General features: G+C 45.4%; 5 protein-coding genes across 6 annotated transcripts in view; 3 read left to right on the forward strand and 2 right to left on the reverse strand.

Moving 5' to 3' along the window:
* exd1 (exonuclease 3'-5' domain containing 1) overlaps positions 1–192 on the forward strand; it is a 33,547-nt gene extending 33,355 nt beyond the window's left edge. Inside the window, exon 11 of one of the 2 annotated variants that reach the window (XM_084097781.1) lies at positions 1–192. This exon is cut by the window's left edge and continues 194 nt beyond it. The gene's annotated coding sequence lies outside the window, so the exon portion shown is untranslated. The other variant, XM_084097782.1, reaches the window with a different exon arrangement.
* Positions 193–22,086: 21,894 nt separating this feature from the next.
* Positions 22,087–23,306, forward strand: LOC311072347 (protein FAM181A-like). Its single transcript, XM_084097311.1, has one exon. The coding sequence runs from the start codon at positions 22,235–22,237 to the stop codon at positions 22,847–22,849; it is 615 nt and encodes a 204-aa protein (XP_083953437.1). The 5' UTR covers positions 22,087–22,234; the 3' UTR covers positions 22,850–23,306.
* A 44-nt stretch (positions 23,307–23,350) lies between these two features.
* Positions 23,351–34,032, reverse strand: asb2b (ankyrin repeat and SOCS box containing 2b). The gene is made up of 8 exons (XM_084097310.1): positions 33,829–34,032; positions 30,939–31,075; positions 30,303–30,458; positions 28,571–28,816; positions 27,400–27,571; positions 24,933–25,410; positions 24,322–24,475; positions 23,351–24,025 (listed from the first exon to the last, which is right to left on the reverse strand). The coding sequence occupies exons 1-8, from the start codon at positions 33,939–33,941 to the stop codon at positions 23,889–23,891; spliced, it is 1,593 nt and encodes a 530-aa protein (XP_083953436.1). The 5' UTR covers positions 33,942–34,032; the 3' UTR covers positions 23,351–23,888.
* A 4,342-nt stretch (positions 34,033–38,374) lies between these two features.
* Positions 38,375–58,350, forward strand: ccdc197 (coiled-coil domain containing 197). The gene is made up of 9 exons (XM_084097276.1): positions 38,375–38,725; positions 38,832–38,877; positions 42,943–43,119; positions 50,542–50,699; positions 50,857–50,939; positions 52,102–52,271; positions 52,353–52,463; positions 57,824–57,940; positions 58,026–58,350. Exons 1-9 carry the CDS (start codon positions 38,616–38,618, stop codon positions 58,230–58,232), a joined length of 1,179 nt encoding a protein of 392 aa, XP_083953402.1. The 5' UTR covers positions 38,375–38,615; the 3' UTR covers positions 58,233–58,350.
* A 2,975-nt stretch (positions 58,351–61,325) lies between these two features.
* On the reverse strand, positions 61,326–96,444 carry ddx24 (DEAD (Asp-Glu-Ala-Asp) box helicase 24). Its single transcript, XM_084097116.1, has 10 exons — positions 96,351–96,444; positions 94,577–95,276; positions 91,151–91,453; positions 90,860–91,021; positions 90,586–90,739; positions 79,465–79,977; positions 72,112–72,187; positions 71,521–71,709; positions 62,899–63,028; positions 61,326–62,821 (listed from the first exon to the last, which is right to left on the reverse strand). Exons 2-10 carry the CDS (start codon positions 95,271–95,273, stop codon positions 62,547–62,549), a joined length of 2,499 nt encoding a protein of 832 aa, XP_083953242.1. The 5' UTR covers positions 95,274–95,276; positions 96,351–96,444; the 3' UTR covers positions 61,326–62,546.
* Positions 96,445–128,508: the final 32,064 nt, after the last annotated feature.

The following is a 128,508-nucleotide window of genomic DNA, read 5'->3' on the forward strand; positions in this document are numbered from 1 at the left end:
GTGTTTCTGCTGCTCAAACACATGCAGGGATAGAGGATCACCAGCTGAAGCTCTGCAGGAGTGTTACAGCTCATTTCTGTTATTATTTGAAAAAATATATAATTTTTGTACAGTACGTTAGAATTCATAATGATGCATGTTTTACACTTCTGCAGTGTATGAATGTTCTCATTAAATGTAAAGCTCTTCTGCTGTTGACTCCTGTATTTATCTGACAGAACCACACAGAAGGTTTGTTTGTGGTTTTTCCTCAGTTTTCTTTCATTAGAACGTTTTTTCTACATTAAACCTGAGAACTCTGTGTCACTCCACCTGCCCTTACGAGACCCTCCATCACTCCACCCGCCCTTACGAGACCCTCCATCACTCCACCTGCCCTTACGAGACCCTCCATCTCTCCACCCGCCCTTACGAGACCCTCCATCACTCCACCTGCCCTTACGAGACCCTCCATCTCTCCACCCGCCCTTACGAGACCCTCCATCTCTCCACCCGCCCTTACGAGACCCTCCATCACTCCACCCGCCCTTACGAGACCCTCCATCACTCCACCCGCCCTTACGAGACCCTCCATCTCTCCACCTGCCCTTACGAGACCCTCCATCTCTCCACCTGTCCTTACGAGACCCTCCATCTCTCCACCCGCCCTTACGAGACCCTCCATCACTCCACCCGCCCTTACGAGACCCTCCATCACTCCACCCGCCCTTACGAGACCCTCCATCTCTCCACCCGCCCTTACGAGACCCTCCATCACTCCACCTGCCCTTACGAGACCCTCCATCTCTCCACCCGCCCTTACGAGACCCTCCATCACTCCACCCGCCCTTACGAGACCCTCCATCACTCCACCCGCCCTTACGAGACCCTCCATCTCTCCACCTGCCCTTACGAGACCCTCCATCTCTCCACCCGCCCTTACGAGACCCTCCATCACTCCACCCGCCCTTACGAGACCCTCCATCTCTCCACCCGCCCTTACGAGACCCTCCATCACTCCACCCGCCCTTACGAGACCCTCCATCACTCCACCCGCCCTTACGAGACCCTCCATCTCTCCACCTGCCCTTACGAGACCCTCCATCACTCCACCTGCCCTTACGAGACCCTCCATCTCTCCACCCGCCCTTACGAGACCCTCCATCACTCCACCCGCCCTTACGAGACCCTCCATCACTCCACCCGCCCTTACGAGACCCTCCATCTCTCCACCTGCCCTTACGAGACCCTCCATCTCTCCACCTGTCCTTACGAGTCCCTCCATCACTCCACCTGCCCTTACGAGACCCTCCATCTCTCCATCACTCCACCCGCCCTTACGAGACCCTCCATCACTCCACCCGCCCTTACGAGTCCCTCCATCACTCCACCTGCCCTTACGAGACCCTCCATCTCTCCATCACTCCACCCACCCTTACGTGTCCCTCCATCACTCCACCTGCCCTTACGAGACCCTCCATCACTCCACCCGCCCTTACGAGACCCTCCATCACTCCTCCCGCCCTTACGAGGCCCTCCATCACTCCACCTGCCCTTAATTCAATTCAATTCAAATTTATTTGTATAGCGCTTTTCACAATACATATTGTTTCAAAGCAGCTTTACAGAAAGTGCATTTCAGAAATGTACATAGAAAAATACAGTTAGTTAATCATGTATTAAGAGACCCTCCATCACTCCACCCGCCCTTACGAGACCCTCCATCACTCCACCCGCCCTTACGAGACCCTCCATCACTCCACCCGTCCTTACGAGACCCTCCATCACTCCACCCATCCTTACGAGACCCTCCATCACTCCACCCGCCCTTACGAGACCCTCCATCACTCCACCCGCCCTTACGAGACCCTCCATCACTCCACCCGCCCTCCACCCGCCCTTACGAGACCCTCCATCACTCCACCCGCCCTTACGAGACCCTCCATCACTCCACCCGCCCTTACGAGACCCTCCATCACTCCACCCGTCCTTACGAGACCCTCCATCACTCCACCCGCCCTTACGAGACCCTCCATCACTCCACCTGTCCTTACGAGACCCTCCATCACTCCACCCGTCCTTACGAGACCCTCCATCACTCCACCTGCCCTTACGAGACCCTCCATCACTCCACCTGTCCTTACGAGACCCGCCCTCACTCCACCCGCCCTTACGAGACCCTCCATCACTCCTCCCGCCCTTACGAGACCCTCCATCACTCCACCTGCCCTTAATTCAATTCAATTCAATTCAAATTTATTTGTATAGCGCTTTTCACAATACATATTTTCAAAGCAGCTTTACAGAAAGTGCATTTCAGAAATGTACATAGAAAAATACAGTTAGTTAATCATGCATTAAGAGACCCTCCATCACTCCACCCGCCCTTACGAGACTCTCCATCACTCCACCTGTCCTTACGAGACCCTCCATCACTCCACCCGCCCTTACGAGACCCTCCATCACTCCACCCGTCTTTACGAGTCCCTCCATCACTCCACCTGCCCTTACGAGACCCTCCATCCCTCCACCTGTCCTTACGAGACCCTCCATCACTCCACCCGCCCTTACGAGACCCTCCATCACTCCACCTGCCCTTAATTCAATTCAATTCAATTCAAATTTATTTGTATAGCGCTTTTCACAATACATATTGTTTCAAAGCAGCTTTACAGAAAGTGCATTTCAGAAATGTACATAGAAAAATACAGTTAGTTAATCATGCATTAAGAGACCCTCCATCACTCCACCCGCCCTTACGAGACCCTCCATCACTCCACCTGCCCTTACGAGACCCTCCATCTCTCCACCCGCCCTTACGAGACCCTCCATCACTCCACCCGTCCTTACGAGACCCTCCATCACTCCACCCGCCCTTACGAGACCCTCCATCACTCCTCCCGCCCTTACGAGACCCTCCATCACTCCACCTGCCCTTAATTCAATTCAATTCAATTCAAATTTATTTGTATAGCGCTTTTCACAATACATATTGTTTCAAAGCAGCTTTACAGAAAGTGCATTTCAGAAATGTACATAGAAAAATACAGTTAGTTAATCATGCATTAAGAGACCCTCCATCACTCCACCCGCCCTTACGAGACCCTCCATCACTCCACCTGCCCTTACGAGACCCTCCATCTCTCCACCCGCCCTTACGAGACCCTCCATCACTCCACCCGCCCTTACGAGACCCTCCATCACTCCACCTGTCCTTACGAGACCCGCCCTCACTCCACCCGCCCTTACGAGACCCTCCATCACTCCTCCCGCCCTTACGAGACCCTCCATCACTCCACCTGCCCTTAATTCAATTCAATTCAATTCAAATTTATTTGTATAGCGCTTTTCACAATACATATTTTCAAAGCAGCTTTACAGAAAGTGCATTTCAGAAATGTACATAGAAAAATACAGTTAGTTAATCATGCATTAAGAGACCCTCCATCACTCCACCCGCCCTTACGAGACTCTCCATCACTCCACCTGTCCTTACGAGACCCTCCATCACTCCACCCGCCCTTACGAGACCCTCCATCACTCCACCCGTCCTTACGAGTCCCTCCATCACTCCACCTGTCCTTACGAGTCCCTCCATCACTCCACCTGCCCTTACGAGACCCTCCATCCCTCCACCTGTCCTTACGAGACCCTCCATCACTCCACCCGCCCTTACGAGACCCTCCATCACTCCACCTGCCGTTAATTCAATTCAATTCAATTCAAATTTATTTGTATAGCGCTTTTCACAATACATATTGTTTCAAAGCAGCTTTACAGAAAGTGCATTTCAGAAATGTACATAGAAAAATACAGTTAGTTAATCATGTATTAAGAGACCCTCCATCACTCCACCCGCCCTTACGAGACCCTCCATCACTCCACCTGCCCTTACGAGACCCTCCATCACTCCACCCGCCCTTACGAGACCCTCCATCACTCCACCTGCCCTTACGAGGCCCTCCATCACTCCACCTGCCCTTAATTCAATTCAATTCAAATTTATTTGTATAGCGCTTTTCACAATACATATTGTTTCAAAGCAGCTTTACAGAAAGTGCATTTCAGAAATGTACATAGAAAAATACAGTTAGTTAATCATGTATTAAGAGACCCTCCATCACTCCACCCGCCCTTACGAGACCCTCCATCACTCCACCCGCCCTTACGAGACCCTCCATCACTCCACCCGTCCTTACGAGACCCTCCATCACTCCACCCATCCTTACGAGACCCTCCATCACTCCACCCGCCCTTACGAGACCCTCCATCACTCCACCCGCCCTTACGAGACCCTCCATCACTCCACCCGCCCTCCACCCGCCCTTACGAGACCCTCCATCACTCCACCCGCCCTTACGAGACCCTCCATCACTCCACCCGCCCTTACGAGACCCTCCATCACTCCACCCGTCCTTACGAGACCCTCCATCACTCCACCCGCCCTTACGAGACCCTCCATCACTCCACCTGTCCTTACGAGACCCTCCATCACTCCACCCGTCCTTACGAGACCCTCCATCACTCCACCTGCCCTTACGAGACCCTCCATCACTCCACCTGTCCTTACGAGACCCGCCCTCACTCCACCCGCCCTTACGAGACCCTCCATCACTCCTCCCGCCCTTACGAGACCCTCCATCACTCCACCTGCCCTTAATTCAATTCAATTCAATTCAAATTTATTTGTATAGCGCTTTTCACAATACATATTTTCAAAGCAGCTTTACAGAAAGTGCATTTCAGAAATGTACATAGAAAAATACAGTTAGTTAATCATGCATTAAGAGACCCTCCATCACTCCACCCGCCCTTACGAGACTCTCCATCACTCCACCTGTCCTTACGAGACCCTCCATCACTCCACCCGCCCTTACGAGACCCTCCATCACTCCACCCGTCTTTACGAGTCCCTCCATCACTCCACCTGTCCTTACGAGTCCCTCCATCACTCCACCTGCCCTTACGAGACCCTCCATCCCTCCACCTGTCCTTACGAGACCCTCCATCACTCCACCCGCCCTTACGAGACCCTCCATCACTCCACCTGCCCTTAATTCAATTCAATTCAATTCAAATTTATTTGTATAGCGCTTTTCACAATACATATTGTTTCAAAGCAGCTTTACAGAAAGTGCATTTCAGAAATGTACATAGAAAAATACAGTTAGTTAATCATGCATTAAGAGACCCTCCATCACTCCACCCGCCCTTACGAGACCCTCCATCACTCCACCTGCCCTTACGAGACCCTCCATCTCTCCACCCGCCCTTACGAGACCCTCCATCACTCCACCCGTCCTTACGAGACCCTCCATCACTCCACCCGCCCTTACGAGACCCTCCATCACTCCTCCCGCCCTTACGAGACCCTCCATCACTCCACCTGCCCTTAATTCAATTCAATTCAATTCAAATTTATTTGTATAGCGCTTTTCACAATACATATTGTTTCAAAGCAGCTTTACAGAAAGTGCATTTCAGAAATGTACATAGAAAAATACAGTTAGTTAATCATGCATTAAGAGACCCTCCATCACTCCACCCGCCCTTACGAGACCCTCCATCACTCCACCTGCCCTTACGAGACCCTCCATCTCTCCACCCGCCCTTACGAGACCCTCCATCACTCCACCCGCCCTTACGAGACCCTCCATCACTCCACCTGTCCTTACGAGACCCGCCCTCACTCCACCCGCCCTTACGAGACCCTCCATCACTCCTCCCGCCCTTACGAGACCCTCCATCACTCCACCTGCCCTTAATTCAATTCAATTCAATTCAAATTTATTTGTATAGCGCTTTTCACAATACATATTTTCAAAGCAGCTTTACAGAAAGTGCATTTCAGAAATGTACATAGAAAAATACAGTTAGTTAATCATGCATTAAGAGACCCTCCATCACTCCACCCGCCCTTACGAGACTCTCCATCACTCCACCTGTCCTTACGAGACCCTCCATCACTCCACCCGCCCTTACGAGACCCTCCATCACTCCACCCGTCCTTACGAGTCCCTCCATCACTCCACCTGTCCTTACGAGTCCCTCCATCACTCCACCTGCCCTTACGAGACCCTCCATCCCTCCACCTGTCCTTACGAGACCCTCCATCACTCCACCCGCCCTTACGAGACCCTCCATCACTCCACCTGCCGTTAATTCAATTCAATTCAATTCAAATTTATTTGTATAGCGCTTTTCACAATACATATTGTTTCAAAGCAGCTTTACAGAAAGTGCATTTCAGAAATGTACATAGAAAAATACAGTTAGTTAATCATGTATTAAGAGACCCTCCATCACTCCACCCGCCCTTACGAGACCCTCCATCACTCCACCTGCCCTTACGAGACCCTCCATCACTCCACCCGCCCTTACGAGACCCTCCATCACTCCACCTGCCCTTACGAGGCCCTCCATCACTCCACCTGCCCTTAATTCAATTCAATTCAAATTTATTTGTATAGCGCTTTTCACAATACATATTGTTTCAAAGCAGCTTTACAGAAAGTGCATTTCAGAAATGTACATAGAAAAATACAGTTAGTTAATCATGCATTAAGAGACCCTCCATCACTCCACCCGCCCTTACGAGACCCTCCATCACTCCACCCGCCCTTACGAGACCCTCCATCACTCCACCCGTCCTTACGAGACCCTCCATCACTCCACCCGCCCTTACGAGACCCTCCATCACTCCACCCGCCCTTACGAGACCCTCCATCACTCCACCCGCCCTTACGAGACCCTCCATCACTCCACCCGTCCTCACTCCACCCGCCCTTACGAGACCCTCCATCACTCCTCCCGCCCTTACGAGACCCTCCATCACTCCACCTGCCCTTAATTCAATTCAATTCAATTCAAATTTATTTGTATAGCGCTTTTCACAATACATATTGTTTCAAAGCAGCTTTACAGAAAGTGCATTTCAGAAATGTACATAGAAAAATACAGTTAGTTAATCATGCATTAAGAGACCCTCCATCACTCCACCCGCCCTTACGAGACCCTCCATCACTCCACCTGTCCTTACGAGACCCTCCATCACTCCACCCGCCCTTACGAGACCCTCCATCACTCCACCCGTCCTTACGAGTCCCTCCATCACTCCACCCGTCCTTACGAGACCCTCCATCACTCCACCCGCCCTTACGAGACCCTCCATCACTCCACCCGCCCTTACGAGACCCTCCATCACTCCACCCGCCCTTACGAGACCCTCCATCACTCCACCCGTCCTTACGAGTCCCTCCATCACTCCACCCGCCCTTACGAGACCCTCCATCCCTCCACCTGTCCTTACGAGACCCTCCATCACTCCACCCGCCCTTACGAGACCCTCCATCACTCCACCTGCCCTTAATTCAATTCAATTCAATTCAAATTTATTTGTATAGCGCTTTTCACAATACATATTGTTTCAAAGCAGCTTTACAGAAAGTGCATTTCAGAAATGTACATAGAAAAATACAGTTAGTTAATCATGCATTAAGAGACCCTCCATCACTCCACCCGCCCTTACGAGACCCTCCATCACTCCACCCGCCCTTACGAGACCCTCCATCACTCCACCCGCCCTTACGAGACCCTCCATCTCTCCACCCGCCCTTACGAGACCCTCCATCACTCCACCCGCCCTTACGAGACCCTCCATCTCTCCACCCGCCCTTACGAGACCCTCCATCACTCCACCCGCCCTTACGAGACCCTCCATCACTCCACCCGCCCTTACGAGACCCTCCATCACTCCACCCGCCCTTACGAGACCCTCCATCTCTCCACCCGCCCTTACGAGACCCTCCATCTCTCCACCCGCCCTTACGAGACCCTCCATCACTCCACCCGCCCTTACGAGACCCTCCATCACTCCACCCGCCCTTACGAGACCCTCCATCACTCCACCCTCCATCACTCCACCCGCCCTTACGAGACCCTCCATCTCTCCACCCGCCCTTACGAGACCCTCCATCACTCCACCCGCCCTTACGAGACCCTCCATCACTCCACCCGCCCTTACGAGACCCTCCATCTCTCCACCCGCCCTTACGAGACCCTCCATCACTCCACCCGCCCTTACGAGACCCTCCATCACTCCACCCGCCCTTACGAGACCCTCCATCACTCCACCCTCCATCACTCCACCCGCCCTTACGAGACCCTCCATCTCTCCACCTGCCCTTACGAGACCCTCCATCACTCCACCCGTCCTTACGAGACCCTCCATCACTCCACCTGCCCTTACGAGACCCTCCATCACTCCACCTGCCCTTACGAGACCCTCCATCACTCCACCCTCCATCACTCCACCCGCCCTTACGAGACCCTCCATCACTCCACCTGCCCTTACGAGACCCTCCATCACTCCACCCTCCATCACTCCACCCGCCCTTACGAGACCCTCCATCTCTCCACCTGCCCTTACGAGACCCTCCATCACTCCACCTGCCCTTACGAGACCCTCCATCACTCCACCTGCCCTTACTAGACCCTCCATCACTCCACCCGCCCTTACGAGACCCTCCATCACTCCACCCGCCCTTACGAGACCCTCCATCACTCCACCCGCCCTTACGAGACCCTCCATCACTCCACCCGCCCTTACGAGACCCTCCATCACTCCACCTTCCCTTACTTGTTGAATCTTGTTGACACATAACAGTAAAATACTTGATGTTACGGTCTGAATGGAACCCATTTAGGCTACCCATGAGCATTAATGCATAGAGGCAGGAAGAAGTACTTTAAACCAGCCTTTATTAATTATTATTGCAGAGTTAATGTTCATGGGTAGCCTAATGGCGCTTTTCCACTGCATGGTACGGTTCGGCTCGGTACGGTTCGGCTCGCTTCGCTTTTCCACTGTGTGGTACGACTCGACTCGGTACGGCACGGTTCGGTTCGCTTTAGCTCGGTTGCTTTTCCGCTGCAGTTAGTACCGCTTCAAAGTGGGTGGGACTGATCGTTATAGTTGGGTCAATGACGTGACGCCTAAATTTTCTGTCCGATTGCATTTTTTCAGGCAAAAATGGGTTTAAATGCATAAAAAGATACTGTATATTTATAGTACCTCTCCCATGTATGTACTCACTTTAACTTTTAAAAAACCTTTACTTATTTGTTATTTTTTTTGTTATTTAAAGTGTCAAAACATCATGTGGTGCGACCGTCCGGCCATAACTTCTGTTTTGAAAACGTCTTTGAAATTACTCTGAATTTATTCAAATTTATTTTCTTCACTATTTGGCATGATTTCCAAAATGTTTTGTAATCCTTTAAAAAAATTCAAAGCATTTGTATTTATATTTCCATCATAATATACAAACAAACTTTGTCCGATGATGTCCATTTTATGAAATATCATGTGGTGCGACCATCAAGAAACTACCATTTTGGGACTTATATGTTGAAAACTATTCAAACACAGTAAGTTACATCATAAAACAATTTACCAAGGACCCATGGAAGCAGCAAGCAGGTTTGTAATTCTCTCAAATTGGAAAAAAAATAAACCTTTGTAATGGTTGGTATGTAGTTGCCACATTTGGATGTCATGTGGTGTGACCTCAAAAAAAAATAATATTAAAGTTATTTCTACAAATATATATTTTTATTGTAAATTTCATAGTGACCTTTTTTGGCAAACTAGCTTGTTTTGTTAAGGTGGCCAATTCTGTGCCTGTAAATTATGATTGAATTTGAAAATATCATATGGTGCGACCAAATATCATGTGGTGCGACCACTGCAGACTGTTTTCCATGATAGATATATGTCCTAGATTGACAGTTTTATGCTTTTATATTCAATTGACGGTTTATATAAAAAAAGTACTTTACTTTAGTATCATTTGGAATAGATTTTTATGCAATTTGGGATCTTTTTTATAGATTTCAGACAGTTTGTGTTTACTCTTTGTACAATATGAGAAAAATGCAAAAAAAAAAAATCAGAGCATGTAATTTCAGTTTAGTAATAATGCATTTATTAGTAGTGTATTTATTATTGCCTATTTATTTATTTAAAACTATTTTAATCTATTTTACCAGATGCCACTGCCAAGCGAAAAAATTCTAACCCTGCAGCAAGAGCAGAGTACCTTGATAGGAGAAGAGTGAAATATTATTACAGTTTAAAATATCTGTTTTCTATGTGAATATATAGTAAACTGTATTTTATTCCTATGATCAAAGCTGAATTTTCAGCATCGTTACTCCAGTTTTCAGTGTCACATGATCTTTCAGAAATAATTCTAATATGTAACCCTAGACCACAAAACCCAATGGGTCAATGTCACATGGGTAATTTTTTTGAAATTGAGATTTATACATCATATGAAAGCTGAATAAATAAGCTTTCCATTGATGTATGATTTGTTAAGATAGAACAATATTTGGCCGATACAACTGAAAATCTGGAATCTGAGGGTGCTACAAAATCGAAACATTGAGAAAATCGCCTTTAAAGTTGTCCATTTATGTTTGCAATATTGCTATATTCACTCAAAAAATAAATGTTTATAAATTTATGGTAGGACATTTACAAAATGTAAAACATGATCTTTATTTAATATCCTAATGATTTTTTGGAATAAAAGAAAAATCGATCATTTTGACCCATACAATGTATTGTTGGCTATTGCCACAAATACCCTGTGCGACTTGTGACTGGTTTTGTGATCCAGGGTCACTAATGATTTGCTGCTCAAGAAACATTTCTGATTATTATCAATGTTCATATTTTTTTTGGAAACCGTGATACATTTTATATGTCAGGATTATTTGATGAATATAAAGTTCAAAAGAACAGCATTTATTTGAAATAGAATCTTTCGGAACATTATAGCCTGCGCCTGAATGTGACACTGAATGTGTCCTTGATTAATAAAGTATTAATTACTTTAAAAAACTATTGACCCCAAATGTTACCTGTATACAATACTTTTATGGAATAATTTATATCTATAACATTATTATTTGTTAGAAAGAAATTCTAAGTCAAGTTAAATTAAATGGTGCACTTGTGTTAGTGAAGTGATTTTTTTTTTTATAAAAGTGAGTTTATAAAATGTTTATGTTCAGGAAAATTCTGTGAAATGTGTATAAAATCTGGTTTAAATAAACATTTTTTTATAAAATGTATTGTTCATTGATCTCTTTAAATAGATTTTTAACTATATAAGGTTTTCGTGTCATTTGGAGCGACCACTTATCATGTGGTGCGACCAATAAAAGCTATCACTGTATTAAATTTAAAATAAAATATCTTATTTCTGTGGCTGAAATATGAATCACTGATACAGTATGCTTTAGTAAATTATATTTTTAAAACATTTCTATCAGTTTTATGCGATTTACAGGAAAAATAAGTCTGTTAACTGCATTTTAGAAGGCGACTGAAATTGCAGAACAAAAATATGAGATCATTATATACAAAAACTCAAAAGAAATTCAAATACTCTGTTTTTAAACACTTTAATTACTGAGAACATGTAAAAAAAAATACATTTATGTTAAGGAAATTTATTAATTTTAAGATAAATCACGGTCGCCCCACATGACATTTTTTAAGCCTATGGACAATTCATCTAGATGAAAAAACACTAAAATCACTTAATTGAAATTTTTTATTTGAATTTATATGTACACAACATTCTTAATGATTGAACAATTGCAATATATATTGTTAATTTTCGTATTTTAAAATTGGCCTGTTGAAAATCCTTATACGTCATTGACCCAGTTGCCATCTCTACTGCCATGACATCATCTTATTAAATGCGAATTTTTCATTCCGTGTTTCCCCATCCACTCCTTGGCAACCAACGAGAGGAATGTGCACCTCGTCCACTGACCACGATTCAGCCATTTCTTTTTTGAAGTTTATACTCAAAAAAAAAAAAAAGCAAATACTTTTAAAACAGGCGCTACAGCGCTGACTGTTGTCTACTGGCTATTTAAATCTAGCGGGTTTAGTGTCTCATGTCGTAAATACAATGACGCTGGTAGTGATGATTCTGTCTGACCAATCAGTGATCTGCAGTGTTTTCACGTCACATTTTAGTATCGGTACGGTACGCTTGGAACCTCAACAGAGGTGGTACCATTTAAAGCGAGCCAAAGCGAGCCGTACCGTGCCGTACCGTACCGTACCATGCAGTGGAAAAGCGCCATAAATGGGTTCCATTCACACCTTAACATTAAGTATTTTACTGATATATGTCAACAAGACTCAACAAGACATTTTCACCTGGCTAGACCCAATTCTTAGATCTGGTGTGTTATTTATGCAAATTAGCACATACGTAATTAGATTATGCACCGTTTGTCCATGTTAACAAACAATTTAAAAAAACTTGTAATACATTTTTTGTTTGTCTTGATGTAAGTAATCAACTCAGTAATGTTCATGGTGATATCTAAAGGTTAAACTTTTTACTCTATTCACGTGAGAAGAAGAATGAATAGGCTATATTTGGGTCTTTTTCTAAACTTTCCCCTAATGGGATTCTTTGGGGCTTTTTTTCCTTACTCAGGACATATTGAGGATACAAAATCAGTTGAGTTTGCTTCTGTTGCAATTTGTTCAAGGTTGACCCCCATTTTGGCTTAAAATGACTGGACTACTTAGTTGTGTAGGCCAGTGGTTCCCAAACCTGTCCTGAAGGACCCCCAACACTGCACGTTTTCTTTGTCTCCCTCATCAAACACACCTGATTCAACTCATCAGCTCATTAACCCATGTGATAAACCCATGTGATAATGAGCTGATGAGTTGAATCAGGTGTGTTTGATTAGGGAGACAAAGAAAACGTGCAGTGTTGGGGGTCCTTCAGGACAGGTTTGGGAACCACTGGTGTAGGCTACTTAGTTTACTACTCTTACACTTATAGTACACTTAAACGTATACTTTTATATACTAAACATGGGCCAATTTAGTCCCAAGCAGTATTGAAATAGTACACTTACAAGTTTACTACAAGTACACATTGATATTAGTAGACTTACTACATAAAGTATACTTAAAAATATACTTGGACATTACTTAAGTATACTTCATAAAATTAACTTGAACTATACTTCTTTTTTGTAAGGGCAGGACTTTAGGCTGGCTTTAGTCGTCTGGTGCGGAGGATAAAACGTTGTCAAAATGATTCCAGTTCGCATGGATACGTGGAAGCGATAAAAATTCTGTATTATGAGTTTTCAAGGCCAGACAAGTAGTTTGTTGAGGTCAGTTTGTAAAGAAGGACACGCCTGCGCACACACAGACTAAACACGTGATACGCATGTGCGCCGTCAGCGTTTCACAGGTTTTTGAAGTTTGCGCAGAGATAACCTTTTTTTCAAAAATGTTCACCGCCTGCACTGTGGATCCTGTTTCAAGGTTTGTGTTCTCGAGCCCCAAACACTGCTGTGTGAATGAACGGCCAGAACGCATTAAAGTTTCTGTTTTCTTTTAGAACGGTGTGTGTTAGCTAATAACTAATGATCTTTAGAAGTGAATCAATCAATCAAAACTAACTTTATCTGGACAATAACTTTATTCTAGATCTGCTGTAAAGCCTAAACAATCTCTGTTACTGTAATCTCCTATTATCACTGTAAAGCTGCTGTAAAACACTATATTGTTAAAGCGCTGTATAAATGAAGGAGACTCGACTTGAGGAGGAAACATCTGCTTTCCCAGAACCGGCTTCTTCAGCAGACACTGGGATATGGCAGGAGACGGAGGGAGGCCTGCTTTCTTTTAAGACCCCCAGTGGGACCCTTTCAGCAACACTGGGGAAACAGCTTCTCATGTACGGTGTGTGAGAGAGTCACATCTGCACTCGCTTCCCCAGGGCTGCTGTGGAGAACAGGTCTGAGACCTGCCGTGAGGGGAACCGCACACCTCGACCCACAGCTGCCGTGAGGAGAACCGCACACCTCGACCCACAGCTGCCGTGAGGGGAACCGCACACCTCGACCCACAGCTGCCGTGAGGAGAACCGCACACCTCGACCCACAGCTGCCGTGAGGGGAACCGCACACCTCGACCCACAGCTGCCGTGAGGAGAACCGCACACCCCGACCCACAGCTGCCGTGAGGAGAACCGCACACCTCGACCCACAGCTGCCGTGAGGAGAACCGCACACCCCGACCCACAGCTGCCGTGAGGGGAACCGCACACCTCGACCCACAGCTGCCGTGAGGAGAACCGCACACCTCGACCCACAGCTGCCGTGAGGGGAACCGCACACCTCGACCCACAGCTGCCGTGAGGAGAACCGCACACCTCGACCCACAGCTGCCGTGAGGAGAACCGCACACCTCGACCCACAGCTGCCGTGAGGGGAACAGCACACCTCGACCCACAGCTGCCGTGAGGAGAACCGCACACCTCGACCCACAGCTGCCGTGAGGGGAACCGCACACCTCGACCCACAGCTGCCGTGAGGAGAACCGCACACCTCGACCCACAGCTGCCGTGAGGAGAACCGCACACCTCGACCCACAGCTGCCGTGAGGAGAACCGCACACCTCGACCCACAGCTGCCGTGAGGAGAACCGCACACCTCGACCCACAGCTGCCGTGAGGGGAACCGCACACCTCGACCCACAGCTGCCGTGAGGAGAACCGCACACCTCGACCCACAGCTGCCGTGAGGGGAACAGCACACCTCGACCCACAGCTGCCGTGAGGAGAACAGCACACCCCGACCCACAGCTGCCGTGAGGGGAACCGCACACCTCGACCCACAGCTGCCGTGAGGGGAACCGCACACCCCGACCCACAGCTGCCGTGAGGGGAACCGCACACCTCGACCCACAGCTGCCGTGAGGAGAACAGCACACCCCGACCCACAGCTGCCGTGAGGGGAACCGCACACCTCGACCCACAGCTGCCGTGAGGAGAACCGCACACCTCGACCCACAGCTGCCGTGAGGGGAACCGCACACCTCGACCCACAGCTGCCGTGAGGGGAACCGCACACCCCGACCCACAGCTGCCGTGAGGGGAACCGCACACCTCGACCCACAGCTGCCGTGAGGAGAACCGCACACCCCGACCCACAGCTGCCGTGAGGGGAACCGCACACCCCGACCCACAGCTGCCGTGAGGAGAACCGCACACCTCGACCCACAGCTGCCGTGAGGGGAACCGCACACCTCGACCCACAGCTGCCGTGAGGGGAACCGCACACCCCGACCCACAGCTGCCGTGAGGGGAACCGCACACCTCGACCCACAGCTGCCGTGAGGGGAACCGCACACCTCGACCCACAGCTGCCGTGAGGAGAACCGCACACCTCGACCCACAGCTGCCGTGAGGAGAACCGCACACCTCGACCCACAGCTGCCGTGAGGGGAACCGCACACCTCGACCCACAGCTGCCGTGAGGAGAACCGCACACCTCGACCCACAGCTGCCGTGAGGAGAACCGCACACCTCGACCCACAGCTGCCGTGAGGGGAACCGCACACCTCGACCCACAGCTGCCGTGAGGAGAACCGCACACCTCGACCCACAGCTGCCGTGAGGGGAACAGCACACCTCGACCCACAGCTGCCGTGAGGAGAACAGCACACCCCGACCCACAGCTGCCGTGAGGGGAACCGCACACCTCGACCCACAGCTGCCGTGAGGGGAACCGCACACCCCGACCCACAGCTGCCGTGAGGGGAACCGCACACCTCGACCCACAGCTGCCGTGAGGAGAACCGCACACCCCGACCCACAGCTGCCGTGAGGAGAACCGCACACCTCGACCCACAGCTGCCGTGAGGAGAACCGCACACCTCGACCCACAGCTGCCGTGAGGAGAACCGCACACCCCGACCCACAGCTGCCCGTCCCCATGCAGGACACTGGGTTCATCTGATTTTAACTGTTTTTGCTAAAGCCATTATTCAACTAATTAGAGGAGGTGTCAGACCCTGGGGGAAGTTTTTGTGCCTGTGTTTTTTATTTATGGGCCTAAATACAGCAGGAAAAAGCTAAAATGGCAATTTGGTTGTCACGAAAGGAAAATTGAAAGATGGTTTGCAGTGTTAGAGGGGTTAATAAAATCCCTATCACTATAGAGTTTAGCTGTTATAAGTTGGTTTATGACTTTGATGTTTTCAGATGTAAATGGTGCATAAACAAATGTATTTGGAATGTTGACCCTGATGGTCTTCAAATTTATGCATGAATGTAGTTTTTATGATTGTAAAGGAAAGGAAAGAAAAACGGGAAAAATAAAGCAAAAAGCCCCTTTACAGTGAATAGAGCAGCTGAGGGCGTTGTTAGGCTCGACGCGGAGTAAAACCCCTCAGCTATTCACTGTAAATCACGCCGTCAAGGGGCTTTTGCTTTTATAAAACGGTTACTACATAAAATATTCATTTTAATATTTATTTTATTCATAAAATAAACACCAGCAACAAAAAATATAAGTTATAACACATTTATTCCTCCGCCAATCAATGTAGTTCCACAGAGGTTGACAAGCAACACGTGCAGCGACACAGCATCACACACGGCAGTTGCGCAGTAGTGTAACGCGCTCACAGGTGTGTGTGTGTGTGTGTGTGGAGTATGTAACACTAGTGTAATGTGCTCACAGGTGTGTGTGTGTGTGGAGTAAGTAACACTAGTGTAATGTGCTCACAGGTGTGTGTGTGTGTGTCTGTGTGTGTGGAGTAATTAACACTAGTGTAATGTGCTCACAGGTTGTGTGTGTGTGTGTGTGTATGTGTGTGTGTGTGTGTGTGGAGTAAGTAACACTAGTGTAATGTGCTCACAGGTGTGTGTGTGTGTGTGTGTGTGTGTGTGTGTGTGGAGTAAGTAGCACTAGTGTAATGCGCTCACAGGTGTGTGTGTGTGTGTGTGTGTGTGTGGAGTAAGTAGCACTAGTGTAATGCGCTCACAGGTGTGTGTGTGTGTGTGTGTGTGGAGTAAGTAGCACTAGTGTAATGCGCTCACAGGTGTGTGTATGTGTGTGTGGAGTAAGTAGCACTAGTGTAATGCGCTCACAGGTGTGTGTGTGTGTGTGTGTGGAGTAAGTAGCACTAGTGTAATGTGCTCACAGGTGTGTGTGTGTGTGTGTGTGTGTGTGGAGTAAGTAGCACTAGTGTAATGCGCTCACAGGTGTGTGTATGTGTGTGTGGAGTAAGTAGCACTAGTGTAATGCGCTCACAGGTGTGTGTGTGTGTGTGTGTGGAGTAAGTAACACTAGTGTAATGTGCTCACAGGTGTGTGTGTGTGTGTGTGTGTGTGTGTGTGTGTGTGTGTGTGTGTGGAGTAAGTAGCACTAGTGTAATGCGCTCACAGGTGTGTGTATGTGTGTGTGGAGTAAGTAGCACTAGTGTAATGCGCTCACAGGTGTGTGTGTGTGTGTGTGTGTGGAGTAAGTAACACTAGTGTAATGTGCTCACAGGTGTGTGTGTGTGTGTGTGTGTGTGTGTGTGTGTGTGTGTGGAGTAAGTAGCACTAGTGTAATGCGCTCACAGGTGTGTGTGTGTGTGTGTGGAGTAAGTAGCACTAGTGTAATGCGCTCACAGGTGTGTGTATGTGTGTGTGGAGTAAGTAGCACTAGTGTAATGCGCTCACAGGTGTGTGTGTGTGTGTGTGTGGAGTAAGTAGCACTAGTGTAATGCGCTCACAGGTGTGTGTGTGTGTGTGTGTGTGTGTGTGTGTGTGTGTGTGTGTGTGGAGTAAGTAACACTAGTGTAATGTGCTCACAGGTGTGTGTGTGTGTGTGTGTGACTGGAGTAAGTAACACTAGTGTAATGTGCTCACAGGTTGTGTGTGTGTGTGTGTGTGTGTGTGTCTGTGTGTGGAGTAAGTAACACTAGTGTAATGTGCTCACAGGTTGTGTGTGTGTGTGTGTATGTGTGTGTGTGTGTGGAGTAAGTAACACTAGTGTAATGTGCTCACAGGTGTGTGTGTGTGTGTGTGTGTGTGTGTGTGTGTCTGTGTGTGTGGAGTAAGTAACACTAGTGTAATGTGCTCACAGGTGTGTGTGTGTGTGTGTGTGTGTGTGTGGAGTAAGTAGCACTAGTGTAATGCGCTCACAGGTGTGTGTGTGTGTGTGTGTGTGTGTGTGTGTGTGTGTGTGGAGTAAGTAACACTAGTGTAATGTGCTCACAGGTGTGTGTGTAGTAAGTAGCACTAGTGTAATGCGCTCACAGGTGTGTGTGTGTGTGTGTGTGTGTGTGTGGAGTAAGTAGCACTAGTGTAATGCGCTCACAGGTGTGTGTGTGTGTGTGTGTGTGTGTGTGTGTGTGTGTGTGTGGAGTAAGTAACACTAGTGTAATGTGCTCACAGGTGTGTGTGTGTGTGTGTGTGGAGTAAGTAGCACTAGTGTAATGCGCTCACAGGTGTGTGTGTGTGTGTGTGTGTGTGTGTGTGTGTGTGTGTGTGTGTGTGTGTGTGGAGTAAGTAACACTAGTGTAATGCGCTCACAGGTGTGTGTGTGTGTGTGTGTGTGTGTGTGGAGTAAGTAGCACTAGTGTAATGCGCTCACAGGTGTGTGTGTGTGTGTGTGTGTGTGTGTGTGTGTGGAGTAAGTAGCACTAGTGTAATGTGCTCACAGGTGTGTGTGTGTGTGTGTGTGTGTGTGTGTGGAGTAAGTAGCACTAGTGTAATGCGCTCACAGGTGTGTGTGTGTGTGTGTGTGTGTGTGTGGAGTAAGTAACACTAGTGTAATGCGCTCACAGGTGTGTGTGTGTGTGTGTGTGTGTGTGTGTGGAGTAAGTAGCACTAGTGTAATGCACTCACAGGTGTGTGTGTGTGTGTGTGTGTGTGTGTGTGTGTGTGTGTGTGGAGTAAGTAACACTAGTGTAATGCGCTCACAGGTGTGTGTGTGTGTGTGTGTGTGTGTGTGTGTGGAGTAAGTAGCACTAGTGTAATGCGCTCACAGGTGTGTGTGTGTGTGTGTGTATGTGTGTGTGTGTGGAGTAAGTAGCACTAGTGTAATGTGCTCACAGGTGTGTGTGTGTGTGTGTGTGTGGAGTAAGTAGCACTAGTGTAATGCGCTCACAGGTGTGTGTGTGTGTGTGTGTGTGTGTGTGGAGTAAGTAACACTAGTGTAATGCGCTCACAGGTGTGTGTGTGTGTGTGTGTGTGGAGTAAGTAGCACTAGTGTAATGCGCTCACAGGTGTGTGTGTGTGTGTGTGTGTGTGTGTGTGTGTGTGGAGTAAGTAGCACTAGTGTAATGCGCTCACAGGTGTGTGTGTGTGTGTGTGTGTGTGGAGTAAGTAACACTAGTGTAATGCGCTCACAGGTGTGTGTGTGTGTGTGTGTGTGTGTGTGTGGAGTAAGTAGCACTAGTGTAATGCGCTCACAGGTGTGTGTGTGTGTGTGTGTGTGGAGTAAGTAGCACTAGTGTAATGTGCTCACAGGTGTGTGTGTGTGTGTGTGTGTGTGTGTGTGTGTGTGTGTGTGTGTGTGTGTGTGGAGTAAGTAGCACTAGTGTAATGCGCTCACAGGTGTGTGTGTGTGTGTGTGTGTGTGTGGAGTAAGTAACACTAGTGTAATGCACTCACAGGTGTGTGTGTGTGTGTGTGTGTGGAGTAAGTAGCACTAGTGTAATGTGCTCACAGGTGTGTGTGTGTGTGTGTGGAGTAAGTAGCACTAGTGTAATGTGCTCACAGGTGTGTGTGTGTGTGTGTGTGTGTGGAGTAAGTAGCACTAGTGTAATGCGCTCACAGGTGTGTGTGTGTGTGTGTGTGTGTGTGTGTGTGGAGTAAGTAACACTAGTGTAATGCGCTCACAGGTGTGTGTGTGTGTGTGTGTGTGGAGTAAGTAGCACTAGTGTAATGCGCTCACAGGTGTGTGTGTGTGTGTGTGTGTGTGTGTGTGGAGTAAGTAGCACTAGTGTAATGCGCTCACAGGTGTGTGTGTGTGTGTGTGTGTGGAGTAAGTAACACTAGTGTAATGCGCTCACAGGTGTGTGTGTGTGTGTGTGTGTGTGTGTGTGGAGTAAGTAGCACTAGTGTAATGCGCTCACAGGTGTGTGTGTGTGTGTGTGTGTGTGTGTGGAGTAAGTAGCACTAGTGTAATGTGCTCACAGGTGTGTGTGTGTGTGTGTGTGTGTGTGTGTGTGTGTGTGTGTGTGTGTGGAGTAAGTAGCACTAGTGTAATGCGCTCACAGGTGTGTGTGTGTGTGTGTGTGTGTGGAGTAAGTAACACTAGTGTAATGCACTCACAGGTGTGTGTGTGTGTGTGTGTGTGTGTGGAGTAAGTAGCACTAGTGTAATGTGCTCACAGGTGTGTGTGTGTGTGTGTGTGTGTGTGTGTGTGGAGTAAGTAGCACTAGTGTAATGCGCTCACAGGTGTGTGTGTGTGTGTGTGTGTGTGTGTGTGTGTGTGTGGAGTAAGTAACACTAGTGTAATGCGCTCACAGGTGTGTGTGTGTGTGTGTGTGTGGAGTAAGTAGCACTAGTGTAATGCGCTCACAGGTGTGTGTGTGTGTGTGTGTGTGTGTGTGTGTGTGGAGTAAGTAGCACTAGTGTAATGTGCTCACAGGTGTGTGTGTGTGTGTGTGTGTGTGTGTGGAGTAAGTAGCACTAGTGTAATGCGCTCACAGGTGTGTGTGTGTGTGTGTGTGTGTGTGTGTGTGTGTGTGGAGTAAGTAACACTAGTGTAATGCGCTCACAGGTGTGTGTGTGTGTGTGTGTGTGGAGTAAGTAGCACTAGTGTAATGCGCTCACAGGTGTGTGTGTGTGTGTGTGTGTGTGTGTGTGTGTGTGTGTGTGTGTGTGTGTGTGTGTGGAGTAAGTAGCACTAGTGTAATGCGCTCACAGGTGTGTGTGTGTGTGTGTGTGTGTGTGTGTGTGTGTGGAGTAAGTAACACTAGTGTAATGCGCTCACAGGTGTGTGTGTGTGTGTGTCTGTGTGTGTGTGGAGTAAGTAGCACTAGTGTAATGCGCTCACAGGTGTGTGTGTGTGTGTGTGTGTGTGTGTGGGTGTGTGTGTGGGTGTGTGTGTGTGTGGAGTAAGTAGCACTAGTGTAATGCGCTCACAGGTGTGTGTGTGTGTGTGTGTGTGTGTGTGGAGTAAGTAACACTAGTGTAATGCACTCACAGGTGTGTGTGTGTGTGTGTGTGTGTGGAGTAAGTAGCACTAGTGTAATGCGCTCACAGGTGTGTGTGTGTGTGTGTGTGTGTGTGTGTGGAGTAAGTAGCACTAGTGTAATGCGCTCACAGGTGTGTGTGTGTGTGTGTGTGTGTGTGTGTGGAGTAAGTAGCACTAGTGTAATGCGCTCACAGGTGTGTTTGTCAAGTCATTTATAATGGCTTCAACGCGGCTCAACCAATCAGAATCAAGGACCGGAACGATCCGTTTTATAACCTTTATTTATTTTAGAAAGGAGTGTTGACGTTTCTAAGATGCCTTTTCACGTCTTGAGACTGTTTTTTTTCTTCTTTTTTTTTCATTGCGCTCCTTTCAGCTGCTTTTTTCCATTATTTTTATTCTTATTTTTTTTACACATTTTTTTATATCTTTAATGTTTTTGTAAATAAAGTGATCTTAAAGTAAAAAAAAGTCTCTCTCCTCTCTCCCCTCGGGATTGTCCCGGTCTCGGTTGGCAGGGTGACAGTCCTCGAGTGTGTAAACTCGTGCTATTGTCCCCGGGCCAGAAGCTGCCATGGAGACACACTAATATGACACAGGGAAATGTTTGCTGATGGCCATTCTATGGGCTTTGTCCCACTCTTTCTCTTTCATGACGACTCGATTTAAGTCTCCGAATGTTTGACTACAAACGCGAGAGTGCTCTCCGGCTCCTCCGGCTTTGTCCCGCGGGTTTGAATGAGTAATTCAGCTTTTGTGTGTCTGGATTGAGGGGGCAAACAGAGAGACAAGATTCCTGAGCGCTCGAGCCGCTTCCCATGGTTATGCGGGATCAGACTGGGATCGGGATGGGGAACAGGAGCGTGGCGCTTCACCGGCCCTTTACAAACGCATTGTGCCCGAGGGGAACCGGTGACCGTTTCTACGGAGAAACATCGCGTCTGCGGGCTATTTTCCTGAGGGATTTCCATGACAACTATTTGAGGAGGTAAAGAATCCGACACCGGGCTCTCGAGCTCATTGTGAGGAGAGTGCGGGCTCTGATTGGCTCAGGGAGCAGTGATACACCGAGTCTATAGGCATTGAGCTTCAGTGAGTGTTATAGAGAGCGTCCCTTCTCGAGCTTCTGTGCGCATTACCCGGGAACGGGAGAGCAGATGCGCGGGCCTGAGCGCGGAGGTTTGAACGCTCCGGGTGAACGCGTGCGATGGCCAACGCTGACAGCGAGGTTAAGACGCTCCTGAACTTCGTGAATCTGGCGTCGAGCGACATCAAGGCGGCGCTGGACAGATCCGCGCCCTGCAGACGCTCCGTGGACCACCGCAAATACCTGCAGAAACAGCTCAAGCGCTTCACGCACAGGCCCGCAGACCCGCGCGCGCGCGCCCGGCCGAACGCGCCGGACCCGAGCCCGAACCCCGCGGGTCACGTGCCCATGCGCGCGCGCCAGCTCCCGGCGTCCTTCTGGCAGGAACCGCGCACCCCGGGCACCCGCGCGCGTCTCCAGCACCTCCTGAGGAACAGCGCGAGCGGCCCTGCGAGCGTCAGATCTCACGCAGAGAAAAGGAAGATGATTCGCGATAATAATAATAATCACCCGCACGCGGAGCCGCCGAGGAGGAGCGCGCCGTGCGCGTGCATGTGCGCGTGCTGCCCTCTTCAGTGTCACGCGCTGCACGCGGACGCGCCTCTCAGGAACAGAACTGTGGAGGCGCGCGGCTTCATCGACGGACTCCACGGTAACGCACATGTGGTGATCAAGCCGATTCCCACGAAGCCCGCGATCTCCTCCTCCATCTTCAGCGTGTTCGGCTTCATCTAGTGCTAGAGGACCACAGGACCACTACTGGACCACTACTGGACTACTAACCTTCTTCAGCTCTTCTGTTTTAACCCAGTCCTGACACGTGCTGCACATGCAATGCTTATGATCACGCGCCTTTGAGCACTTAAAGTACAGATGTAGCAGGAATAACACACGCGTGCGGTGATTATTTTATTGGCTTTTGTAAAGTTGGATTGCGAGGACATCCAGATATGATCACAGCATTGCATTAGTTTACACGCATCATCAGGAGACTTTATGTAGAATGAGTTTTCATTTAACAATCGTTCTCTGTTCCAGATTCACTTCCCTGAAACAGCATGATTTCACTGTGGTGTAGAGATAGATCAGTATTTATTATGATCTTTTAGTTGAGATGTTGTTGTGTCACACTAATTAAGCCTGGTCATAATCCAGGTCTTGTGCTGAATTAGCTCATTAAAACTGGTAATCGACTGCTTTACCCTGTCTGCTCATTACTGACACACTCAAACCACACAGGGGAGAAGGAGAGCCTTTATTCTGCAATCGCCAGTGTCATACTCTGTGTTTCTAGATCATCAAAATACATGAAACTGTGTATCAAACACACACAAACTTTTAAAAAATTCAAGAATGTATAAATAAATTAAAATGTATAAATAGCAGCCTGAAGACAAAACACTCAGTTCACAATAGAAGTAATCTCACAGCACCTGTGTTTAAATGTCCAGCAGAAAAACATTTGCAGAATAAATGATTTGTTTCTGTGTTGTGTTGGAGCCGGTTCTGGAGCTCAGGAGCCGGTTCTGGAGCTCAGGTGTTGGAGCCGGTTCTGGATCTCAGGAGCCGGTTCTGGATCTCAGGAGCTGGTTCTGGATCTCAGGGGCTGGTTCTGGAGCTCTGGAGCCGGTTCTGGATCTCAGGAGCTGGTTCTGGATCTCAGGAGCTTGTTCTAGAGCTCAGGTGTTGGAGCCGGAGCCGGAGCCTGTTCTGGAGCTCTGGAGACGGTTCTGGAGCTCAGGTGTTGGAGCCGGAGCCGGAGCCGGTTCTGATCTCAGGAGCCGGTTCTGGAGCTCAGGTACCGCAGCACAGGCCCCGGCAGCGGCAGCGAGTCGATGGACCTCAGTCTCCGGGTCCCCAGCTGCTCTCGGACCCTCAGCCGGCACAGGTGCATCAGGGGCCGAGGGGATGCTGCAAACACACACACACACACACACACACACTCATCATCCTCACACTGTAACTGACCTGTGTGTATGAAAGTCTCAAAATCAACAAACACAACTGAAAATAATCATTCCTAACTGAAGTTTTCTTCTATGTATGAAACAAAGGAAAGCATGAAAGACAAACAGACTTTATATCATAAAGCCGCTGTGGTTGAACGGTTCCTCCCGATCAGGGGAAACAGACATAAAGCAGCATGTGTGTCCTTCATTTGACTGGCAAATGTGTTGCGGTTCCTAAAGCCGATCATGAAGACTCACATGTTCTGTCGCGGATGCTGGGCCACTCGGGAGCGTCCCGGAGCAGAGCCGTGGTTCTGGAGCACAGCTGAACGTTCCCCACACACTCCAGCAGCAGATCCACGACCTCAGCGGCGGACCGGCTCCAGCGGGGCGACGAGATCCAGGAGCAGAACTGGCACACAACACACAACACACAACATTTATTAAACAACAAAACAACATTTAGAAATGTTACTGGTAGTCACTGTATGAAGAGTTTTTGGCTATAATATGTCACAGTTTACTTTATTTTGCTCTCCTCACATAAATCAACTATAGTGTCCTGAACACACTAGTGAAACAATATCACAAATTATATCTGGTGTCTGAATAATGTTTGGTTTGACTCTCGATTGCCTGGGCTTGATATGTTTTTATGAGTCGCATTTTCCCTACATCCAAAGAACATCGGGATACAGATTTTTACACCCCGTGCAGCACTTTTTTACATAATTATCTGTATGACAGTTAATATTCAACACCAAATTCATGATCATGGCAGGCCAGAGAATCACTGCTGCAGAGTTTCTGCAGTGAAAGCCTCATTCCTCAGATCACTGCCCAGCTATCACCCCGTTCACTGGCGTCACCTGTAGCCCGGGCTCCGAGCGGCTCCGGCCGGCGTGCTCCTCCCGCGGGGGGGTGTGTGTGTGTGGTGTGAAGCAGAGCCGGGCGTCGCAGCCGTGCTCCAGCAGACAGCGCAGGACGCTGAGGGTGTGTGTGTGTGTGAGCAGCGCGGGGAGGGCCTCCACACGGGCCCCGTGCTCCAGCAGCAGCGCTACGCTCTCCACACACCCCCGCTCCGCCGCTAGCAGCAGCACCGGCTCCGCGTCAGGGTCGGCTCCGGCACTCAGCAGCTCCGCGGCCGCCTGCGTGTTCCCGGCGGAGACGGCCCCGAGCAGAGCCGAGCCGCAGCCGGAGGAGCGCCGGATGTTCACGTCACAGCCCGAGCGGATCAGCACGCGCAGGGTGTTCAGCTGGTTGTGCTCCGCGGACAGATGGAGCGGAGAGACGCCACTCTCCCGTAACCGCACACGGCTGCTGAGCGGCAGCAACAGGGAAACTATCCTGTGGGAAACACGAGGAACACCTTAATACATCAAACAATCATTCTTTCAATCAAGACACTGTTGAAAATGCTAGTTGATGTTATCAAATTGGACTAAAACATGCAGATTTTGATCACAACCTCCCAAATTGATAATTTTTTCCCACCTCGTTACACTTGTGTTTGCAGTCAAAAATGACCAGCCTACAAAAAACTGTGTGTAACTCTGTGTTATTGCCACATATTAGATTCAATCTTTTGATCAACTGGTTTTCTGACTCTGAAATGTTAATTGTGAAATTGAGAGATGAAAGCATGTTGATGACCCGAGTCTGTGACAGAGTCGTGAGTCTGATGTGAAACTCGAGGTCAGGGACCGAATCTGTTCTGTGGGGACTGGAGTCAGTCCTAGAGCCTCAGAATAAATCTTTAGGGTGCGTGTTGGATCGATTCCTTTCCTAGAGCTCCTCCTGTCCGATTTTAGGGAAAACTCGGGTCCATCGGAGACGTGCAGTAGATTTCTCAGGCGTGCCGTAAGAACAGCACAGACACAGTGTGATCACCATGGGGAAATCTCAGAGTAAAACTGCGAGTTGTGAAAAATATGATACACCGGTGTTTTGCTCATGATGCACCTGTTTTTTTATGTGAATAATCTTGAGCTCAGATCTACGGAGCCCCGCACATTACATGCAAGAAAAAAATATATATATAATAACAATCGCGCGGACGATTTACTAATATGTTCCCTCGATTTATAAATTGTGCGATTGCACGATTTAGCCTACTATTCTTTTTTCGGTTCCCTGAAGAGGGAACGAGACGCTGCGTCGACTGACGCTGAGGGAACGCTGAGGGAACACTGAGGGAACGCTGAGGGAACGCTGAGGGAACGCTGAGGGAACGCTGAGGGAACGCTGAGGGAACGCTTCACGTGATGACGTCTTGAAGCACATGTGAAATCAGTCCAATGGTGCGGCGGAACGTGAGGCGGGTGACGTCACGAACCAGGACACTATAAAGCTGCCCAAACAAAGCAGCGCTAGCTTCGTAAAGTCTGAAGTCGTCGCTGACAGGCACATTGGAGATTTGGCATGGAGACGCAGCGACTCGTTCCCTCTTCAGGGAACCGGGGTTACAGTCGTAAGTGAGGCGGCCCTTTTCAAGGGAACTCACGCTGCGTCGAGTGACACTGAGCAAACGCCACCATAGCGAGAAGTGTCTGTCCAGTGTGGAATCGTGAGGAGCAGCGCTAGGACGAGAGCACCTGGGACCCTGCGGTGAGGACCACCCTGCCGCATCACAGACATCTTGGAGAGCAACTCCTGTCATAAGGGCCTTGGAGGCCGCCATACGCGGAAGAACGTCACAGAGGAAGCACATCACACTGCTCACAGCTAGCACCCTCAAGCTCCTCACCCAAACAAGCTACACAAAACATGTGTGTCCCCACCCGTTAAATAACGCGGGCAGGGGTGCACACACATCCTAAACTGCTGCTTGCTCGCCATGACATTTATATATATAAATATTATATATATATAGTGATATATAGTGTCCTGGTTCGTGACGTCACTCGCCTCTAACGTTCTGCCGCACCATTGGACTGATTTCACATGTGCTTCAAGACGTCATCATGTGAAGCGTTCCCTCAGCGTTCCCTCAGCGTTCCCTCAGAGTCAGTCAAGAACAAGCTGATCAAACGATTTAATCCAATATTTGATGATGATAATATAGCATAACGAGAGATATATAAGCAATCTTTGAGCCGGAAACACCAAATGATGTGAAGGGTTTTGAAAGCAGAGCTGAGTGACAGTGAGCACGTGGTGTTTGTGTCAGCTGTCGAGCCACCGTCACGCGTCACACGCAGCTGCTGATCCCAGTCCTGTTCCCGGAGATCTGCAGAGTTCCGCAGCCGTGACCACACACACCTGGAGCAGCTGATGAAGATCAGGTGTGTGTGTGTCAGATCTCCAGGAGCAGGTGTGGTGTGTGATCAGACTCACTCCTCGTGCCCGTGCTGGCTGGCGATGTGCAGTGGCAGAAGGCCGGCACTGCAGGGTTTGTTGGCGTCGGCGTGATGCTGGAGCAGAAGCTTGACGGTTTCCCCGTGACCGTGTCTGCAGGCTTCCGTTAAAGCCGTGTTTCCATCACACGTCTGGAGGTTCACGCTGGCACCTGGCAGGACAAAACACACAAGCCATCCTTTATCATCGGGAAATACATGTCCTATGAACACAAACGATGTCCTGTTCTGGGATTTATATCTGCTGCTGTACTGGCCTGTCCTGTTATTAGTTTGTGGTAATTCTGAATCTATCATATTCATTCGTTTATTCATGTCACGGTAAAATATTAATTTTAAGAACAGGTATATTCACAGATGATCAGAGAGTAAATCCTCATATCTGAAGAAATGACACTCATGACTGAGTATTTTGTGATTTAGTAAATGTTTGCAGCATACAAAATTTCGCTTTATATGAAGAGCGTACAAAATACTCAAAAATAATCTTAAACTTCTTTGTCAAATTAAATATTATATGAGCTGTTTATTTTTATTGGGTTTGTCATTTTTGGGACACACCAACAAGTATTGTGAATATTTAGCCTATATTAAGCTGTAATTAAGTAAGGGTTAGTTCATTTAAACATCTATGTTATTGATAAATGTACAATTACCTTACATTAAAGAAAAATACGAGTTTGATTTGTCTTATTTGTCTATTTGTCTTAAAATAAGAAGAGTTGGATTGACAAGTGCAATCAAGCTACATATACAGCTAAATATTGTGTTTTTAGTGTTTTTCACAATGAAAATTATTTCAGTAAATTGTCAAGATTAAGATGTTGTATGATTTTAATAGTTAAATGCAGTGGGGAAGGTCGAGACCTCTGACAGACTGAAATCACAATTTTATAGATTTAGGGTTTGTTTGTTTAGGGTTTAAAACTTTGCTTAGGTTTGTTTTAAACTTAAGTTAATTTTATGTTAGAATTTTTTTAATAATATTTCGAATAGGTCTTGCTACAGAAAACATGGAATTTGTGCTTCTAAAGTTTTTAAGAACAGTCACATGACACCAAAGTCAAGCCTATTGCTTAAACTACTATTCTCATTAACATATGATTTTAAAGTCATTGGATTTTTTGAGAGAATCCAAAAGCATTCAGTACCGTTCCGGATCAGGTACGCAAGCGCTTCTGTCCGTCCGTGTCGCGCGGCTTCGATGGCAGGTGTGACGTCGTCAGCGTTACGGGCGTCTACGGCGGCTCTGGCCTGCATGAGCGTCTGGCAGAGTGCGATGTTGTTCCGTCTCGCGGCTTCATGCAGTGCCGTCCAACCTCGCCGACAGCGCTGATTCACTGACGCTCCATGCGCTAGCAGCAGCTCCACCATACCGACACACTCCTGCTCACACGCTGCACATGAGAAACATACACACACCTTTACTCCATACCAACACACTCCTGCTCACACGCTGCACATGAGGAGAAACACACACACACCTTTACTCCATACCGACACAATCCTGCTCACACGCTGCACATGAGGAGAAACACACACACACCTTTACTCCATACCAACACACTCCTGCTCACACGCTGCACATGAGGAGAAACACACACACACCTTTACTCCATACCGACACAATCCTGCTCACACGCTGCACATGAGGAGAAACACACACACACCTTTACTCCATACCGACACAATCCTGCTCACACGTTGCACATGAGGAGAAACACACACACACCTTTACTCCATACCGACACACTCCTGCTCACACGCTGCACATGAGAAACATACACACACCTTTACTCCATACCGACACACTCCTGCTCGCACGCTGCACATGAGAAACATACACACACCTTTACTCCATACCGACACACTCCTGCTCGCACGCTGCACATGAGGAGAAACATACACACACGTTTACTCCATACCGACACACTCCTGCTCGCACGCTGCACATGAGGAGAAACACACACACACACACGTTTACTCCATACCGACACACTCCTGCTCGCACGCTGCACATGAGGAGAAACACACACACACACACGTTTACTCCATACCGACACACTCCTGCTCGCACGCTGCACATGAGGAGAAACACACACACACACACGTTTACTCCATACCGACACACTCCTGCTCGCATGCTGCACATGAGGAGAAACACACACACACACACGTTTACTCCATACCGACACACTCCTGCTCGCATGCTGCACATGAGGAGAAACACACACACACACACACGTTTACTCCATACCGACACACTCCTGCTCGCACGCTACACATGGGGAGAAACATACACAAATGTTTACTCCATACCGACACACTCCTGCTCGCACGCTGCACATGAGGAGAAACATACACACACGTTTACTCCATACCGACACACTCCTGCTCGCACGCTACACATGGGGAGAAACATACACACACGTTTACTCCAGTGGAGGGCACTGTTGCTCTGAAATTAATTGTTTTTTAAGTTCAGTATGTTCCAGTTACACTTAATGTTGAAAAAAATTTTCTGATGAAATAAAGAGGAACGTAAACAAGAAAAGAAAACTAAAGGAAGAGAAAAAAGGAAGAGAGAAGAGGAAGAGAGAAGAGGAAGCAAGGAATGAAATTGAGGAAAGGAACAGGAAAAGAAGTGAGTAAAGAATGAGAGCAAATGAAGAGAGGAAAGAAAATGAGGAAAGGAAGAGGGGAAAGGAAGCGATTTCCTGTGAGAAATGAATCCCACAGGAATGCAGACATACTGATAAAATGACCTGAATGACCCGAAAGACCTGAACGACCTGTATGACCCCTGAATGACCTGAATGACCCCTGAATGACCTGACTGACCCCTGAACGACCTGACTGACCTGAATGACCCAATGAACACACCTTTATAAAGTGGCGTCTCTTTGTTCTTGTTGCTGATATCAGGGTCGGCTCCTGCTTCCAGAAGAATCCTCACACAGTTCAGGTGTCGTCCGTGAACCGCGATCATCAGAGCCGTCTGTTCCTGAAGCGTGCGCTTGTCCACACACACGCCTCGAGCTGCACGCACACACACACACACACACACACACACACACACACACACACACACACACACATAATTAATCAGCACACGCATCAGGTCTGCTGTAGATGACCAATGACTAGCACAGTAAAACACAACACTAGAGCGGCTCAACCTGTTCAACAAGCACATGGGTTTGTTTTCTGGAAATTCCTCAGAAAGGTTAGAGAGAAACAGCCTGTGGCACTTCAAGTGTGTGAGAGACAGTGATTTAGAACTCAAGTGTGTGAGAGACAGTGATTTAGAACTCAAGAGTGTGTGAGACAGTGATTTAGAACTCAAGTGTGTGTGAGACAGTGATTTAGAACTCAAGTGTGTGTGAGACAGTGATTTAGAACTCAAGAGTGTGTGAGACAGTGATTTAGAACTCAAGTGTGTGAGAGACAGTGATTTAGAACTCAAGTGTGTGAGAGACAGTGATTTAGAACTCAAGTGTGTGTGAGACAGTGATTTACCTTTCAGCAGCGCTTGAACACAGAGTGTCTGTCCGCAGTGAGCGGCTTCATGCAGTGCCGTCCAGTCGTCAGCGTCACACACTGATGCTAGTGCCCTCACTTGCTGCACATCTCCTCTCCGCACCGCACAGATCAGCCTGAGAGAGAACAGATCATCACTGACCAGGGCTAGTCATCACAGGGGCTCAGAGCCGGGGCTAGTCGTCACAGGGGCTCAGAGCCGGGGCTAGTCGTCACAGGGGCTCAGAGCCGGGGCTAGTCGTCACAGGGGCTCAGAGCCGGGGCTAGTCATCACAGGGGCTCAGAGCCGGGGCTAGTCGTCACAGGGGCTCAGAGCCGGGGCTAGTCGTCACAGGGGCTCAGAGCCGGGACTAGTCATCACAGGGGCTCAGAGGCCGGGGCTAGTCGTCACAGGGACTCACAGACGGGGCTAGTCGTCACAGGGGCTCACAGACGGGGCTAGTCGTCACAGGGGCTCAGAGACGGGCTAGTCATCACAGGGGCTCAGAGCCGGGGCTAGTCATCACAGGGGCTCAGAGCCGGGGCTAGTCGTCACAGGGGCTCAGAGCCGGGACTAGTCATCACAGGGGCTCACAGACGGGGCTAGTCGTCACAGGGGCTCAGAGGCCGGGGCTAGTCATCACAGGGGCTCAGAGGCCGGGGCTAGTCGTCACAGGGGCTCAGAGCCGGGGCTAGTCGTCACAGGGGCTCAGAGCCGGGACTAGTCATCACAGGGGCTCAGAGGCCGGGGCTAGTCGTCACAGGGACTCACAGACGGGGCTAGTCGTCACAGGGGCTCACAGACGGGGCTAGTCGTCACAGGGGCTCAGAGACGGGCTAGTCATCACAGGGGCTCAGAGCCGGGGCTAGTCATCACAGGGGCTCAGAGCCGGGGCTAGTCGTCACAGGGGCTCAGAGCCGGGACTAGTCATCACAGGGGCTCACAGACGGGGCTAGTCGTCACAGGGGCTCAGAGGCCGGGGCTAGTCATCACAGGGGCTCAGAGGCCGGGGCTAGTCGTCACAGGGGCTCAGAGCCGGGGCTAGTCGTCACAGGGGCTCAGAGCCGGGACTAGTCATCACAGGGGCTCAGAGGCCGGGGCTAGTCGTCACAGGGACTCACAGACGGGGCTAGTCGTCACAGGGGCTCACAGACGGGGCTAGTCGTCACAGGGGCTCACAGACGTCACAGGGACTCAGAGACGGGGCTAGTCGTCACAGGGGCTCAGAGACGGGGCTAGTCGTCACAGGGGCTCACAGACGGGGCTAGTCATCACAGGGGCTCAGAGGCCGGGGCTAGTCGTCACAGGGACTCACAGACGGGGCTAGTCGTCACAGGGGCTCACAGACGGGGCTAGTCGTCACAGGGGCTCAGAGACGGGCTAGTCGTCACAGGGGCTCACAGACGGGGCTAGTCGTCACAGGGGCTCAGAGACGGGCTAGTCGTCACAGGGACTCACAGACGGGGCTAGTCGTCACAGGGGCTCACAGACGGGGATAGTCGTCACAGGGGCTCAGAGACGGGCTAGTCATCACAGGGGCTCAGAGACGGGGCTAGTCGTCACAGGGGCTCAGAGCCGGGGCTAGTCGTCACAGGGGCTCAGAGGCCGGGGCTAGTCGTCACAGGGGCTCACAGACGGGGCTAGTCGTCACAGGGGCTCAGAGGCCGGGGCTAGTCGTCACAGGGGCTCACAGACGGGGCTAGTCGTCACAGGGGCTCAGAGGCCGGGGCTAGTCGTCACAGGGGCTCACAGACGGGGCTAGTCGTCACAGGGGCTCACAGACGGGGCTAGTCGTCACAGGGGCTCACAGACGGGGCTAGTCGTCACAGGGGCTCACAGACGGGGCTAGTCGTCACAGGGGCTCAGAGCCGGGGCTAGTCGTCACAGGGGCTCAGAGGCCGGGGCTAGTCGTCACAGGGGCTCACAGACGGGGCTAGTCATCACAGGGGCTCAGAGACGGGGCTAGTCAGGGGCTCAGAGGCCGGGGCTAGTCGTCACAGGGGCTCACAGACGGGGCTAGTCGTCACAGGGGCTCAGAGACGTCACAGGGACTCAGAGACGGGGCTAGTCGTCACAGGGGCTCACAGACGGGGCTAGTCGTCACAGGGGCTCAGAGACGGGGCTAGTCAGGGGCTCAGAGGCCGGGGCTAGTCGTCACAGGGGCTCACAGACGGGGCTAGTCGTCACAGGGGCTCACAGACGGGGCTAGTCGTCACAGGGACTCAGAGACGGGGCTAGTCGTCACAGGGGCTCAGAGACGGGGCTAGTCGTCACAGGGGCTCAGAGACGGGGCTAGTCGTCACAGGGACTCAGTCTCATAAATGCTTGTTTTCTCCAGCAGTGTTTCTTTTAGAAATCTCTTAAACTGAAATATTTTATTGAGTTCTGTCCTCCAGGCTAGATTTACAGTATAATCCTATTTTTTCTACAAAATAAAATAAACGCACACAGACATCCATTAAGACTATACAATTAAGCATGTTTCATTAAATGTATTTCCTAGTCGTTTTACTGTTCACATGTGGCCATAAAACCCGTAATATGGATTTGAATGGCAGGTTCCAGTGTCACAGCTTACCCCGTGCACAGATCACTCTATAGCGGTCTCGATGCGAATGTGTCTAAAGAGACATTTAAAACTCAACACATACTGAGAAACACTGAGTGTGACAACTAGCCCCGTCTCCAGAACATCAACACAGAACACGGTGAGATTTGAGCTGTCACAAAACACCCGATTTAAAGTGACAGCTGAAGGTCATGCAGGAAGAAAACTGTCACACACCTGCCATATTCTGATACTATAAACTAAACTGAACCATTTGAGCTGTTCTGTTGATGAATAAACTGCCACAGTAAACACACACACACACACACTGAAGGACTCACTCTGTCGGCTCGATGTCTCTCTCAGATGATGAGGTTTTCTGTGGCGATGAGTTTCGTTTTGTGTCATTTGTTCGAAATAAGGAGATATATTCGGCATAAGTGAATCGTGTCATCGTGTCGTGTTATTGTCACACAGCGCGCGTGGACAGACAAAGGCGCGCGCGCGCGAGTGTGTGTGTGTTTTCAGCGCTCAGCTGTTCGTTCACTGGGTTAATTTTAGTTCGTCTTGACACGTGAGGACTGGAGTTTACCTTATTTGTCTGTCCACTCCACCAGCTCAGATAGTGTGATAATAGCAGCGCTTACAGTGGATTACTGAGAAACGAGGAAAACGTGTTTATGTTCAGATCACATCATGGGCCTGTACCATGAAGGTAGCTGAACAAACTCGGAGTTACAGGATTAGTTTTGAGTTGACAAAACCAAACCGATGCAATCAGGCTTTATTGGTACCATGATGCAGCTCATCAACTTTCTCTGTCAACTCAGGCTTTGATCCTTAAGCTATGATTACTCCACGCGCGCGTGCACATAAAAGAGTGACGTCGACACTGAACAACCAATCGCGGGTAGAGCGAGAGCGATATATTTTTCCGCGGAGGAGCAAGAGATATTCATTCAGAATTACGATGAATTTAAATATGTATTTCAAGCTTGAAACAATACGTTCTCTGCTGCCAAAGCAAGACAAGACTGTTGGAGAAAGATTGCTGATTGTTAATGCGTAAGTTAAACAAATACGTTCTACATTTATGTAAAATTATGTATGTATATATGTATGTGTAGCCTATGTGTAATATAGCCTATAGCCTATTTTTATAATATATAAAAAATGTGCATGTACGTACTAAGAAAGATTAATATTCATTGATTTTTAGATTTTTAGATGCAACCCCAACTCCAAATGTTCTTGGCAGCAGATAAAGACAAAATATAAAAATATAATTCAAAGTGGTGAGTATTTACCACAACCTTTTATTACATTTGTGAACATTTTATCACAAACACTTGTTTGCAGCAAACAGAAATAAAGAATTAAATTCAGAAAACCAGAATACACTGTGGCGGAGGAGTTTGCTCTGAGTAGGCAATAAGGGATGGACGATTATGGATGGGATTACAGGTGCTGTACAATCTGTCTGTGTGTTCTCAGACAGTTGCTGATGTGAATGCACTGGGCTTTTTATTATGGCAAACATTTGAATGTGTGGCATAAAAAAGGGACTGGCCCTTACACATCTCTTTTATTGTAGGATTTTTCACAACCTGCCCCAGAAACGGAGGCCTCTACCTCAATGGGCTTCAGAAGAAATGTGTAAGGATTTAAAACCCTTGACATAAATTACAGTCAGTCCTGTGTTTGTAGGAAGTCAAGGAACTTTTTGTGATTTTGATGAGCCTCCAGAAAACTTGTAATGATCATGTTTGTGGTGGAATTATTCAGGTGGAAACAGACTCGGTCAGGGCCCTGTACAAAAGGAGTCTAGACTGCACACTAAAGGAGACTTGAACTAGACTGCACACTAAAGGAGCTGACTGTGAGCTGAGGAGGCTCCAAACAAAATCAAACAACTGGATAAAACTGATCTCAGTATATATATATATATATATATATATATATATATATATATATATATATATATATATATATATATATATATATATATATATATATAAACTTATTTAACCAAGTAACACTTTAGTATGAATATTTATTAATGCAACTTTCTCTTGCTCTCTTTCTCCCTCCCATCCAACAAAACCAATAAAACAGTTTGAGACCTATCTGCAGTTTCAATGTGCTTTTATTAAGTGTAATATTGTATGGTGATTGCATCTACATCTGCACCAGCTGGGTGGTCAAGTGTGATCGGGTCAGTTTCATCGGGGAGAAGCTGGTTTTGTGGTGTTTCTCGCTCCTTTCTACTGGTGTGGCCCATGCAGCCACTATCTGTGATGCCCGCTCTGATGACTCTGAAGCGCTGAACACAGTTGAAATGTGCCTTTAGGATGCCAAAGGTCATCTCTATCTTCACTCTGGTTTTACTGAGGGCCACATTGAAGCAGTGCTGTGGCCCTGTCTGAGGGTCATGATGGGGTTATTGTGTAGGTTTTTCTAGCTCAGTTCAAATTAACGGTGTTTTGTACTGTACCAAATTTAACTTGATTTCCTCAAAGTGCTGACACAACACAGACTCATGGAAAATTTGTAAGACAAGCACTGGAGCTAGGCCATTTGGCATCCAAACTTGATCATATGTTCATGACCACAAGTCGTCTGCAGATGAAATGTTTAGTAGATCATTGTTATATCTGTTAAAGTTACTATTAATTTAAAGATTCATCTCACAGAAAATAATCATCTCACATATTCACATCATCTCTACCTGAACATTATGGCTGTGATAGGACTTCCTATTAACATAATCTGCCTCATGTTCCCTAGAGCAGTGGAGATTGGAGCAATAGACTGCATACATGTTGCAATGACTTGGGAATCCTATCATAAGATTATCAGAATAATAATAAAAAAGATTCAAAATAATTCTTAACATGTACATTTGTGAAATTTGCTTTTTGAGAAAAAAAAAAGTGTTCATGTGATGTCACCCTATCAATATATCTTACCGGCAATTTTATAAAAGCCCTCTTTTATGGACATGGTCGATAAATGTCCGGGGAACATTATTAATTAAACTTTTCATGTACTCCTTCAGAGCGAGGACCACCTTGCGAATGGTTCGACAAACATATGTTTTCCCCTAGCTTCTGTGCGTCAGCCACCGTGCAAGAATGTACCACTTGCAAAAAAAAAAAAATGCAACGCAATATTTGCGGTACAGTAAGTGCATGAATTCGACGTGTTAAATTCTTTATGTGCGGCTCAAGAAGTTCGCAAAGATAAGACATTCCTTCCGCGGAAAATCTGTATCTTTCATACAAGTAACTATCAGTTAAGGCAAGGGGATTTTGTCTGGCTAAAAACTCTTTCTCTACGAAGTGCTCGTCAAACAATTTGCGCTGAGATGTCCACCGGATTTGGAAGAAAAGGTGAAGTCATTGTAACAGACACTTGGAATAAGTTACGTCACCTAGGCCTATATGTTTCTTTGCTCTCAGCTGATTGGTCAAACTTCGGTCTGAGATCTTGAATCCAGAACATAACCTGCCCCGGAGCAGGTTAGCCGTGCAGCGTAAGATACCATGGCAACGAACACCGATTAAAGCCGAGCTACTTTCATAGTACCTAAAACCCAGGGTTGGCGGAAACTAAGCTGAAACATAGCTGGCTAGCCACCTAATCCGGCTTCATGGTACAGGCCCCAGCTCTTTTGTTTAGATTCCTCGGAAAGAGAAAGAGAGAAAGAAAGGAAAATACTACATAAGAACTGACACTTCCAGTTCAGATTCTGGATCTGTCATCATTCCACATTAGAGTGTGTATTCTCTGATGTCTCGTCACGCGTGTCAGATGATGACGACAGCAGTGTTACTGCACATGTCAGCCTTTTTGTTTGTTACATATTTAGGCAAAACGGTTTTCTGCTTAATATGCAAATGGGTTAGTGAGGAAATGGTAAAGAAACGATGGACACGTGTGTTTAAAATCATGCAGTGTGTTCACATGTGTGATGTTCAGATCTGCTGCTCTGATGCCTTTTATGGACACGATCCTCAGTTCAGCTTCACTTCCACACACACACACACACACACACACACACACACTCAGTTCAGCTTCACTTCCACTCGAGACATTTATCATCACTGTCACTGATCACATTCACACACACTCACGCGCACGCGCACGCACGCAAGCACAAGCAACACACACACACTGAAAACGACACAGCTCAGTCTAGTTTCTCACACAGTTAATATCATCACACTGTATGATGAATATTAAAGACCCAATGAAATGTAACAACATTATCTGTTGGACTTGCCGTAAAATTTATTATTTGATTATTTTTATTGAGAAATATCATACATAATTTTGTTAAGAATATATAAATAGCACTAATCTTACAGGACGACTGAAAAACATAAAGACTATTTTTTTTAAATATGTAAATTTGCCTAAATGTACAGTATTCAGCAGAAGTGAGTTCTCAGTTCTCTCACACACACTCACACACACACACACACACACACACTGCAGTGTTTACGTCGAGCATTTCCTCTGATGAACCATCAAAAACAAATACGTCAGAAAGTCTAATAAAACACACTGTAAGACAGAAATGAACAGAAATAGGGACATTCATGTAACCCCCAAAACAACACAATTCAACCAATCGTTCAAAATACAGGTAAAACTCCTGTGAAAGACACAGATATTCCTTCATGTTCTCACACACTGACACAGTTCTCACTTCTGATTATCTTGAAGCTTTACTCGTGAAATAAAAGTCACAACTTTGAATTTAAACGTCCTTGAAATAGCGAGGAGTGTTTTATTTTGTGTGAAGCAAATAAAACACAACTTGGATAAAGATTTATGATTCGTGTAGTTGTTGATGACTCGACAGCGCCACACTGTGGACGCGCAGGTTCTGAGACTACGACACTTCCGCTCAGTTACCATGACAACAGCGGCGCGTCCCCGTGAGCTCACCCTCCTATTGTGTTTCCCATAGATGTATCTATGTTGTGTTTCCGAGCAACACCAAAAGCGAGGAATTGAAGAAAACCATTAAAGAAAACCTCGCTGTTAACGCGCCTCTGTCACGCTTACTACAGTCTCTGCTTCACGGTGTTTCTCTCGGTCGGGTTCTGCTAAAGCACTCATGGACTCCTCGTCTCGAGCTTCACCTGCTCTGAAAACTAACGCAGATCTAAAGCTGAAAGTAGAAAACAGAAAGAAAAACGTGTTTGTAACGCAGCTAGAGGAGCACAGGTACAGATGCTTATACTTTATTGAGTTTTGCTGCTTTAAACAAGTTATAAAGCCAGTTTACTGCGGTGATTTCTCTGTTAATGGTCTGTTGTTTTTGTCATGACAGAGAGCAGAAGGATGAGCATATAAAGCATATTCCTGTAATAACACAGGTGTGTATGAGACCGACTACAGCACACTACACACACACACACACACACACACCTACAAAAAAATTAAATAAATCTGTTTAGGATTTACTCAGAAATAATTTTCACGCCGAAATAGCTGTAGTTTCACAATAATGACAAAGAAACGTCCATTAACACACGTCTTACACAGTGCCTAAACTGTATGATTACACTGTAACAAGAACACCTTAAAATACAGAGTGATATTAATTAACTACGTGCACTTACTATATGGTTAGGGTTTGTTTTAGGGTTAGTTGCTTGTAATTAAACATAATTTACTGAAATCACTACAGTGAATACATGTCAAACGTATCAAGGACACTGTTTACAGGGATAGTTCACCCAAAAATGAAAATTAGCCCCTGATTTACTCACTCTCAACTCATCCTAGGTGTGTATGACTTCCTTTCAGGCGAATATAATCAGTTATATTAATAATGTCCTGGCTCTTCCAAGCTTTATAATGGCAGTGAATGGCCGTTTCTGTTATGAAGTCCATAAAAGTGCATCCATCCATCATAAAGTGCTCCACAGGGCCACAGGGTTTAATAAAGGCCTTCTGAAGCAAAGCAATGCGTTTGTGTAAGAAAAATATCCATATTTAAAAGTAAGTGCTGGTGATGTGCTGGTGATGTGATGGTGATGTGCTGGTGATGTGATGGTGATGTGCTGGTGATGTGATGTGCTGGTGATGTGCTGATGTGCTGCTGATGTGATGGTGATGTGCTGGTGATGTGATGGTGATGTGCTGGTGATGTGCTGGTGATGTGCTGCTGATGTGCTGGTGATGTGCTGGTGATGTGCTGGTGATGTGCTGATGTGCTGGTGATGTGCTGGTGATGTGCTGCTGATGTGATGGTGATGTGCTGGTGATGTGCTGGTGATGTGCTGCTGATGTGCTGGTGATGTGCTGGTGATGTGCTGATGTGATGGTGATGTGCTGGTGATGTGCTGCTGATGTGATGGTGATGTGATGGTGATGTGCTGGTGATGTGCTGCTGATGTGATGGTGATGTGCTGGTGATGTGCTGCTGATGTGCTGGTGATGTGCTGGTGATGTGCTGCTGATGTGCTGATGTGCTGCTGATGTGATGGTGATGTGCTGGTGATGTGCTGGTGATGTGCTGATGTGCTGCTGATGTGATGGTGATGTGATGGTGATGTGCTGCTGATGTGATGGTGATGTGCTGGTGATGTGCTGGTGATGTGATGGTGATGTGCTGGTGATGTGATGGTGATGTGATGGTGATGTGCTGGTGATGTGCTGCTGATGTGCTGGTGATGTGCTGCTGATGTGCTGGTGATGTGCTGGTGATGTGATGGTGATGTGATGGTGATGTGCTGCTGATGTGCTGCTGATGTGCTGATGTGCTGCTGATGTGCTGGTGATGTGCTGCTGATGTGCTGGTGATGTGCTGGTGATGTGCTGGTGATGTGATGGTGATGTGATGGTGATGTGCTGGTGATGTGCTGGTGATGTGATGGTGATGTGCTGGTGATGTGCTGCTGATGTGCTGGTGATGTGCTGCTGATGTGATGGTGATGTGCTGGTGATGTGCTGGTGATGTGCTGGTGATGTGATGGTGATGTGCTGGTGATGTGATGGTGATGTGCTGGTGATGTGATGGTGATGTGCTGGTGATGTGCTGCTGATGTGCTGGTGATGTGCTGCTGATGTGATGGTGATGTGCTGGTGATGTGCTGGTGATGTGCTGCTGATGTGCTGGTGATGTGCTGGTGATGTGATGGTGATGTGCTGGTGATGTGATGTGCTGGTGATGTGCTGATGTGCTGCTGATGTGATGGTGATGTGCTGGTGATGTGCTGATGTGATGGTGATGTGCTGGTGATGTGCTGCTGATGTGATGGTGATGTGCTGGTGATGTGCTGCTGATGTGATGGTGATGTGCTGGTGATGTGCTGCTGATGTGCTGGTGATGTGCTGCTGATGTGATGGTGATGTGCTGGTGATGTGCTGCTGATGTGCTGGTGATGTGCTGGTGATGTGCTGCTGATGTGCTGGTGATGTGCTGATGTGCTGCTGATGTGATGGTGATGTGCTGGTGATGTGCTGGTGATGTGCTGCTGATGTGCTGGTGATGTGCTGCTGATGTGATGGTGATGTGCTGGTGATGTGCTGCTGATGTGCTGGTGATGTGCTGGTGATGTGCTGCTGATGTGCTGGTGATGTGCTGATGTGCTGCTGATGTGATGGTGATGTGATGGTGATGTGCTGCTGATGTGATGGTGATGTGCTGGTGATGTGCTGCTGATGTGCTGGTGATGTGCTGGTGATGTGATGGTGATGTGCTGGTGATGTGCTGCTGATGTGCTGGTGATGTGCTGCTGATGTGATGGTGATGTGCTGGTGATGTGCTGCTGATGTGCTGGTGATGTGCTGGTGATGTGCTGGTGATGTGATGGTGATGTGCTGGTGATGTGCTGGTGATGTGATGGTGATGTGCTGGTGATGTGCTGCTGATGTGATGGTGATGTGCTGGTGATGTGATGGTGATGTGATGGTGATGTGCTGGTGATGTGCTGGTGATGTGCTGGTGATGTGATGGTGATGTGCTGCTGATGTGATGGTGATGTGCTGGTGATGTGCTGCTGATGTGATAGTGATGTGCTGGTGATGTGCTGCTGATGTGATGGTGATGTGCTGCTGATGTGATGGTGATGTGATGGTGATGTGCTGCTGATGTGATGGTGATGTGCTGCTGATGTGATGTGCTGCTGATGTGATGGTGATGTGCTGGTGATGTGCTGCTGATGTGATGGTGATGTGATGGTGATGTGCTGCTGATGTGCTGGTGATGTGCTGGTGATGTGCTGGTGATGTGATGGTGATGTGATGGTGATGTGCTGCTGATGTGATGGTGATGTGATGGTGATGTGCTGCTGATGTGATGGTGATGTGATGGTGATGTGCTGCTGATGTGATGGTGATGTGCTGGCGATGTGCTGCTGATGTGATGGTGATGTGATGGTGATGTGCTGGTGATGTGCTGCTGATGTGATGGTGATGTGATGGTGATGTGCTGGTGATGTGCTGCTGATGTGATGGTGATGTGATGGTGATGTGCTGCTGATGTGCTGGTGATGTGCTGGTGATGTGCTGCTGATGTGATGGTGATGTGATGGTGATGTGCTGCTGATGTGCTGGTGATGTGCTGGTGATGTGATGGTGATGTGATGGTGATGTGCTGCTGATGTGATGGTGATGTGCTGCTGATGTGATGGTGATGTGCTGGTGATGTGCTGGTGATGTGCTGCTGATGTGATGGTGATGTGCTGGTGATGTGCTGGTGATGTGATGTGCTGCTGATGTGATGGTGATGTGCTGGTGATGTGATGGTGATGTGATGGTGATGTGCTGCTGATGTGATGGTGATGTGCTGGTGATGTGCTGCTGATGTGATGGTGATGTGATGGTGATGTGCTGGTGATGTGCTGCTGATGTGATGGTGATGTGATGGTGATGTGCTGCTGATGTGCTGGTGATGTGCTGGTGATGTGATGGTGATGTGATGGTGATGTGCTGCTGATGTGCTGGTGATGTGCTGGTGATGTGATGTGCTGCTGATGTGATGGTGATGTGATGGTGATGTGCTGGTGATGTGCTGGTGATGTGATGGTGATGTGCTGGTGATGTGCTGGTGATGTGCTGGTGATGTGCTGGTGATGTGATGGTGATGTGATGGTGATGTGCTGGTGATGTGATGTGCTGGTGATGTGATGGTGATGTGCTGGTGATGTGCTGCTGATGTGCTGCTGATGTGATGGTGATGTGCTGGTGATGTGATGTGCTGGTGATGTGATGGTGATGTGATGTGCTGGTGATGTGCTGCTGATGTGATGGTGATGTGCTGGTGATGTGATGTGCTGGTGATGTGCTGGTGATGTGATGTGCTGGTGATGTGCTGCTGATGTGCTGCTGATGTGCTGGTGATGTGATGTGCTGGTGATGTGATGGTGATGTGCTGGTGATGTGATGGTGATGTGCTGGTGATGTGCTGGTGATGTGCTGGTGATGTGCTGCAGAGCTCCAGCGGGCTCCTGGAGACGGGCGTGAACACACTGCAGTCCACACTGGTCCTGAAGAAGCGTGTGGAGGTGGACGAGATGAACGCGCAGCTGATGGAGAAACGACAGCAGGTTCACGACTGCATGAAGATCCTGCGAGAGAGAAGAGCTCAGCTACAGCAGAGGCAGGCCGAGGTGAGCCACATAGCAAATGTTTTCCGGCCCAGCTCCGGGCCACACTATCACATTTCCCTCGGCCCAAGTACCGCAAAGAATGACGGCCCTGAAGTGGCCCAGAACTGGATTAAAGACAAGGGTCACACATGGGCCATAACTGGCCCGAATCTCAGCCAGTTAGTCACCCTTAACTGGCCCTGAACTGGGCCAAAACAGGTTTTATTATTGGTACCAATTCTCAGCCATAAGTTAACCATATCAACGCCACCCTTTAACCAGAAACCCCAAAACTGAGCCATAACCCAGCCTAATCTTACCCAAACCATGTGAACAAATAAGGCACAAGAAAATTCAATTCTCAAAAATAGTTTATTTAACAATAGGCACAAGCCAATAATAATAAATTATTATTATGTTCTATTTTTTTTTAGAATATTCAAAGCTTAACATCTTATTACCACCTCAAAGTGCATTTAATTTCAAATGTTCTGGTCTGTCAACAGTAGTTAAACAGTATTGTAGTAATGCACAAGGCAAAAAAAAACAAAAAACAAAACAGCTACAATTTGTGAACACTATTTTAGTTGCCTGAACAGCCAACTATGTACAACATTTTTCAATTCTAACTAAATGAATCTATCAATGAATCTAGAACTGAAATTTAAACATATTATAATGTAATTTTACTCTCAACAAACATAGAGCAAATTAAAAAAATTACTTAAAACAAATTTGCACAGAATGTTTGTATGTGTGAGGGAGAGAGTGATGCTATCCTCAGGAAGTGAAGTACAGCTCTGCAGCCCCTCTTTTCTCCTCAAGCGCTCTCCCAGACAGCAACATAGTGTCGGCCCAGATCCGGCCCACATCTGGACCGAGTGAAATCCACATGAACCAGATTTGGGCCAGATCTGGGCTGATATGTTGCTGTCTGGGTCTCCTTCCTCCATCTCTACCAGGAGCTGAAGCCATGATCAGTGGCATGTGTCAGACGATTCTTTCCTCACAGCAGCTAAAAGACAAAATATTAAATTAATAAATACATATACAAATATTCATACACCTACTGTAAATAAATGTAGGTAACAAATTAAAATAAGGTTGCTTCGGTTAAATTTCATACAGGAAATGATTGCTTATAATGTGGCACTATATTGAATGACCCGCAGCCGCAGGCCGGTCTATCGCACGCCGGTCACGTCAGTCTGTACTCGCGTTCTCAAGTTCAGGGCAGTGAATCTGCAAACATATAACGTTAGGCAAAAGTTAAAGTTCACTTCAATAAACGAACAAGGTGACATCCGAGTTTGAATTTAGGTATTTAAAAAAGCTCCAAAAAAGAGGAGATGTTCTTCTATTTTTTAAGGATTGCCATTACATAACCTGCCAAAATAACCTTCGTACCCCGTACCCGCCACGGTCGATTTTTAATCGAGATTAAGGTTAAATAAAAATGGCTTTATCTGTTTCGGCATGAGTGCAAAAGAGAACCCATGTGGTTTCATATCTGCTGTATGTATTACATCTAATGTTAGGTCGTACACAATATTATAGACTGTAAAAAAAAAAATATAGGGTTGTGACTCGTGCAGAAAATAGCTTCACTTACCTGAACAGCGGCTGTTTGTCTGACGTCGTCTTCACCTTCAGCGGGAGAGATTTCAAACGACGCATCACGTGAACCTCATCCACCAACCAGAAAGCTGCTGTTACCGTGGAGATCGCACAAAAATAAACAATAGTTCACTGCACAGTTAACTGTACATATTTTTTAATAAACTGTTATTTAGAATATATGTAGTAAGTTTTAACATGATTTTGTGGTGCTTAAACTAAAGAGTATGAAAAACTAAGACTATTTTGTATGTGAATTAATTAGTTTTTTATTAGAAATTCATAAAAACAAATTAAAATAAATTATAAAAAAATTTTAACTCAATTGTCATGTTAGGAAAATGTATATTTTGTTCAGGTTCAGGTTCATTTTGGAATTTTTAAATGATTATTGAATTTTGTGAACACTGCTGAAAACTAAATGCTATATTTATTAATTATTTATAAATTTTTTCTGGACATAGCTTTTTTTCACTGACTCATACGGCAATTCATGTTATTATTGTTATTAATTATTAAAATCATTACATCTCTTTCGTAGTTTTGATAACTGCACCATCCATGGACAACACTTTAAACTGTTTTATTTCTCCCGTGAAAAATTGTGGTGGTGGGGGGGGGCAATCCTTGAATATATAGCGGCCTAAATACTTATAATTGTCCCGTACACAAAGTATGGCCCATAATCGCTACACTGATCTGGGCCACACACCTCCCATCCACAATCGGCCCAATTGTTGTCTGCCGTCATGCAGTGCCATCATTGCCACACTTGGCACACAGTTGGCTGACATGATGCATGCCAGTGCCGGCAACACGCCAGCAGTGCCATGATGAGGCCGCATTTGGGCCAAGTCTGTTTGCTATGTGGTGAGCCAGATCAGGGGTTCTCCTGCACTCACACGTGGAGGACAATAGGGTTCTGACTCCTCTGAACGCATGCATTCACAGCCAGTAAGTTTCTGTCTGACTTAGCATGAATCGTGATATAGCCAGAAGCTGCCTGTCTGGTGGCTCTCATTGCCACGAGGATGACTTTTTTAATACTTTGGATGATTTTAAAGCAATTACTTGTGGCGTCTGCCAAATGGGCAAAGTCTTTAATCATGTTGAACATAGCCCAATTGCCGTTGGGCAAACATTTATTTGTGAGAACTGCAAACGCATCGCTGAACTACAAGAATTGGCAATCGGGCTACAGGAAAAGATACAAGAAAGAGACATTATAATTTCAAAACTTCGAGGACATCAGAAACAACTGCTTACTATTATTTCTACGCTGGTTGAAGATGATGATTCACCCCTGGAGGAAATTGTCTCTTCCACTCCGTTGGTCAACAGCTGGACGAACGTTACAAGGAGAAAACGTAAAGCTGGCAATTCTCTTTTAATACCCCCTGGAAAGTCCCTGTTTCGTCCATCTCCAATATCGGAGGTTGATCCTGTCCCAGTTCATAACCGCTTTGCTTCGCTGTGCGATACTCAGGAAGTGAACATGGGTCCATTGGATCCTACCTCGGCCATATCCAGGGAAAACACATTGTGCAGTGGAGAGCGAGAGCGAGATGACCCAGGTTTGTTTTCGTCTTGTGTTTCTCCTGGGCTTCGTGAAGTTGATTGCTCAGTTCGGCCCAAAGAAAATATCAACAACACGTTAATTGCAGCAGCTGGTATGCCTCGTCGCACTCAACTTACGCCAAGCACAGTTATTGCTGGAAGTTCAATGGTTCGCAAAGTTAAAGTCCCCAATGCCAGAATTCTCTGTTATCCTGGAGCAAGGGTAAAGGATTTAATTGCAGTATTTCCTACAATAAACAAGCAACTCCCTAACATAGAACGATTTGTTATTCATATTGGCTCTAATGACGTCATGGACAGAAACTCACAGAGTCTAAAGAAAGACTTTATAAATCTACTTGGCCTTATCCAAGAAGTAGGGATGCTACCTGTTGTTTCCGGTCCTATTCCTTCTCTTCGTACAGAAGGTGAGAAATTCAGCCGTTTGTGGTCTCTCCATGTATGGTTACAAAATTATTGTCAAGATAATGGATTTCCCTTTGTTGATAATTTCGATTCTTTTTGGGGAAAATATGAACTTTTTAGTCGTGATAGGTGTCATCCAAATGAAGAAGGGGCTCACCTACTGTCTTCTCATATTGACTTCCTTCTGAACACTATCAGTTGAAGGGACATTGTTAGGACATCTAAATCAAAGGTGGATATTGACAATATTAGCTGCTCATTAATCAATACACAAATGGTCAGATGTGGCACTACAATGGATAACACCTCAAATCCTGGGCAAGTAATCCCTACCATAATTTCAAAGCGCTTTTCTCATAGACCTACAGATACATTTGGGCTTTCTAGTTATGCTAGGCATAATAATCTCATACTTATTAATTTATCTAGCAATGTAAGCACTTGTAATTTGCCTATATTAGCTCCTTTACAAACATCATATTGCCCCTCTGATTTTAAAACAAGACAAGGTCTTGGGTTAATGCACATTAATGTCCGAAGCATTATCCCTAAACTTGACATGCTAGACTTGTGGGTAAATGATTCTAAACCTGACATTTTAGTGTGTTCTGAAACCTGGCTTAAATCCTCTGATGGTGATGATGTTATTGCAATTAATGATTATAATGTCTTTAGATGTGATAGAGAAAAAAAGGGTGGAGGTGTCTGTATGTATGTACATAAAGATTTTAAGGCCACAAAATCTTTTAGTAGGTCTGTTTCTAAACAATTTGAGCTTCTTGTTATTAATGTTGAAATCTTTTGTAATGTGTCTGTCTCTGTTGTTGGAGTTTATCGCCCTCCATCTGCTACACATGAAGCAGTCACTTCTATCTTTGAATTACTTATCCCTTTTTTAGAAAATGAGATTGTGATACTTGGTGATTTTAATTTAAATTGGTTATCCACTTCTTCTGCCTATATTAGAACAGCTTGTGTTGATATGAACTTGTCACAATTGATCATGGAACCTACTCGAGTTAATTTAACTTTGACCCTTCAAGATCAACTCTGATAGATTTAATCCTTACGAATAATCCTCATAAATACCCTCATAGTGGTGTCTTTGCTATGGACCTTAGTGATCACTCTCCTATAGTCTGTGTTAGAAATACTAAATTAATTAAAACCAAACCCCGACTCGTTACAAAAAGGAGTTTAAAAAATCTAGATAATGAAGGATTTCTCTGTGATCTTTATTATTCTGATTTATCAAGTGTTTTTAATATTTCAGATGTGGAATTGGCTGTTGAAACATTTAAAAGTATTTTTAATTCAGTGGCAGACAAATATGCTCCTATGAAGACATATAGAACTAAAGACAGGATAAACCCATGGTTCACTACAGAACTTTCAGAATTATTGCAGTTAAGAAATAAAGCTTGGTCTAAAGCCAGGCAAACTGGACTATGTAGTGACTGGCTTATATTTAAACAACTCAGAAACAAGTGCACCATCTCTGTGAAAAAGGCAAAATCAAGTTATTATTTAAATACAATTTCTAGTAGTCAAGGTGATCCGACTAAATTTTGGAAAGCCATAAAATATCTAAAACGAAGTTGCCACTCCTCTCTGCCTAATACCATTACATTTCATTCTAAAACTGTAAATGACAAAATTGAAATATGTGATGCGTTTAATCAACATTTTGTTACAGCTGGTAATTTGTTTGAGGGTGGAACTTGTAATGATGTGGTGCTCCCAGAAAGGTCTGATTGTGTAGCTAGAACCAAGTTAAGAGAAACAGCTCTCTCTTCCAATATTTTGTCAGATGAAGTTATGAACCCATCTTTTTCATTTCAACGGGTTAGCTACGAGGAAGTTTTCAAAGCTCTTTTAACTATTGATATAAAAACTGCTACTGGAGCAGATGATCTTAATCCCTGTCTTTTGCAGATTGCTGCAACTATTATTGCTGAGCCACTTGCCCACATTTTTTATTTATCCTTGTTAACAGGAATAATTCCTAAGGTTTGGAAGACGGCCCTGGTACGTCCACTTTTTAAATGTGGTGATCCCAAAGATTTAAACAATTATAGACCTATTTCAAGGCTTTCATGTCTTGTGAAAATATTTGAGAAAATAGTAGTTGCACTCCTTATCTGCAACTCCAGTATCTGCAGTTGCGCTCCTTTTTAGACGAACATTGTTTTCATGCATTTTGAAAACATATCCGTCAGGTTTCAGACCTGGTCATAGCACCACCTCTGCTGTTACTCGGGTACTGGCTGACATTATAAGTGGTATAGATAAAAAGAAGCATTGTGCAGCCCTGTTTATAGATCTATCGAAGGCTTTCGACACTGTGGATCATTCTTTACTTCTAAATAGACTGTCATCAGTTGGATTAGACCTGACGGCCTGCAGATGGTTTGAAAATTATCTGACAAATAGAACACAGTGTGTTTCCACTGATGGTGTCAAATCTGGTTTTCTTGAGCTTTTGAAGGGCGTCCCACAGGGATCGATTTTAGGTCCAGTTCTTTTTTCTATTTATATCAATAATATTGGTTCAGCTATAAAAAATTGTCATCTCCACCTCTATGCTGATGATACAGTTATTTATGCTATTGCCCCTACAGCTGACCAGGCCCACTTAGAGCTACAGTCTGCCTTTACAGCTACAGAAGGTCTATGTTGAATTGAAACTGGTAGTTAACGAAGGCAAAACCAAGTACATGCTTTTTTCAAATAAACAACAGAAAATAGGTGATGATTTATGTTTTTCCACATTGGATGGTGCCTCTATCGACCGTGTTCATGTTTATAAATATTTGGGGATTTGGATTGATGACAGGCTCTCCTTTAAAACGCATGTTGATGAGTTGGTAAAGAAACTAAGAGTTAGAATGGGTTTCTTTTATATCTTGATTATGGAGACACAATCTATATGCATGCCCCTGCTTCTGTTCTAAAACCTCTCGATGCTGTATATCATAGTGCCATTCGTTTCATTACAGGGGACAGGTTTAGTACCCATCATTGCACACTTTATCAGAAAGTAAATTGGCTGCCCTTAAAATCTCGTAGAGAAATGCATTTTGCACTTTTTGTGTACAAAGCTCTTTTGCACAAATTACCATCTTATATTCTCTTAAAAGTACATATACAATGTACTTTTAAACTGGATGATCTGATGCCTTTACGCCATTTTAGACGTTTGCTTAAGGATAATTTTATTACTGATTGTGTTTGTTTCCTGTGATTGTTTTTGCTTTCCTTTTAATTGCTTTTAATTTATTTAGCTTGTTTTACTGTATATTGCACTTTTGGCTGTATTTCTCTTTTTTTCTGTGTGACCTACACAGGTCGTTGCTGTAAATGAGAACTCGTTCTCAGTCAACTTACCTGTATAAATAAATATGTAAGTGTGTACTGTACAACACAATCTATAGGCCCGTTCACATCATGGACGATAACTATAACAATAAAGACAGTTTTAAAAATCGTTCTAAATGTATAAGAATAATAGAGACAGAGTCCACACCTCAACTATAACTACGACTGCACAGAGAAACAATATAGTTTGTAGCCTAGGCTATATCTTTCTGAGCAATTTTTCTCCAGCTGATGAAGGATAAAAACAGCCAATCAGAATCATCCTTCTTTAAAGAGCACGAGCATTTAAAGCGACAGACAACAAACTGCAGCGCTTATAATAAACAGAACAATATCGTCCAGTGTGGATTATAGTTATCGTTATAAACAGATATACCCTCCAGCTGTTTGTTTGGGGTTACGGTGCATTAGTGGACGAAACTGTTGTTCGATCATGTTTGCTTGAGATCATGTCTCCTCACACAGACAAAACAAAGGGCAGCAGAATTTGAGAAGTTTGTGGAGGAGAACGAGCTGAAACGCCGCCGTGCGCTGAAGAAGTTCCAGATGGAGAGACAGCAGAATGAGCTGAAGGAGAAGGAGAAAGCTGAGCTGTCCTCACATCTCCAACACCTAGAGGCAAGGTAACTAGTAAAGACAGTCGTTTACTGCAGTACTGACGAGTACACGGATCAGACACACTCAAACACACGTATACCTCAAACAGTTTTAAACAAAATCTGAAATCTTATGACTGTTAAAGTTGAGATGTGCATTAATCATGTTTTCTTTATTCAACAGACGACTGTATTTAAAAGAGCGAGTGAACAAATTTAAGATATTCGAGGACTTTCTGATGAAGACTCTTGATTTACTTCCAGACAGTAAGAACATTTGGACAGAAAACTGTCTTTTATTTAGTCTATAGGCCGTTCACACCAGGAGCGATCACTATAACGATAAAGATATAGTTCTAAATATAATAGCCACACCTCAACTATAACGACACAGGAACGATGCCACTGTAATCTCTTTCAAAACAAATTTCTTTTCCAGCTCATGAATGATAAAAACATTGACAGCCAATCAGAATCCATCCTGCTTTAAAGAACTCAAGTATTTAAGCGACAGACGAAACTGCAGCACTTATCATAAACTAGGGCTGTCAAAATGGCTGAAAGCTAAATGCGAATTATATTCTAATTCTAAAGGCAATAATATGTTAGAAGAAAAAGTGCTGTAATGTCTCCTGTGTCCACAAGAGGGCTCAAGCGAGCGCAATAAGCAGATATAAACCAAATCAAGCATCGCATCTTTTATTGAAATGAAACGACATTCACTTTTTAAAGTGCATTTACTTTTGAAACAATTGTTTTAAAATAAAATATAATTTCCTTAATGTGCATGCAAGTAAAATTAGGTTGCTATGGTGCATAAAACTGTGTTTGTGCATCAGTAACCTGAGAAAACACACTTCAACACACAGAGTAATGAACTACATGAGCACACAACAGCAAACTGGCATTCAGAAACACTCACTTCTACTCTCTACATCTACAGATAGATCATCACACACACCAGACGCTCTTGATCTGAGCGAGTGCTGAGCGCTTTCTGTTGACAGTGTTTCAGCTGATGAACACACACACACACACTCAGATCTGACCGATGTGCAGGTTTGGTCAAGTGTGTCGTTGCACGATTTTTGCCTTCAACTGAGAGGCTTTCGTCAGCATGAAGCCTTTTCCCGCCATTTTACACATGAAGAATGCAGCCACACCTGCTGTACTGGATACGCTAACAGGGACAAACCGCTTCAGTTACGTCATCGTCATCTCGCCTCTCGACACAACAAAAATTCGAATGCAAGGTTTTTCCATTCGAATGTGCTTTAAAAAAAAAACATTTTTTATTCAACGAATATTTGAAATTAATAATTTTATTTGACAGCCCTATAATAAACCGTATGATATTGTCCGGTGTGGACGCTGATATAGCGATGGTTCTTGGTGTGAACGGGCCTTTAGCCTCATCCCCGCTGTGCAGACTATCTAGGGTACCGGACGGAGCTGGTGACGGCGATCATCAGACGCTACGAGACTCTGAGCATCAGCCGACAGGATCTTCTGCAGCGGTTAAACAGCCTGACGGACGAGATGAAGACGAGCCAGGACCAGCTGGACGCCCTCAAACACCAGCACAACACCTACAAACTGGTACATTCACATCAGTGAAACCAGCGTTACGGGCTCGATACACATGCGTGACGTACTGACGTGTGTTTGTGCTCGAGGCAGATGGCTAACCAGGAGCTGTCCGAGCGGCAGACACAGCTGGATCAGACCAGCGAGAGGAACAAGCAGCTGGAGATGACGCTTCGCATGCACAGGGCCCAGTCCAGAGACCAGGTGTGAGCCTCACAGCACAGACACTGAGACCTCGTGAGAACGTGTAGAGCAGGGTTCCTCACACCGACCTCAGGTCTGATAGAGATCCTGAAGACCTTGATTATCTCGCTCAGGTGTGTTTGAGATTGTGTGTTTTCTCAGTCATCTTTAGTCAGATACATTTACATTGTGACCGTGCCTCAGAATGCAATCAACTCTACCTGTGTCTGTAAAGATGTGAACCAAACGCACATACAGATGAATGACGGCCCACGCAAATCCAGTGCATTCTGTCTAGTGAGGACGTCATATGGGAGGTCCTATCACTTCTTTACTCTGGTATAAAGTTTGGGTTTAGATTATTTGAAGGACGATATTCTAACATCGCTGCTGAAGAACTGCTACACTACTGCCTTCTATAAATCCCCACAAGAACTCAAGCTTACTTATTTTATGTATTAGAGAATAATAAATTGGCGAGCCACTAAACAATCACTCGGCTAAATCTAGAGAAATCTAACGAGAGACACGTCTCACGGATCCGTTTGCACGACGGACAGCGGCGAGCTCGTTTAACCCATCACTCGACAACACAAGTTAACCACATTAATTAGAATGTACTAATCATCAGGTTATTCCCTGTGAGGATGTCAAAACCTAATCATTTGTGTATCTGACTTCTATTGTCTTTGAGATGTGATGGTAAATAAGCAGAAAGAATCGATATATAAACGCTGGCTCTGTCCGGATGCGCTCCATTCCCGCAGTAAAGACACTTTACTGATGCGTATCACACGTGCACTTCACTGAGCCACAGAATGATGGTTAATGTGTTTACATGAGCAAGATGTGTCCATTGGTTTATTCTGACTGATACAGGTAAACAGGTTAACATTGTTGGCTTAGTAATCATAATGGGGTTCAATGACTGTCTGACTTGCAGAATGAAAACCTGCAGCAAAGCCGAGTTAAATCTGTCAATCTGCACATCAGTTCATGAAACAGGTTCTTCTGTGAAACACATGCGCTGCTGTCCTGATGCAGCCATGAGTCCTTTTAATCCATTTCTACAGGTCTGACAGCGAGACAGTCCATCATCAGTGGTGTAGTGATGTATGAAGCACCGCTCACACAGAAGTCACTTTTACATCAGTTCCCTTTGTAGAGCGGTCACTTCTACATTGCATCAGCTACGCTATGGGAACTCCTCCCCTTCTCCACTTTTCTGAAACTTTATAGGGTAATGCCAGGAAATGGCCAATTGTCACTGAAATATGCACAAATGCATGCAAATACTGACAGGCTAGCGGCAGTATAAAATGCGCTGGAGTGACAATTGCATCAGAATCTTGTCCTTCAAGCTGCTGTCATCGCCGAAGACACAACAGAAGATCATTCTATCTTCACAGCATCCGACGGCTTCTTTCTGTAGTATCTGCGCGGGCCCCATTGACCCGCCGGACCCACATGAGCACTGTATGACCGAGGCTGCATTCAGCGAGTCGGACTGCATCCACTGCGCGGACATGTGGGTTCGTGCCCTGAGGACTCGCAGAAACATTGCCCGTGGCCTTACGGGGGCTGGTGGGCCCTTCCCTCCTGAAGACGACATATTCACCAGTACTTTTCGCTCATTTGTGCCCCTCTTCGACCTCGCTCGGAGCAGATCTCAACCTGCCTTCCAAACCCTGCAGACTGACCGCACACCTTGCTGACGAGGCTTACACGTCAGCCGGTGAAGCGGCATCCGCACTGCACGCGATGGCGGTGTTGCAGGTGTTCCAGACAGCGCTGACACCACTGCGGACTCCAAGAAAGAGTGCGCAAACGGACTTTGCGCTGATGGCCACTAAGCGCCTGGCCCAAGCCATTGGCCGATCCATGAGCTTCATGGTGGTTCTCCACAGGCATTTGTGGCTAACTATAGCTGACCTGAGAGACTCAACAGCCTATCAATAGTTATAATTTAGTGACCCAAAAAACTACAGGGCTATTTAATCAATACACACCTCTGCATTAGCAACTCGCTGTAGGTTCAGGCACCCTAACTCGCTCTCTCACGGCTTCAGGGCCCTTAGCATCAACTGCACTTTAGGTTGGGACTGGAAGGACACTGGCTGTAGTAATTATAATGCACACTTTTTGCCAGTGCACCTCGGTTTGGCAGTGTGCCAATAGGGCATGAGAACTTTTGTTGCTGTAATTAATTTCTTTCGAGCAGATGCTGCATTTTGCGTACCCTGCCTTGTAGATGTTTTTAAAGTACTGTGACAGCGGGAAGCTGTGCTGGACTCCCTTCTCCTCTGCTTTGGCTCGACCTTCAGCCAGGACCAGTTCCATCTGCACTTCAGCCCTGACTCAATCACCTCAGCATCCTCCTCTTTGAGCTCTCTCTTTCTGCAAAAGAGGTCCTATTTTTGAATATTAGCCGACAGAACATCCTCAACACAATCTTAGAGAAGTTAAAAAGGCTCAGTACTAGGACCGTTGCTCTTCACCCTGTACATGCTACCCTGGGGAGAGATCATGAGGAAACATGGCACTAGTTTTCACTGTTATGCTGATGAGACTCACCTCTATATTTCTTCACGCCCTGACAAAACTTACTACTAATAAAAAATGTATAACGACAAACTTAGGACCTGTTTACACCTGGTATTAAGATGCATTTTGGTCGATCGGATCACAAGTGCATGACACTAAATACAGGTGTAACGTTAAATGGGGTGTTAAACGTTCTGAGTTTTCCAGAAGTAGTTGAAAAGACATTTGACTGGATTGCTTTCGTGGTGGAAACGCTCATGTGATCGAATGTGTTCAAACAGCCACAAAAGACAGTCTTCTCTCCGTCTACTGTCTTAAACATTATGGGAAGCGCGCGGGATTTAAACTGTCAGCTGGAGACATGAGTTTGGTTTGAAGACGAAAAACATAACAAGATTCCAAATGTTCTCTCATCATTCCTGATTTCTAACACACACAGCGTTCGGCTGATTTCTAACACACACTAACATCGTTCATCTTGTCTTGTGTCTGTCAGAGCAGAAACGAAAGCTAATGTTCTCCGTGTGTTTCTCTGTCGTCTCTGGTCACGTTCATATGTAATTTGCGCAAGCTTATTTTGTCTATTAGATTGAAAGATCTGAAAAAAACCCCCATACATTTACCCACCCATAGACACTCCCCTTGAAGAAATCAGGATAGAAGTGGTTGAAAGTGGACAAAAGAGACGGATTAAAACACCAAGTGTAAACGGGTAACGTTATGTGTCTCCCTCTTCAACCTGTGATCCGATCGACCAAAACGCATCTTAATACCAGCTCTAAACAGAGCCTTACTCGACTTAATAACAGACCAAACTTGATTTGGCAAACTTTAGCAAGTTAAGTTAATTTAAAAGCATTACATTGTTGGCAGCAAACTTACCTCAGAATTGTTGATATACTGCGAAAAGTTGTCCATGGAAAAGAAGAGAGTGGCCTTATCTTGATTCTGATTGGTCAAAAGGATTGGCGAGGATGATTGCGTACGCTCGAGAGATGGTCTCACTCCAGCCTATGAGCTTGCAGTTTCCGTGCGTCAGAGTGTTGCTTATGCAGTTGTTACCGCTTGGCTGTTGACGCTGTGTATGTTTATGTCACAGGTCAGGGTGGAGCGCCAGCGGGCCGCCCACCCCTTCGCTTGCGTGCCGCCCCCGAGGACACAAAGGAGACAGACACAGAATTCAAAAATAAATGTTCTTTATTAAATAAATAAAACAGTTTCTCTTCAGCATTCATCTTTCCTTCAGGGAGCAGGTTCTTTGAGCATTAGCAGGCTCTTCACTAGCCTCAGACAGAAAGTGGAGAATACGTATAACTCACAGCATTAGCCGGCTCTTCACTGGACTCAGGCAGAGAGTGGAGGATAATGGTATTTCCCCAATGCAGCTGTAACTTAACAGGGCTCAGGTAGAGAAGAGGTTAATGAACAGCTATGACTGCGAGTGAACAGCAGAAACAATTCCCACACTCGCATATCCACCACACACTGTAAGATTTCACTCGTGCTCATTTCCACAATAAAACTGCAATTCAACAGACTCACGGTGCAACCAAGGCTTACACCCGCAATCCAGCCGAAGTCTTCTCTCTCTCTCTCTCTCTCTCGGCCTCCCTCCGCATCCGCGGCCGCTCACATGCTGCGTGCCTCACATGTCCTCTCTCCTCGTGCCTCGTGCCTCGTCCCCCTCTTTGGTCTGTACTCTCTCCTTTTATCCTCCCCTAATGGCAACGTGTCCCAACGTGCACAGCTGCCGGCGATTTCGGCTGAACACCCCATTCGCGGGGATTTTTCGCTAACCCGGAACTAGCCCGGTGTTCCGCTGTTATTGGTCCGGCGGGAGGCAATCACGGCAAACATTAGTTCCGCCTTGAAGGTTGGAATTTTGTCACCTCGTGACATTTACATGCTTCTCTTATGCTTATTGTGCTGTGTCTGCCCTGTATTCAGTGCAGCCTGCTCTCATTCTGTTCAGATATGTAATTTTTCATAGAAATTGAACTTGCGTTTCATTGGTCTAGCTTCACCTATTAGACGCGAGCACTCCTACCGGCACTGTGCTATTGGTGGGAATTGTATGCTGTGATACCCTATGCTTGGTATACTTTGCTTCATTCTTCGGCTATCTTCGCTGCTCGCACGGCAGGATTTTATACTATTCCCGCAGTGTAACTGACGCAATATAGAAGTGACCGCTCTCGAAAGGGAAAGTCTCTGGTTACTATCGTAACCTCGGTTCCCTGAGAGGCGGGAACGAGGCATTGCGTTAGCCGCCTCGCCGCTTTCGGCTGTGCAAGCGTTCAGTCGTGGATTCTGATGCAATTGTCGCTCCAGGGCATTTTATACTGCCGCTAGCCTGTCAGTATTTGCATGCATTTGCATATTTCGCGACAATTGGCCAATTTAAGTGGAGAAGGGGAGGAGTTCCCACAGCGTAGCTGACGCAATGTCTCGTACTTTCTCGCTTTCTGTTGTTCAGTGCAACGAATTCACATCGAAGTTGAACATGAGTGAAATCTGTGCAGCGAACAATTTTATCCTCACGTGAAACTCGTGATCGTGTGGATTCTGATTGGAATTAGCGTGAGCAATGATAAATGTGTCTAGTTAAGGTCTAAAGTTTGTTCTTGATTTGCTGCCATTGCAGCTCGAGTCTGAACCCCGTCGGTCTCGCTCCCGCTTCAGTCTAACTACTGTTGCATATAAACATAAGGAGGCAAAAGTGAATAAAAATACAGCGATACAGTAAATTGATATGCTTCTGTCCATCTTAAGCTGGGTTGGTTCAGTCTCTCTTCTGTTGACTGGTGATGTCTGTGATGTTGCGGTTTCTTCGGCAGGTGGAGGAAGTGGGGAATATCCTGATAGCTGTGAGAAACCTCGGAGAGCAGTGTTACCTGAGCCACTACGGCCCTCTTGACGGCATGGACGCGGCCACCGTGATGGACATGATAAAGGTGCCGGCGCTTCAGTAACATTCAACCGACGGCACTTACTCAAACTCAATCAACAACTTGTTTCTTTCTTCACATGCTTTCAAAGGAGTTCATGGTGGAGAAAGCAGACCTGGAGAGAAGAGCTATGAGACTCACAGACAGCAGTGCTGCGACAGCGAAGAAAAGCACTTCTGGCAGAATCCAGCTGAAGAGCAGGATCAGCGGAGCCACAGTGATGAAGAGCAGGATCAGCGGAGCCACAGTGATGAAGAGCAGGAGCAGTGGAGCCACAGTGATGAAGATGCTGCAGTAGATGGACACTGTCGCAGCTGCTCACGCCACCAGACTGTATGAGAGTTCAGTACCAGCGTTTGGGTTTATATACAGGGTGTGAATTACGGGGGGGTTTGGGGGGTCTGACCCCCTCTAATGAAGGCTTGATCCCCCTCTAATGAAGGCTTGATCCCCCTCTAATGAAGGCTTGATCCCCCCTAATGAAGGCTTGACCCCCCCTAATGAAGGCATGATCCCCCCTAATGAAGGCATGATCCCCCCTAATAAAGGCATGATCCCCCCTAATGAAGGCATGATCCGCCCTAATGAAGGCACGATCCCCCCTAATGAAGGCTTGATCCCCCCTAATGAAGGCACAATCCCCTCTAATGAAGGCACAATCCGCCCTAGGCATGATCCCCCCTAATGAAGGCTTGATCCCCCCTAATGAAGGCTTGACCCTCCCTAATGAAGGCTTGACCCCCCTAATGAAGGCATGAGCCCCCCTAATAAAGGCATGATCCCCCCTAATAAAGGCATGATCCCCCCTAATGAAGGCTTGATCCCCCCTAATGAAGGCATGAGCCCCCTAATAAAGGCATGATCCCCCCTAATAAAGGCATGATCCCCCCTAATAAAGGCTTGATCCGCCCTAATGAAGGCAATATCCCCCCTAATGAAGGCTTGATCCGCCCTAATGAAGGCACGATCCCCCCTAATGAAGGCTTGATCTGCCCTAATGAAGGCACGATCCCCTCTAATGAAGGCACGATCCGCCCTAATGAAGGCTTGACCCCCCCAATGAAGGCTTGACCCCCCCTAATGAAGGCTTGACCCCCCCTAATGAAGGCATGATCCCCCCTAATGAAGGCATGATCCCCCCTAATAAAGGCATGATCCCCCCTAATGAAGGCTTGATCCCCCCTAATGAAGGCATGAGCCCCCTAATAAAGGCATGATCCCCCCTAATGAAGGCTTGACCCCCCTAATGAAGGCATGATCCCCCCTAATAAAGGCATGATCCCCCCTAATGAAGGCTTGATCCCCCCTAATGAAGGCATGAGCCCCCTAATAAAGGCATGATCCCCCCTAATAAAGGCTTGATCCCCCCTAATGAAGGCATGAGCCCCCTAATGAAGGCTTGATCCCCCCTAATGAAGGCTTGACCCCCCCTAATGAAGGGTTGACCCCCCCAATGAAGGCTTGACCCCCCCTAATGAAGGCTTGACCCCCCCTAATGAAGGCTTGACCCCCCTAATAAAGGCATGATCCCCCCTAATGAAGGCTTGATCCCCCCTAATGAAGGCATGAGCCCCCTAATAAAGGCATGATCCCCCCTAATGAAGGCTTGATCCCCCCTAATGAAGGCATGAGCCCCATAATAAAGGCATGATCCCCCCTAATAAAGGCTTGACCCCCCTAATGAAGTCTTGACCTCCCCAATGAAGGCTTGATATCGTTGCGACCGATGTGAATCAATCAAATTAACTTTAGCTGGAAAAAAACTTTATTCAAGAACTGCTATAAAGCCAAAACAATCTCTGTTACTTTAAACTATCATTGTATCTCTGTAAAGCTGCTTTGGAACAATTTACATTGTTAAAAGCACTATATAAATGAAGATTGCTTGACTTAATGAAGGCATGACGCTTGACCCCCCCCCCCCCCCCCAATGAAGGCTTGTAATTACATAAGCAGCATTAAACAGTTAGGCCTGTGTAAATAATCATAAATAGTAAAGTTTTTTTTCTTTTTCTATTTTTGATTTGTTGTTGTCCTGCACCTGAGCCCAGTTACGGGGTTTGGGATGTGCACACCTTTGTATTTTTGACTCTTAAATAAATGAGTGTCATGTGCAGTTTTTATGTTCCACCTTTGCAGTGTAAAAAATGTCTTTAGTTGATGCTTGAAAAAGATTTTGTCTGTAGAATTGTGGTTGACTGAAGTAATTGGTAAATGTAGGTATTTGAACAACACAGATATGCAGATTCAAGTAGATTTTAATATGGTAATTCTGAAAAATGTCCCCTAAAAGGTTTCAAATAAAATGTGTGTATATGTAAAGGCCTACATATACTGTATATATGTGCACTGCGAAAAATGATTGACCCCCCCCAAAGACCATTGTGTAATCGCACCGTTTAGATACACATGACATTGCTCGACTATGGAAGCTTGTTTCCACCACTGTCTCCACATTGACATTTTCATCTCACTTCTGACTTTTTCCCCCCAAAATTACGAGTTTATATTGCGACGCAGTGTTTCCCCTACCATTATATAAGGGGGGCGCCCCGCCCTCCTATCGGCTCCCCCCGCCCCCCTTGAAGTCAAGTAAATTTGATTTGATTTTCTTTATAGCGCCAGATTACAATTTATTTTATTTAAAAAAACTAAATAGCCCTTAAGTAATATGTTATTTATCTTATTTCCACGATGGCATGTCTTTTCTGTCTGTGTTTGCGCGTTTACAATTATCCCAATGAGTGCGCAAGCGCGCACACTCACACACAAACAAACACTTGCGTCAAATACAGATGAGCACTAGCGGACAGAGAGCGTGCGGCGGGAAATATGTCGCTGAACTGAAGATGGCAACACTCGCTCTCCTGCGAGTAGCAGCCGGAGTAGCTCTCCTGCTCCAAGTCTACGCCCGTTTCACACATATTTCGTTTGCAGTGCGTGTGCGGTGAGTATTTTTTTCCGTACCCATGTTTACAGAGCTTTCACACTGCACGCGGATGCAGTCCGTCGATGATCGATCCGTTCCAGTTGCGGTGCGTATACAGCAGTGCAGCGATCGTTTCCGCACCGAGTCTACTTTTGCCGTTTATATACTGTCTATGATTTCTGCTGTGCTGCAAACGCTGAATTAAAGTGACAGCGCATGTTTCGTGGTCAAAATGAACACAGATTGACCTGAAAATGTAGTCATTTCACCATAAGTGCGATTAATTAAATAAAATGTAGTAATCTCACCATAAATGTATTTAATTAAATACTACTTTTTTCACTTTAAAACCGGGGTAAAGCAAGGAAAACTACAATTTACCTCAACAAGGCGACATAATGACATTCGTGGAGGTGGAAAAACAAGTTCTTTGTGACATGCAAGATTTATTGTATTAAAATTGAAATGCAAAATATTTTTATTTAAATATTTTAGTTAAATATTTTACCACTTGCTTGAGCAACTTAATATATAATTATATAGAAGTAATGCATTGAATAATACATTGTTTAAATTGTGTTTAAACGTGAACGCGCGTTCACAGCAGTGCTGTGTCTGACAGGATTATTCTCTCCAATAAATGCATCATAGAAATAAAAACTTCTCACAAAAAAATGCCCATTTAAAATTTGTTTGTCATATAAATGTATTAACTAACATTAACAAACAATGAATGAGCAATATATTTGTTAGTATTTATAAATCTTTTTTTAGTTGTTAGTTAAAAAATAAAACTATTTAAGCTCTGGTCCATTAATATTAACAAATACTTCTATAAATTTAACAAAGGTTATTTGCAAAAGTCAATTTTAAAAAGATTTAAATATGTTTTTTTTTTGTTTTTTGTTTTTTTAAAGAGATATCTTATGTTAACATTTTTTTTTAAACATTTGTGTTTTATGTTAACTTTTACAAAGCATTACCCTCCCAGACAACCAATTAATGTGACACATAGATAGATAGCTAGATAGATAGATAGTGTCCGTGTCAATTAAACTCAAATGTGCATTAAAGAGATGATCAAACAATCCCGTTCACATGTTTTTATTATGCAACAAAGTATTATTGTTATTATTATTGCTTATCAGTATTTCATTGTAATCATCACAGTAGACAGTGTGACGGTTCAGCTGAATCACTGCATCATTTGAGGTTTGTTTGACTAAATATACTGAAGTACGTTTATGAGCATCTCCAGCCTTTAACTGTCTGTCACATGGGTTTGAAACAACGAGAGTAAAAGATGTGAGAATGTTTGAGTGAAACGCCCAAATGGAGAAAATATGACAGATTTAAAATTAACAGAGAAAAATTAGGAAATAAGGAAATAAAGGAAATAAATGAACACTTACTTTTTTTAAACTAAGTCTACAAGATCTGTAGTTCATTATTTCTCATATATAAAATGTGTTCACAATACATTTCTAAAGGCAGTCATTTACAGAAGAACAGATCAGGATCAGTCCATGAAGTAGACACCACTAGACATAAAACACTAGACGCTTTACACGACTTTCTGCTGGATCATGTTCTTCAGTCCCAGACGCCCCCTGCTTTCCCTTTGGTAACAGTGCATTTCCACTGTCCTTCACACATGTAAACGCCATCCTGTGTTTAACCCAGTCAGCGCTGCAGTGTGGCGGTCGCTCTGTCGCGGCTAGCGGTCGGTCTGTCGCGGCTCACGCTGGCGGTCGGTCTGTCGCGGCTCACGCTGGCGAGCGCAGTGTCCGCTGTGGCGGCGGGCAGCTGAGGCAGGGTTAGTTTGCCCATCTGCGTCGGGTACCTGGTCTTCATCTGGTGTCTGAAGACCGGCTGGGAGATCAGCTGCTTGAGCTGGTTCTTCAGGCTCTTCATCAGCCTCTGCTGCTCGCGGTCATCATCCTCATCTTTACCGCCTCCTGAAACACACAGGCCACAGGTCAGGGGTCAAAGGTCACACTGTAAACACTGCTCATGCCACTTCAGAAGCTCGTACCCATCAGCAGGTCGTCGTCCACGTCGATGTCCATGGCCTCGGCCGCCTGCCGGACCCAGGAGTTGTGCTGCGTCTCTCGGCTGTGGAAGAACTCCATCTTCTCGATCCTCCGGGCCAGAGTCACACGCTCCTGTCGAGGGAAACCGGCTCGTCAAGCTGCACTACAACACAGCGCTAGTGGACCAACTACAGGTCAACATCAATCTGATTCTGATTGCTTTTCTTCCCTATAGTGTCGTATATCGAGTGAAACGCTTCTGGAACAACAACAAATATGGGCGGGGCTTGATTGTGTCTGTGGGGAATTGACTGGATGCTTGTGGTTGGTGGGTCTCATGTGAGTGACAGGTTATAGCCCCGCCCTCTTCATCAGATATAGTTGATTTTGATTTCATGGTGACTTTACGAATGAAAATGTAAAATACTAGATTGCCATTGTTAACTATTGTGAAACGGGTCCATTGACATTCAGATCTACAATTTAGTCACTAAGAAATGAAAATGAATAATTCATTTTTTTTATGGAATATTGCAGTGTTTATTCTAAATTATTTATGGGTGCACATCAATGGCTGTTTACATGCTCAAGTTTTGTTTCAATCGGACTGAAATCATTCCGATTGATGAATCTGAACGTAGTGTTTACATGAACGCTAAACGTGATCGGGTTGATGTGTGCGTTTATATCACAAGCTTAAATCGGAATAGATTTTTTTAGACGTGCGCTCACTGGACGAATATACAGTTTCCTGATGTTTGCACATAACTATTCTCATACACTGGTTCTGTGTTTTAAACGGCAGACTTAATATTTATCCATTTTTCTACATCATTATGCTATTTCTACCTCATTGTGCTATTTCCACATCATTACACTATTATTTCTATGTCATTACGCTATTTCCACGTCATTACGCTATTTCTACATCATTGCGCTATTATTTCTGTCATTACGCTATTTCCACTTCATTACGCTAATTCTACGTCATTGCGCTATTTCTACATCATTGCGCTATTATTTCTGTCATTACGCTATTTCCACTTCATTACGCTAATTCTACGTCATTGCGCTATTTCTACGTCATTGCGCTATTTCTACGTCATTACGCTATTTCCAGATCATTGCGCTATTTCCAGATCATTACGCTATTTCCACGTCATTGCGCTATTTCTACGCCATTGGGCTATTTCTACGCCATTACGCTATTTCTACGCCATTGCGCTATTTCTACCTCATTGTGCTATTTCCACATCATTACACTATTATTTCTATGTCATTACGCTATTTCCATGTCATTACGCTATTTCTACATCATTGCGCTATTATTTCTGTCATTACGCTATTTCCACTTCATTACGCTAATTCTACGTTCATTGCGCTATTTCTACGTCATTGCGCTAATTCTACGTCATTGCGCTATTTCTACGTCATTGCGCTAATTCTACGTCATTGCGCTATTTCGACGTCATTACGCTATTTCCAGATCATTGCGCTATTTCCAGATCATTACGCTATTTCCACATCATTGCGCTATTTCTACGCCATTGCGCTATTTCTACGCCATTGCACTATTTCTACGCCATTGCACTATTTCTACCTCATTGTGCTATTTCCACGTCATTGCGCTATTTCCACGTCATTACGCTATTTCTACGTCATTGCGCTATTTCTACGTCATTACGGTATTTCCACGTCATTACGCTATTATTTCTATGTCATTACGATATTTCCACTTCATTGCGCTAATTCTACGTCATTGCGCTATTTCTAAGTCATTTCGCTATTTCGACGTCATTACGCCATTTCCACGTCATTACGCTATTTCCACGTCATTGCGCTATTTCTACGTCATTGCGCTATTTCTACCTCATTGCGCTATTTCTACGTCATTACGGTATTTCCACGTCATTACGCTATTATTTCTATGTCATTACGATATTTCCACTTCATTGCGCTAATTCTACGTCATTGCGCTATTTCTAAGTCATTTCGCTATTTCGACGTCATTACGCCATTTCCACGTCATTACACTATTTCCACGTCATTGCGCTATTTCTACGTCATTGCGCTATTTCTACCTCATTGCGCTATTTCTACTTCATTGCGTTATTTCTACCTCATTGTGCTATTTCCACGTCATTACGCTATTTCCACGTCATTACGCTATTTCTACGTCATTGCGCTAATTCTACGTCATTGCGCTATTTCTACGTCATTACGGTATTTCCACGTCATTACACTATTATTTCTACGTCATTCCGATATTTCCACTTCATTACGCTATTTCTACGTCATTGCGCTAATTCTACGTCATTGCGCTATTTCTACGTCATAACGGTATTTCCACGTCATTACACTATTATTTCTACGTCATTACGATATTTCCACTTCATTACACTATTTCTACGTCATTGCGCTAATTCTACGTCATTGCGCTATTTCTACGTCATTGCGCTATTTCCACATCATTGCGCTATTTCCATGTCATTACGCTATTTCTACGTCATTGCGCTATTTCTACCTCATTGTGCTATTTCCACCTCATTGTGCTATTTCCACATCATTGCGTTATTTCCACGTCATTACGCTACTGTATTTCCACTTCATTACGCTATTTCTACGTCATTGCGCTAATTCTACGTCATTGCGCCATTTCTACGTCATTACGATATTTCCACGTCATTACACTATTATTTCTACGTCATTACGCTATTTCCATGTCATTACGATATTTCTACGTCATTGCGCTAATTCTACGTCATTGCGCTATTTCTACGTCATTGCGCTATTTCTACCTCATTGTGCTATTTCCACATCATTGCGTTATTTCCACGTCATTACGCTACTGTATTTCCACTTTATTACGCTATTTCTACGTCATTGCGCTAATTCTATGTCATTGCGCTATTTCTACGTCATTACGGTATTTCAACGTCATTACACTATTATTTCTACGCCATTACGATATTTCCACTTCATTACGCTATTTCTACGTCATTGTGCTAATTCTACGTCATTACGCTATTTCCACGTCATTACGCTATTTCCACGTCATTACGCTATTTCCACGTCATTACGCTATTTCTACGTCATTGCGCTATTTCTACGTCATTGCGCTATTTCTACGTCATAGCGGTATTTCCACGTCATTACACTATTATTTCTGTCATTACGATATTTCCACTTCATTGCGCTATTTCTACGTCATTGCGCTATTTCTACGTCATTGCGCTATTTCCACGTCATTGCGCTATTTCCACGTCATTGCGCTATTTCCACGTCATTGCGCTATTTCTAAGTCATTTCGCTATTTCCACGTCATTACGCTATTTCCACGTCATTACGCTATTTCTACGTCATTGCGCTATTTCTACGTCATTGCGCTATTTCTACCTCATTGCGCTATTTCTACTTCATTGCGCTATTTCTACCTCATTGCGCTATTTCTACCTCATTGTGCTATTTCCACGTCATTACGCTATTTCCACGTCATTACGCTATTTCTACGTCATTGCGCTAATTCTACGTCATTGCGCTATTTCTACGTCATTACGGTATTTCCACGTCATTACACTATTATTTCTACGTCATTACGATATTCCCACTTAATTACGCAACTACGTCATTGCGCTAATTCTACGTCATTGCGCTATTTCTACGTCATTGCGCTATTTCCACATCATTGCGCTATTTCCATGTCATTACGATATTTATACCTCATTGCGCTATTTCTACGTCATTGCGCTATTTCTACCTCATTGTGCTATTTCTACCTCATTGTGCTATTTCCACATCATTGCGTTATTTCCACGTCATTACGCTACTGTATTTCCACTTCATTACGCTATTTCTACGTCATTGCGCTAATTCTACGTCATTGCGCTATTTCTACGTCATTGCGGTATTTCCACGTCATTACACTATTATTTCTACGTCATTACGCTATTTCCATGTCATTACGATATTTCTACGTCATTGCGCTAATTCTACGTCATTGCGCTATTTCTACCTCATTGTGCTATTTCCACATCATTGCGTTATTTCCACGTCATTACGCTACTGTATTTCCACTTCATTACGCTATTTCTACGTCATTGCGCTAATTCTACGTCATTGCGCTATTTCTACGTCATTACGGTATTTCCACGTCATTACACTATTATTTCTACGTCATTGTGCTAATTCTACGTCATTACGCTATTTCTACGTCATTGCGCCAATTCTACGTCATTGCGCCATTTCTACGTCATTACGCTATTTCTACGCCATTACGCTATTTCCACGTCATTACGCTATTTCCACGTCATTACGCTATTTCCACGTCATTACGCTATTTCTACGTCATCACGCTATTTCTACATTACGCTATTTCTACGTCATCACGCTATTTCTACGTCATTACGCTATTTCTACATCATTACGCTATTTCTACATCACGCTATTTCTACGTCATTACGCTATCTCTACGTCATTACGCTATTTCTACGTCATTGCGCTAATTCTACGTCATTGCGCTATTTCTACGTCATTACGGTATTTCCACGTCATTACACTATTATTTCTACGTCATTACGCTATTTCCATGTCATTACGCTATTTCTACGTCATTGCGCTAATTCTACGTCATTGCGCTATTTCTACGTCATTACGGTATTTCCACGTCATTACACTATTTCTACGCCATTACAATATTTCCACTTCATTACGCCATTTCTACGTCATTGCGCCATTTCTACGTCATTACGCTATTTCCACGTCATTACGCTATGTCTACGTCATTACGCTATTTCTACATCATTACGCTATTTCTGTCATCACGCTATTTCTACATCATTACGCTATTTCTACATCATTACGCTATTTCTACGTCATCACGCTATTTCTACGTCATTACGCTATTTCTACGTCATTACGCTATTTCGGCGCCATTACGCTATTTCCGCGTCATTACGCTATTTCCACGTCATTACGCTATTTCTACGTCATTGCGCTATTTCCACGTCATTACGCTATTTCTACGTCATTGCGCTAATTCTACGTCATTGCGCTATTTCTACGTCATTACGGTATTTCCCCGTCATTACACTATTATTTCTACGTCATTACGCTATTTCCATGTCATTACGATATTTCTACGTCATTGCGCTAATTCTACGTCATTGCGCTATTTCTACCTCATTGTGCTATTTCCACATCATTGCGTTATTTCCACGTCATTACGCTACTGTATTTCCACTTCATTACGCTATTTCTACGTCATTGTGCTAATTCTACGTCATTGCGCTATTTCTACGTCATTACGCTATTTCTGTCATCACGCTATTTCTACATCATTACGCTATTTCTACATCATTACGCTATTTCTACGTCATCACGCTATTTCTACGTCATTACGCTATTTCTACGTCATTACACTATTTCGGCGCCATTACGCTATTTCCGCGTCATTACGCTATTTCTACGCCATCACGCTATTTCTACGTCATCACGCTATTTCTACGCCATCACGCTATTTCTACGTCATCACGCTATTTCTACGTCATTGCGCCAATTCTACGTCATTGCGCCATTTCTACGTCATTGCGCCATTTCTACGTCATTGCGCTATTTCTACGTCATTGCGCCAATTCTACGTCATTGCGCCATTTCTACGTCATTACGCTATTTCCACGTCATTACGCTATTTCTACGTCATTACGCTATTTCTACGTCATTACGCTATTTCTACGCCATTACGCTATTTCCACGTCATTACGCTATTTCCACGTCATTACGCTATTTCTACGTCATTGCGCTATTTCCACGTCATTACGCTATTTCCACGTCATTGCGCTAATTCTACGTCATTGCGCTATTTCTACGTCATTACGGTATTTCCCCGTCATTACACTATTATTTCTACGTCATTACGCTATTTCCATGTCATTACGATATTTCTACGTCATTGCGCTAATTCTACGTCATTGCGCTATTTCTACCTCATTGTGCTATTTCCACATCATTGCGTTATTTCCACGTCATTACGCTACTGTATTTCCACTTCATTACGCTATTTCTACGTCATTGTGCTAATTCTACGTCATTGCGCTATTTCTACGTCATTACGGTATTTCCACGTCATTACACTATTATTTCTACGCCATTACGATATTTCCACTTCATTACGCCATTTCTACGTCTTTGCGCCATTTCTACGAAGTCGCGTCAGTAAGCAACTGACGGTTGTCAGTAAGACAACTGACGGTTGTCGGTTGTCAGCAACTGACTGGTTGTCAGTAAGCAACCAGTCGTGATCAGTGTCATTATGCTATTTCCACGTCATTACGCTATGTCTACGTCATTACGCTATTTCTACATCATTACGCTATTTCTATGTCATCACGCTATTTCTACATCATTACGCTATTTCTACATCATTACGCTATTTCTACGTCATCACGCTATTTCTACATCATTACGCTATTTCTACGTCATTACGGTATTTCTGCGCCATTACGCTATTTCCACGTCATTACGCTATTTCTACGCCATCACGCTATTTCTACGTCATCGCGCTATTTCTACGCCATCACGCTATTTCTACGCCATCACGCTATTTCTACATCATTACGCTATTTCTATGTCATCACGCTATTTCTACATCATTACGCTATTTCTACATCATTACGCTATTTCTACGTCATCACGCTATTTCTACATCATTACGCTATTTCTACGCCATCACGCTATTTCTACATCATTACGCTATTTCTATGTCATCACGCTATTTCTACATCATTACGCTATTTCTACATCATTACGCTATTTCTACGTCATCACGCTATTTCTACATCATTACGCTATTTCTACGTCATTACGCTATTTCTGCGCCATTACGCTATTTCCACGTCATTACGCTATTTCTACGCCATCACGCTATTTCTACGTCATTGCGCTATTTCGACGTCATTACGCTATTTCTACATCATTACGCTATTTCTACGCCATCACGCTATTTCTACGTCATTGCGCTATTTCGACGTCATTGCGCTATTTCTATGTCATTGCACATGCGCAGTCCTTTCAGTTTTGGTTTAGTGTTTACTTTCAATCGGATCGTAATCTCATTGGGGTCGAGCTCAATCGGATCGATTACGGTGTTTTATATGAAGGCTTTTAAGTGCGATTGAGCTGCCATTACTAACGGATTAATTGGTTGCATGTAAACGTAGCCAGTGTGTTAATAATCTTGAATCAGAATAAGTTCCTCTTGCAGCATCTCTTCTCTGATGATGTGGGCGGGGCTATAATAACCTGTCACTCACATGAGATCAGCCAATAGCAAACCACAACCATCCAATCAATTGCTCACAGACACAATCAAGCCCCGCCCACATTTGTTCTTGTTCCTGAAGCGTTTCACTCGATATACGACACTATAGAGGAGAGAAGACAAAAACAACTTCCCTTTCATGACTTTATTTCTCTCATCTTGACTGCTGTAATCGACCTCTACAGTCTCTGCTCTTTAAAGTTGTGGAATCACTTTCATGTGTTGTTGGGGCACATGGGAACATAGAGATGATGTTTGGTCCAGTGCTGGATGCAGAAGTGTGTGTTTCGGCTTAATTTGGAAGCAAGCAAGCGTCCGGGTCCCTGCGTGTGTGTGTGTGTGTGCCCTGTTACACCCATGACTTACAGCTGAAGTGTGTGAGATAAGATTAAACCGGTCATGAACACGTCAGTCTCCCTGAACATCAGCGCGTCACACAGTAAATGAGCTGAAACTCACCGTTCAGGCCTCTTCCCTCACACACATGAGGAACACACCTCGGCTGTAGACCTTATTCACAGCAGCGCCATCTGTGATGTGTAACGGGAATGACAGCGAGGCTGTGAGGGACAGACGTGCATCTCTTGTACTGGTATTTAATGTGTTCTGGGATTGTTCTGCTCATGAAACACTGGAAAAATAACTTTCCAAGAAATTTCAGTTGACAAAAAACTCCCGACAATATAAGCTGTGGAAAACTGTAGGTAATCTAGGAGCTTCACACAGCTTCTTCCAGCGGATGAACACTGGACACACGGCACATCTATCCCTCACAGCCTCACTGTCACGGCGCCGCTCTGAAGAAGGCCTATAGAGAGCCCGAGATGTCTACTCTTAACCACTGAGAGCGAGAGTAAACCCTCTCTGTGTACGCACGAGTTTCTCAGTACAGAGGGAGCAGAGCGCGTGTGTGTGTGTGTGTGTGTCCCACCCTGGATCCGCCCGGTTCACTGTAATCTCCCTCTGCAGAAACATGAGGTCAGCTCTAGATTACTGCATTACACACACCCTGAACACACACACACACACTTTCTTTTCAAAGCAAGTGCAGTCAGGGTTTGTGTTTTAATTGAGACATCAATCTGTTCCCATGTTGACCTCACACATGTTACTCTTGTGAGAGAGTGTGTGTGTGTATAAATGAGTGAGTGTGTGTGTTTGTTTAAATGTGAGTTTGTGTGTGTGTGTGTGTGTGTGTGAGTGTGTGTGTGTGTGTGTGTAAATGAGTGTAAGTGTGAGTGTGTGTGTGTGAGTAAGAGTAAGTGTGTGTGAGTGAGAGTGTGTGTGTTGTAACAGTGACCCGACATACTTTAATGGCCGCCATGCACTTGCTCTGCACCGGGAACACGGGCAGGTCTTCGCTCTTGTCCAGAGTTCTGCAGATCTTCCTGTAGTTCATCAGGTCATCAGGGCCGATCAGCAGCAGACTGAGACCCGCTCTAGCGGCCCGAGCCGTCCGCCCGCTGCGATGCACATACGTCTCAGAGGTGCGGGGGACCTACACACACACACACACACACACACAGATGAGGAGGTGCTCATAGAGATCACACACACACACACTGATGAGGAGGTGCTCAGAGAGATCACACACACACACACACACACACAGATGAGGAGGTGCTCAGAGAGATCACACACACACACAGATGAGGAGGTGCTCAGTGACACACACACACACACACACACACACACACACACACACACACACACACACAGATGAGGAGGTGCTCAGAGAGAGATCACACATACACACACACTGATGAGGAGGTGCTCAGTGACACACACACACACACACACACACAGATGAGGTGGTGCTCAGAGAGAGATCACACATACACACACACACACACACACACACACTGATGAGGAGGTGCTCAGTGACACACACACACAGTACCTGATAGTGGATCACATGCTGAACGTTGGGGATGTCCAGCCCTCGAGCCGAGACGTCTGTGGTGAGCAGCACACAACTGAGAGAGGAGAGAGAGTGAGTCCTCACACACACTCACACACACTCTGCACTTCATCTAGTGTCTGAAGCTTATTCCGTTGAACTGTTTATCAGGTGTAGTGAAGCACTGAGATTCAGACTCTGGCCTGGACACACTCATGACGCTCTTGTGAAGTGGATCAGAACCTTTCATCAGTTGCACATGAGTTCTGAACAGTACTCGATCTCGCCTCAGCACAACTCTGAGATCCACTTCAAATTAGGACTATAATTTAAAATAGCTTTTTGTATAATTGTATTAATGTTCATGAATTTTAGTGATGCATGTGATGGCTGTCATAAACATTAAGGATTGATTCATACATTAAATACTGAAGAACACGTGGAGTAAAAATATAATGAGTATGTAATATAGTGTGTGTGTGTGTGTGTGTGTGTGTGTCAGAAGATCCTCTAGAGTTACTCTTCTGGAGAGTGTGTTCACGGAGAGGCTTCTCTGAGGATAACGTGACGTTACTGTTTTACTGACGGCTGAAACACTGACTGATGGACTACAGGAAGTTGTTCTGAATCTTCTGATGTTCACTGATGTTTATTTGCTGCTGTAACTAGTAGTAAAGAGGAAGAGATGATCGGTTCATATGTTACACACATTACACACACACACATTTACTGACTGAATTTACTGATGAAATGACCGTTTTAAAGAGTTTGATTCATATGAGCAACATAAAAGCACAAAGATGATTGTGATCATTAGATGGCAGGAGCTACAAATGATGTTTAGTTTTGAATCAATCAGTACCAATTAAAATCGAGAAATCGCTGTTGTAGTTTATCCATGTTGTGGCACAAGAAATGCTTAAAGGGACATATCATGCAAATCTGTCGTTCTCCGTGTGTCAGTGCTGTAATCGGTGCTTCTACCAACACAGAAAACGTGAAAAGTGAAACCCAGTAACTGTGTTCTGGTCAGTCTTTCTCTACAAGCATGACAAAAACAATTCTGACGTATGAAGAGGATCTTATTATAATATTACCGGCCCTTAATCTGCACGTTTACACACACCAGCCGACATTTGGTTCCACACACGACAACAGAGACCAGTTCTAACGCAATGATGAAGATCCAGCAAAGCCTGAAGCTGTTCTGTGGTTGAGCACAGACGAGCACTGAACACTATTGACCAGAACATGTCACCGCTGTCTTATAAAGACCTCAGGAACTGTGGACACTTGTGGAGAAGTTAAACATGATGATGAGATGATCTAGGGGTGGGCGATATGGCAAAAATATCATATCACAATTTTTTTCAGGAAAATCACGATTCACGATTTTATCACGATTCTTTTTTATGTTGGTTTTACTATTTTGTGACTGAGCATCACAGCCAAACTAATGTCCATATTCTAAAAACAATGCCTTAGGTAACAAAATAAAAAAAAATGGCAGACAGGGGCGAAGATAAAAATTAGGGATGTCCCGATCAGGTTTTTTTGCCCTCGAGTCCGAGTCCGAGTCATTTGATTTTAAGTATCTGCCGATACCGAGTCCCGATCCGATACTTCTATAATGCAAAAAAAAAAAAAAGAATAAAGAAGAGCGAAAAAAACAGATCCAGGATGTTCCTTATTTTTTATTTAATTCACATTATTTTAACATTCAACAACTCTGTTAACAAACAGAGCACTTCTGTGAGGTAGCTTGAACAATCAAGTAATAAATAAATTCTTCACTTTTGGACTTTAGTGCAACAGTAAATATTTAAAAAGTCTAATATATAAACAAATAGCACCTCAACTTAAAATATCCGGTAGGCATGTAAACAAATAAAAAATAAAAGTGCCACAGTGTTTGCAAAGCCAGTAATGTGCTTTTAGGAACTGCACTCCTAACTCTTACGCCGGTTTCACACTGCACTGTTAGCAGAGCGTGCAGCGCGTATTTTTTTCGCCGCCCATGTTAACAGATTAAACCAGGCTTTAGAGCATTCACACCGCGCGCAGAGGCGGCGCGGCAGTGCGTAGCAGAGCAGCAGTGCCGTGATCGTTTCGGCGCGGAGTCTATTTTTGCTGCGCCGCTTTTACTGAATTAAAGTGACAATACATTGATCATGGCCAAAATACACCGCAGTTTTATCCAAAAAGTGCATTGATGATATCTATTGTGTTTTAAACAGTCAATCAAATGACCAACAGCAATTTAAAAAGAAAACAAATGTCCAAAAACAAACTTGTTGCCATAACAATAAAAACAAAGATGAACCAAAAGTTATATAAATGAAATTATTAATAAAATAAGCTTCTTGACAAGTCTTTTTTCTTAAATGTATTTGAAAACGAAATAAAGCAATGCCAACTTATCCATTATAGACTCTGTCTGTACACAACCCGCGGTTCAGCCGCGCGTGACAAACGCTGCCAGTGTGAAAGCAAAACGCGCGTGTCCTGCTCCTGCTCACCATACGCACTGCTCCTGCGCTGCTTACACTCTAATAACGCGTGCAGTGTGAAACCGCCGTAACTCTGTGTCACCGCATAATAGAGGTGTTAAAAAATAATGAGAATATAAATACATATATATCCGAGTCCTGATCGGGAGGTAACGTCCGATTCCGATCGAGTCTGAAAACACGCGATCGGGCCCGATTTCCGATCACGTGATCGGATCGGGACATCCCTAATAAAAATATTTGTCATTATTTTCTTTGTTATTAAATATTAAGATCAAAGATACACATTACACATACACAACTTAATATACAAATTAAATAAACAGTGCTTTATGTTTTCAGCTACAGTAGGTGTATTTAACAGTAGCATTGAAGAAAGTAATTAAATGAACAAATTTGAAAATAAAACAAAACAGACTTCACTGTATAAATTATACGTTGATACTTAAGTTGATAAGTTTCTTTCTTCTGTTGAAAATAAAAGTTATTTTTGAAGAATGTGGGTAACCAAACAGTTGATGTAACCCAGTGACTTCCATAGTATATCTTTCTCCTATGGTCCTAAGTCAATGGGGACCAGCTACTGTTTAGCCACATTCTTCAAAATATTAATATTAGAAAAATATTACAAAATATTAGAAGAAAATTAATGCAGGTTTGGAACAACATTAGAGTGCGTAAATGATGAGATCATTTTTATTTTTGGGTGAACTATCCCTTTAAGGACAAGCGGCAGCGTGTTTACTATAACTACTGTCTCTTTAAGAGTTGCGCGCGATGCGTCTAATATACACGCATTTGACAAGCAGATTTTCTCTCAATTTTCTCAAGTTTGCTTTCACTTTAGACATAACCGACTTTGTTTATGTAAACCTTGTGTGTATTTAACAGTATAAGCACAATAAGACTCGAAAGATAACTTAGTCCAGTATCCAGGCACTGGTAGACAGGCTTTTAGTGCATGTGAGCTTCACATGTACGCGCTGAGAAACGCACACGTTAAGGCTGATTTATACTTCTGCGTCAGACCTACGCCGAAGCCTCTACGCTGTAGGCAATGCGTTGGTTTTCATTTATACTTCTGCGTCGTTGTCCGCGTTCACGCGCGCAGAGGGAGCGTGTGAAACCCGAGGGAGTGCTCCTAGCAGACCAATCACAGCGCTTGTGTCCGCGTAGAGTTGACGTGTTGTTACATTTTTGGAGAGGTGCACGTCAGGGTACACACAGCCTACGACGTAGCTACGGCGTGAGTTCGACGCAGAAGTATAAATTGGGCTTTAGAACAGCGCATCAGCACGCAAATTAAATGTTTAACCGACAAAGCATTAAAGCATTTAACATTAACATTTTATGTGAATATAGCCTACGTTGCGTTGTTCAGTATGTTGGGACAGAGGCGCCAGAACTGATAAAATGCACGATTCTACGATATTTCTTTAAAAACAGATCGTGGAGACATTTTAATCGTCCACGATCAAAAATCGTCATATCGCACACCCCTAAGATGATCAGTGTAACTCCACTGTGTGTGAGTGTGTTGTCACACAGGGCGTGTGTGATGCGTCAGTGCAGTAGTACTGGGATAGTAGTGCCTGTAGGTTAGTAGATATTGCATGCTGCATGCTGCTTCTGCTTGCTACATTCTGCTTACAGCTACTGCCATCGACTAGCCCTTGTGCAAGGGCGAAAAGAGGAGCCAAGTGCGTAAGTCTCCTCCTGTTGGTACATAGCCTCTCCACCGCCAAGTCTCCTACAGTGCCTCCTTGCGGCCACACACGGTAACTGGGCCCTAGCGGACCCAGGCTGAACTGTAGGGGATCTCGGAGCAGCAGTGGGCCCCAGAGGCGCGGTGTGCAGGCCCACCAAGCAGTGGACATGCCCTGGCACCCGCCAACCACAGCCCCAGCTATGGGTAAATGGTCCCACTGCCTTGTGGGGTAGCCTATAGAGGCAAAGGCTAAGGGAGCACACCCTGAAAAAAAAGACAAAAGACCTCAACGACGGAACAGGCGGAGGATGATGGCTGACTTAAGTGGAGCATCACAACGGCTGGGAAGGCGGATGAAGGCTGCAGCAGTGATGGGTCCCCAGTCGTCTTGGACTCCATGCCACAGGATCCTGACCCAGACCTGCCAAGGACCGTGTGGTGGTTGTCTGTGCACCAGCCTCCACACGTTAAACAACGCTACGCACAGGCGTCCTCCACAAAGGCAATCCACCCTACCACCCCGGATAAAGTCCTATGGCGACCAGCAAGTGGCGACGGGGGCAGGTTTGTGTAGTCTGGAAGCCCCTAGTCATGAGCTGGCACATCAGGCGATGGGTGTCAGAACCAGTTGCTGGGCTCTTGGAACGAGGCAGAAGAGCTCTTCGGCAGCTACACCCATGACTAAGCAGTCCTATTCAGGATCCACTCTGCTTACCCCACATGGGGAAGGGGCTAGAAAAGGTGCCCTAAAAATAGCCTGCCTCATACCTCCCGACTGGATTACCGCGTCCAGAGGGAACACCCCATTTGCGGTCAGAAACAAAAGAAATTAAATTTTGGAGCCTGGAATGTGCGCACTCTGATGGACAGCACCTCCAGTGACAGACCTGAGAGACGAACCACCATCATAGCCAGAGAACTGCAGAGATGCCAGATTGATATAGCCCGACGGGCAGGTGAAGGGCAGCTGAAGGAGGAGAAAGGTGGCTACACTTTCTTCTGGAAAGGAAAGCCAGCCGATGAGGCTAGAAACCATGGAGTTGGACTTGCCATCAAAAACCAGCTTGTCAACCACCTCTCCGAACTTCCTGTGGGGATCAGTGAGCGCCTCATGACAATCCGTCTGGTGTTGGCCAACAACCAGACAGCGACAGTAGTGAGCGCCTATGCCCCTACCCTAGACTCTGACGTGGAAGAAAAAGAAGCCTTCTACGCCTGCCTGGAAGAAACCCTGTCAAAAATCCACAGGGAGGACAAGATCATCCTCCTTGGAGACTTCAAGGCTAGGGTAGGCCGGGACCAACATCTCTGGAAGGGCACTCTTGGCAAGGAGGGCATCGGGAATATCAACTCAAACGGAGTGCTGCTTCTGAGTAAGTGCGCTCAGCACAACCTCGTCATCACCAACACTCTCTATCGACAGAAAAACAAATTCAAGGCATCTTGGAGACACCCTCGCTCCAAGCAATGGCACCTCATTGATTATGTCATTGTAAGGGCCAGAGACCGCTGTGATGTGAACATCACAAGGGCCATGATAGACTGACAACTGCTGGACAGACCACCGCCTTATCCGATCCACAACGTCCATCAAACTTAAAAAAAGGAGGAGGATTCAGAAGAAGCAGACACGGCGAAGACTGACAGCCTGAATGAAACTGCCATCCAGCAGCTACTTCAGGACTCTCTCGAGAAAAGTCTTCAGCAAGAATATCCTGATAACATTGAAGAGCACTGGGGCCTTCTCAAATCCACCATCCATGACTAATGCAAATCCACCCTTGGGTATCAGTCCAGGAAACATCAGGACTGGTTTGATGAAAATGACACAGAGATAGAACAACTTATCTACAGAAAACGAAAAGCCTTCCGAGAGTGGCAAAATGACATAACATGTGAGGCCAAAAGGGCAGCACACTCCAGAGCCAAGGCTGACGTTCAGAGATTGACGAGGGAGCTCAAGAGCAAATGGTGGACAGAAAAGTCTCTAGAACTCCAGAGACTGGCAGATTCAGGTAACACCAGAGGCTTTTTTAGTGCCACTAAGGCTGTCTATGGCCCTAGCCACCGCGGCTTAAATCCCCTGCACCCAAAAGATGGACAGACTCTTTTAAAAGACAATGACTCCATCAACGCACGTTGGAAGGAGCACTTTCAAGAACTTCTGAACCGTGACAGCTCAGCCAGCTGAGGATCCTGGGGAAAATCCTGAGGATCAACTGGGAAGACAGACGTACAAACTCCAGTATTCTGGAGGAAACGAATATGCCCAGCATCACTACCACCATAATGCAGCACCAACTCCGATGGACAGGACATGTCATCCGCATGCCCAACAACCGTCTCCCAAAGCAGATCCTGTACTCCCAGCTAAAAGAAGGACAGCGAGCCCCTGGTGGGCCAAAGAAACGCTTTAAGGACAATATCAAGACCAGCCTGAAAAAGTTTAACATCACGTCCGGCGACTGGGAGAATCTTGCGTTTAACAGGGACTACTGGAGAAAAGCAGTGCAGGAAGGTGCAGCACACCACGAAACAGAACTCCGCCGCGCCGCAGATGCAAAGCGGCAACACCGCAAGGACAAACAGAGAAAGGCTCCACCACCACACATCACCTCAACCTTCCAATGCCCACATTGCACCAGAATCTGTGGATCACAGATCGGCCTCTACAGCCACCTGAGGATCCACAAATAAGGCGACCCGACGGAAAGGACAGTCATACTCGTTTCGAGTGACCGCCGAAGAACTCCACAACAAAGGGACACACACAAAAATGGCGCATTTTTGCTCAAACCCAATAAGAGCAAATTTGACAAGCTGTAATAAATGATCTGGTATTTTGAGCTGAGATCTCACAGACACATTCTGGGGACACCATAGATTTATATTACATCTTGTGAAAGGGGCATAATGTGTCACCTTTAATAAACAAAATTGTTTCGGTCAATGATTTCAGCCCTTCAAAATAATTTCCACCAAAACCTAAAATTGCTGTTCCGGCTGAAGTGTTTGATGTGCGAGACGTCAGTGCATCATCTGTGTATCGAGCGAGACGTCAGTGCATCATCTGTGTGTTGAGCGCGCAGTATATCTGGCCAGAGCGTGCGTGTGTGAGCGGGCCGTCTCTCTCACCTGTCCTTCTCAGCGAAGCGCTCCAGGTTCTTCAGCCGCTGCTTCTGGTGCATGTTAGCGTGCAGACACAGCGGAGCGCAGTCCAGGATGGTCAGCAGTGCCGTCAGCCGCTTGATGCAGTCGATGCTGTTGGCGAACACCATGCTGCGGCCCGGGAACTGCAGCAGGAAGTAGTACAGGAACAGGTCCTTGTCCTCCTTGGTGCAGTTGATGCGGCTCTCCGTCAGCGTCTCCACCGTGGCCTCCTTGCGCGTCAGGTCGATGACCTTGGGCTTGTCCTTCATGCCCACCCTCTCCATGAGGATCTGCAGTTTGCTGCGCTGCTCGGCCCTCTTCTTCTTCTTCTGCGTCAGGCGCAGCGGCAGGCTGTGCACCAGGGTGAGCGTGGCCGAGAACACGAACGTCTGCCGCCTGGGGTTAGAGTGCGTCGTGTTGAGCATCTCCAGCAGACTCTCCAGCTCCGAGAAGTGGCCCTTCTCCACCATGCGGTCGGCCTCGTCGATCACCAGACACCTGAGGATGAGGATGAGCAGCAGTGCAGACAATATTAGCCAGACTAGTGTTGCCGACCACATAAAATGTTGTGTTTATCGCAATAATAATGATAAAGTTGTGCTTATGACGACAGTAAGCCAATTTCAGGAGTATGACAGCTGATAGACGCTTCTTTCAAAAGTAAGTGTGTGTGTGTGTGTGTGAAAAACAGCGTCGAAGGTTTGTATTTACAACATTTAGCGGTGCTGAGCATTGTAGCCAATCAGACATGTCTGTTGAGCGCCGATCGGCCAATCAGAAGTGCTTGAATTACTCAGAATCGAGTAAGTGGTCACTGTGTATATTAATTTCAAACTAGTGCTGATTTTGGAGTAAATAACGTACAGCTGTTGTTCATGACTTCATGAGAAAAAATTGTGATGGGCGTGTGTTGATATTGTGTTGATATTGTGCTGATACTGTGACGGGCGCGTGCTGATATTGTGACGGGCGTGTTGATATTGTGACGGGCGCGTGCTGATACTGTGACGGGCGCGTGTTGATACTGTGACGGGCGTGTTGATATTGTGACGGGCGTGTGCTGATACTGTGACGGGCGTGTTGATACTGTGACGGGCGCGTGTTGATACTGTGACGGGCGTGTTGATATTGTGACGGGCGCGTGCTGATACTGTGACGGGCGCGTTGATATTGTGACGGGCGCGTTGATATTGTGACGGGCGCGTGCTGATATTGTGACGGGCGCGTGCTGATACTGTGACGGGCGTGTTGATACTGTGACGGGCGCGTGTTGATACTGTGACGGGCGTGTTGATATTGTGACGGGCGCGTGCTGATACTGTGACGGGCGCGTTGATATTGTGACGGGCGCGTTGATATTGTGACGGGCGCGTGCTGATATTGTGACGGGCGCGTTGATATTGTGACGGGCGCGTGCTGATATTGTGACGGGCGCGTGCTGATATTGTGACGGGCGCGTGCTGATATTGTGACGGGCGCGTGTTGATATTGTGACGGGCGCGTGCTGATATTGTGACGGGCGCGTGTTGATATTGTGACGGGCGCGTGCTGATATTGTGACGGGCGCGTGCTGATATTGTGACGGGCGCGTTCTGATATTGTGACGGGCGCGTGCTGATACTGTGACGGGCGTGCTGATACTGTGACGGGCGTGTTGATATTGTGACGGGCGCGTGCTGATACTGTGACGGGCGTGTTGATAATGTGACGGGCGTGTGCTGATACTGTGACGGGCGTGTTGATACTGTGACGGGCGCGTGTTGATACTGTGACGGGCGTGTTGATATTGTGACGGGCGCGTGCTGATATTGTGACGGGCGCGTTGATATTGTGACGGGCGCGTTGATATTGTGACGGGCGTGTTGATATTGTGACGGGCGCGTGCTGATATTGTGACGGGCGCGTGCTGATATTGTGACGGGCGCGTTGATATTGTGACGGGCGTGTTGATATTGTGACGGGCGTGTTGATATTGTGACGGGCGTGCTGATATTGTGACGGGCGCGTGCTGATATTGTGACGGGCGCGTGCTGATATTGTGACGGGCGCGTGCTGATATTGTGACGGGCGTGTTGATAATGTGACGGGCGTGTGCTGATACTGTGACGGGCGTGTTGATACTGTGACGGGCGCGTGTTGATACTGTGACGGGCGTGTTGATATTGTGACGGGCGCGTTGATATTGTGACGGGCGTGTTGATATTGTGACGGGCGCGTTGATATTGTGACGGGCGCGTTGATATTGTGACGGGCGCGTTGATATTGTGACGGGCGTGTTGATATTGTGACGGGCGTGTTGATATTGTGACGGGCGCGTGCTGATATTGTGACGGGCGCGTGCTGATATTGTGACGGGCGCGTTGATATTGTGACGGGCGTGTTGATATTGTGACGGGCGTGTTGATATTGTGACGGGCGTGTTGATATTGTGACGGGCGCGTGCTGATATTGTGACGGGCGCGTTGATATTGTGACGGGCGCGTGCTGATATTGTGACGGGCGTGTTGATATTGTGACGGGCGTGTTGATATTGTGACGGGCGTGTTGATATTGTGACGGGCGCGTGCTGATATTGTGACGGGCGCGTTGATATTGTGACGGGCGCGTGTTGATATTGTGACGGGCGTGTTGATATTGTGACGGGCGTGTTGATATTGTGACGGGCGCGTGCTGATATTGTGACGGGCGTGTTGATATTGTGACGGGCGCGTTGATATTGTGACGGGCGTGTTGATATTGTGACGGGCGTGTTGATATTGTGACGGGCGTGTTGATATTGTGACGGGCGCGTGCTGATATTGTGACGGGCGCGTTGATATTGTGACGGGCGCGTGCTGATATTGTGACGGGCGCGTTGATATTGTGACGGGCGCGTTGATATTGTGACGGGCGCGTTGATATTGTGACGGGCGCGTTGATATTGTGACGGGCGTGTTGATATTGTGACGGGCGTGTTGATATTGTGACGGGCGCGTGCTGATATTGTGACGGGCGCGTGCTGATATTGTGACGGGCGCGTTGATATTGTGACGGGCGCGTGCTGATATTGTGACGGGCGTGTTGATATTGTGACGGGCGCGTTGATATTGTGACGGGCGTGTTGATATTGTGACGGGCGCGTTGATATTGTGACGGGCGTGTTGATATTGTGACGGGCGTGTTGATATTGTGACGGGCGTGTTGATATTGTGACGGGCGCGTGCTGATATTGTGACGGGCGCGTGCTGATATTGTGACGGGCGCGTTGATATTGTGACGGGCGCGTGCTGATATTGTGACGGGCGTGTTGATATTGTGACGGGCGCGTTGATATTGTGACGGGCGTGTTGATATTGTGACGGGCGTGCTGATATTGTGACGGGCGCGTGCTGATATTGTGACGGGCGCGTGCTGATATTGTGACGGGCGCGTGCTGATATTGTGACGGGCGTGTTGATAATGTGACGGGCGTGTGCTGATACTGTGACGGGCGTGTTGATACTGTGACGGGCGCGTGTTGATACTGTGACGGGCGTGTTGATATTGTGACGGGCGCGTTGATATTGTGACGGGCGTGTTGATATTGTGACGGGCGCGTTGATATTGTGACGGGCGCGTTGATATTGTGACGGGCGCGTTGATATTGTGACGGGCGTGTTGATATTGTGACGGGCGTGTTGATATTGTGACGGGCGCGTGCTGATATTGTGACGGGCGCGTGCTGATATTGTGACGGGCGCGTTGATATTGTGACGGGCGTGTTGATATTGTGACGGGCGTGTTGATATTGTGACGGGCGTGTTGATATTGTGACGGGCGCGTGCTGATATTGTGACGGGCGCGTTGATATTGTGACGGGCGCGTGCTGATATTGTGACGGGCGTGTTGATATTGTGACGGGCGTGTTGATATTGTGACGGGCGTGTTGATATTGTGACGGGCGCGTGCTGATATTGTGACGGGCGCGTTGATATTGTGACGGGCGCGTGTTGATATTGTGACGGGCGTGTTGATATTGTGACGGGCGTGTTGATATTGTGACGGGCGCGTGCTGATATTGTGACGGGCGTGTTGATATTGTGACGGGCGCGTTGATATTGTGACGGGCGTGTTGATATTGTGACGGGCGTGTTGATATTGTGACGGGCGTGTTGATATTGTGACGGGCGCGTGCTGATATTGTGACGGGCGCGTTGATATTGTGACGGGCGCGTGCTGATATTGTGACGGGCGCGTTGATATTGTGACGGGCGCGTTGATATTGTGACGGGCGCGTTGATATTGTGACGGGCGCGTTGATATTGTGACGGGCGTGTTGATATTGTGACGGGCGTGTTGATATTGTGACGGGCGCGTGCTGATATTGTGACGGGCGCGTGCTGATATTGTGACGGGCGCGTTGATATTGTGACGGGCGCGTGCTGATATTGTGACGGGCGTGTTGATATTGTGACGGGCGCGTTGATATTGTGACGGGCGTGTTGATATTGTGACGGGCGCGTTGATATTGTGACGGGCGTGTTGATATTGTGACGGGCGTGTTGATATTGTGACGGGCGTGTTGATATTGTGACGGGCGCGTGCTGATATTGTGACGGGCGCGTGCTGATATTGTGACGGGCGCGTTGATATTGTGACGGGCGCGTGCTGATATTGTGACGGGCGTGTTGATATTGTGACGGGCGCGTTGATATTGTGACGGGCGTGTTGATATTGTGACGGGCGTGTTGATATTGTGACGGGCGTGTTGATATTGTGACGGGCGTGTTGATATTGTGACGGGCGCGTGCTGATATTGTGACGGGCGCGTTGATATTGTGACGGGCGCGTGCTGATATTGTGACGGGCGCGTTGATATTGTGACGGGCGCGTTGATATTGTGACGGGCGCGTTGATACTGTGACGGGCGCGTGCTGATATTGTGACGGGCGCGTTGATATTGTGACGGGCGCGTTGATACTGTGACGGGCGCGTGTTGATACTGTGACGGGCGCGTGTTGATACTGTGACGGGCGCGTTGATATTGTGACGGGCGCGTGCTGATATTGTGACGGGCGCGTTGATATTGTGACGGGCGTGCTGATATTGTGACGGGCGCGTGCTGATACTGTGACGGGCGCGTTGATATTGTGACGGGCGCGTTGATATTGTGACGGGCGCGTGCTGATATTGTGACGGGCGCGTTGATATTGTGACGGGCGCGTGCTGATATTGTGACGGGCGCGTGCTGATATTGTGACGGGCGCGTTGATATTGTGACGGGCGCGTTGATATTGTGACGGGCGCGTGCTGATATTGTGACGGGCGCGTTGATATTGTGACGGGCGCGTGCTGATATTGTGACGGGCGCGTGCTGATATTGTGACGGGCGCGTTGATATTGTGACGGGCGCGTTGATATTGTGACGGGCGTGTTGATATTGTGACGGGCGCGTTGATATTGTGACGGGCGTGTTGATACTGTGACGGGCGCGTTGATATTGTGACGGGCGCGTGCTGATATTGTGACGGGCGCGTTGATATTGTGACGGGCGTGCTGATATTGTGACGGGCGCGTGCTGATATTGTGACGGGCGCGTTGATATTGTGACGGGCGCGTTGATATTGTGACGGGCGCGTGCTGATATTGTGACGGGCGCGTTGATATTGTGACGGGCGCGTGCTGATATTGTGACGGGCGCGTGCTGATATTGTGACGGGCGCGTTGATATTGTGACGGGCGCGTTGATATTGTGACGGGCGCGTTGATATTGTGACGGGCGTGTTGATATTGTGACGGGCGTGTTGATATTGTGACGGGCGCGTGTTGATATTGTGACGGGCGCGTGCTGATATTGTGACGGGCGCGTGTTGATATTGTGACGGGCGCGTGCTGATATTGTGACGGGCGCGTGTTGATATTGTGACGGGCGTGTTGATATTGTGACGGGCGCGTGTTGATATTGTGACGGGCGCGTGTTGATATTGTGACGGGCGCGTGCTGATATTGTGACGGGCGTGTTGATATTGTGACGGGCGCGTGCTGATATTGTGACGGGCGCGTGCTGATACTGTGACGGGCGCGTGCTGATACTGTGACGGGCGCGTGCTGATACTGTGACGGGCGCGTGCTGATACTGTGACGGGCGTGTTGATAATGTGACGGGGGCGTGCTGATACTGTGACGGGCGCGTGCTGATACTGTGACGGGCGTGTTGATAATGTGACGGGCGCGTGCTGATACTGTGACGGGCGCGTGCTGATACTGTGACGGGCGTGTTGATAATGTGACGGGCGCGTGCTGATACTGTGACGGGCGCGTGCTGATACTGTGACGGGCGCGTGCTGATACTGTGACGGGCGCGTGCTGATACTGTGACGGGCGTGTTGATAATGTGACGGGCGCGTGCTGATACTGTGACGGGCGTGTTGATAATGTGACGGGGGCGTGCTGATACTGTGACGGGCGCGTGCTGATACTGTGACGGGCGTGTTGATAATGTGACGGGCGCGTGCTGATACTGTGACGGGCGCGTGCTGATACTGTGACGGGCGTGTTGATAATGTGACGGGCGCGTGCTGATACTGTGACGGGCGCGTGCTGATACTGTGACGGGCGCGTGCTGATACTGTGACGGGCGCGTGCTGATACTGTGACGGGCGTGTTGATAATGTGACGGGCGCGTGCTGATACTGTGACGGGCGCGTGCTGATACTGTGACGGGCGCGTGCTGATACTGTGACGGGCGCGTGCTGATACTGTGACGGGCACGTGCTGATATTGTGACGGGCGCGTGCTGATATTGTGACGGGCGCGTGCTGATATTGCACGGGCGCGTGCTGATATTGTGACGGGCGCGTTCTGATATTGCACGGGCGCGTGCTGATATTGCACGGGCGCGTGCTGATATTGTGACGGGCGCGTTGATATTGTGACGGGCGCGTTGATATTGTGACGGGCGCGTTGATATTGTGACGGGCGCGTGCTGATATTGTGACGGGCGCGTGCTGATATTGTGACGGGCGCGTGCTGATATTGTGACGGGCGCGTGCTGATATTGCACGGGCGCGTGCTGATATTGTGACGGGCGCGTTCTGATATTGTGACGGGCGCGTGCTGATACTGTGACGGGCGCGTGTTGATACTGTGACGGGCGTGTTGATATTGTGACGGGCGCGTGCTGATATTGTGACGGGCGCGTGCTGATATTGTGACGGGCGCGTTGATATTGTGACGGGCGCGTGCTGATATTGTGACGGGCGCGTGTTGATATTGTGACGGGCGTGTTGATATTGTGACGGGCGCGTGCTGATATTGTGACGGGCGCGTGCTGATATTGTGACGGGCGCGTGCTGATATTGTGACGGGCGCGTGTTGATATTGTGACGGGCGCGTGCTGATATTGTGACGGGCGCGTGCTGATATTGTGACGGGCGTGTTGATATTGTGACGGGCGCGTGTTGATATTGTGACGGGCGTGTTGATATTGTGACGGGCGCGTGCTGATATTGTGACGGGCGCGTGCTGATATTGTGACGGGCGCGTGTTGATATTGTGACGGGCGCGTGCTGATATTGTGACGGGCGCGTGTTGATATTGTGACGGGCGCGTGCTGATATTGTGACGGGCGTGTTGATATTGTGACGGGCGCGTGTTGATATTGTGACGGGCGCGTGTTGATATTGTGACGGGCGCGTGCTGATATTGTGACGGGCGTGTTGATATTGTGACGGGCGCGTGCTGATATTGTGACGGGCGCGTGCTGATACTGTGACGGGCGCGTGCTGATACTGTGACGGGCGTGTTGATAATGTGACGGGCGCGTGCTGATACTGTGACGGGCGCGTGCTGATACTGTGACGGGCGCGTGCTGATACTGTGACGGGCGTGTTGATAATGTGACGGGCGCGTGCTGATACTGTGACGGGCGCGTGCTGATACTGTGACGGGCGCGTGCTGATACTGTGACGGGCGCGTGCTGATACTGTGACGGGCGCGTGCTGATACTGTGACGGGCGCGTGTTGATACTGTGACGGGCGTGTTGATATTGTGACGGGCGTGTTGATATTGTGACGGGCGCGTGTTGATATTGTGACGGGCGCGTGTTGATATTGTGACGGGCGCGTGCTGATATTGTGACGGGCGTGTTGATATTGTGACGGGCGCGTGCTGATATTGTGACGGGCGCGTGCTGATACTGTGACGGGCGCGTGCTGATACTGTGACGGGCGTGTTGATAATGTGACGGGCGCGTGCTGATACTGTGACGGGCGCGTGCTGATACTGTGACGGGCGCGTGCTGATACTGTGACGGGCGTGTTGATAATGTGACGGGCGCGTGCTGATACTGTGACGGGCGCGTGCTGATACTGTGACGGGCGCGTGCTGATACTGTGACGGGCGCGTGCTGATACTGTGACGGGCGCGTGCTGATACTGTGACGGGCGCGTGTTGATACTGTGACGGGCGTGTTGATATTGTGACGGGCGCGTGTTGATATTGTGACGGGCGTGTTGATATTGTGACGGGCGCGTGCTGATATTGTGACGGGCGCGTGTTGATATTGTGACGGGCGCGTGCTGATATTGTGACGGGCGCGTGCTGATATTGTGACGGGCGCGTGCTGATATTGTGACGGGCGTGTTGATATTGTGACGGGCGCGTGTTGATATTGTGACGGGCGCGTGTTGATATTGTGACGGGCGCGTGCTGATATTGTGACGGGCGTGTTGATATTGTGACGGGCGCGTGCTGATATTGTGACGGGCGCGTGCTGATACTGTGACGGGCGCGTGCTGATACTGTGACGGGCGTGTTGATAATGTGACGGGCGCGTGCTGATACTGTGACGGGCGCGTGCTGATACTGTGACGGGCGCGTGCTGATACTGTGACGGGCGTGTTGATAATGTGACGGGCGCGTGCTGATACTGTGACGGGCGCGTGCTGATACTGTGACGGGCGCGTGCTGATACTGTGACGGGCGCGTGCTGATACTGTGACGGGCGCGTGCTGATACTGTGACGGGCGCGTGCTGATACTGTGACGGGCGCGTGTTGATACTGTGACGGGCGCGTGTTGATATTGTGACGGGCGTGTGCTGATACTGTGACGGGCGCGTGCTGATACTGTGACGGGCGCGTGCTGATACTGTGACGGGCGCGTGTTGATATTGTGACGGGCGTGTGCTGATACTGTGACGGGCGTGTTGATACTGTGACGGGCGTGTTGATACTGTGACGGGCGCGTGTTGATACTGTGACGGGCGCGTGCTGATACTGTGACGGGCGCGTGCTGATACTGTGACGGGCGTGTGCTGATACTGTGACGGGCGCGTGCTGATACTGTGACGGGCGCGTGTTGATATTGTGACGGGCGTGTGCTGATACTGTGACGGGCGTGCTGATACTGTGACGGGCGCGTGTTGATATTGTGACGGGCGCGTGTTGATACTGTGACGGGCGTGTTGATACTGTGACGGGCGTGTTGATACTGTGACGGGCGCGTGTTGATACTGTGACGGGCGCGTTGATACTGTGACGGGCGCGTGTTGATACTGTGACGGGCGCGTTGATATTGTGACGGGCGCGTGTTGATATTGTGACGGGCGCGTTGATATTGTGACGGGCGCGTGCTGATATTGTGACGGGCGCGTTGATATTGTGACGGGCGCGTGCTGATATTGTGACGGGCGCGTGCTGATATTGTGACGGGCGCGTGCTGATATTGTGACGGGCGCGTTGATATTGTGACGGGCGCGTGCTGATATTGTGACGGGCGCGTTGATATTGTGACGGGCGCGTGCTGATATTGTGACGGGCGTGTTGATATTGTGACGGGCGCGGGCTGATACTGTGACGGGCGTGTTGATATTGTGACGGGCGCGTGCTGATACTGTGACGGGCGCGTGCTGATACTGTGACGGGCGCGTGCTGATACTGTGACGGGCGCGTTGATATTGTGACGGGCGCGTTGATACTGTGACGGGCGCGTTGATACTGTGACGGGCGCGTGCTGATACTGTGACGGGCGCGTGCTGATACTGTGACGGGCGCGTTGATATTGTGACGGGCGCGTGCTGATACTGTGACGGGCGCGTTGATACTGTGACGGGCGCGTGCTGATATTGTGACGGGCGCGTTGATATTGTGACGGGCGCGTTGATATTGTGACGGGCGCGTTGATATTGTGACGGGCGCGTGTTGATACTGTGACGGGCGCGTTGATATTGTGACGGGCGCGTTGATATTGTGACGGGCGCGTGCTGATATTGTGACGGGCGCGTGCTGATATTGTGACGGGCGTGTTGATATTGTGACGGGCGCGTTGATATTGTGACGGGCGCGTGCTGATATTGTGACGGGCGCGTTGATATTGTGACGGGCGCGTTGATATTGTGACGGGCGCGTTGATATTGTGACGGGCGCGTGTTGATACTGTGACGGGCGCGTTGATATTGTGACGGGCGCGTTGATATTGTGACGGGCGCGTGTTGATACTGTGACGGGCGCGTTGATATTGTGACGGGCGCGTTGATATTGTGACGGGCGCGTGCTGATATTGTGACGGGCGCGTTGATATTGTGACGGGCGCGTGCTGATATTGTGACGGGCGCGTGCTGATATTGTGACGGGCGCGTGCTGATATTGTGACGGGCGCGTGCTGATATTGTGACGGGCGCGTGCTGATATTGTGACGGGCGCGTTGATATTGTGACGGGCGCGTTGATATTGTGACGGGCGCGTTGATATTGTGACGGGCGCGTGCTGATATTGTGACGGGCGCGTTGATATTGTGACGGGCGCGTGCTGATATTGTGACGGGGGCGTGCTGATATTGTGACGGGGGCGTGCTGATATTGTGACGGGCGCGTGCTGATATTGTGACGGGCGCGTGCTGATATTGTGACGGGCGCGTTGATATTGTGACGGGCGCGTTGATATTGTGACGGGCGCGTGCTGATATTGTGACGGGCGCGTGCTGATATTGTGACGGGCGCGTGCTGATATTGTGACGGGCGCGTTGATACTGTGACGGGCGCGTTGATATTGTGACGGGCGCGTTGATACTGTGACGGGCGCGTTGATATTGTGACGGGCGTGTGCTGATACTGTGCTGTGTGTGTGTGTGTGTGTGTGTGTGTGGTACCGCAGCTGTCGCAGGTCCTGCAGGTGTGCGTGTCTCTCTTTGATCAACTCCCACAGGCGTCCTGGTGTGGCGATGATGATCTCGGGCCGTCGCATCAACATCCGCTGCTGCTTCTGCATCGCCATCCCACCCACCACTAACGCCGTCTTGATACCTGCTCAACATCACATCACAACACCATCACATTATCCCACCCACCACACCATCATCACAATATCATAGCATCACACACACACACACACATATATTGTATATCAGATGAAGCCACACTGACCTGTGAAGCGAGCCACGGCATCGATGTGGTGTTTGACCTGAACGGCCAGCTCTCTGGTGGGGGTCAGGATAAGACCGAGCAACGGCTGCTTCTGCGGTTCATCAGCGCTAGCACAGTCATCCGCTCCAGCTTCAACAGCGCTAGCACAGTCATCCGGTCCTCCATCAGCGCTAGCACAGTCATCCGGTCCTCCATCAGCGCTAGCACAGTCATCCGCTCCAGCTTCAACAGCGCTAGCACAGTCATCCGCTCCAGCTTCATCAGCGCTAGCACAGTCATCCGCTCCAGCTTCATCAGCGCTAGCACAGTCATCCGGTCCTCCATCAGGAGCGCTGCAGTCCACACCACTCTCGGCCTCATCGTCCGGTCCAGCTGGATCAGGAGCGCTGCAGTCCTCCTCGTCCTCCTCGTCCTGTGGCTCATCGCTCGCCTCTCTCGCAGGACTCGAGTCCGACGGCAGGTACAGACTCTCCACACGCGTCTCTGCATCATCAGGGTTCCTGCGTTCATCCGTCTGCTCGTGGCTCGACGCTTCCTTCCATTCCAGAATCATGTGGATCATCGGAATACCGAAACACAGCGTCTTCCCACTGCCTGCAGTCGATAAGAACACGGACAGGATCAATAAGTGTGAGCGACATGATGAACTACGGCTTACTGTGACACCGTTACAGCAGCTCACGTGATTTAGAAACGCTCAGCTTTGATCAGCGAGTGCTAGAGCTGTGCCATTAATCACATTTATTTCAGCTTCCAATGAACATGAAAACACAATAATCGAGATAAATCAGTCACTGCACTTGACTGAACGACTTTAGTAGCTTCAAGAATCAAAGGCAAGTTTATTTATATAGCACATTTCATACACTATGGCAAAGTGCTTTACAGAAAGGAATTAAAATAAATCACTAAATAAAAGCAAGGAAAATTTAAAGAGTTCTAAAAGAAATTAAAAGAGATATATGATACAGTTATAAAATTAGGTACTATACGGTTATCCACACTTAATTATTTACGTGTGGTCACGTGTGGTCCGGATAAATTATAGTTCCGTATAGTTCCTAAAATAATTTAAAAGAGTAAAAAGATGATACATAGATAAACTTCTCATCTGGCAAAAAACTGGTGTATCATATTGAGGTGAGACTAAAGGATATTAAAAAAAAAATAGAAATTTAGGGTGTATTCACACCAGGAAAGTCCGATATTTCACTTGCTTTGGTCCGGACCAAATAGAATGTTGATTTTTTTTGTTTGGTACGGTTCGCTTTCACACTGCTCTTTTTGCAAGTGAACCAAAATGTGTAAACAAAACCACACGTGTGCTAAGGTCGTCCATTCATTGGACAGGAATTCTCAAGCAGGGAAAAGCATGAAGTGCACAAACAGGCTCAGCATGGAGATATTTCATAATGTAATATTTGTTATTTTACTGATTTGGTGTTATTCTCTACAAACGCAATATGAAGAAACTATATGGTATAGATAAAAGCCCGCCCGCACTGACAATTGATTGCTTGGGTCCTTACATGCGCTTCGTGAGGCACACTAGCTGGCACACACGCAAGGTCTCTCGCTCCCTCTCTCTGCCGTGCGCGCGCTCTTGCTCGCTCGCTTCAGACACCATTATGCTAAAATGTCCGTTTTGTTAAGTATCCTCATAAGAGCAGTCAAATAAAAAGGCGCAGTTTTCTGCAATTGGGTCGGTTCATGTTCACACCGTAAACGAACCGTACCAGAGTTCGTTTGGAACCGTACCGAGACCACCTCTTCAGCTGGGTCTCGGTTCGATTGTTTGGTCCGCACCCGAGTTCGAATGCTGTATTCACACCTGCCCAAAAGGTCCGCACCAAGGGGGGAAACGAACTAGAGTTCGATTCAATCGAACCAAACGAGGCAGGTGTGAATACACCCTTAGAAATCTGAAGTAGATCTGTGTGTCGTCTGCAGAGCTGTGGTAAAAGATCTGGTTCTTTCTCATTATTTGGCTCATTGGGAGCATATACAGGTTGAACAGGAGTAGCGCAGGAGCCTTGAGGGACTCCGCATGTCATGGATGTCCACTCAGACTTATGATCTCCTATACTCACATAATAACCTCTCCCATCCAAGTATGACCTGAACCATTTTAGGACTATCCCAGAAAGCCCCACCCGGTTCTCCAGCCTGTCCAGAAGTATGTTGTGATCGACAGTGTCAAATGCAGCAATATAATGAGCAAAGGCTGTGAATACAGTCCTACTGGGCTTTATTATTATAATTGAATTTGATTAAATTTATGAAATTGACATAAAAGATGATGCATGCATATAATTAGGTTTTAAATATGGATTTATAAAAGGTAAAAATCAATTGAAACGTATTGAAAAAAATTATTTGTCACTGCTGTAAACACAGAATATGAAGAATTTAAAAACATTAAGAGTCAGCGGTCCACGACAGTCCTAAACCTGCCAAAGTGCCAACACAGCAACACACTCAGCAAAACATTGTTTAATTATCGAAAAAAAAAACAGAAAATATTGAGATATAATTTGTGGTCAGTATCGCACACCCCTAACTGTTGCATATAGACCTGCATGACTAACTTACCCTAACCCCTAACCCTAACTTACCCTAACCCTAACTTACCCTAACCCCTAACTTACCCTAACCCTAACTTACCCTAACCCCTAACCCTAACTTACCCTAACCCCTAACTTACCCTAACCCCTAACCTACCCTAACCCCTAACTTACCCTAACCCTAACTTACCCTAACCCCTAACCCTAACTTACCCTAACCCCTAACTTACCCTAACCCTAACCCCTAACCCTAACTTACCCTAACCCCTAACTTACCCTAACCCTAACCCCTAACCCTAACTTACCCTAACTTACCCTAACCCCTAACTTACCCTAACCCCTAACTTACCCTAACCCCTAACTTACCCTAACCCCTAACTTACCCTAACCCTAACCCCTAACCCTAACTTACCCTAACCCCTAACTTACCCTAACCCCTAACCCTAACTTAAAGCACTTATATGCACAACAATGCTGTATTTGTCCTGTTGTTTGTTATTTGCCTGTGTTTTATTGAATTACTGTTTACTTGTTTACAATGCACATTAATGCACTCTAATAAGAGCGCTAATCTAATAATTCAAAGAAAAGACTTGTTTAAAACGAATGCTGACAGTATATGAAGCATTATAGCGTTTGTTATTCAGTTATTAGGCAGAACTAATGAAGACAGAATAAGAGCTCATGTTGTGCTCAGCGCTGTCAAAATAAAAGTCCCAACTTCGCATCGGCAAACACAAAAACTTCAGCCGAAAATAAAACAAAATAACAAATATTGCCCAAAATTAACAGCTTTGGTGATACATCGTTTGATTACTAGTACTAGTGATGACTGACTAAACACACTTTAACCTCAGAGACGCAGCAGCACAGGGTCCTAACACACGTGTGAACACCTGAAACAACATGCTTTATCAGAATTACTACAAGTTAAAATTATCACACCAAATAATAATTATGAGATATTAAGTCATAAATTTGACTTATATAATAATTATGCCATAAAAAGTCAAAATTGTGAGATAAAAGTTTAAATGTTTTTTTTTTACATTTTGTGTCAATTTTGACTCTTTATGTCATCATAATGCAGCTTTACCCGGGCATGATTACTCCTGGTGTCGGGATGGGGATCGGGATCGGGATGGGGACTCACCGGTCTCGGCCGCTCCCAGCACGTCCAGTCGGTCCCGGATGGCCGGCGGCAGCGCCAGCGCCTGGATGGGAGTCGGTGCTGAAAACCCCAGCGCACTGAGAGCTTTTAGAACAGGCGCCGGCACGAACAGGTCTTTCCACGCAGACACGTCTGTCCCCGGGGCCTCGGGGTCCTCGAGCGCCGCGCTGCTCCAGTTACGGCTCTTCTTCCCACTCGCAGCCGGAGGGTCGGCCAGCGCCGGCTTCTGCTGCTTCTTCTTCTTCTTCTTCTTCTTCTTCTTGGATGTCTTGAGTTGTGTTTCTGGAGTCACGTCAGAACACTCGTCCTGTGGGATCTGCTCCTCCGGCGGCTCATCCTGGGACTCCTCGTCGGGGTCGTTGTTCTTCTGCCTCTTGCTCTTCTCTTCCTCAGGCTCTTCCTCAGCGTCAGACTGCGGCTGCTCTCCAGCCTCGATCTCGCTGGCTTTCCTCTTCTTCTTCTTGTCTTTCGGGGTGGTTTCCCGCACAGCGACGGCCCTCTCGGGCTCCACCAGGGAGTAATCGGTGAGCTCCTCGAAGCACACCAGGCCGTCCAGCCCCTGGTCCGAGAACAGGCTGGGGTCCACATCCACGGCCTTCCACTGGCCCCGCACCACGATCCCTCTCCGGGAGGACAGCAGGCGGCCGCTAGCCTTCTTCACCTTCACCTTCTTCTTCATCTCCTGCGGGAGAGAGAGGGGCGGAGTCAGAGAGAGGGGCGGAGTCAGAGAAAGAGAGAGGGGCGGAGTCAGAGGAACAGCGGTGTAGAGCGGCACAGGCACGGTAATACCGCGGTACTGCCATATGTGTGCGTCACCACATTCATAACATTAAGAATAGCATATTCACCAAGAGTGATGAGATGAGAGTTTGTCATCTACTCAATGGTCAGGAGACATAATTAAGGTGGGTCATCTTACCCCTAATTTACCCTATTATATAAGCATTTACTCTATAATCTCAGCAGACATGAGGAGTATATATACAGGACTCTGGGTTTGTGAGCTGAATATGGGCTGGAGAATCTGTCCTGAGATAAAGAGATCTGCTGCAACTCATCATGTAAACACTATATACATAAATATAGAAGTTGACTAATAATTCAATTCAATTCACATTTATTTGTATAGTGCTTTTCACAAACACATCTGAACAGAAAGTGCTGAGTCCACTTCACAGTTACAGTGATCAGTGATCTGTAGGAGACCGGCTAAGCTCTGCATTTCAGAAAAGTACAAAATCACAGTTAACTAAAAACGTAATAATTTAAGGCAGAAACAATAAACTCATTGAAGTAATGAACACTATAATATTAATATAAAGATACTTAAACAAATATAGCATGGCATTATCACAAAAGGTTACACTTCATTAAGGTGTCCGTGTTTAAGCTCTGAGTAATACTAATCAACAACATACTATAGGATTAAGGTCATCGTTTGGTTGATAGTAATTATGCATAATATACTGTTACTACAGTAAGTACAGGTAAAATATGTAACAACAATGACACGGTTAAATAAAGTGTTATAATACTATGCAAAACAAGGTAATATCATTGTATGTTCATGTAGTGCAGAAAATATCACTGAATGTTTTCTGACAATCTTCAACTTCAACAACAATCTACAACACGCACATTAGCCTTCACTTCGATATAAACTATAGCATTAGACAAACATTCACTGATAAAATGCGATTAGTTCTCAACACGAGTGTTTTACAGCATTCGTTGTGAAATTAAAGGTAAATCTTACATGTAGTTGTCTGTGTTTTGTCACACATCCACTGTTCACACACACGCACAGCACGAGGGCGCCGCCATGATGGAGGTGACGTCAGCACGAACCCGCCAATCAGAGAGACTCTCGTCAGCACGTGGCAGGAAGAACCTCCCGAACTTAATGCTGTTCCCTATGGAACGCCGTTGGGGACAATACCTATTATATGCAACGCGTGAAATTTGGACGCATTAACACGCACAGTTTGTACGCGTCTTTTTGGTCCGTGTAAACGCGAAGTTTTTTGTCATGTTATTTAAAGACACGATCGTTTGTATCGCCTTAACGCAACATTTTTGGCCGTGTATTTTTTGTTACGTGTTTCTATACGAACGTTTTCGTCGTGTAAACATGACATTTTTGAACGTGTAATATTTCTGAGTCTTATTTGATGTGCGACATACACATTTTTCTGTTTTAGTTAAACTGGTGATAATTTAGAGTCAATGATTAAATACATTAAATGACTGCATGAATTAACATTATATTCTTTTGTAACGTTAAAGGAATTTGTCCTGTAGGAAAAGTGAGTGGTCTCTGTGATCCAACGACCATAGCCTATTTCCCTATGAAGGTAAATCAGTAGCAAAACTCGAGAGCACGTAAATGTGAATTTGAGAACTTGTACAATAAATATTCGTTTAAGACTGTAAAACGGGTTTCGTGACATCATCGAAGTCCCATTTCATTGGCTAGCTGCCAACCAATAAAACGGCTCCTTTGAACACCCCAGCTCCCGCCCCCCTTTCTCTCTCGCCGCCTCTGAGTTTCAAGTGCACAAGTTAGTTTTGCACCTGATATATCGCGTAAAGAGTAGCAAAAGTCAAGGCGCGAAATTTGAAATAGCAGTGACAGATTTGAGAAGTTGCAAGTGCCTATTTGAGGTTGTACTGCGAATGTGAACGTAAGATTAAACGCAAAATATATATTACAAGTTTGTGTCTGTCGTTGTATTTCTGTGAATGGCATTTTACACATTTGTGTCTACTTGTCTGCAGCTTCAGATTCAGAATACAGGTTTGTGACTATTGTATGCGAGTGCAAATTTCAACATTCAACTTCAGATTTTTATTTTACAGGTTTTCACATTGGAGCTGTGAGTGTAAATGTTCATGTACAAGTACGAATATTTATTGTACAAGTTCTCAAATTCACATTTACGTGCTCTCGAGTTTTGCTACTGATTTACCTTCATATTTCCCCTCTGGTTAATGCATTCGAGGTGTCTATTTGGACCACTGCAAATAGCCTACTTGTTGGCAGAACTAATTACACTAGGCCAGTCTACCCTATATGTGGAAAAAGTCACCTCTTTAGTCAGCGGTTTCTGTGGCGTAACCATAGACTGTAAAAAAATATTGGATCCGGCACCTACTGTGTCACTAAAATTAATTGCCTAAATGAAAAATAAATAAATAAATACTGTTTGTGTAGTGTTCAATGTTTGTGACACATGACTTGCGCGCTTGTTGTACGAGTTGAGATTGCTGTTAGCCTCGATCGTTTCACGCAGGGGAAAAATGTCAAAAAGACAGGAAAGTTTGCTTAACTTTTTCAAATACGCTGGACAGTCAGATCCCAAACAAGCAAAAATCGTTTCCGCTGATCAAAAAGGAGACCACGGTGGTCACAGTAGCCTATAGTATCGACATAATATCTCGTTATTTCGACATAATAAGGGGACATTATAATCTGCATTAAGCCACATTAAGCGTTCTTATAATGGGTTTCTATGGGAAGAAAATGCTTAACGTGTAATTGCGTTCATATTCTGGGCTCATTTCATTTGTTTTTCTGATTTGGGCTTTTCTGATTTTTGTACATAGCATAGCCTATTTGTTAGGATTTTAGTATCATAATGATTAATAAATGCACGCACAATTATCCGTGAACTTGATTTGAACAAATGCCTTTCAACTTGTGCAAAATTCAGAATTAAATTAATGTGCAGAAATTTGTACAAATAGAAAGTATGTAGGCCTACTATACTGTTTTAGCCATTAAAAAAGCGCATTTAGTTTCATATTTGTTAAAATATTATAATGTTATTTTTTTGAAAAAAATTTTTTTTTGATTTATGAAAAGTGAACAGCACGACCGAGTTATAGGATGCGCAATATGAGACATGGAGCGGGTCAGACATGATTTTGACCGCTGAAGTTGAAGTTGTTTTGTAGAAAGCCTTTCTTTAAAGTGAATTTCGTTTTGTATAAATTGTATCTTAATTTTAATCAATTTTTCATCAACCAATTGCCTGTATAGGCCTACGAAACAAATATAACGGAGGCGCCCGCGCGCTCACTTCCATTGCACGTGAACTAGAGCACATCCTAACTTAACGAAACTCAGTGTATGCCTCACACAGACATGACAAATACATCAAATACACAAAGCTTGAAATGTCTTTAAACGAAATAATTCAAAACGAAAAAAGAAAAAGGCTACTCTCTGATTATGTAATCCATTAGGCTTATTTATGTGCATTTCTCTCTATAAGCCCGTTCACACGGAGATGGCGATCGTCAACTTCATCTTTGCAGCCGCCTCGACACTTTTAGAGAAAACACTTGTTTATTAATAAAAATCAATACACGCATCACCGGATTTACAGATGCACGCACACATATTATTTCGAAATAACGAGATATTGTGTTGAAATAACATTATTATTAATAATAGCCTACATCTTTTAGAATAGGCCTATTTGATTGAATGCTGAAAGTTGCCCTTGTTCAATTTAATAAAAATAAAACTTTAATTGTGATCATTAACATAACTGAATATTAAATATTTAGTGGCCAAGTTTTGCGCGGCTCTCCGTCAAATCTAGCACCCACTCAGCACATGCGTTAAAAATTCTCTGGTCCCTGCAGAGAAGCTACGTAGGCAGTGTAATTTTTTTTTTTTTTTTTTTTTGTTCCGTTACCTCCAACCCCCGTTTTGAGTCGCCGGATCTGCGCTCCGGGACCTCCCACTTTACAAATTAAGCACTGTAACTTTACATGTGTATATAGCCTGTTATAAGAGGATGCAAACTGCAGTCTGTAAAAGTTCTTTGACAGTTTAATAAAAAATTTCTAAGAGCCATCGTAGAGAGCAATCCACTTTTCCACGTTACCGGAGACAAAAAACCTGCATGAGTACAAACGGGATGAGATGCCACAGCACTGACATCACAGCCAACGTATAAATGCATCATTGACTCTAAAGTTTTACGCTTGCCTATGTACATGCCAACGTAAAATTACGATCTCATTCACGAACAAATGTTACGTGTGACGTTTGCATAGGTATTTGCTTACCTAACAGCACATCATCCCTCACGGAAAGAAATGTCGTCTGATGTTTATATATGTATACAGCAACGTGCCATCGCATCACAAATTCAAATGAAATCCTAAATAGAGCAACGCTATTGGCTGTTGTGCGGTCTGACGCGACACCCGAACATAAACTTCGTATTTACGCGTACAAACTGTGCGTGTTAATGCGTCCAAATTTCACGCGTTGCATATAATAAGTATTGTCCATAACGCCTGGAACGCCACTCGAAGTCTGTGAACTCGGGATACATTTAAAAATTAAAACTAATTAAAGAATTACACCTACAGTCAGGGGCGGTTTCTTCATTAGGGCGATTGGGCGACGCACCACCAAACTGTGAAAGGGACTTTTTCAATCACATTCACAATCTCATTCAACCACAGAGTTACGCTAGCCGTCACTGTCTCTGGATATAGTCCAATCAGCGTCATGTCACGTTCTGTGGAGTACCGCCTCTTTTTTGGGCGATTTCACTCTGGCTGAGAATCGGCCAGACTCAGAGTGTTCATTACATTCAAAGATGTTTTTTTTCGAACTGCAGGCACTGCAATGCATTCTCTATGGCAGGGATAGGCAACTCCGGTCCTGGAGGGCCACTGTCCTGCAGAGTTTAGCTCCAACCCTAATTAAACACACCTGAACAAGGCAATCAACATTTTCAGGATTACTAGATATATACAGGCAGGTGAGTTTTTATCAGGGCCTCCAGGACCGGAGTTGCCTATCCCTGCTCTATGGGTTCCGGGAGGGCTCGCACTAACGTGCTTACGTCATCATACGTATCCTTAACTTGTGCAGCGATTGGTGGGAACAAACATACACTATTAAAAATCTTTAAGATTAAGTGACAAATAATATTTGAAAACAATTTTGAATTTGAACAACAAGAACAAATGAAACACTACTTTAATATCTTTATAAAATGTGATTAAAAAAATACAAATAAAAAAGAGAACGAGAGCGAGAGCGACTGTTAGGACATCTCGCGAGTTGAGGCCAGTTGAACTTGAACAACGTCATGGCGAACGCAGTTAATTCTATCATCTGAATGCACTGGCTATGCTTTCCATGGAGAGGGAACTAGTCAGGAACATGCCTTTAAATGAGAGATTAATTGATCACTTTGCTACTTTGAAAGAAAGAAGAGCAAAATTTCAGTACAAGTAAGTAGTGTATTAAGCGAGTAATGTGATAAGCAGTGTAATAATAGTGAGTAGTGTAACTAGTGAGTAATGTGCAGGGTTCGTACGGGTGCTTGAAATCCTTGAAAGTGCTTGAATTTTGATGTGTTTAAGGTTTGAAAAGTGCTTAAATTTTGGATAAAATGCTTGAAAATGTAACTATATTTCTTTCACAACAAATATTTATCTGACGGAATAGTTTGTTTATTAAATGGAGAAATAAAATGTAGCCCTTCAGATTCAGAGCGATTTGCGCTACGCTGGCCAGAGCAAGTAACGTTAGCGTAAATAGTGAGTTATGTGATTTCAGTTGTTTCTTATTAAATTGAAATTGGAGTAATGTTAAACGTTTGTGGAAATTCGCATCTTGGCTGGGCTTTGTTTGAATTGATTTTGACTTGCTGCTGAATTGTTAACACTCATAGAAACAAACAAGGAGATTTATTTATTGTAAATAAATATTTATTTATTTGTTAGTATCACTTTATTTTTCATTAATATTAAAGTAGTGAAGTTGCCTTTACATGCTTAAGCTGTTAATTTATCCATTGCATGGGTGGACCTTATCCTTATCAATCATCCAAACATTTGCCCCCCCTGAGAGATTTTGCAGGAGCCGCCACTGCCTACAGTCAAAGGGGTACATTGAGTAAACAAACAAACAAAGACAGATATATAAAGAAACAGTGACAAACTTAAAAGCTAAATAAAAATTGTGAAAATAGCCGCTTTCCGACCAAGTAGTTACAGGAACTTAGTTCTAGGAACTGTCCACTTCTAAACAGTTCTAAGAACTACTCTCCCCCAAACTCGGTTTTGCTGTTTGCGTTCGCACTGGCCAAGTGGCCATAGGAACTGGTAGGAGGGGTAAGGGAGTGACGCAAGCACGGCGACTTTTATTTTGACGGCGCGACGGACCTTTATTTTGGCGGCGCTGAGAACACCAGAGCAAACAATACTCGCATTCTCTGTGTTTATTAGTTAGCAATCTGTCTAACAGTACTGTTTAATATCTTATTAGATAGAACTGTTATAGAAAGTAGACAGTATATGAAAAAAAGGTTATTAGCCTATGCCGTGTGGTTGATGTCCAGTGTTGCTAGCTGGGCAGATAAACATAATCATGTTTGGCTTGGTCCCCTCAAAGTTGCGTTGGATTTTCTCTTCAGCATAAAGGTTTAGAGACCCATCTATCACTGTTTTCCATGTTTTATAGTTAGTTTATGGAGTAAATATATAGGCTATAATCTGTGTGTTTATATTCTAGCTGTTTTAAAAATGGCGGGTGCTGGTGCTCCGCGTGCGTTCGGTCAATCAGCGTACACTAACGTCACGGGGAGTTCCTATAGTGCTGGTTTAGACCCTACTCTGAAGTAGGACCCAAATTAGTTCCTCCAAATGGAGTTCCTAGAACTAAAATCGTTCCTAGTTCCTGCGGTGCGAACACGCCGACATCCGGGTACTTTAGCCAATAGTTCTAGGAACTGTGAAAAGGTTCCTCCGGTCGGAAAGCGGCTAATGTTTACAAATTGAAACGCTTTGCACCTTATTTTTTTTAACACAATATTGTGTTTGGGTGGGCTATTGTTGAATTTCTGAAACAGTAGGCTTCTTTCCTCATAATTTACATTTATAAATACTAAATTTAGCTAAAAGAAGTAGCAGATTAACTAAGTAATATACCTTATGATAAGATTCTCCACAACAGCCTATCAGCACAACCATTCCAGAATGATATGATAGCAGGTCTAGAGACAATATCCCTATGAAACAAAGCCTGTACACAACACTTATTATTTTAATATCTGAAAGAGAGAAACAGAAACGGCCTTTATCAGCGGGATCCACGAGTCTGGAGAGAGCAGAGGACAGGTGTTCCTGAGGCATTTTTAGACCAGAGGGAACAGCTAAATCTTTAGGAGTGACTGGAATATTATATTTAGAAAGAAATTCAGAATAGGTCAACATAAGTCATTCATGGTTATACACTTGGCTAACAAAAACTATATAATTACAAAACCAATTCATAAGAAATAAAGACTTTTTTTTAAAATACAGAATGTTCTGATTATTCCAGATAGGCGAGATGGTGATGATCACATCACATGTTTGGAGAGAAGTTGTGTTTATAGATTAAATTCCAAGAAAGAAGCTTCTATTTGTGAACATTAGATAGTTTTAAAGGACGTTTGGTAATACTGTAGTCACAAAGCAAAAGGAATTAAAGATGACCAACTTGTGAAAGATAAAGTGAGGTATAATATTCCAGAAAGATGTTGTTTTTAAGGAATTGCTTAATCCAGTTAACTCTGAAGGTGTGATTGAGGGTGAAATCTAAGAAGTTCAGGCCTCCATTTTCAGTTGAGTTCATAACCACAGATTCTTTATATTTTATTTTTAAATTTAAACATAAAATGTACTTAATTTTTCCATAAGAAGTTAAACAGCATATTATCAATCATTTTTGTCAAGTATTATCATTGACTGTCAGGAGATGAGATCAGTGCTCTCCCCCTCGAGGACAGGTCTCTCAGTAACCACTCATTTCATTTTTTCTGGGGTAAAATTAATCTTACATCATTCCTCTTCATTCTTTACAATCTTAATACATAAATATGTGATTTTTATATTTAACGGGAATATTATAAATTGACAGAAAATTATGTTTTTTAAGAGACATTAATTCAAGTGTTGTGTGACTATCTTTTTCCGGTTGAGTGAACGCTGTGCGTGTGTGTCTGCCGCTGCTCACCGGGAGTCTCTCCTTCCCTGCTATCGCTGGATTCCTTCTCTATGTCATTTACCACCGAAGTCTAGTGGACTACTGCATCTCTTCTCGCCGAATCTGTCTGCTCTGTCGCTGGAGCGTTGTTGCTTGATGCTGTTGTATCAATCCGTGGATTAATGCTACAAACTTTGCTACAAACTCTGCTACATTGCTCCTCCAGTTCTGTTTGCCACTGCCCGGTACGCCTGCTTTTTCCCTGCATGAGCTTTCTTCCTCTCTCCCCTCACAGTGACTGCCGCTGAGGTAAGTGTGTTTCTACCCGCTTGCCTCGTTGTTGTCCCCAGTCTGTTCTGTGGTTGGTGTACTAAACTGCGCTGATTACATTGCGGATTGGGTTGTGTTGTGAGCCTGGTTGGCTAACATGTAGCATTAGCGTGGTGTTTCTCTGTGTTGCTTGTGGCAACTTTACTGTGTCGATATCATGTTTCTCGCTGGCAGCTGGATTAATGTCCTCTCAGCTTGCTTTATGCTGTGCATGTGTGTTTTTTGTAACTTGGCAATGGAGCCTGTTTACACCCCTGCTACTCTCAAACTTTTTCGCTGCCACGCCCCCCTGGACCCGACGCTGTACAAACACTGCTGCTCGCTTGGAATTATTCGTCGTCCGCGTTACGCTCATCGTTTCAAAAGGGAACCGACTCTCATCTATGAACATGATGCTCAAATTCCAACTGTTTACACGCCCGACCGTTGTCGACGATACCAGCCAAAGAACAGGGGAATTAACTTTGACAACCTTCGTCACCCCCCTAGGCTGCCTCCTCCTGCCTCATCATCATGTCAGAACTTTAACATTGACCACCTAAATGTGCGCTCAATCTCAAACAAAACGGCCCTAATAAACGATATCATTGTGGACAAAAAATGTGATTTGTTTTGTCTCTCAGAGACCTGGCAAAAACCCGGTGACTACATTAATTTAAACATGCTGACTCCCCCTGGCTACTGCTACTTATCCAAACCCAGATCTGTAGGGAGAGGGGGTGGGTTGGCTGTAGTGTACCGCTCAGATCTGACTGTTAAAGAACTTAGGCCATTTGAAGTGACATCCTTTGAATATATTGCTGTGAAGGTTGTTTCAACCATACCCCTTCTGCTATTGCTAATCTATCGCCCCCCTAAACCATCTGTAAATTTTCTGTCTGAATTGAATGAACTTCTCACTGTTATTTCATCTCTTTGTTCTGCTATGATTATGTTAGGGGATTTTAACATTCATGTGGATACAAATCGTTCATACACCTCAGAGTTTAACTCTGTATTGGACTGTTTTAGTTTGACACAGCATGTTGACTTTCCTACTCACACTCACGGCCACACTTTGGATCTGCTCTGCTCTTCTGGTCTAAATGACATCTCTGTCTCTGGTTCCATCTCAGGTGTCTCTGACCATAAGCTTATTGAATGCCGTTTTCATATGATCACTCCTCCTCCATCCTCAGAAAAAACAACTATCACATGTCGTAACATCAGGCCAATAAACCACAGCATGTTTGCTGCCTCTATAGAGGCCTCACCACTATTGGACCTTGACGAGCTCTCGTCCGCGGATGACCTAGTTGCTACGTACAATGGCACCCTGACCAGCCTGCTTGATAGCTTAGCCCCTGTCAGGACTAGGCTTATACCAGCTAACCGTACTTGCCCCTGGTTCACCCCTGAGCTCAGGAAACTTAAGGCCTCTGGCCGCCGTCTTGAACGGCTATATAAGAAAACTGGCCTTACAATTCACTCCATGCTTTACACCGAACATACTCTGACATATAGGGATGCCCTCAATGCTGCCCGTTCAAACTATTACTCATTACTCATAACCTCCTCCATGTCCAGGCCTAAAACCCTTTTCAGGACTGTGGACAAACTCCTCAAACCACCTGTCACTGCCTGTCCTAAGACCCCTGAGCAGTGTCAGGCCTTCTTACACTTCTTTGATGACAAAATTAGCCAAATTTACCACTGCTTCAACCCCAATGCTATCTCTCTCTCTTCATCTCCCCCCTCTCTGGGTCCTAAGCTCTCCCATTTCACCGCTATTGACTCCCTCACTATCACTGACATTATTAATAAATCAAACTCTTCATCGTGTCAGCTTGACCCTGCCCCCACCCCTCTACTTAAAGCCTGCAACACATCCTTATCTGAACCCATTGCACTGATTGTAAACACCTGCCTGAACTCTGGTGTTGTGCCTGCTGCCCTCAAGACTGCCGCAGTCACACCCATTCTCAAAAAACCGGACTGCGACCCAACATCACTATCAAACTACCGCCCTATCTCCAACCTCCCCTTTCTGGCCAAGGTAATGGAAAGAGTGGTGGCTTCTCAACTTCACACTTTTCTTAATCACCATGACCTGTATGAGTCTTTTCAATCTGGCTTCCGTTCATGTCACAGTACAGAGACTGCTCTTCTACGCATAGTTAATGACCTCCTCCTGTCTGCTGACTCTGGTTCACTTAACATTCTCATCCTCCTTGACCTTAGTGCTGCTTTTGATACCATCAACCACAATGTTCTAATCGCCCGTCTGTCTGCTATTGGTGTTTCTGGCACAGCACTCACTTGGTTTCAGTCTTACCTCTCCAACAGAAAGCAATTTGTAACACTGGGTCCACATCAGTCTTCCAAGTCCCCTGTCACTCGTGGTGTTCCCCAGGGTTCTGTACTTGGGCCACTACTCTTTCTCATATACATCCTCCCTATTGGGCAGATCATACGCAGCCACGGTCTTAACTTCCACTGTTATGCAGATGACATCCAACTCTATCTTACCACTCCCTCTCCCTCTGACCCACCACCATGCTCCCTCACTGACTGCCTTTCTGACTTAAAATTATGGATGCAAAACAATTTTCTCAAACTCAACACAGATAAAACCGAAATTCTCCTGATTGGCCCTAAAAGCATTCTCTCCAAATCTCCCAGCTTCACTCTCAACATTGATGGTTCACCTGTTCACTCTACCCCTGTTGTTAAAAACCTTGGCATTCTGCTTGACTCCTCCCTTAGCTTTGATCCTCATATCAAATCACTCACTAAGACTGCCTTCTTTCACCTCCGCAACATTGCTCGCCTCCAACCCTTCCTCTCTGTTAGTGATGCTCAGATTTTGGTTAACTCCTTTATTATGTCCCGTCTAGACTACTGCAACTCACTTTTCCTTGGTCTCCCTGCTAAATCACTTCAAAGGCTACAATATATTCAAAACTCAGCAGCCAGGCTCCTCACACATACCAGACGATCAGCACATATCACCCCTATTCTCCACCAACTCCACTGGCTACCGGTTCCGTCCCGGATCAAATACAAAGTGTTACTACTCACCTTCAAAGCACTCCACAACCTTGCTCCCCCCTACATCCGTGACCTCCTGATCCCTTACACTCCTTCCCGCTCACTCAGATCCTCTGACCAAAATCTCTTGGCTATCCCCCGCTCCAGACTCTCCACCCTGGGTGGCAGGTCCTTCAGTGCCTTGGCCCCCAAACTCTGGAACCGCCTCCCACAACCTCTTCGTGACTGTCCTTCTCTTCCCTTCTTTAAAGCACATCTCAAGACCTTTTTGTTTAACGATCACTTCTCCACACCTAACTCATAGCTTCATACAGATAACTTGTCTTGTTGTATTGTTTTGGTTGTTGTTGTTGTGTTTCCTTGCCTTCCTACTATGTAAAGCGACCTTGGGTTTGAGAAAGGCGCTATATAAAATAAACTTATTATTATTATTAATTCACACTTATATTCAGGTAAAGCCCTGAAGCTTTAGAGAATGTATGGATAATCTTAAGTGGTGTCGTTTGCCAGTTGACTAATGATAATTTGATCTGCAAGAAGTTGAGAACAAAGTAAAAATAAATATGGGGAATAGGGCATCCCTGTCTGATTCCACGACAGAGATTGAATCTGGTCCATTACGCAGCTTGATTGAACAATTGGCATTACAATATAAAGTTGTAATGGAATTTATAAAGAAATCACCAAAACCACAATTATTTTTGTATAAGGGCCGAATATATGAAATGATGTTCAACAGTGTCGAAGGCCTTATGGAAGTCTAAGAAAAGAATGAAACTCTCGTCTGGATATAGATGTGGGTAATCAACTAGGTCTAATACCAAGCAAATATTATTTTAAATGTGTTTATTACGCATAAAACCTGACTGTGTGTCAGCGATAATAAAATCCAAAGTTCTCTTAATTCTAGAAGCTAATATAGAGGCTAAAATTGTATAACCATTATTAAGTAGGGAAGTTGGTCGCCAATTGTCTAAAATGAAAGTGTCCCTTTCTGGTTTGGGAAATAAGATGATTAGGCCTTGTGTCGGGGTAGACAGGAGTTTACCATACTCAATACAGTGTAAGAAAAAATTTAAATTTTAAAGCTGCATTATGCAGCTTTGCCGACTTCTTCGCTGTTTTCTCGCTTTTTGCTCGCGGGTTTCTCTATAGAGCTCCCCCTACAGCTTCAGAATAGATATTTGACAACACTGTCGTTAAAACTCGTTGGCTCGTCCTATCTTCTCCCTCTGGTCCTGTGCATTTGTTTTCAAAGAACCCGGCGAACGCACGGAGCCATGTCCACTGAGGTATGTATAATACACAGAAGGCTAGCATATAAATGTTTAGATAGTATATGTGTGCAGTGCCGTAAAGCAGTTTGTTACATCGAGACCTGATATCACGCGATACTTCCTGATGCTGCAGCCCGACGGCCCAAAGTTGCAAGGGTGGTTTTTCGTCTCACAGGCGCTCGAGGGGTGCGAGAAGACCACCATTCAACCCGAAAACAGTCATATAACCATTCCAATGACTCCGAAGCTGTTCGGTTAAGATAAAAAAGTTACTTAGTTCACCTTTAAAAGAAAAGGAGCAAGTTCTTCTGAAAAGGTTTTATAGAATTAAACCATCTACACCGGGGGATTTATTAAACTTGAGCTCTGTAATAGCTTGAAGGACTTCCTTTATACATGGGTGTTTCTTCAACTAGGGGCACTTTTAGGCTTGTGAGGTGAATAAAAAAAACTTGTTCAAAAGTCACGTAACACAGTCTCATAAGTTTAAATAATTTGTCTAGTTTTAAGGTCTGTAAGAGGACAAACTTGGATTACAAGAGAAATTGTTAATATTTAAAAAAAAATCCAACCTGCAATGAACAAATGTCATTTCCACCACATCTCAATATACAGCTGTTATTTAAAAACAGAATAACTTATGCCACTCAAGAATTGTCTAAGATAATTTTTGTAACTAGTTTTATCGGTTTTTCCACAATGTACAATAATTATACATTTATCAATGAGATAAATTAACTGCCCTAAGGACCAAATGCTGAACTGTACACCTGTCACACTGAAATTTAATATTGGTTTTGGCAAGAGCTTATTAGAAAATAAATAACTTGAATTTTTAAGTTGTTTTTGGGGTGTTTTTGGGGTCCTTGAGATGTTCTGACATGCCCAGACATTTGTGCTATTTTCAGTTGCTTATAAACATATTAATGGCAAAGGTATAATTACACTCTATTTAGCACAAACAGGGCTACCATAATATGTGAGCAACGTGCATGTACATGTTTGTATTTTTGAGAGAATAATGTTTATGCATGGTTTTTGAAAAAACTAAAAACTAAAGTTTCTGAAATAAGGCCACAAAACACATACTAAATATGTGTCCACAAGACTTTTGACTAATGGATGTCGTTGTTTTTTCTTCAAAATGATGTGAAAATCATCCTGCCTAATCATTCACATAAAACAATACATTGATTTAAATTTTGCAAGACACTTTTTGTTTGGAAAGGCAATATGCGGATGGGGCGTAAACGATCCAACACCATCATGCATATTTAGTGGTTCGCACCTGAGGAGACAATGGGGCCCGCATACTTAATGAGCCATTCATTCAGGTGTGTCACTGAGCCACAAGAAAGAATGCAAGAGCAATATGTATGTATGTATATATATATATATATATATATATATATATATATATATATATATATATATATATATATATTCTACCAAATTGGTTCACAGTTGGAAGCATCTTTTTTCCACAAATTGTGCTTGCAAATTGTATAATATCCAAGGTAAACATGTCTAGTAATTGTGCAGTTAATTCTCATACTGTATTTTCAGTTTTGGAATATGTATCCTCTCCCCAAATTTGTCACTAATAAAACAGAATAAAAATTATTTAAAGAAAAGCCTTATATTTACCTTTTAATAGTTTGTTTACATCTACCTTGTAAATATATATTTTTTATTAAAAAGGTTACAATTACAACAACAATTCAAGTGTAATTTTTCTTTGTAAAAACTAAAGTAGGCTATACATTTTATCATACATATTTCAAAGTTAAGGATTCATTGATTTGAATATAGCCTAGGCTACATTGGAACAAACACATAATAACATATTATTTGATTACTTTATTTTTGACAAAACATACTATATTTAACATATGAGCAAAAATTGGCAAACAAAAGCTTATTTGAGGTGGCAGATATTTTACAGTAAAAATGTATAATCTATCCAAAACTAGTCAACGAAATGTTGTCTTTCATATGTCTGTAACATAGGTCTTTCGTTTATAAGAAATATAAATGTTAATTTGCAGTTTAATACGTTGCTTATACAAATACATTTTATTTCAACATATTTCAGTCGATTTTTACTCATCTCAGTATAGTAATACAGTTTGCTAAAAGCGGATCATTCATTCACACACAGAAACATGATTCAAATTTAAACCGTCTTTTTGCGAGTTGTGGTAAACAGCGCGCATCTCTGCCGTTCATTCATTCACACACAGAAACGCGATTCACTTGAGAATGAAAAAACTTACTACAGTATTCCTCAGCTCAGCTGCATCCGTTGTTGTTGTGAATCATCAGACTCAGTCAGGTCCATTTGCAACAGTTTATTATTCAAAGTCAACAGGCAAGGGTCCAATACCAGCAAGAAGAACAGTGCCCATAAAATCGGAACACCAGGTTGCAGAGGTGTCAGCCGTCTGCAGAGCAGTGGGGAGTTTGGCGAGCGGAATAAGGCGACAGGCTTTGGAGAAACGATCTACCACTGTGCGGAGTGCTTCGGGGACATGAACTCTATTGGGAGGACAGTCTGGGGGAACTTCTATCTGGGCGTTGGTCTGACTGAGCTCGGTTTCAATATCCCACTGGATAGGGCCGAGGACGAGTTCGGGGTTCAGGACTGTTTCAGGAGTCTGGGAGGTCAGGTCCGAGTCATATTGACGAAACTAAGCATCGGCCTTAGTGTTCTTAGAATCGGGACGGTAAGTGACCGTGAATTGGAACCGAGTGAAGAACAGAGACCATCTGGCTTGTCTGGGATTCAACCTCTTGGCTGTGCGGAGGTACTCTAGATTCTTGTGGTCCGTGAGTACAGTGAAAGGGTGTGAGGCTCCCTCCAGCCAGTGCCGCCACTCCTCGAAAGCGGCTTTCATAGCCAGCAGTTCACGATCACCTACATCGTAGTTCCGCTCTGATGCGTTGAGCTTCCTGGAGTAGTAGGCACAGGGGTATAACTTGGGTGGAGATCCCTGCTGTTGGGACAGAATGGCGCCTAGGCCTGTGTTAGAGGCGTCCACTTCCACTACAAAGGGCAACTCTGGGTTGGGATGGTGCAGGATGGGGGGGCCGTGGTGAACCGTTGCTTGAGTTGGCTGAAGGCGTGGGTGGCGCTCTCATTCCAGGGGAGACGCGACATGCTTTTCCGCACCAGAGAGGTAAGGGGCCCTGCCACCGTGCTGAAGTCCCTAATGAAGTGGTGGTAAAAGTTCGCAAACTTCCTTTACCTTACTCTCGTCCATTGCCACGCCTTCTGGACTGATGACATAACCCAGGAATGTTGTAGTGGTCTGGTGGAAATCACACTTCTCGATCTTAGCGTAGAGTTGATGCTGGATGAGTCTTTGGAGGACTGCCCGGACGTTCTGGATGTGGTCTTTTAAGGTGTCTGAATAAATCAGGATGTCGCCAATGTAAATGATAACAGTTCGGTGGAGCATATCTCGGAACACATCATTTATAAAAGACTGGAAGACGGCTGGACTGTTTGCCAGGCCGAATGGCATAACCAGATATTCATAGTGCCCCGTGCAGGTGGAAAAGGCGGTCTTCGACTCGTCCCCTTCACGGATGCGGATCAGGTTATAGGCACACCGCATATCGAGTTTAGTGTAGAATCTGGCCGTGCAAAGGAGTTCCAAGGTGGCGGGCACTAGGGGCAGCAGGTAGCGGAACTTGATTGTGCAGTCATTAAGAGCTCTATAATCAATACAGGGTCGGATACCGCCATCTTTCTTCTGCACAAAGAAAAACCCGGCCGATGCAGGGGACGTTGAGGGACGTATGAAGCCCTTCACAAGTTCCTCTTCAATGTATTTTCGCATGGCCTCGGTTTCTGGTTGGGAGAGTGGGAAAACTCGGCCCTTGGGAGGCGTGGTGCCCGGCACCAGATCGATGGCACAGTCGTTGGTACGGTGAGGAGGAAGCCTGGAGGCTTTTGTCTTGCTGAAGGCCTCCAACAGATGGATGGGAGGCAGTTCATCACAGCGTCCTCCCGGGGCTCGATGATGCTTTGGACTGATAACGGTGTGACAGTGGTAAGACAGGTAGCATGACAGTTCTTACCCCAACAGACGATTTGGCCGGTTGCCCACTGGGTCGTGCTTGCGGAGCCAGGGCAGGCCCAGGATGACAGGTGTGTGTGGAGCGTGAAGTACATAGAATTGGATGGTCTCACGTTGAAGGGCTCCAGTCTGCATGCGGATCTCTTGAGTGACGTGGGAAACCCGGCCGGAGCCTAGCGGCCACCCATCGACTGCTTCAACTGTGAGGGGAGAGGAACAGGGTATCAGAGCAATCTTGTGGTGCATGGCATAATCTCGGGACATGAAGTTTCCGGCAGCTCCGGAATCTATTAAGGCGGGCGTGGAGACTACTTGGCCATTAATAGTGAACTCAAGGGGTACAGATACACAGGAGTTGGGATTGAGAGAATCAATGGTCAGACTCACCGGTGCCACATCTCTCAGACGGGGTCGTGAAGGACAGTTGAGACGGAAGTGACCAGCCTCGCCACAATACAAGCACAAATTCTGTGACCTTCGTCGCTCTTTCTCTTCCTGGGTCAGCCGGGAAGCGTTTATTTGCATGGGCTCACTGGTTTCCGTTGATGCTGGACCGGAGGCTCGAGAAGTGAAAAGGTAGCGGGAGGTAGACACAGGGCGATTGCCGCCGGGGCGGCGAGATCGCAACAGATTATCTATTTGGATGGACAGGTGGATGAACTGATCAAAATCCTTCCCCTCATCACGACAGGCCAGCTCCGCTTGCAGCTCGTGGGTTAAGCCTCGCCGGAAGACCACCTTCAGCGCATTATCGGTCCAGTTCGTCTGAGCCGCGAGGGTGCGGAATTCGAGTGCATACTCAGCGGCGGTGGGCCGGCCCTGCGTGAGATCCAGGAGACGATCCTCCACTCCCTTACCCTCCTTGGAGTGTTCAAAGACTACCTGGAACCGCTGAAGAAATTCAGCGAACGTGGAAAAGGCGGTACCATCTGATCTCCATACTGCTGTGATCCAGTCCAGAGCGCGACCGGTGAGCAGGGAGCAAACAAAGGCGATTTTACTGGCGTCAGTAGAATGAGACGTGGGTTGTTGGGCGAGATACAGCGAGCACTGGAGAACAAAGCCCTTGCATTTACTTGGGTCCCCCTCAAACTTCTCAGGAAGCGCAAGGCGGGGGCTCGTGCTCGCAGAGGGCTGAAGCTTGGTAGCGTGGGCAGCAGGTGGAGGCGTAGGCACTGGAGGCGGATTTGAAGCAGAGGTTTGCAGCGCTTGGACCGCTTTTATCAATTTTTCAGTTAATGAAGTCAGGCAGTTTAGTTGGTGATGATGAGCAGCAAGCTGGCTGGCTTGGGTGGAGAAAGCAACAGACAAAGCAGACATTGTTGCTGGACCTTCTTCTTGCTAAGTCTTCTGTTGTGAATCATCAGACTCAGTCAGGTCCATTTGCAACAGTTTATTATTCAAAGTCAACAGGCAAGGGTCCAATATCAGCAAGAACAGTTTAGCAGGGCAGGCAAGGCGTAAAGGGAACCAGGCAAGGGGTCAGAGGCAGGCAGCAGACAATACAAGACCCAGGAATCAGGCAGAAGGTCAATGGGCAGGCAGCAGACAATCAAAGAGTGAGGCATTGTGGGATTTGGAGTTCGAGAGACAGTCAGTATTCGGGTGAGGGCGCCCGTTGGCGGTTACTGAGAGAGATTGCGGGACTGGTAGTCGTGACAGTTGCTCCTCGAAATACCGCACTTCTGAGGTACATTTTCCATTATTATTATTACAAAAGTATTATTCCTCACAGTGCCGCGAGACGGTGTAAACAAGTACAATGATCTGAATAAACTTGGTGTGTTTTCGCGAGCTGATATGGGGGTGTTCACAGTTTGCATGGATTACCTCAGTCATTTGTGTTTGAATAGCGCGCTCTCTCCGTGGGCAGGGTCACATTAAAACATAATGAGCTGAGATGAGAACGACTGACATCTCTATCTTTTCATACAGATTACATAAACTGAGAATATTTGTTTTTTATAAAAAAAATACTTCATTCAAAAGAAGAGAATTCAAGCTTCATGCCTGTGTGTCTGTATGCCTGATTGACTGAGTATTCGCTGAGTTATTGTTCATTTTCGGACGCGTTTCAGAATTGACTTCACTGGCAGAGAGAAAGCAGAACTCACATCATGTTTATTTTTCTTTATTTGGCAAAAAGCACAACACTTTGTTTTTATTGTGAGTATACACAAAAATAATACACACTTAACAGGATCGATTGATGTATGAAACTGGTTTGTAAGATCAAAGTCAACAGAGTATTTGGAGTCTCGTTTGAACTGATAAGAGCAGACACTTTGGCATCCAAAGGACACACCTGGCCACCTCCTACTACTCTACCCAAGTAAGTGACTGTTGCTTTGCCAATCTCGCATTTATCCAAATTGATGGTCAAATTGGCTGCGGACAGTCGACAAAATAACTCTCGAATCTGCTGAACATGTTCTGGCCATGACGCACTATAAAGGACCACATCGTCCAAATAGGCCTCACAGCCAGACATGCCAGACAGCACTGTATTTATTAATCGCTGGAACGTTGCGGGAGCATTACGCATTCCAAAAGCCATAACGTGGTAATTCAGAAAGTCGTCTAAGGTAACAAAGGTAGATATTTCTCTTGCACGACTGGTGAGGGGAATCTGCCAATAGCCTTTCAGCAAGTCAAACTTACTAACAAAAACTGCAGAACCCACCTGGTCAATACAATCATCCAACCTGGGCAACGGGTGACAGTCAGGTCTAGTAACTGCGTTAACACGCCGATAATCAGTACAAAACCGAAACGTACCATCAGGCTTTGCCACCAAGAGACATGGAGAACTCCATGCACTCATGCTAGGTTCCGCAATGTTGTTTAAAAGCATGTACTGTACTTTCTTCTTTAACACAGCATGTTTCAAAGGATTTACCCTGTATGGATGTTGTTTTATCGGTGCTGTTTTCCCAACATCAATATCATGCTCGATGACATGAGTTTGTTTTTGAACATCACTAAACAACTCTGGAAATTGATGGACAACGTCCAAAATGTCAGCCTTCTCAGAGTCTGTGAGTTGTGGGAGGTGATCAGCTAAAACTGAGAGCATTTCAGTGTTGTTAAGACGACCCTAAATTAGAGCACGAGATGGATTATTTTCAGTTTCATCACTCTCTTCCACCACAGCAGACAACAGCATAGATTTATCACTCGTCGACCTTGACGAATCCGACTCCAGCTCAGCTGGAGATGAACCTAGGCAAGCAGAAGGAGAAGCACGCTCAAAATAAGGCTTCAACATATTAATGTGACAAAGACGCTTCTGCTGCCGCCGGTCTGGAGTAGCGATTACATAATTGCGGTCAGAAACTTTATGCACTACCACATATGGACCACTAAAACGGGCTTGTAGAGCAGATCCAGGGATGGGAAGTAACATAAGTACTTTATCGCCCACTTTAAAGTGTAGATCTGTGGTCTTACGGTCATACCAGTTTTTCATCTTGTCTTGTGCTCTCTCAAGATTTTCATGGGCTAACTCACGGGCTCTGTGTAAACGAGAACGAAAATTTGACACATAGCTCAAGATGTCTTTTGCAGGGAGTTCAATTAAAAACTGATCTTTCAATACAGCCAACGGACCTCATGGAGTGTGTGCAAAAACAAGATCAGCAGGACTAAAACCAAGTCTCTCCTGTCTCACCTCTCTACAGGCGAACAGCAGCCAGGGAACTGCATTTGCCCAATCCTTACCAGTCTCGAGGCAATATCGTTCCAGTGCCCCCTGACTTTCAGGGTGATAGGCACTGGAAACATTATGTTGTATGCTAAGCTGCTGCAAAACACGGGTGAACACACAAGACATGAAATTCGATCCACGATCAGTCTGGATGATTTTTGGCAGACCAAACATAGAGAAAAATTTTAACACCACTTTGGCGGAGATTTTTCGCAGAGGGATAGCCTCCGGAAAACGAGTAGCTGCACACATCATTGTTAAAAGATACTGATATCCGCTCGTGGAGCGCACAAGTGGACCAACAATATCAACAATGACATGATCAAATGGTGGGGCCACCACGGGAATGGGATACAGACGAGCAGGAGGTTTTTTCTGGATGGGTTTGCCAACCAGCTGACAGACCTTACAGATTTTACAGAAACTAACTACATCCCGCTTCAACCCTGGCCAGTAAAAGTGTTGACTAACACGGTTTAGTGTTTTGGCGACCCCCATATTACCAGCTACACAGTCATGAGCTACACTCAAAATTTTATCTTTGTATTCAACTGGCATCACAATTTGATGAACAGAGTTATCATGGTCTGGAACATTGTAAGGCCTCCATTTCCTCATTAAAACACCGTCCTGAAAGAAGAAACATTGTGGTTCTTTATCAATGTTAACCTCAGATGAGGCAGAGCAGAATAGAGAGACTAATGACACATCTGCTTTTTGAGCAGCAATCAATTTTGTGAGTGACAAGCACGCAGACTCCGTCATAATTTTATTAATTTTCTTATCAGGCCCAGACAGAACAACGGCGGATGACTCGGGAGACTTCTCAGACTCAAGATTCGCAAAGAAAGAATTGGACAGTTCATATTCAACAGGAGAAAAGGAGCATCCTCCTTTCCTCGACATAGCACGAGTAATCGCGCATGCAGGAAACACATTTGGATTTTTCTCTACACACTCATGGTCGGCTGTCTTGTCAGGCACAGTAACAACTTGAGGAAGAACTTCCAAACTCACTCGGTTCCACACATTACCACATGCTAAATCATTGCCCAAAATAAAGGACACGCCAGGAATGGGCAGAGACTCACGAACACCAACCGCAACCCGGCTGGTGACTACACTAGATTTTAAAATGATTTGGTGAAGTGGAACAACAGTAAAGCCCATCTCAAAGCCACAAACTAATACACTGGTGCCCGTTTTCGTTGTTTCAGACAAAGGCAAAACCCCTTTCAAAATGAATGATTGTGCAGCACCGGTGTCACGCAAAATGCGTACGGGAATGAGATTGTCATCACCAGACAACGACACAAAACCATCACTAAGGAAAGGTTCATAGCCGGTCTTCACGTCGCTTGAAAATTCAAGACAGGGCGAGGCAAAATGTGGAGACACTTTAATCAACCCAAAGCCTTTCGCAGCTTGTTTTTTTCTCAGCACTGGACAGTCTGCCACCAAGTGAACAGGCTTCTTACAATAAAAACAAGCCTGCTCTGGACTACTGGAAGAATGGACCGCAGCATAACTGGGCTTTGGAGGTGAACCTACAGGCTTATATCTGTCTTTGAAGGGTGGGTCAAAACAAATTCATCTGCCAGGACAGCAGCTTCATGCAAAGAATCGACTTTATGTTCATTAAGGTAAGTAGCTACAACATCGGGCAAGCAGTTTTTAAATTCCTCCACAAGAATTAAAGCTCGCAACTTTGCCTGGCTGTGTACCTCACTTGACGAATACCATCGATCAAACAAAGCCTCTTTCTCACGAGCAAACTCGATATAAGTGCTGTTTTTGAGGTGTTTTTCGGAAGCGGACAACTCAATTTCATAATAAGTAGCCAATTCCAAAAGTTGCTCTTTTTTAAGATTATTAAACGCCTCTACAGAAGGGTCTTCAGCAAACTCTTGAGCTATAGACATGATTAAAATAGCAATCCAAAATAAACAAACAAAATACTACAGGCTGCTACACAACTACAGAAAAAAACCCCAGAAGTGATCAAAATCCCCAAAATGACCACAAAACTTTAACATGACACAACCACGCCACAATACTGACAAGTTGAGGAAAAGTTAGACACACGAATGGGCTAAAACCCCAAAAATCTCTGCAGCCAACAAAAGTCTAAACTCGACCTCAGCCTGTTTAAACACTACTTTATGCAGTGCACTATTAAATCACTAAAGCGACATACAAAATAAGCGAGTACCAGAAGACTGGGAGATTCACTGCTACACCCCAACCCCTATTTACCTACCCAAAAATACTAAACTTAGCCTCACTAGTCTTCAGTGGATCCCATACCGGTTGTACATTAAACGTTAAGCTCGTGAGGACGTAGCAGAGCGGTTGCGTAGTCTACCCCAACCCCCTAAACGTACCAACTAAGGATACCACCAAAAATAATGAAACTAAAATAATAAAGTGGCAGACTCCGTGTCTGCCCGGTGACTTACTTATTGAGGTGCACGCCCCTCATAAAAAATTATGGTACTCACCAACAAGTCGCTCACAAAAATATTACTTCCTACCCGATTCAAAAACGGACGAGCCCCCAAATATTATGATCAGGCACACTGACCACAACATAAAATGACCGCAAAGTCAGTTGGACTCATTTGTCTAGGGGGTTTATTAAACAACTGAGTAAATTACCAACAAAACAGAAAATGGGAGATTAACCCTCTGGGGTCTAAGGTGTTTTTGGGGTCCTTGAGATGTTCTGACATGCCCTGACCTTTGTGCTTTTGTCAGTTGCTTATAAACATATTAATGGCAAAGGTGTAAATTCACTCTATATAGCACAAACAGGACTACCATAATATGTGAGCCACATGTATGTACGTTTTCATTTTTGAGAAAATTTCAGATGGCATTTAGAGGCTTTTGCATCTGAACTCTTCATATATATACATATATATATACATATATATATATATATATATATATATATATATATATATATATATATATATATATATATATATATACACACACACTACCAAATTGGTTCACAGTTGGAAGCATCGCAATTTATTTATTTTTTTTCACAAATTGTGCTTGCAAATTGTATAATATCCAAGGTAAACATGTCTAGTATTTGTGCAGTTAATTCTCATACTGTATTTTCAGTTTTGAAATATTTATCCTCTCCCCAAATTTGTCACTAATAAAACACAATACAAATTATTTAAAGAAAAAAATTATATTTACCTTTTAATAGTTTGTTTACATCTACCTTGTAAATATATTTTTTTTATTAAAAAGGTTACAATTACAACAACAATTCAAGTGTAATCTTTCTTTGTAAAAAGTAAAGTATACAAAACGTATTATTTGATGACTTTATTTTTGACAAAACATACTATATTTAACATATGAGCAAAATTGGCAAACAAAAGCTTATTTGATGTGGCAGTCTATTGTACAGTAAAATTTTATAATCTATTCAAAACTAGTCAACGTCTTTCAAAACTAAAGTATACATTTTATCATACAGATGTGGCCTTTAGAAACGCGCGTTTTCTCTCGCGGCATTCGGCAATTCGTCCCGCAGAGTCTTGCAGAATTCTGCAAGTGCTTTCGGGGGGGCCTACTTAAAAAATCCCTCAATGTGTTTCACTTCACAGAATATCCACCAGGTGGCGCATAAAAAACAACTTTACATTAGATTTTTTATTTTACTTCACATTACGTCATGATTGTGAGAAAACATCCACAATTTTGCAGCACAATGCGTAGCATTTATATTTTGGGCGCATCTGATTTGCCATTACATTATTAATAAATATTTTAATTGAACTGTCTTAATGCATTAAGCATAAAGATTTTTCCACGTTAGTTTCAGAATGTCCGGGGTTGGTTTGAGGTCTTGCCGACAGTTTGTAAATCTTCTAAATATTCATATTCACAAATACCATATAAAGGGTGATCAACAGTTATGACTTCTAAAATAAAATAAAAATGACCAGATAAGAGGTAGCCTATCTGATTGACAGTTTGACAGATGTTGTTTTAAAAAATAATTACAACATTATGGGGAAGTGGTATTAAATATTTGGTAACACATAATACAATTATTTTAATTACGCATTTTTATCAGTTTTGCTTCTACAAAATGTTCCCTGTTTTTTATATAATTAATTTAACCTGAGATGTGCGTTATATCCCTTTTTGATCATTCTTTGTGTTGTCGAATTTTGACACAGTTTCATTATTTGTTCATAATAATTTGATTCATAATTATGTTATTTTTTTCTAAAAGTAGCAATATTCTAAAGAGATACAAAGACAGTGTATACCCACCAGATTTTGTCATGAGTCATTTTGTACCCATCACTTTTAACTTCCGTTGACCGTTTTCAGTGGTTATGAGGAGCAATATGAGAGAAAAATTTAGTAATCATTGTCTGACACAACAAAAAAACATTATAATATTCATTTTATTTTAATTTTCGTGTTCGCATTTATGAGGGAAAAAACAACGTGTCAGTTTACGGTTACGGACGCGAGCGCTCTCAAAGCGGCACTAAAAGACTGCTTTAAAACTTTCACAGAGACCTCAAACAGAACAGCTGCCTTTCTTTAAATTGAATTTCGTTTTGTATTAATTATATCTTAATTTTAATCAATGTTTCATAAACCAATTGCCTGGATTTAAGAGGTAAATATAGAAGACAATCACGACATTGGAGGCGCCGGCGAGTGAACTGGAGTTCGTCTCATAAATGAACCGAAACTCGGCGTATAATGCACATTCACATTCACAGCGTATTTAGACACATTTAGACGCATTCATAATCATTACTTTTACCGGTTCTTTGTGGCAAGCTTTATGCGTGCGGTCGTGCGCTTGAGTGCGGCTATATTATAGTAAACGCTCATTACTTAATACAAAGCATAAGCCTCTTCCTGGCATGCAATCTAATCTAATAGGCTACAATGTCAGTTGGTTATATCAACATATGTCAAATTAAGTTACACGATATCAACAAATTAAGTTATAAACATTCATTTGAAATAACTTAAAGCGTATGTATAGTAGATTTGCTTAAATAGCATTTAAACAAAGGAACTGCAAGGGATTAAAACCCCACCCACGCGCTGGTGAAAACAGGAAAAACCGGTTTTCTTTTGATTCCCTGAGAGGAGATCGATTAGCATTGGGGGTTGACAAAGAATTGGCAGACCTGGGGGGTGGGGGCTTTGTAATTTCTGTGTCAATTGGTAGCAGCTAAAACAAGCAGCTAAAACAAAGAAACATTTTACATTTTGGAAATAACTTCCTTCATGTCGTTTTATTTATACACTGTAAAAAAAATGTTTTTTTTAATTTGTAAGTAAAGTTAGCATTAAATATGTTTTACAAACAATTGGTTTACAAACTCTTGGAGGTTTGTGGTTACCATCATTCAGAAGAGTGGTGCTTGTGTTTAGACTTGTGTTTTACGTGATTAAATCAGGAAGATTACATTGGTTTCTGTCCACACGGAGACGCATTTAAGACGATTTAATCAGGAAATGGAGGCACCGGCGCGATATAACATGCATTGCTCGTGAACTGAGCTCGTCTCATAAATGAACCGAAACTCAGAAATGTATCTAGAAAGCTTGAAATGTCCACTTTTAACAAAACAATTCAAAACGAAAAGAAACAGACAACTCTCTTATGTAATCCGTATGAAGTGTGCATTTCTCTCTATAGGCACGTTCACAATATCTGCGAAGATGACGAGTCAGCATTGTCAACATCTTTGACTGACACATAAAACACTAGTTTATTAATAAACAATTAAAATGTCTCCTTGCTATATTTGACACATGATTACTTTTGCCGGTTCTTTGTGGCAAGCTTTATGCGTCCGTTAACTATCGAATATCGTGACTCATATTTTGTACCAGACCATTTATGGTTGTTCATATTGTTCAACAAAGTTCTTGATAAAAAAAAGAAAAGAAAAAAAGAAGCTACTGTGCCTAATATTATTGTTGTATACAGCGCGCAAGGTTTATGCGCATGCTTTAAGTCTTCTTCTCCGTTTTTAGTGTATAGGCTGATTTATACTTCTGCGTCAGACCTACGCCGGAGCCTCTACGCTGTAGGAAACGCGTTGGTTTTCATTTATACTTCTGCGTCGTTGTCCGCGTTGACGCACACAGAGGGAGCATGTGAAACCCGAGGGAGCGGTCCTAGCAGACCAATCACAGCGCTTGCGTCCGCGTAGAGTTGACGCGTTGTTACATTTTTGTAGAGGTGCACGTCAGGGTACGCCGAAGGGTATGCGCGCTACACACAGCCTACGACGTAGCTACGGCGTGAGTTCGACGCAGAAGTATAAATTGGGCTTATGTCTGTGGCAGAATTACAGCACCTGGTCTGGTATGTATAGTAGGCTACATCGTTTTGAGTCGGTTTCAGTGGTTTCGTGTGTACGCAGATATTTCTTGAGACGACACCATGTTTTCGGAATTTTTTTTTTTTGAACGGGGAAAAAAAAAAAATCGGATAGGGAAAGCTCTGGCTTCGTGTGGATGTGGCCTCAGTGTAGGACAGTTTGTCAACAAAATGCAACAAAAAAAATAGTATATTTATAAACATCGCTAAACAAAGAGTGAATAAGAATTTAAAAAGTAATGATGTTTTTTATGTTTTTATGCACTTTTAGTTTTGTCGCAATTTCACCAAAAGCTTATAATTAGGAAATACACACAACACGCTAAACTTATATTCTCTATATGTTAAAAATGTTGTAAAAAAAAAAACGTATTATTCTTATATAATAAGAATAACAATATGATACATTTATATTGCGCTCAAAATGATTTAGATATGGAAAGAGGAATTCTTCTCAACTACCACCAATAAAGTTTTAAAATTCTTCTTTAGAAAATATTATATTTTGATGATTCTGCGTAAGTTCAGCAGACAGTGAGGTTCGGGGTTTGTTCCGATCAGAGCTCGTGAGTGGAGAGCGCATTTCTGAATATTCCACTCCGCTCGCTCATTCCGCAGGGTCCCTCGCTCAACACAGATGTCCTGTTGCCTGGTTCGAAAATATGTGGAATAAGGGCTGCTTCCGACTAAAAGTTTTTTTTCTAGTCGACTAGGCTAGTTGTTCCTTTAAGTCATTCGTGGACAAATCGCCCCTTTATATTAATTTAATTAGCCTACTTATATAGCCTACAGGATAATGAGCGTTTACGTAATATAGCCACACTCAAGCGCACGACCGCACGCATAAAGCTTGCCACAAAGAACCGGTAAAAGTAATGATTATGAATGCATCTAAATGTGTCTAAATACGCTGTGAATGTGCATTATACGCCGAGTTTCGGTTCATTTATGAGACGAACTCCAGTTCACTCGCCGGCGCCTCCAATGTCGTGATTGTCTGCTATATTTACTTCTTAAATCCAGGCAATTGGTTTATGAAACATTGATTAAAATTAAGATATAATTAATACAAAACAAAATTCAATTTAAAGAAAGGCAGCTGTTCTGTTTGAGGTCTCTGTGAAAGTTTTAAAGCAGTCTTTTAGTGCCGCTTTCAGAGCGCTCACGTCCGTAACCGTAAACTGACACGTTGTTTTTTCCCTCATAAATGCGAACACGAAAAATAAAATAAAATGAATATTATAATGTTTTTTTGTTGGGTCAGACAATGATTACCAAATTTCTCTCATATTGCTCCTCATAACCACTGAAAACTGTCAAAAAAATCGAACCAAATGTCAAATTAATATGGACAGAAGTTAAAAGTGTGGGTACAAAATGACTCCCCACCGAAGTCGACGCCTATAAGGGAAACATGATAATATAAAAAGTACTGTACAGTAATGCAGAAAAGCACATTACAACCATGTTAAAGCTATTTAAAACGTTAAGATGCAAAAAGGAACTAAATGTAAAATTAGATAATGATATTGCGCAAATGCTCTCGGTCTCTTTAAAGGTCTTCGCAAATTATTGTGTTATAAGACTCAGTTATCATACATCACGTCTCTTCTACTGTAAGTACACAGAAAAAAAATAAGGCAAATGATGCGCGTTTGAGTCGGATTTTTATGAAGAATATGTGACTGTTTATGTAACTGGCAAAAGAAAACATTGTCTTCATCATCGTCAACTCAGTATGGCCACATGAAACACGACTGCCATCTACAGGTTTTAGTATTTCCTGCGTCCAACACCTAATCCCCCTTCTGCACGATCCCGCAGAATTTCGGAAGTGCTCGCGGCATTCTCTGAGACGCGTATTTTTAAAGGCCACATCTGTACGTATTTCAGTAAAGGATGTTAAGTAAAGGATTCATTAGTTAGTTGATGACTTTATTTTTGACAAAACACATACAGTATATATTCCTCATCTCAGTATAGCAATAGAGTTTGCTAAAAGCTGTTCATTCAATACAGCAGTATTTGAAAATCGATAATATTTTGTAAAATTAAATTTATTTTTGCTTTTATGTCAAAACCTAGACACTTTTAAACATCAAAATGACATTTATTAATATGTATTCGTGTCAAAATGACATATAAACAGATTTTCCTATTCAATTTTGCATGGAAACGCTTCCAAGACGCTTGCGTGTCGCGTGAAAAATAGGCGTCGGTTCTATTTCTAGTATGCACGCGTTTTCCACGCGGCTCGTGCCGCGCCTGAGACGCGCGTCTCACGCAGGCAGTGTGCAAACTCTAAACTGTTAACAACGGACACGCCATGCAGCTGAGACGCTTACACCACGCATCCAGTGTGTCACCGGCCTTATCCAGCTGATGTAGCCGCTTCACAGGTTTGTATGGATCGTCTCACATTTGCGTTTGTATAGCGCGGTCTCCGAGGGCGGAGTCACATTAAAACTTAATTAGCTGAGATGAGAAGTATAAAAATTACTTCATTTAAAAGAAGAGAATTCAAGCTTCATGCCTGTGTGTCTGTATGCCTATTTGACTGAGTATTCACTGAGTTACAGTTCATTTTCGGACGCGTTTCAGAATTGACTTCACTGACGGAGAGTAGGCAGAACTCGCATCATGTTTATTTTTCTTTATTTGGCGAAAAGCACAACACTTTGTTTTTATTATGAGTATACACAAAAAAATACACTAAACAGGATCGATTGATGTATAACACAAGCATATAAGATAAAAATTAATATTAGTATTTCGATTTTTTTTTTGCACTGATAAGGAAAAAATGAGCCTATCGCGCCGGAGCGATAGCCGACCCCAGGGGGTTAACTACAACAGAATAAAAACAATGCAGGAAGATCAATCACAGGCGTGGTAGCCGGAACACAAGTCTCAGCTCTCTGCACGGAGTGCCTGAGATTTTAAACGGTGTCTCTCCGCCCACTCGTTACAGATCACACCTGCACACAATAACAAATGATAACATACTACCGAGCTGCCAAACATTAGAAGAGGAAACAGAGCCACCACAGGTAGTGGAGGGACATAACATCAACTGATTTCTTAAGGCCCTCAATGCTAACAGTGTTGCTGGTAATCATTTTTCCAAGGTCGATCGTTTGACTGATGCTAAAGCCAGCAAGAGGGCAGTCTTCAGCGAGAGGGACTGGAGGTCAACTGACTCGAGCGGCTCAAAGGGTGGGCCCTGAAGTGCCCTAAGGACTGTGGAGAGGTCCCAAGATGGGACCGAGCATGGGCATGGAGGGTTCAGCCTTCTAGCCCCCCGGAGGAACATACCTCATGCATTAACGACTAAGTTGTGTTTCCCGATCGATTGGCCGGCTACAGGGACATGATGTGCTGCTTTAGCCACCACATAAACTTTGAGCATGGAGGGGACACACTCACTGTCCAGCATCCCCTGCGGGTACGTATGGGTCTCGGTTACATATGTAACCCTCGTTCCCTGAAGGAGGGAACAGAGACGTAGTTGTACGTTATGACTGGTTGGGATCACGCTAGGGAGCCTGTCATCTTTTGTAAGTTGTATTGTAAAAACGAGCCAATGCACATTGGCATGCGTGAATTGCATCACACGCTCCGCCCCGCAGCATGGGTATAAATACGGAAGTGGATGCATGCACCAGTTGTTTTTCGCTGAGGAGCCGAGCGGAACCCGGAGTCAGCAGTGGTCCACCAATAGTGGCTACGGGACTACGCTTCCTTTCCCTCCTTCAGGGAACGAGGGTTACATACGCAACCGAGACAGACCTTTTCAGTCGCTCACATTTGGCGTAGTCGTACGTTATGACTGATTGGGATCCCAACTAAAACGCGACTATTGCTACCACCTTCCAGTGCCTAGAAAAAAGCCTCCTGATCCTCCCGTATATTGAGGCGGATATAGGACAAGGCTTAGGCCAGGAAAGTCACTGCTGTTCCACAGGACCACTGGGAAAGCGTTACCTTTCGTTGGAAGGCATACGCTGCGGAAGCCACATCCTGCCCGAAGGAGGTAACATGTGGAGAATACATATATGGACTGAGCGAACTTAGTGGGCAGTACAACATATGGAATGTCACTGAGGTGGCTCCAGCCGATAACAGGGGGGAGACGCAACTGGTCAGTGACGGCAGAGCAGGGTTAGGGAAGACACGGGCTCGCCGCAGGGAGCCGTACCGTGGAAATAAACACATATGGGATTGCCGTAGGGATCGTAACATTACACAAGCATACAAGTGATAGGTCTAGCATCGGACCTTCCCCACGTCCAACACCGAAGGGGTGAGGAGGAACTCAACAGGGTTCGGAAGAGGGAACTCAACTGGAGCAAAAGGCGCACTTATCCAGTCCATTGAAGGGGAATGGCGCAGCAAGCCGACACTTAAAACCGGGCTAACGATGAAGCTGGCTTCATGTGAAGGGAGCCCATGGAAAACAACCGGTTCGACACATAGGCTACTTTCCTAGCGAATGTGCTGGTGTCGCCCAGCCCACAGCTCTAAATCTGTCAGCGAGGCAAACTCACCAAGATGATGGCAAACACTTATTTTTTACTGGGCCAAGATACTGGGAGATAGCACAGCCAAGTCATCATTTCCAGAGTTCAACTCAACCTCTGATACTGAAACTGACATCCTGTTCCCTGGAGGGGCCCCGAATAAAACAGCTGGTCGGTCCATTACAGAGGGACCAGCGCGCTCAACGGGGGGCTCCACCGGCTGCGATGTGAAGCCTCACTATGATCCTCTGATCACCCGTCTCACACGGCGCCGTAGCGGGGCGTGGTAATGGGGACTCCACCTTCACGCATGGCGAGTCTCGATCTCAACACCTCGATAGTCATATTCTCGCAATGAGAACATGAACTATCCACAAAAGCTGCTTCAACGTGTTGTATATCTATATGTATATCCATATATATATATATATATATATATATATATATATTGCCACAAACACGTGATACAACTATTGTGACCATCCATTTAGGGGGACAGGGCACGATCGCATCCAGAAACGCACGGGTGGAATGACATCTTGAAAAAGACGCAGATGCACCCCTGTTGCTTTTTCAGGAAATGGGACCCATCACCAGTGCCGTAGCACACAGGGGAATGACCGCGGCAACACTGAACAGTGAACTGAAACAGTGAAGCACTTATTTTTCCGCCCTCTAACCAGCCATCAACAACAGCGATCCACCGCTGTACTCACGCTGTAGAACCGGCAGCACACAGCGACACACTCGCTCCTTGTTAACATCAGTACTCTTCAGAGACATCAAGACCGATTGGCTCAGAAGCGAAAGACAACTGCTGCGTGTATTTGTACCGGCGCTGCGGGGCGGAGCGTGTGATGCAATTCACGCACACCAATGTGCATTGGCTCATTTTTACAATACTCGAAGATGACAGGCTCCCTAGCGTGATCCCAATCAGTCATAATGTACGACTACGTTGAACGTGAGCGACTAAAAGGGAACTGACAAGGAATCGCATTCAGCAGAATCTAGCTTGAGAAAATGGACCATTTCTGGGAGTAAAGGCGCCTTGTGGAAGGGGTGCTTGCCTCTGAGAGTGTTTTCATGACTTTCTGGGGAAAGCCTTAAGGCTTCCTTCGAGGGGTCAAACATGCAGGTCCCACAACTCCAGTTGGGGGTGCCAGATTGTCCCTCCTGGCTGGGAGAGAAGGTCTCTCCTCAGCTGTATGGGCCATGGAGCTGCTCACAGTAGCTGGACTAATTCTGAGAACCAATTCAATTCAATTCAATTCAAATTTATTTGTATAGCGCTTTTCACAATACATATTGTTTCAAAGCAGCTTTACAGAAAGTGCATTTCAGAAATGTACATAGAGAAATACAGTTAGTTAATCATGTATTGATTTAGGGCATAAACATATCGCCAGCGTCGAGTCGTCTCTTCACAGGCGCCGAGTCGTCTCTGCACGGGTGTTGGAGAATCTGTAGTTTCCATGAGAGGCTGGATACAAACTGGAGCTGACGATCTGTATTTACCTCGGGACTGGCGTCCCGAGATAACAACAGAAAAGCAGATGGGA

The sequence above is a fragment of the Abramis brama genome, assembly GCF_963993115.1.
Source record: "Abramis brama genome assembly, chromosome: 21".
In the NCBI taxonomy this organism is placed as follows: domain Eukaryota; kingdom Metazoa; phylum Chordata; class Actinopteri; order Cypriniformes; family Leuciscidae; genus Abramis; species Abramis brama.

Bases quoted from the DNA above. Each gene is read 5' to 3' on its own strand.
- asb2b (XM_084097310.1), bottom strand. From the start codon at position 33,941: ATGACACGATTCACTTATGCCGAATATATCTCCTTATTTCGAACAAAT. The intron at 31,076-33,828 runs GTGAGTCCTTCA...GTTCTCTCTCAG, and splicing joins AGAGACATCGAGCCGACAGA to GCTGATCTGTGCGGTGCGGA. The intron at 24,026-24,321 runs GTGAGTCTTCAT...GTGTGTTTGCAG, and splicing joins CAGCATCCGCGACAGAACAT to CATCCCCTCGGCCCCTGATG.
- ddx24 (XM_084097116.1), bottom strand. From the start codon at position 95,273: ATGAAGAAGAAGGTGAAGGTGAAGAAGGCTAGCGGCCGCCTGCTGTCC. The intron at 71,710-72,111 runs GTACTGTGTGTG...GTGTGTGTGTAG, and splicing joins AGCATGTGATCCACTATCAG to GTCCCCCGCACCTCTGAGAC. The intron at 63,029-71,520 runs GTATGTCGGGTC...TTCCCTCGACAG, and splicing joins AGTGCATGGCGGCCATTAAA to GAGCGTGTGACTCTGGCCCG.
- LOC311072347 (XM_084097311.1), top strand. From the start codon at position 22,235: ATGGCCAACGCTGACAGCGAGGTTAAGACGCTCCTGAACTTCGTGAAT.
- ccdc197 (XM_084097276.1), top strand. From the start codon at position 38,616: ATGGACTCCTCGTCTCGAGCTTCACCTGCTCTGAAAACTAACGCAGAT. The intron at 38,726-38,831 runs GTACAGATGCTT...TTGTCATGACAG, and splicing joins ACGCAGCTAGAGGAGCACAG to AGAGCAGAAGGATGAGCATA. The intron at 50,700-50,856 runs GTAACTAGTAAA...TTTATTCAACAG, and splicing joins CTCCAACACCTAGAGGCAAG to ACGACTGTATTTAAAAGAGC.